Source organism: Ambystoma mexicanum, chromosome 12 (genome assembly GCF_040938575.1).
Source record: "Ambystoma mexicanum isolate Mex_15411 chromosome 12, UKY_AmexF1_1, whole genome shotgun sequence".
NCBI classification, from domain to species: domain Eukaryota; kingdom Metazoa; phylum Chordata; class Amphibia; order Caudata; family Ambystomatidae; genus Ambystoma; species Ambystoma mexicanum.
Window position 1 is genome coordinate 1,147,287,482 of NC_090936.1, and position 144,179 is coordinate 1,147,431,660.

Here is a 144,179-nt window from a genome sequence, read left to right on the forward strand (position 1 = left end):
TTTGGACTCCCTGCTTCTCACCTCGCCCCCACTCAAATCTATCTACCATTCTGCCGTCCGAACGCTCTGTTCCCTTGCCTCCATAGACTACATTTCTTCTTCACTTTCTTCCCTTGGCTGGCTTCCCTATCACTCCCAACTTAAATTTCATTTCCTCTGTCTAGTCTTTACATCTCTCCATGACCTTGCTCCCCCTTATCTCTCCTCTCTCCTTTCTTTCTACACCCCTTCCCGCTCCCTTCGTTCAGCTGACCACTTCCTTCTCACTGTCCCTCCTTCCCAGTGTGCCTCCTCCCGTTTCCGCTCCTTTCAGCTCCTAGCCCCCCTGCACTGGAACTCCCTACCTCTCTCAATCCACTCTATGCCTACCGTCTCCTCCTTCCGCACTTTCCTGAAATCTCTCCTTCTCCACTCCCCACCACGAAACCCTCCCCTCCTCTCGTTCCCTCTCCTTCCCTTGAATCTTCCCTATGATCCTCTACCTTCTCCTTCCCCTTACCCTCTTTCTCACCCTCATACCCCTTCTGTTTCCCTCCTCCTTCCCTTCCTCACCCTTCCCTCTTCCTCACAGTTTAATTGCTCTACTTATTGTTTTGTTGGTTTGTTTCAAGATTGTAAATTGCTTCTACTGTTATAATGTTATATGTATTCTGTTATTAAAATGTAAAGCGTTTTGGATTAAAGCGCTATATAAACACAATAAATACAAATATTTTGGACTTCAGCCAATACATTGCTGGCACTTTTCCCAACATAGGTCTAGCAGCCAACGGTGATATTGCACGTGCAAATGTCCTTCAGTATGCGCTCTTCTAGAGAGTGTCAAACATGAGTGACATTCCGGGGCCTGCGGGACAGTCTCGGTGATGTCGAAGATTAGATGTCTCCTCAATATAGAAAGTTATATCCAGCAAAAACTACTGCTTACTACCAGAGGTGTTCCTACGGGGTAGCTGGGGGGGCTATAGCCCCGGGTCTTTTGGCTGTAGCCCCGGATAGAAGCTCAGTGGCTACAACCAAAGGGCAAGCTAGCCCCGAGTCCTGACATTAGCGTAGCCCCAGATCTTTCCCAGACCTAGCAACACCCCTGCTTACTACTCATTTCTCCTGCCACCTCCCGCCCAATCCCCTTCAATATGATTATTAATAAAAATACGTTTTTATACAGCGAATGTTGACGGATTCATCCGCTGCTGTTTCTATCATTTAAATGTATTGATCCCAGATCAAACAGGGACCGAGTCAGCCGAGCCAGGATTGGAACCTGTGACTGGACAAAATATCGGCAACAAATGATTAACTCGCTAAGCTATCTTGCCAAGTTAAGATTGGCGCTCTGGACTATCCTCACTTGGCATCTGTCCAACGCTCGTCCCCACTTTGACTGTGCTTTAGTTTACTCTAGACACCCACCTGAACTTTACGGCTCCTATTGTCAGGATGCATACATTCTGCTTTTACCAAGTAGCCATAGAGCAGAGGAATTTAATCTTATATTTCTCTATGATTTCGATACCCTGGTCCAGGTTTTGGTGTTATCCGGTCTGCGTGACGCGAATGCGCTTCTCTCTCATCTTCATGTGCTCCCCACATCTCCTCTTTGCTCCATCCTTCCCGATTGACTACCAGCTCGTGGAGATTCAATAACATCGCTCCTTATCCCATTTCAGTTGCACTCGTTACCCACTGCACTTGGAATACATTTCAAGCGCTATGGAAGAGCCTTCAAGACGCTTATTTTGAGTCAACCAGCTTACCCAGCTGTTGAGTTGGTGGTCTCTGGTGGGTCCATTGTCACAAGGAGTACTGACATTTTGCACCTCAAAATGCTAAAATTTGAATGGTTAACTTTATCGAAATTAAGCTTTTTTGCTATTGTGGACGTAACCATCTTCTGTCAAGCCTTACAAACCTTATTTTGTGTGTCTTCCTTTGGCTGATGCCCGCATGTTGTTGGTTTTCCTCTTTTCTATTTTAATTTGATTGTACTTTTTATTCTGAAGTTTTTATTTTTAAGTCCTATTTCATATAATCGCTTCTTTTGTTTTTAATGCCTCTTTTGAGTTTGGAATGTAGCATATGAGATGTTAAACTAATGAATCTCTGTTTCACAAATCCTTCTCACTGCATGGATGTGATCGAAGATATGGTCCACTTTGTCCTGCTTTGCCCATACCATGGCGATTTGAGGAGTGGGTCCATAAAGCCTCTGCTTAACGCTCTCAGGGACAAAGCTACGCGCTGAGGCCTTGTCCTTATGCTTAGCAGCTAAAAGACAAAGCTGCAACCTTTGCAATGGGCTGGTACCTGCTGAAGGCCTGGAGAAGAAGATGGCATAAGAGGGCTATCAATGGCCCTTTGCTTGTGGATATGTCTATATGATATGATATGATCGGTTATTTATAGCGTGCTTAATACCCGGAGGTTTCTAAGCGTGAACCCAGGGATCAAACCTGTGTTGCTTCGTGTCGTCTTGCAAGCACGCTGCCGCTGAGCTATCCTCCCGAGACTATATGAGGTATGCCATTATGGTTTGATTTATCACTAGACCCTGCAAAGTAAAGAATAGTGACCGATAAACTCGGCTCCCACGGTTGAACCCTAACTTCTTTTTCTTGTTCTCCGAGGGACCATGTTTGGTGTCTCAACAATGAATTCATTTTTTGTAATTTTTGTACCTTGTAAGAATTGCTTGCAAATGGTAATGGGATGGATTTTTGTATTGACCTGACTTGGGTTTTAATATATCTTTTTGAAGGTTTTGTCTTGTTTTATGTTCTATTTGTATATTACTTGTGTCGACTTTTATGGCATTTTACCGAAAGAAAGCACAGACGAGCGAAATCCTTCTCACGAATCTGCAAAGGAGATTTTACAACATGTATAGGTTATTAAAATATACCGCACAGCTCCCCATTGACCCGATTCCTTTCTTAAAGAGCTATCTTCAGATGTATGCGCTTTGCTATTTTACCTTGCAACTGTTCTTTTTTTCACTGTATTGTATAACGACCTAATTGATCTGTGCAACTAAGCATGAACTGTAACCATGCTCTTAAGACAAGCGGCCAGATGCCTGAGGGTTAGGCGCGCGATACAGATGCAGTAAATACATATGCTTTAGGTTTCTGCTGCTTTTTTCAATATCTCAAAAGCGCATTTTATATTCAGGTATATGCCTATTTGTGATATTTTAACACGTGACAGGTTTCCATCTAACTATTGAAATTGTTATTGTCAGTGTTTGTTAAAGGTTATGGATCGATTCATTATTAAATACATTTGCTTTTAAAAATTACGAATGCCAACCAACACATAACACTTAGCAACACCTACACTGGATGACATGCTTAATGTGTTGAAGGTGGCAGCTCATTGGGGGGGAACGGGTTAGCCTTGACTAGAAATCATGCAATGGGCCAATCGTTGCTCCTGGCGTCCCCTAGTGCAAGCAGACGTCTGTGGGTGACTGGCAATATTGATAGCCTCCCTTTAAGCGTTACACGTGATCGATCGGCACAGGAGCGAGGCCCAGGCGCCTGTCACGTGATTGGCCGGCGGGATCACCGAGGGGTCATGGCAAAGCTGTCTGTCCTTATTGGCAAGGATGTTGACAGCCAGGGGAGGAGCCAGGGGAGAAGCTGCGTGTCCACAGCTGCACTGGGAGACATCCGGCGTCTGTAAACCTTTCTTTTCTTAGACAGGAATATCTCCATGGCAACTGTAATCTTCCAGAACATGAGACTGTTGCGCTCGCCATAGGCAGAGCAAGATTGCATTCCGTCTTGCATGTGTTTCAGTTCAGAAAGGCCATTTGCTCAAGTCGTCCCAATTAGGTAAACCCCCCGGATACGCCTGCTGAGAATTGCCTGTTCAGTGTCATTTTGCACTGCAGTGACGCAATGGCCACCTTCTGTTTACATGCACCAGGTACCAGCACGTACCAATTCCCTCTGACTCCCCTGCCTCCCCACTCCCCCCGCAAGTCACTACATACCCAACAGAAGTGATGGCGGAGGGGATGCCTGCCTATCCCCATCCCTCATCCACCCCTGCCTCCTCCACAGCCTACACAGACTGAATATACGCGCCAAAAGTGGAACGCGCTCTGCTGACCTGCCGTGCCTCTGCTCCCCTCGAGCAGCTACAAGCAAGTGGGAAGTGGCAGGCGAGGGGGGTCCCCTAGAAAAGGGGAAGTGATGGGAGAGGGAGGTCGCCCACCCCACCTCTTTCGAATCAATAATCAAAAGGGAGCTGGTGGGTTAAGGGCGGACTCCCACCCTGCCTCCGTGAAATCTACAAAAAATGGGAACGAGTGGCGTTGAGTGCATACATACATCATACATGCCAACATTTCAACCCACCTGTGCGGGAGATTACGTCCGAAAAATCGGGAAACTGAGATTTTCCCATAGGAATGTATTGGGCAAAGATTCATTTTAGGCGGGAGAACGTGAAAAATAGCAATATTTTTCACGCAAAAATCGGGAGTCTCCCGCCTAAATCGGGAGGGTTGGCATGTATGCATACATTTACAATGAATCAAAAGGCAGCAGGTTCAATGATACTCGGAGCCAGGAGTTATTGCTGGTGAACCTTTATTAATCAGGCACGAAGGAGGCTCCTCCCACTTGCACACATGGGTCGCAGCCCACACAGACAACGCAATGGAAAGGAGACACGGCTCCTCATAACAATAGAAAGGGGACGTTACATCTCCCCCTTCCTTAACATATAAACTGGGGTTGTAAGTTCATTTCCTCTATCCATCTTGATAGTTTACGTATTGTTCTCTTTGAGGGGCTGCGTGCAGGTGGAGACTCGCTTGTCATGCAGTCATGTCGCTGTCATCAGCATCTCTGTCTTCTCTGTATTCAGAGTCTAAGTCTGATGAAAGAATCGTGGTTGGCTCTAGGTGTGGAAACAACCTTTGCTGAGCTCTGTTGTTTTCCAAGCTTACTAATAGGGTTAAATTGTTGCAAGATCACAGGAACTGTAGGGGTTTATCCAGTACCCCAATTGTTTGAGTAGATAGAAAGAGTTTTTCCTGGTTATCTTGTTTAGGTAGTTCAAAGAATAGTTCTAACACAGTGGTAATTGCGATACAGTTTTCGCTTTTATTTGTACTGGTGCTCAGTTGTTTTATCATTCAGTTGGTTATGCATTTGATACATTTAGGGATAACTGTGTCCCTGGTTTGTCAGCTGACACGTGTTTCGACCTGTGGGTCTTTATCAAGGCTGAGGTGCATTCAAAAATCATGTGAAGTGCGTGGTTTGTGACAATTTAGTGACATATATAATTAATTTGGTGCACAGTGGGTGGTGTTTGTGAGAGGTGGAGTGTTAAGCAAGTAAAACAAGGTAATTTGGCACATATGTTTAAAGCAATGGCAATGCATTTTGCGCAGAGGGAGAGAGACGAAATACAGATGAAAAATTAGCAGGTAAGTGGTTAGAGGTAGTTTAGGTTGGGAAATTGGAGGAGGGATGCCTCTTACCTATTGTGTACAGTCTGTAGCCCCCTATGGGGTCCTGGTCCATGGTGATGGGTGGCTGTCCTGTTGAGACAGTGCCTCCTGTTGGGCCCTATAAAGCAAGTAGGCTGATGTTAGCTCAAGCGTGGTGTCTGTTGCCATGTACAAGGTTAATGGAGTCCCCATTTTGGGCACCCTTTGTGATCAGTTGCGGGATAACTGGTGCATGGGGGAGTGCACCCAGCTTGTTGGTGAAGCTCTGTGAGTGTCATGGGCAGTGGCATGACTGAATTTATGGGGTGAATGCTATGGGCTCGGGGCTCCGAGTTACAGTAGAGTTGGGCTAAATGAGAGGGATAGCTCTGTGCGAGCGGGTGCTGGGTTCTGCCCGGGATGGAGGGGTAGGCTCTGTATAGATATCAAAGAGGGGCTTTGTGAATACATCATACAGGGACACGCAAGAGCCTTGCGGGACTCCACAAGGTACTGGTGAGGGTTCAGCAGAGTCAGTGGGAGAGAAGACCCTCATGGTTCTATTAGCCAAGAAGGAACTGATCCAAGCCGTGGCTGCGTCTGAAAAGTGTGCTGCAGTTTTCAAGTGGTGATAGAGTGTTTGGTGGTTGACCAAGTCAAAAGCTGCTGACAGGTCAAGCAGTAAGAGGAGTGCAAGTTTGCCATTGTCTTTCAGGATTTGGATCTGGGTCGTGAGACATTGTTACGTTTCCCCATGTACACCTGGATTTGCCGCCACACGGCCACCCCCTACAATTCAAGGAACATCTGACACGCCCATCGCGCGCACCCCATCACGGTATTCCTTCCGGCCCCTCCCCTTGCCCACTGGCACCTCAGATTCCCCACAGGACATCCTCTCCTCGCATAAGCGACAGGAGTACCACACAACTATTGTTGACATACATAATAACAGTACACCAACTGTTATACCAACTCGCGTAACACAACCAACCCCCGCACACATGCGATAAGGAGAACCACGTCCCATCCATGACATGCGCATTAACTCGAGCGCAGACACTCCTCCCCTGCACATGCGCCGTGACCGCACAGGTGACTCGGCACACATGAGCAGGGATTTAAGGGAGGTTCACCTCCCAGGCATCTCACAGGAGCCGCCTCGCAACTGCACGCAGACCAGCTCAACAAGTAAGTCTTCCCCTGAGCAGACAGCACCCCGACCCATACTCGGGGGGCGCCCGGACTAGGTCCGCGTGTTCAACTAACACAGACGGGTCAGAGCGCTCCTCCTCGCCCACCGGCCCAGCACGGCTCATCATACGCTGCCTTGCCTGCAGCGCCACCTTCCTACTCATCCACACAACAGAGCCGGCGCATATCGGCCTGCTTGCACTGCATGGTCAGAGTACCCCCACGAGGGTACCAATACCCCTCATGGCGCTATACAGAGCCTACCCCTCCATCCCGGGCAGACCCCAGCGCACAGAGCTATCCCTCTCATTTAGCCCAACTCCACTGTAACTCGGAGCCCCGAGCCCATAGCATTCACCCCATAAGTTCAGACATGCCACTGCCCATGACACTCACAGAGCTTCACCAACCAGCTGGGTGCACTCCCCCATGCACCAGTTATCCCGCAACTGATCACAGAGGGTGCCCAAAATGGGGACTCCATTAACCTTGTACATGGCAACAGACAACACGCCTGAGCTAACATCAACCTACTTGCTTTATGGGGCCCAACAGGAGCCACTGTCTCAACAGGACAGCCACCCATCACCACGGACCAGGACCCCACAGGGGTCTACAGACTGTACACAATAGGTAAGAGGCATCCCTCCTCCAATTTCCCAACCTGAACTACCTCTAACCACTTACCTGCTAACTTTTCATCTGTATTTCTTCTCTCTCCCTCTGCGCAAAATGCATTGCCATTGCTTTAAACATATGTGCCAAATTACCTTGTTTTGCTTGCTTAACACTCCACCTCTCACAAACACCACCCACTGTGCACCAAATTAATAATATATGTCACTAAATTGTCACAAACCACGCACTTCACATGATTTTTGAATGCACCTCAGCCTTGATAAAGAGCCACAGGTCGAAAAACGTGTCGGCTGACAAACCAGGGACACAGTTATCCCTAAATGTATCAAATGCATAACCAACTGAATGATAAAACAACTGAGCACCAGTACAAATAAAAGCGAAAACTGTATCGCAATTACCACTGTGTTAGAACTATTTGTTTGAACTACCTAAGCAAGATAACCAGGAAAAACTATTTCTTTTTAAGTCTGATGAATCTTCTGCCCTCGTCAAGTCAGTGTTTGCTGGGCTTCCGTCGCCTTCGAAAGTCCAGAAGAAAGAGGAGTTCCGTGTGATAGTGCCCCGTGGGCTTGCAGCAGTTATCATTGAACCTCATATGTGAGTCACGGTCATGGGCTCTGGCTTGAATGCTGGGGTGTCTTTGGCATCTTGGTTTTGTCGTACCAGGACCTGGTCTCCTATTTGGATGGGACTTGGTTTTGCATGTCTCCATAGATCTGCGTATTCTTTCATTTTAGTTTTGCTCTCCTTTTCCTTCGCTCTTGCAGTGTCAACATAAGTGTTGGGAAGAGAGTCACTAGGATTGTGGGGTAGCGTGGTTCTTACTACTCGCCCAAACATCAGTGCGGACGGGCATTCCCCATCAAGCTGTGAGGGGTGTTTCTGTATTCTCGTAACAAGGTTCAGACTGCCTGCATGAATGATCCATTGGTAATGGAGCAGACTTGGAGGGTACGTTTTAGGTTGCTCATGAATTTCTCCACCATAAAATTTGCTTGTGGCCACAGTGGCGTGATCTTGCGATGTTGAAAACCAAGATGTTCCGCGAGCATGGCGAAGTCATGTCCGCTGAACGGTGGGCCATTGTCTGATTTTACTATGGATGGGATTGCATAGTCTGCAAAAGTTTTGTCTAGTGCTGGTATTACTGCTTGGGCGCTCGTGGAGTGGATGAGGTGCACTTCAGGGAATCGGGATATTTTGTCGACAAGCACTAGTGCGTATTTACCATTTGCCAGGGGGCGAACATGTCAATGGCCACCTCGTCCCACACCTGCAATGACGTTTTGAGTGGTTCTGGTAATGTGCGTGGGGCGACTGCCTGGAATGCGATGCACTTACCCAGTAGCTGTTCCACTTTTTCGTCCATCTGGGGGAACCACACTTTGGTTCTAAGTTGCCGTTTGGTGGATACTATTCCCCTGTGCCCTGAGTGTGCTAGTGCTAGCACCTGTTCTTGCAGACTTGCTGGGATGACGATTCTGTTTTCTTTCAGCACAAGACCTTCTGGCGACATCGATAGTATGTGTCTAATGAGTTTGAATGTGCGAAAGTGTCTCTCTTCAGTTGGAGATAGCGATTGTCTCTGGTTGAGTTTGCAGTGCCACTGATTAGACTTCAGGCATTCTTGTATTGTTCACAGTAGCTGGTCCTTGTTCAGGGCTTCTATTAATTGAGCCACTGTGATAGATTTGGGGAGTGCGTTGCTTATGAAGTAGTGTATGTATTGATTCGCTTTGTCAGACTGATGTTCGTCGTGAGCTGGAAGCGGGTATCTGGACAGGAAGTCCCCTAGGTTGTTGTCCTTGCCCGGGTGATGTACAATTTTGAAGGAGTACTCTTGCAGCCTTAGTCCCCACCTGGCGATGCGTGGCGGCATCTTGGCGGTTGCTTTGCCATAGATTGTGGTGAGGGCCTGGTGGTCAGTGATGATTGTGAATGGGCATCCATACAGGAACAGGTGGTAATGTTCACATGCCCATACGACTGCTAGGCTTTCATTTTCGGGTTGTGAATATGCGCATTCTGTTGTTGAAAGGGGTTACCAGACATTTGGTCAAATGCATTTGATCGAATTACAATATGGTCGAATGAATTTGGTCGAAAAAATGGTCGAATTTTTTTTTTTTTTTTTTTTGGGGGGGTCCCCCCCCAACCCCTGTTTTTGGTGTTAAAACACCTTTTTTTTACCTTTTTTTACCTATACTAGAGCCAAAAAAAAAATACTTTAAAAAAAAAATTCGACCTTTTTTTTTCGACCAAATTGATTCGACCAATTTGTCATTCGATCAAATATATTCGACCATTTGACTGGACAGCGTTGAAAGGCTGTGGCTTACGTAAATGACAATGCGTCTCAGGGAGTCTGGTGATGTTCCTGGCTTTGATTGCGCTAGTATCACTCTTAGCCCGACTGGGCTGGCATCCACTGTCAATTCTGTGTCGAGATCGGGATCATAGTATGCCATGCAGGATGCTGACGCGATGCGCTTCTTGATTTCCTGAAAGGCTTCCTCTCACTCTTATGACCAGTAGAATTCCTGATGTTTTCCTGTGAGTAGTCTGAGAGGTGTGCTTACTGACGCAAAGTCTTGAATATAGCGCGTGCAGTAACTCGCCATTCCCAGGAATGAACGTACTGCTGACACAGAGGTGGGCGTCGGGGCTTCTACCAGCTCTTCCACCATTTTCCGGGTCCGGTTGTAGGCCATTACTTGAAAATGTGTGCCCGAAAAATGTAAAAATCGATTTTCTGATTTCACACTTATCTGGATTGAGCGTGAGGTGAGCATTTTCGAGGGCCATGCACACTCTTCTTAATGTGTCATCATGTATTTCTTGGTGATGAAAGATTTATATGTGTCATCATTAATCACATTTACTGTGGCTCCTGTGTCAATTAGGAACTCATGACTCTGTCCATTTAGTTGTGGCAATAATGTCGAACTATATTCTGTATTAATGCTATTTCCAATGGCGTGAATGTATCCTCTCTTGCAGTCTCTGCTGGATGAGGATGAGTGTGAGTCTCGTCGCTGTCATGGAGATTCTTCCAGATATTTGATTTTCTGTCCCGATTTCCTTCGTTGGGAGTCGTGCCGGCTCCTGTAGTGACTAGAATGATCTCTCTACTCTTCACGCCAACTGTCATTGTGTGATGGCTCCCTTGATTTGCTGTGGGAGCCGCGCCTGCTGGCAGTAGGTGATTGTCACGCGTAGGGTCGTGGGCTTTCCCGCCTTGAGTGGCAGCCATCTTGTCTCCTGGAGTCTCTACCGGTTTCCGCTGGTTGGAAGAATTTAATGTTCCTATAGACAGACTGGAAATGGTTTTCGCTTCTGTATTTATCGCAATAATTACCTATAGCCGGGCATGGACCAACGTGTGGGAATTTGAATCCACTTATTCTGTTCTGCAGTGGTGCATGGAGTGCGAATGGGGCACACCGTTGCTGCTGAGGCAGACTGTGTTACTTTGATGTTGCAGAGTGACTCTGTTTGCAGGGATAAAGCAGAATCAGCTCTTGCTAGCTGTAAAATGTCTTCCAGCGTTCTGCTTTTCCGAAGTAGTTTCTTACGGAACTCAGGAGATTCGCAGCCAGCTATTGCTTGTGATTTGAGTGCTTCATCCGTCGGGTATCAATCAAAATCACAATATTGTGCCCGTTTTCTCAGTCTCATTACAAAATTGTCCATGTTTTCACCTTTTTCTTGGGTGGTGGTGTGGAAAATGTGTCTCTCGTAATCTAATTTCTCAATGGTGCAAAATAATTGTTCAGGGAATCAATTACACTTTGAAATGGGTCTGTGTTGTTTTCTGGCAGCTGAAATACAATGTTTCTTACCACCGGGCCAAGCGAGTGCATTAGTATACCCCTTAGACGGCGCTCTTCACGGACCCCTGATGCATCAATATATATTTGCAGTTCTTTGAGCCATCTAGCCCATCTGGGCACCAAACTACTGGTGTCGGAGATGTCAAACTGTGGCATGGCTTGCAGCTGTAATGACTCAGTGCCCTTCTCTTCTCTATGCTCAGAGTGGCGAGTTGTGGAGCTGGAGTGAGGACTCTGCAAATTGCTGTCTACTTCATTGCTGGACATGATGGCATGTGCAGGTTACACAGGTCCTCACCGTAATGTTGGCTCTAAGGTGTCCTCGGTGCTCACTTGTGCTGTAGGCAGATCAGCCTCTTGATCAGCTTAGAAGTATCCTCTCTGGACACATGAATTGCAGGGAAGGTTGCAATAAGTGAATAACAAGTGTTTGTGTAGCTTGTAATGTTCAGCCTTAGTGACCATGGTTGCATTTGAAAGAACACGTGGTTTTGTCTTGACAGTGTTTCCTCCGGCGATATAGTTGAAGTGTGGGAAGGTAGAGACCGCTTTGTAACAGGCAGCGTATTACGCAGTTCGCGTGTGGGTTTGCAGCGTGATACGTGATGAGCCTTGAAGCAAGTGGCACGTGCTGTCCATGTGTAATGCTACTTGTCGTTTGCGGTCTGGGTCATCTACTGCATCAGCGCAATGTAGCAGTCGAAATATGGCTTGCACACCCTCGGTGGCGTTGAGCGCTCGGCCACGTGTCATCCTGTGTCTTGGGTCGGTCCAGGTGCCAGTCACGTGTATGGGGTTTAGAGCCTCGGGTGACGGAGGGCAGGGTTCACAGCATTGGTATGATGTAGGAATAGCCTTGTTGCCATTGTTGAGTGCATACATACATTTACAATGAATCAAAAGGCAGCAGGTTCAATGATACTCAGAGCCAGGAGTTGTAGCTGGTGGTCCTTAATTAATCAGGCGCAAACTGCCTTTCTGGAAGGAGGCTCCGCCCACTTGCACACGTGGGTCGCAGCCCACACAGACAACGCAATGGAAAGGAGACACGGCTCCTCATAACAATAGAAAGGGGATGTTACATGTGTGAGAAGGAGAGTCTACCCACTTTGCCTCTGGTGTAAGAACAGTTAGTGAAGGAGAAACTTTGATTTAAAAAATCAAGTGCAAAGACTTATGCTTGAGCAGTGAACCTCTGGAGAGTCCAAGATGGGGTAGAGTGTTGGAGTCCATTACTAAAGAGAACCTCTAATTATCCGGAAGTGAGTTGAAGCAGTTTGGAGAGTCAAGGCAATGTTCGAAGGTGGCAGCCAGGGAGAGGAAGCAGAGAATGGTGGATGGAAGGGATTTAACTAAGACAGAAATGGAAGCTGTGCTTCCACTGGATAAATCCTAGAGGTAGGAGGGGGTCCTCTTTAAAAGAATAAAGGCAGATCAGAGTCTACCAAGATAGTGCCAAGTCTGCATCAGAGCTCTTGAGAAGCGATTTGAAGGCTTGCGTCTGCGTGGAATGCAAGACAAGAGGTAGAAGAAAGATGTGAGTGTGATATAGAAATACCCCAGTAATATAAATCCGGTTAAGGCGTGAGAAGATTCCAGCCGAACCGTGGTTTCATAGCAAGGGCTCTTGGTATGACTTATCAGGAGTAACAAGGCTGTACTCGGTAATAGAGAAGGGGTAGTATGCTGTTCAAAATCCATAACTGCATTCCAATTTAAGGGCAAGGACATGGGAGCAACACTAGTAAGACAGGAAACACAGCACTGGAGACAACATTGAGTCTCGAATAGTGGCGCCACAATGGAATTTGGCAGACTAAATGAGTTTGGGGGGGTTCTTGTGAGCCATCTGTAGCCATGTATCTTCCTTCATTCTGTGAAGCCAAAGAATCCTATCACCCCATGCGGTTTGATGCATTTTCTAAGCATAGGGCTGACCCGTCACCCAAGGAACATGCCTTGGGTTGAACCTATGGCCGTCTTGACATAGATCTGATTCACAGTTACTCTTTGGAGAAGGCTGATGACCCGATTGACATCTGTAGCTTATGATATCACATGATATGATAGGTTATTTATAATGTGCTTAATACCCAGAGGCTTCTAAGTGCGGACCCGGAGATCGAACCTGTGTTGCTCGTGTCATCTTGCTTCCAAGGCGAGCACATTGCCCCTGAGCTATCCTCCCGAGACAACATCTCATTAGTCCCAGCATCTACACCTGTGCCCAAAGGACACAACATGTGCATAGCCACCGCTTTGCTGATTCAACAAGAAATCCTTCCAGAATCACAGAAAAGGGCTATGCTTTTAATAACACTGCACATAAATGCTTGTGAATCTTAATGTCTCTTCTTTGAATGGGATGACTTCTGTTCTTCTTTACTTTCTTTTACCTCTAACCTTCTCCTCCTGGGTGATTTCAACATTCAACTGGACTCCCATGGCTCTGCATCCACTCTGTTCACTGACCTCTGCACCTAGCTTTCCCTCTCCATTCTCCCTTCTGGGCCAACCCACACAGCTGGACACACTCTAGATACCCTCATTCACTCTAACCTCTATCTCTCCCCCCACTAGTCACCCCTCTCTCCTGGTCTGACCACTCTCTCCTCCCATCTGGGTCCCATTGGCCCCCTGACTATCCCCCAAAAGTCGCACCAACCTCGTTCACTAATATCCACCCTATGAAACGAGTGACTGCGGCTGCCTTCGCCTCCACCTTCACCCCTCACCCACCACCTCTGACTCTACCTCTGACTCTGCCCTCAGCAACCTCCATCTTTCCATCACTAATACTCTTGACATTCTTGCCCCAGTCATGAGGATCTGTCTGAAACCTGCCTCGAAGTGTAACACTTGGTACAACACCGAACTTGCAGCCCTGAAATGAAAGTGCAGGGCAGCAGAACGGAAGTGGCAAACCTCAGACTCATCCTCTGACAAACTGGCCTGCCACCTGCTAAAAAGGCAAAGGAAAAAGCCCACATTCAGGCACGAGTCTCAGGAGCATCCAATAACACAGATGAACTTTTCAAAATCTGCAGGGAACTAGCCAAGCCATCTGCAGTCTCCTCCTCCCCTTCTCCTTCCCAGGCCCTCTGCAATGCACTGGCCTCACACTTTGCCACCACAACTCAGGACATTCTGAATACCCTTTCTACACTCCCTCACAACCCATCCCACCTGCCCTACCAAACTCCCCCTCCCTCCTCCTTCCTCCTTTTCCTCCTCCCCTGTCACACCTGAAGAAGTAACCAGAGTTGTCTGCTCCATGAAGGTCTCTTCTAATCAGGTCTCCCCTTGCTCATCCAGGACCATCAAGGATAACATTGTCTCTCTTGCCCCTGCTCTCGCTGATTTCTGCAATCACTCCTTTATCACTAGATCTTTACCCTCCCCCTCAAGCACTCCCTTGTGCGCCCACTCCTGAAAAAACCTTCCTCTGACCTTAACTGCCCTGCCAGCTATCGTCCTATCTCCATCACCCCCTTCATGGGGAAGCTACTTGAGAAGCTGGCCTTGCCCTAACTTAACTCTCACACTGAACTTATTGGTGGCCTCCACGACCATCAATCTGGATTCTGAGCAACCAGAGGCACGGAAACTGCTCTTCTGAACACCTGTGAAGAACAGCCTGCATCTCTGGACTCCCATCTCCCCAGCTGTCATTATCGTTCTGGACCTCTCTGCTGTATTTGACACTTTTAAACATTCCATCCTCATAAAAAGGCTCCACGATAGACTTGGTATCTCGGAATGGGCACTGGATTGGCTGTCCTCTTTCCTCACTAATTGCTCTTCCCAAGTCATCCTGGGCCCCTTCTCCTCTCCTACTTCCATCTCCACCTGTGGTGTCCCTCAGGGGTCTATACTCTCCACATGGCTCTTTAACATCTACCTTTCTCTCCCTCCACATTTTCCTCCAACTTCGAGTGTTATGCAGACAACATACAGCTCTTCTTCAGACTCCCTGTTGACCCTCTTGCACCTTCCATCATCCCTGACTGCCTTTCTGCCATCCAGTCCTGGTGCTCCTCCAATGATCTCTGCCTCAACGTCTGCAAAACTGAGATCCTTCCCATTGGGACCCCTGCTCCCTTCTTCTTCCCTTCACCCGGGCCTTCCCCCTTGGGCTCTCCCCTTGCGCCTTCAACTGAAGCCAGAAACCTTGGCGTCATCTTCGACTCCTCTCTTTCCTTCCTCCCTCACACTCAAAACATTGCCAAGAAGTCAAACTATCAGCTCTTCCTTCTCAAAGGAATTCTACCTTTTCTCTCTTTCCCGCAGAGGCTCAATGTGACTCAAGCCCTGGTTCTGTCTAGACTTAACTACTATAACAGCCCCCTACTGAATCTGCTTCTTCCACTCTGCGACCCCTTCAGCTTATCCAGAATAGGGCAGCAAGACTTATCCTTGGCCTTAAGCCCAGGGACCAGCTCTCCTGAACTTAAAAGTCTTCACTGGCTCCCGGTTGCTGCACAGATTAAATTCAAAGCCCTCTGCATCATCCACAAGGCTGTCTGGGCCAGGGGACCGCACTATCTTCAACTTTATCTCACTAAATACTCTCCCTCTAGACCACTTTGCTCTTCTGGCACCAACTCTTTGTGTGTAAAGCGTTCTGCTAAACAGAGGGCAGGGGTTTGCTCACTTTCCTCTGCGGGCTCCCTACTTTGGAATAGCCCCACCTCCCCCTGCGCCTTGAGCAGAATCTTCTCAAATTCTGGAAGCTCCTTAAGACTTTCCTCTTTTCCTCCTCCTTTCCTCCTTCTCTCTTCTGCTAATCTCACAGGTGCTGTATTGGTGTCCTTGACCCTTATACATCTTCGGGGCCATGACCTCATACACCAGTTCTTCCCAGCTCCTGTCTTTGTACAGCACTTTGCATCTGCACACCCTCCGCTCCAAAGATTCGCACTTAAACCTACCTTATATGGGCCAGGCCGTGTAGCACTCTATTTTCCTAGCACTTCATCCATGGCTCACCCACAGGCTTGGACTCCCCATCACTTACCCCTCTTTCCCTCTTCCTTTCTGCACTTGCACATTATACTCACAAGCCATAGTAGGTTCGTCCCCCTCTCACTTCCCTCTGCTCGTAAATATTGTGTTGTAATGTATTTCCCACTCCCCCACCTCCCTGCCATGTGGGGCGCTTTGAAACAGTAAAAGCGCCTAACAAGCAAACAAATAAAATCAGTAAATAAGTATAAGGAAAGTGAGAATACTAAAATCTACGTAAATGTAAGAAAGGTCTTTGGCCCTCATTACAACCCAGGCGTTAAGGGGTTAACGGCGCCGTAAAAGGTGGTGGTGCCGTTAAACCCTTAACGCCTGATTACGAGGTCCCTTTGCGGGTTGGAGACTTTAACGCCTGCTTTTTGCAGGCGTTAAAAACCAACCCGCAAAGGGACCTTGGTGCTAAGTACGGTGCCGCAATTTGCGGCACCGTACTTAGCACCTTCCCCATTCCCTTTGAGCCCTATGGGGCAAAAATGGGAATGGGGAAGGGCCATGGCGGCATTGAGGAATTACCACCCCGCCAATCTCGGAATGGGGCGGTAATTCCCCATTGCGCCATGGCGGAGTCGGTAAGTTACCGGCATGGACCATGGTGCTATTAGCACCATGGTCCAACGCCACGGTCGTAATGAGGGCCTTTGACTCTTTTGTCCAGACTCCATGGTAATTGGAGTAGAGCGACTCTGCATGGGACACGAATGTCTCTGAGATAAACAAATGGTGCTGATTTTAACAAAATGTCCCGCCATGCCGATATTTAAGAGGCTTGGAAGTGGTATTTAAGCAAAAATTACACTTTTGTTCGCACTTAGAAACCTCTGGGCATTAAGTGCGTTATAAATAACCAATTACAATTACTCAAGTGTAACTTAAAAGCATTTTCTGAGAGTAGTAAGTTATACCTGATTTTTTTTCTGTAGAGTACCGTTTCCAGGCGTAAATTACACACCGACGTAAGCGTAACCTACTCCTGGAATCGCTTACACCAAAACCGTGATTCTGTGTGTATCGGCCCATTGCTGTGTGTAGCTGTTCTGTGAAAACATATGCAGTACACTGCCGTTGCCAAAATTCTAGTAGTGCACCCTACACAACAAACACAGAAGTAAACCCTACAGGAATTCCCATGAATACTTCCCTCTTTGCTTCCTCTATATCAGGGCCCAGGCGAGCAGTATTTGCCAGAGCCAAAATAAGCATCACTAGTAGTTAATACCAAGAGCAATGCCGGATGAAAAGAGGAAGAATGCTGTTAGAGTGGAATAAACGCCATATTTAAATGAAGACCACCTTCAATGCCATGATTCTTTGTCAAAAAACAAAAACATTCTTTTACATTTCCCTTAGCATATTAAGCATTTCTGTGACAAAAGCAACTACATTACAGTGAAGGGGGCAGGGCCATTTAGCTATTTCACCACCAATGTTGATGCCGACACCGCCCACAAGTGCCAGCAAATAGCAGTGCTAAAGACACTCATACTATTTGCAGCTGCGCTTTATTTTATTTTGGAATAAAAGCTGCGCAGCGTGGGCCGAATTCCACTTTTGATGGAGTTCCAAAGCGACTCTTGCAAACATAGCAACAGGTGTATGGAGTCTTGACGAGTGGCATTATACATATATTTTTCGCACACATTATCATTTCGCATTGTGCCGTTTATTTGGGCGTGAATGTCGGCGCAACAGTATGGCACCCCAGCTGTTGTATTTACCTCAGGTATGCGGTTTTCTATAAGGACCGTTTGCGGTGGGGGATATAGAAATAAAACCCCGGCCGCACACACAATCCAGGTAGGCCCGAGTGCAGTGGGGGGCTTGGGAGGGATCGGGAACTTTACCGACCCTATCCATCACACGTAGCAGTGTTTATCGCTACAAGCACCCGGGGGCTTCCTCTGCGGTGCTGATAGTTTTTTTTAAGGGAAATTGTGGCGCAACTTTCAAGTGCTCTCAATATCCTTAAAAAACTACAAACCAAGATAGATGCAATAAACATAGTAAAGGGACTAAGTCCCTTTTCTATTTGCATGGCAGGCGCACTGGAGCAACAGGAGCAGGTAGGTGGGGTGGAGCAGGGATGCAGAATTCCATGTAGTCCTGGGGTGGAGGGGATGAGTGAATGTGTGTCCCGGGGTGCCAAGTTCGAAAAGAAAATGGTGGACACCCATGGGGCCATACAATTAGTGTTCTACCAAATGTCACATTTTCCCAATGTAGCGGGAGGCATTGATTGTACGCATATGGGGTCCCTCCCCTCCCCTCCTTCCCTCCTCCCCTTCCTCCCCTCCCTCCCTCCCTTCCTCCCTCCCTCCCTCCCTCCCTTCCTTCCTTCCTTCCTTCCTTCCTTCCTTCCTTCCTTCCTTCCTTCCTTCCTTCCTTCCTTCCTTCCTTCCTTCCTTCCTTCCTTCCTTCCTTCCTTCCTTCCTTCCTTCCTTCCTTCCTTCCTTCCTTCCTTCCTTCCTTCCTTCCTTCCTTCCTTCCTTCCTTCCTTCCTTCCTTCCTTCCTTCCTTCCTTCCTTCCTTCCTTCCTTCCTTCCTTCCTTCCTTCCTTCCTTCCTTCCTTCCTTCCTTCCTTCCTTCCTTCCTTCCTTCCTTCCTTCCTTCCTTCCTTCCTTCCTTCCTTCCTTCCTTCCTTCCTTCCTGCCATGGGGCACTAAAAATAGATCATGTCCCGATGAGGAGGGGTAAAATTGCTATTAGCACTCCCGGGAAAACTGATGATAAGGTCAAGATCAAAAGAGACAGTAAAGGACAGATAAAAAAAACATGACCACCAGGAAGATGGAGTGCAGGGCTCTGAGCAGAGACCCTCCTCCATTTCTACGGCATGGGAACAGTGGTGTCCACATGACGCGCCCTGGAGATAGAGCGCAGGATTCTAGCGGAGTCCCTCTTCCATTTGTATGGCCAGGGAACAGTGGTGCCCACATGACACCGGGCTACCCTGCAGGAGCAGCACAGGGCTCTGAGCAGAGCCCATTTCCATGTCTATGGTCAGGGAACAGTGGTGCTCGCGTGACGCAGGGAGATAGAGCGCAGGATTCTAGCGAAGTCCCTCTTCCATTTGTATGGCCAGGGAACAGTGGTGCCCACATGACACCGGGCTTCCCTGCAGGAGCAGCACAGGGCTCTGAGCAGAGCCCATTTCCATGTCTATGGTCAGGGAACAGTGGTGCTCGCCTGACGCAGGGAGATAGAGCGCAGGATTCTAGCGAAGTCCCTCTTCCATTTGTATGGCCAGGGAACAGTAGTGCCCACATGACACCGGACAACCCTGCAGGAGCAGCACAGGGCTCTGAGCAGAGCCCATTTCCATGTCTATGGTCAGGGAACAGTGGTGCTCGCCTGACGCATGAGACCATTTAGGAGCAGCACAGGGTTCTGAGTAGAGCCCATCTTCCATTTGTATGGCCGGGGAACAGTGGTGCTCACGTGACAGAGGAGACCTTTGAGATAGAGCACGGGGTTCTAGTGGAGCCCCTCTTCCATTTCTATGATCAGGGAACAGCGGTGAATGTGTGACACAAGGGACCCTGGAGATGGAGCACGGGGCTCTGAGCAGAGACCCTGTTCCATTTGTGTGGCCAGGGAACAGTGGTGCTCACATGATGCAGGAGGCCCCGCAGGAGCAGCACAGGGCTCTGAGCAGAGCCCATCTTCCATTTCTATGATCAGGGAACAGTGGTGCTTGTGTGACGCAAGGGGCAATGGAGATGGAGTCAAGGTTCTAAGCAGAGTCCCTCTTCCATTTCTATGATCAGGGAACAGTGGTGCATGTGTGACGCAAGGGGCCCTGGAGATGGAGCGCAAGGTTCTAAGCAGAGTCCCTCTTCCATTTCTATGATCAGGGAACAGTGGTGCATGTGTGACGCAAGGGGCCCTGGAGATGGAGCACAAGGACCTGAGCAGAGTCCCTCTTCTATTTATATGGTCAGGGAACAGTGGTGCATGTGTGACGCAAGGGGCCCTGGAGATGGAGCGCAAGGTTCTAAGCAGAGTCCCTCTTCCATTTCTATGATCAGGGAACAGTGGTGCATGTGTGACGCAAGGGGCCCTGGAGATGGAGCACGGGGCTCTGAGCAGAGACCCTGTTCCATTTGTGTGGCCAGGGAACAGTGGTGCTCACATGATGCAGGAGGCCCCGCAGGAGCAGCACAGGGCTCTGAGCAGAGCCCATCTTCCATTTCTATGATCAGGGAACAGTGGTGCTTGTGTGACGCAAGGGGCAATGGAGATGGAGTGCAAGGTTCTAAGCAGAGTCCCTCTTCCATTTCTATGATCAGGGAACAGTGGTGCATGTGTGACGCAAGGGGCCCTGGAGATGGAGCGCAAGGTTCTAAGCAGAGTCTCTCTTCCATTTCTATGATCAGGGAACAGTGGTGCATGTGTGACGCAAGGGGCCCTGGAGATGGAGCACAAGGACCTGAGCAGAGTCCCTCTTCTATTTATATGGTCAGGGAGCAAGGGTGCATATGTGGCGCAGTGGGCCCTGGAGATGGAGCGCGGGATTCTGAATGGAGCCCCTCTTCCCTTTGTATGGCCAGGGAACAGTGGTGCCCGCGTGAAGGATAAGGCAGGTACTGAGTAGGGGCCTGCTGAGCAACATAGGTGACTGCCTAAGGTAAGCTTCTGGAGGAAGAGGGAGTGGGAGGCAAGACGGAGAGGGCAGTGGCCACGGTGTCTGGGGCAAGCCCGATTCTGCCAAGCAGGGTGCGCAGCCAGCCGGTAGCTTGGAACATGGCCATGGCGTTCATCTGTACATAAAGCTCACTGCCCGCCAATCCCAGGTTGCTTATTTTGAAACAAGAGCCGGGTGGCATTGACTGTGCCCACAGAAAAGTTTTCATTGGTTAAGGACGCATTCTTTCCCAGTGGTCGTCACGATGCTATCAATTTCTTCCGTGTTTATCTAAATATTAGAAAATCCTTTGCCAAGAAAGTGCACGTTTCTGATATTCCTATGAAGTTCCAGTTACTTAAAAAAGGTTATTTCTTCTGACATAGGAGCTCGGCCCATTTTCAACCTGACCTTCAGACGCACAGCTAATGTGGGCGCCAGTTACAATGCACCCCAGGACCCCTGATGGAAGAAGTAGAATTAGGAGCGACACGGCCTGCTCCCCAACACTTGGCAGCGCAAAAGTGCGATCTGTGGACAAGAAAATGAGTAACTCCAGCGGCGTCAAATCCTAAGTGGCGTTCTGTGCATGCATCGCCTTGAACCCAACGACCTGTGAATAAGTCACCAGAGCCCCTAGGACATAAGCAGCAGTGCATATTCTACCAGATGTGGCCACGTCACACCCCAACTACATCGCTCTGCAGTGCTGAGCACATGGCCCCCATCCAACACTCCTCTTGTGCAAACTGGAAGGAAACCAGCTGATAAGAGGAGTTGGAATTGATTTAGGGAATGCTCTCAACCATTGCAGATGTTGAGCTCATGCAAAATGCATCCTATAGATCATTCTCCAAGGATCTCTGCATTGGGACCTGGGAATGCACCCATGTACCCTGAAACTAACCCCTCCTCGTCTAAAACTCAGCGAGGCCCCCAAGCCCTAAAGACAATCCTGATATAGAAGAGGGATCGTGATCTTCAGAATCAAGCACCAGGATGGGCCTCAGACTCTGCTGCCTTCTCAAGGCTGACCGAATAAGCATATACGGGTCATGGTTACAAACACTTTAATGCTGTAGTGAGTGCTGGTAAAGAGCGCCAATCAGAGTGCGCCTTATCTACTTGGTGATGCGCCTTCCTCCACATTGGCACTCAAGAGACCGCACTTGCCTGGATTTCTCTGAACCTTTCCGACTGATCCATCTCCTGGAATCCTCAGACCCCGATTCAGCTACAAGTGGGACAATCCCAAGCTTATGTCCATGGCTGAGGACTCTTTATCCGCTGAGCCTCCTCTTGTAAAAAATGCATCTCTTTGTTTCGGACCACCCACCGCTTTTTTGCTGATGATCCTAGCCCAACTTTTACTATGTCCCCTTTTCCTACTACCCCTCCCCTTGTATTGCAAATTGTCTTTTTGGGCCATCTGCCAATGGGTGGCGCTTGTTCCTCTTATGCTCAATTCCGCTAAGACCAAAAGCATCTACCGCACCTCACATCATGCTCCAACCCCCCTTCTTTCCCCTTTGGCTACTCACGTCACCTTCTCACACTATCCCCTTTCACTTGCAAACGTGGGTCCTCTTTGACAGGAATCTCATACCCAACCAATTTATGACCTCCGCAGCTTCAAGAAGCAACTTATTTAACATCAGGAGCACCCACCAGGTTCACTAAAACTCTCAGCTCCACCCTGTTGTACAGCAATTGAACATTCGGACAAGCCTACCAAAATGCCTTCTTTTGACAGCTATTTTTTCACAAATTGCTTGTTTTCCCAACTCTTCCTAAATACCCCCACATTCTCTCGCCCCTCCTAACGCCCTTGAAGTTTGACTCTTTTCCTTCTTGTGGATGGTGCTTCCTTTTTAGGTTTTGCTTGATTTTATTGACCTTTCCTTCACCCCTTTCTATGCCTATGTTCATCAAACAAGTTGTGAAACAAGGAGGCAGTCCTTGGATTGTTTTGTGGAGTCTAACCTAACATGTGACAGACTATGTAGTTACTGTACATTATAATTATTATTGGTTATTTATAACACACTTAATACCCAGAAGTCTCTCAGCGCAGACCCGGGGATCGAACCTGTGTTGCACTGCGTCGTCTTGCTTCCAAGGCGAGTGCATTGCCCATGAGCTATCCTCCCGAGACATAGATTCCATTGCCTGCCTGTGGCATCCCCAGGCCGTCTTCTCGCTTGCACCATCCCTCTTTCACACTGCTCAGTTGTCGCTTTAGGGGTAACTTATTTTAAAGCACTAATCGCATGCAGAAGCCCACCAACATTAGCACTTACTATGCATGCAAGTTCCCACTTTCACAAAACGGAGTGCGAAAGATAATAATCCAAGCGTAAACACCTATACTGATTCTTTCTATTCTCCACTTTGTCGAAAAAATGGCACCTGCAAATTACGCTTTACAGACTCATTTACAATGGATTCTGATGGAGCCCCCCTGATTTAACCCGGTGCTAAATGCAGGCAGATTCCATATGCGTCCATTTGTTTCTTCTCATGCAGGTACAAAACTAAGAGGTTTTACAGGTAGAGGGTGAACGAGGGCAAACCATATTTGCCCTCCAATCTCCCACTCGGACTACAAAACACCTTTGATATCCCCCAGAGCATAAAAGTGAGGTGTAAACCAATTACTCCTTCATATTACACCTTACTTTTACACGCCACAGGGATCTAAAAGGATCAGTCTTTGTCTTTTCTTAAAGTCCTGTGAGAAGAGACTCCGTTTACATCCTCGTGAACAGTTTTATGACCAATGCACCACTTTTATGGCTCAACATGTACAACTATCACTCTGTGTTATAGGTTGTCGAGCCGGCTCTTAACCCGGTTTACTGCCCCAGGTCCCATACCTCCGGCGTGACGTTTATTTGGGAGCCTTCTGAGTTCCGACCTCTGTCTGAGGATTTGCTGCCACCAGCGTAGACCACATCCATACATCCTCTCTTTACCGAACTCATGGTCACCAAGTGAACTCATTCAATTAAACGTGGCAGACACAACTGCCTGTAGGGACCACACGAGATTATGCAGTCGCGTAATCTCGCGGGATTTTGAGCACGAGCCACAGAGAGTCGCGAAAGGCGCGAACGCGGCATTCCAAAGGCGCCAGAGCTCCGGAGCAGGTCGTGCTCCCGGAGCTCCTCCTCATCAGAGGCACAAGACTGCACCTGTGCCTGTGGGCAGCCTGGAACCCTGTTCTCAGTTAATAGTAAGTTATAACCTTGACAAATAAAATTGTCAACCACAGCAAGCTGATTCCTCATTTATTAAACCACATATTTGTCGACAAGGTTCAAGACTAGAACCTGCACACCATCATGCAATAGGAAGTGCAGGGTACACAGCGGCAAGGCGCAGAGCTATGTTATTAAACGCACTGGGTGTGGAAGGTCAAAGAGTGTTTGCAAGCCTTACACCAAAGCAGGGAAGAGATGCAGCTGTTGTTAACCCTGTAATTAGCTGGTTCCTGCATATTCTAAAGTCCTTTCCTTCAGCATCGATTCCAATACCTTACAGGTGAGGACGACCTGCCTATAGTTACAAGCATCTGCCCTGCCCCATCTTTTGTGTGATGGACATGCATTAAATATTTATATCATGTGTATGATGGAATATTTTCTATCACTACCCTAGGGTGTAAAATGTAAGGTTGATGATACCTGTTTGGGTGGCAAAATGAAGGCATACATCTCAATGCCACCTACTTTCCCTGTTTCTTGACGGCGCGCGGAGGGCTCAAAAGAAGACGGGGTTGCAGGGCTGGAGCCCTCCCGGGTGTGTTTACATGCCCACTGCCTTCCCTGCCCCCAAAAATCCTTCCTTTGCAGTTTTCCCTCTGATCTTTAATAAGCATGTGGCTCCAACTGTCCCGTTTGGGGTGAGAGGGATCCATTTAATAGAATTAATGTAGTGTCCGTAAATGAACACGGATCAAGGGAACTCTCACTAAAGGAACTAAACTATACAAAGGCCTTATTGTGTAACCTTTTCAGATGAATGCATTTTACACTCCTTAGGTCTGTTGCGCCACTTGCGTGTTCTGTAGTCCTCCTTATCACACACTGCATACGTACTGCTTCCCTGGAGGAGATCAGGTTTGTTAACAGACACATTTAGTGAAATACATTATTCAGGAAGGATGATGCTTACACACGTGGGGGTGGGGGGTGTACCTTCTAGCCAGGAAAGGACGGAGAAACATAGGGCGGGGATCCTCTCTGCCTGTCAGAGAGGCGTCTCCAGGGCATTCCATAACGAGGACACCTCCTGTCATTGGTTGCACATGGTCCCTTGCCTGGGCACCACAGAAATGAACAGCTGTACCCTCTTTCTCCTCACTCCTGGAACACTCTCGTTATTATAGGCCAAACCTGGGCTGCCACGCCCAGCTTCATGAACTCTAAAGTCTTCACTGCTGCCCTCTTTCCCAAAGAGGCCACCACAGTCTCGAGGCTGTTACCAGGGAAATAACGTCATCATTCCTATTGAAGGCAAAAAGCACATGGTGATCAGATTGGTATGGGCCTGAAAACAGTTTGGACCCTCTTTTCTTCCGCAGAGCTGAGCGAGCCTGCCTAGAGCAGGTGCCGGCCACGACCTCCACTAGGTACCCATCCTGCCCTTAGAATCTTTTGTAAATAAAAAAAAGAGGCGCTCCTGGAGTGCCGACAGCACATACAGGAGCACATCAGCCTGTCTACCGATCCAGGCCGCATGCCTGCGGGTCCCTCCTCAGCCACTCATTGGATTGGCTGGGGCAAGACAGGAAGTCAGGCGCCCGGAACAGGAAGTCATACCAGGAGCGTGTCCTTTCTTTTTTTTCCCCACTCCGGCCACTCATTGATTGGCTGGGGCAGGATTGGAAAATTTCCTGCTGGTGCTATGAGGCAGTGGCAGCAGTGAATTCAAAAACGTAAGTGAGCCCCTTTGTTGCCCACTAGCTCCTTTTCTGCACCTCCCAGTACCCTTTATCCACTTTTCTTGCCCCAACCCCTTTAGCTGCCCCTAGACCCGTTTCTCCCCTTTTTTGACGCCAGCCCCATTTAGCCCCTTCACCCTTTTAGCTGCCCAGTCCAGTTTTGCCCATTTTGCCCCTTTCCTTGACTCCCCCGGTCCCATTTAGCCCCTTGTGTTGCCCCTTAAAACATTTAGCTGCTCCAGACCTATTTTGCCCCTTTCTATGACCCCCAGTCCCATTTAACCTCTTTAGCTGCCCCTGGACCTGGATGGCCCCTTCTCTTCGCCCCCAGTCCCCTTTAGCCCCTTGTGTTGCCCCTTAACCCCTTTAGCTGTCCCAGACCCATTTAGCCCCTTTCCTTGACCCCCAGTCCCATCTAGCCAGTTTAGCTGCCACCAGACCCTGTTAGCCCCTACTCTGGACTCCCAGTCCCATTTTACCTATTTTGTTGCGCCCCTTAACCCTTCTAGCTGCCCCAGTCCGGTTTGCCCCTTTTCTTGACCCCCCAGTCCCATTTAGCCCCTTCTGTTGTCATTTAACATTTTTAGCTGCCCCCAGACCTGTTGTTCCCCCTTTTCTTGACCTCCCCGTTCCCATGTAGCCCCTTGTGTTGCCCCTCAACCCCTTTAGGTGGCCCCAGGCCAGTTTTGCCCTTTTTCTTGAACCCCAGTCTGTTTAGCCCCTATTGTTGCCCCCAGTCCCTTTAACCCCTTTTGTTGATCCTCACTCCGTTAGCCCCTTTTGTTTCCCACAGTCCTGTTTAGCCCATTTTCTTGCCCCAGTCCCTTTTAGCCCATATTCTCTCCACAGCCCCTGGTCTAGCCCTCTTTAGCCCCTTTTCTTGCCCTAGTACATTTTAGCCCCTTCTGTTGCCCGTTAACACCTTTAGCTGCCCCAGACCCCGTTTTCCCCCTTTTATTGACATCCCCAGTCCCATGTAGCCCCCTTTGTGGCCCCTCAACCCCTTTAAGTGCCCCACGCCCGTTTTGCACCCTTTCTTGATCCCCAGTCTGTTTAGCCCCTTTTGTTGCCCCCAGTCCCTTTAGCCCCTTTTGTTGATCCTCACTCATTTAGCCCCCTTTGTTGCCCCAGTCCCATGTAGCCCCTTTTCTTGCCCCAGTCCCTTTTAGCCGCTTCTGTTGCCCTTTAACACCTTTAGCTACCCCAGACACTGTTTCCCCCCTTTTCTTGACCGCACCAGTCCCATGTAGACCCTTTTGTTGCCCCTTAACCCCTTTAAGTGTCCCCAGGCCCGTTTTACCCCTTTGTTGATCCCCAGTCTGTTTAGCCTCTTTTGTTGCCCCCAGTTCCTTTAGCCCCTTTTGTTGATCCTCACTCCTTTAGCCCCTTTTGGTGCCCCCAGTCCTGTTTACCCCCTTTTCTTGCCCCAGTCCCTTTTAGCTCATATTCTTTCCACAGCCCTTCTTAGCCTCTTTAGCCCTTTTCTTGACCCAGTCCATTTTAGCCCTTTTGTTGCCCCCCAACCGCTTTAACTCATTTTCTTTCCGCACCCCCTTTTCTTGCCCCCGAACCAGGCCTCTCCCCAGTTTCACGTGGCCATTTCCCAGGTTTGGCTCGTGCTTGGCCCTAAGAGCCATGCCAGGCCCACAGGCTTGGCCCTACCCAGCTCGTTTCTTCAGTCACACCCTGCAGCAGCGGAGAACACTTGGTAAAAATCTTACTTGGTGACCTCCAAAAGGGTGGTGGCATGATGTTCAAATAATTCCACATTTACACCGCTCTGCCAGGTGTTCCTATCCCATGCACGAGTAACAAAACCAGTCCTTATTTTACCTTTAGTTCCATCAGGGACTTAATTTAGAATTTCTCATGTTTAATTCAGTAATACAAGTCCTAGAATACAAAGAAACAACAGGACAGGATGATAAACTCACGCAGGGCATGGGGAAACATGAGAGTTATGTCTAAAGGGAGGCAGAGAGTACAATTAAATCGTATTAACCTGGATACTGGTTATTAAGAGAAAGGTGGAGTTGAGACACCTGTATAATAGTTACCCAGACTTACTGTTTCAACGTTCTGCCACCAATACTGAGAGAAGAATTTGACATAACTAGTAAGAACTTTAAGCCACTAGCTTCAACATTTAAGTATGTAGTTGCTATTTTGTGTTATAATTCAGAGTGTATTTGTTTTAGCAGAAAACGCCCTGGAGAGAATTTGGTTTCTGGAAACACCACTATATCCAAATGCTTCTATTGTGTGACCCCAACCCCTTCTCGATTTCCTTGTGAAATGGTCTTGTAGATGTGCATTTACTCAAGCACATTACAATCTAAATGTTCCATAGGGAGCACTCGAAATAAATCTGTACCCATGGCCAAAAAATCCTTACGATGACTCAGTGGACAAATAGAAGCTTTGTTGCAGTGCTGACAGCAGGAGATACAGGGGGAATTTCTTTCCTGTAACTCCATTTCTCCAGCGTTTGTATCTTTCATGGATTCACATGCTGTGAATATTCCCCGTCGTCAGGCTGGGAAGCCCTGGTATCTTAAATGTAGTAGTTTTCCTATGGGAAAACCTTGACACCTTGAGTGTCCTATCGACGTCGTTGGGGGTGCTTCTGGCAGCACCAATAGGACGTCGAGTGTATACAAAAACGTTTGAGATACTTTGTGAGCAGAACAGTGGATAGATAGCTTAGTGTGTTGCGCACCTAATTCATGTGAGGGGCTCAAAGGCCACTGCAAACCTCATGCCACCCTCCTACATTCAGCTGACGGGTAACCTCTAATGGCGCACATAGAGTGAAACTCTTCTTAAACCGGTCGCCGCTAGTGACGGACCAGCTAGTCCCGGAAGCCAAGGCCCTGCCCAAAACAAGGTAGACCAGAAATCCACTCTGACCTTTATTTTGCTTGGAATGATCCCGTTCGGGTCCACCATTCCTGTGATAAATCCCCCAATGAAGAGAGTGAACCACAACATATAGTCTTGGCTTTCATCTTGGTCCCAGAGGGAACACTGTGGCGGAACCAAAAAGGTCAAAACAACATGCATGCAATAGCTTCCAGCAAACAGTTATCCCTGTACTGTACAAGAGGTGTTATGGTACCTAGGAAGCAGCTAGGGTACTCCAGTAGAAGGGAGACCAGATGTGCAGGTACTCAGGACAATCTTACTATGCTAGTTTAAGTATTAAGTGGTGAAGTGGGTTCTCTGGATTCAGAGGCGTCGCTAGGGGTGGGTCTGGTGGGGGGGGTATAGCCCCAGGTCTTTAGCTAGCCGTGATTCCAGAGAGTCCCGACACTAGCAACACCCCTGCCTGGATCACAGAAGACGCTGGGCTAGAGGAGGGGGAGCCAGAGATTTCATGGGTAGGGCTGAGCCTGGAGGTTAGGCCTGACTCTAGGAGCCCACCACAGGACGGCCCCAGAAAATGGCTGCACTAGAGGCTTTCTCCAAAGCGCTGTACATACAGCATATTTGCATGTCAATAAATGTGTACCGAAGTTGGTACACATTTACCTACCTTGGAAGGATGAAAGGCTGAGTTAGTCTTGCTGGGATGAGAACCTGCATATCACACAAAGATCGCAGCAGGGGGTGCTCAACCCACTGAACTATCTTACCAGCTATGGTATAGAATTAGGACACTTCGTGTTATTCTTTAGTATGGCGTTCATAAATAAAATGATGGTGACATTAACCGTTACTAAATACGTGTGCAGGTCATGCATTTTGTGCCCTCCACTGCATTTTTATTTATTTATTTACAGATAGGCGACAAGGTGCTTTGGTAGACAGACCACTGGCCATCCACGCCCTAGCCAGGCCCAGATGTAACTCCCTCTGATGGGGACACTCCTTCAGATCATCCATAAGCTTCCTCTCTGACACACATAACATTCCTCTGTGGCCCAAGCTACTCTGACATCACCAACATGTCAGCCTCTAGACGATCACTAGAGCATATTCGCATTCAGAGACTTCAACATCTAAAATGATATCACATCCAGAGAGGCTCTGCTCGCTTCAGAAGCGACCAATGATATGTTGCTCTGCTTTAAAAAGGGGAGGGGCTCCCCTGGCATTCAGATCCCTCGCCAATGGATTTTAGTTTTAAAGGCTGTACTGCATTGTACAGGGTATGGTAGGAGTCTCCATACACAAGACTCATCTCTCTGGAAGACCTACACCCTCAAGCTCAAACGAAAAGCTTCCTAGGACCTACTAGTGGCTGAAACCCCTAATCTTTACCAATGCAATTCTCTACAACAAAAGATCCGACACCCGTACATATCTGGATCACACTAGTATACAACATAACACAAACCGGGTCACTGAAACGCAGCGCAAGTGATTTAAACATTCATGCAAATACACAATAATACCAATAGGGTTGTCTAGAGCAGTCACAGTATTCTTCAACTATTCTTCCCGGCACAAGAGGTTGTGCAGTCTCCTCCATCTCTCCCTTCATTGTATACACTGCTGTCATCCAGGGTCTGCAAGGCCTACCCTTCCCTATTATGACCCCACTCTGCTTCCTCACCTAGCCTGCTGCTCTATGTAGGAGTCACATGGCTGGCGGAGCAGCCAGACTCCAGAGGCAAGAGTGGTTGACAAGTCGGTCCACTCTGTCCTTCACTGCAAAATGCAACCCTTCCTACTATTTATGCTTCATGAAGGAGGCACAGCAGGACAAAGTGCTTGTGCTCACACCTTTCTGGCTCCTCCACCCTGGGCTCTCCACTGGACATACTGTACCCAGATCACCCTGTAAAAAGCCTGGTAGGTTAAGTAGCTAATCCTCTCTGTCCATCATCACTGCTATTCTCTTCATGACTCTCCTGACAGTATTCCCTGTTCACTAACAATCACCACAGTTGACATCACCCATCTGGACCCCCCAAACCCTGGTTATTGTAGTTGATGCACTTGTAACCTTGCTCATTGTAATTTTGGTTATCTGCAATCCTGCTAGTTGTACTTTTGGTTGCTTATATCCCTGTAAAGCAATACAGTTTGTTCAGCAGTTATGAATCAATCCCTCTTCCAGCTGCCACCATCACCATGCACATCTGCAATCTCAACCTGTTACACACTACCTTTTTGCAACCCTCGTCAGGTGGATTCCACTGCCCGGTACTCCTTTCTCCCTCCCATATTTCCCCCCAACTCATCCCAATTACTCACACATTTCACAAAAGGCACCCTTGTTGCTTTTCCTACTCCAACCTTATACGCCCCACTTGTGACACCCACAGCTGCTCCATCTCCCACTCCATTTATTTATTTGTAAAGCGCAAAAGATGAGTGCCCGTGGGCATGGTGTTGCTAAACAATACAAACATACATAAAACAGAAAAAAGAGACAAACAGAGGATACAACTGTTTGGTTACTAGATCAAGAAATTAGCAGAACAGTGCTGTCTGCAGGCCATCTCATCCATTGCTCCCTCCCTCTCCTAGTAGATCCAGAATGAGTGTGTAGAACACCCAATCTATGCAACAAGACTTCCTTTCTTAATGATCACTTTGATTTCTTGGCTGTCACTGAGATATGGATCACCCGTCAGCACATGGCCATCCTCGCTGCCACAAAATATCATTTACATTCTAATGCTTTTCTAAGTATTTGTGGTTTAACCTCAAGTTTCAATGGTGTTTACAACCTCAATTCTGTTTCGCTTGTGTCTCTGATGGATCCGAGTGTGGTTGCAAGTCACTAAACGTGGTGGGGGAATATGACCCCATTGCTGAGGACAACACATACAATGGAAAATAAATGGACACATTCTGGACAGCAACCCATATGGAAGTCATAGATCATGTGAGTTTGCAAAGGTAAAGATACAGTGGTAGACGTGATAGTGAGTATTGTTTAAGCCGGGGCAACAGTGCCCCTTCCTTCAAGTTAATGCGTTGCGCATTCGAGCTCCCAACCCTACATCATGGGGCCCACAGGTCCACAGTACCTCTGGTACTCTTTACAAATCATCACACAAGTGAGCTGCTCACTATCTGCAACCTCTGGGGGACCTGTCTCTCTTCTATGTTTTCCAGACATGGGATGCATATCTGGAATGCCCTCTCCCCCCTCCTCTTTGTTCTCTGAGAACCGCTGTTAGTCAGTCAAGTTTGTTAGTCTTAATGTCGGGTCAATACAGAGGACCGTGCACCACTCTGTACCCTCTTCATCTGTCCCATATATAATTACCACATCTTTTCTTGTGAGTGCTGCTTCTAAATGTACTGTGAGGGTTGTCCTTGGTGCTATTGCGTTGTGTTCTGTTGGTCTGACAGGAGTTCTGTGGCCAATCGGAATACCTTGTCTTTCATTCTGTGTACCCACCCTAACAATACTTGTGCCCCATAAAGGAATACCTCAGGGTGGCATGGGGACCCACGTAAAGTGCTGTGTGTGCAAAATGCTTGCATGATTGTTGCTCATAGAAGATGCCAGGTGTCAAGCATACTATGCCCTTCTCTGAAAATAAAATGGTCATATTTAATTTACTCATTATGTCTCTCCCTAATATGTTGATGGGCGTGTCTTTTGAGAACAACAGGGACACAACTATTTGTTGTGTGCCCATTCTGAGTGATTCATTTTCTGTGATGGGAACCATTACAAAAGCCCCAGAAAATCCCTGTGAGTCCAATACTTTAGGCCTCATCACGAGTTGGGCGGTATCCCTGGCTGTAATACCACCCACCGACTGTACTAGCCCTAGCACACACCGGTCTGGCGGTATTACCGCCAGATCACGAGTTGGGTGTTAACGGTAAATCCCCACCTCCCATGCAGTCCATTGGATCCAATAGGGCATTTTCGGTGGTAATACTGCGGGCTAATACAGCCAGCGGTAATATCGCCGGAAATAGGGCACTAAATGGGATTTTCATCTCTAGAAAAAAGCTGGAGGTAAAATATCCCATTTAGCACCCAACTCGTGATAGGGCCAGCCCTTAAAGGCAGCGGTAATACTGTTACCACCACATTTAAGGGCTACTGCCCAACTCGTAATGAGGCCCTTTAATGCAGGATTTGGTGGCTCCTGTGTCAAAAATGAAAAATATTTTTGTTCAATCTTCACTGCTACCTCAGGTTCCTCATAGGGGTCTTCAGTGCCTGAAAGAATTGGGCACACACGTGTCCTGTGTGGGATGGCCTATTTGACATTTGGCCCTTGTCCTGGAAATGGGAATGTGTTACCTCCAAGTACTGTCACTCGTGTGTAGTGTGGTACTGTGTTTTGTGATAAAGTACTGGTCACCCCTTCCACCTTCTTTAGGGATGTCTGCACATCTGAGGGGAGGCCTCAGACCAGTATGTGGTAAAATATTGTTATGTTCACATCCCATTATTGTCGTGTCTCTAATGTCTACATCTCGTGTACTTGTATGTATTCTGCAGGGTCCTCATCTGGTTTCATTTTGCATGCCAAAATGGCCGGCCCCCATGTCTGATGTGTCTAGGAACATAGTCCTAAAAGCTTTCCACAGATGTGCACAGCAGTTGTTAAAGGCCGCACCATTGTGGATGTTACTTCTCAATTTCACTCCATCATATCCTGCCTGTTCCCATATTTTGTCCCCTTGTTCGCCGAATATGGATGCGATTAAGCTCTTCATATTGCCAATCACCAGGGTAATCCCTGTTGTCTCTTTCTAGAGAGTATATATCCATTTGTTGGCCCCGCTGCGATGAATGGCAAGCTATACATCTGGCTGTTATTGAGTACAACAATAAATGGCACCATTATATTGACTTTGGAGATCTTTGAAGGACTTATGCTGTATACTCAAAGGGTTTAGTGCACGTCACCAGCACAATCATTCTGAATGTATACTTTTTAAGTAGCGGTTAAGGGGAATACCACAAAGTGCCGCCACTGCAGCTTACCACACACTATTTGTGGCACCAATCTACGGTTTTACCCCCTCACATGCTCTAATCTATACACATGCTCTGCCATGGTATACACTGCACCCTTCCCCTGACTTTCTGTAGCAGGACCAGCTGTGTTTGCGGCACAGTGGCAGCCCTGCCCTTTGCAGCGCTAGCTATCGCCAACTTTCTTGTCCTATTTCAGAGGGTCTGGGACCAGTTCCTACTGTTGCCCCACTCCATCTCTCTTTCTTTATCCATCTCTTTCTCATTCTCTCCTCTGCCTTCTCTTTTTCCCTCCTCTGCCTTCTCTTTTCCCCCTCTACTTTTCTCTCTCTTCGTCCAATTTCCCTTCATCCCACATTCTCCCTTTGTCAGGCATGCTCCTCAGTCCTCATCAGTGTCCTCTTCAGACCCCATAGAGCCCTCCTCCTCCTCCAGAGTCTTTTGGTCTAGTTTAAATATATTTTTTCCTGACGGCCAGCCACCTGGCCTTCTTGACGCCCCTTGCGCCTCCTCCTTTTTCCAGACCGTCTTCTCTATCTCGTCCTCTGCAGCTTTGAACACAGTTAATAACTGCTGGTGCACACTTTCTTCTATGTCAGCTAAGTACTTTTTATTACTTGCTGCTGTTCTCTCAGTAGTCGTGCCTCTAGGCTCTTGCTTTCACTTCCCTATTTCTGCTTTGTTCCTACTTGGGGAACCCGTCATGTGTTTGTATACCCCGCTGCGGGCTTAAGCGTACAGAGCAACCCATAGGGCAGGGGCAGTGTGTCAGGCGGCACTGCCGTTTCACTCCCTTTCCCCACTTCTTTGGTGGGTTCCTCTTTTTACTCTTCATAGAGCTTCCCAAGGCCCAAGATATTTTTCCTACTCTTTATATGTTGCCAGTAAATAGGAGAACATGTTCTCCGTTATGTCACTATCAAACGTTCCTTCTCCTGGCCATTCTCGAAAACACTGCCCCGCATTGTCCTGCACCCACTGGAAGTGGTATTTTAAAATGTTATCTCGATACTGTGACAATTTAGTACACAGGTGGTCTAAAGGTGTAGCCATAATCTCACGAAACCCCATTTACCTCCTGCTTGTTCACTCCAACTCACTTGCCACAGTCGAGAGTCCCTCCCTCTTGCCCTTTTACAATTTAGCTTCCCTCCCAATTTAAATATAAAAAAGCCAATCACTATTATTTAACTTGTACAAGGCTCCAAAAAATATTAAACATACCCCTTACACACCCCTCACTCAACACCCCACATCTCCCACACATACACTATTCATCTCACTTACCTAATAACTACTCCATCTCCCTTACATTCACACCTTCAATCCAACATCAAACATACCAAAACAAGACTCAATGGCGCTATCAATAGGCTCACACAATTATTCTTGTGAAATCTAATGTCCCTCTCCACAGGCAACACACAATTCTAGCTACCAATTCATTTTATTATACCACTACCTGACCTCTCCTCCTCGGGCCACCATGCTACTAAAACTCTAAGCCCTACTATTTACAGTATCACTCTTGTGCCAGCCTTTCCACATGGGCCAACACAATATACCACAATATTTCTACTCTACCGCGCACACTCCTCACTAATAACGAGCGCTTACCTCAATACTCTCGTCTCTCAATCCCCATAAAGAATGACGCAACTATACAGTCGCCTGTACTGTGCGCCACTCCATCTAATGGAAGCCTGCCGCGGTCTACATACTCCTCTGTTCTACTATGGATGTGCCCGCCACACAGCCTCCCCTTATCGGATGGGTGGAACCAATATCTATTACTAGTACGGCCAATTGTCCTCCCCCGTAGGATGCATCCTTGTTAGGAAGGATTTCCATTTATGGGTTATTTTCCCACCAGTTGTTTATCCCCCAACGTTTTGCTGTTGTCCGACCATCCTAGCCTGACATTTGCCTGTGGAGTCCAGCCTTCGGCTGTACTCGGCTGGGCTTTTGCTCATTTTGTTATAGGGAAACTGACATGCCCTAAACTGCCATGGGTTTTCCCCCCAGTGCCAAGGCCTTTTTTGGTGATTTTGGGATTCCACCATTCAAAGCCTTCTAACGTTTTCTCCTACATTAACCCTTTAAGTGCCAAGAACGAGCTATCTCGTCCTTGGCACTGGGGAGGTAATCCCAAGGACGAGCTATCTCCCCCTTGGCACTTAAAAGGTTAAGACAGTCAGTACTGGGAGACTTTGTTTTCCTTAGCCTTTCACTTTGTTGCTATTCTTTAGTAACATTTTATCAGTGCACAAAGTACTTTACAGTATGGTGTGCTGGGGTCCCTTTTTCGTTTTAGAGGCCTTAGACACCCTCAAAGGATTTTTGGGTGAATGTACAGGTGTGCCTTGGACAGAGCTGCTGGAAGCTGTTACTTTCTACGTGTTTTCAACTCTTTCAACGGACCAAACCACGCTTACCTCATTTGGCCTAGGACAGTGGCCAGTGCCTAAAATGGCCATGCCACAAGGTTCTTTGTTCTGTCCTTTGGCCATCTTGTCCCTTTGCCTTCCCCAGGTCGAGCAGACCCGGGAAATTCCTTATTTGGTCATGCAGACCCCCACGCAAACTGAAGCTTTAGCGGGCTTCTGCATTCCTTGTGTGTGTGCCTCCAGGATGTGGGCTGGAACCATCTAGTTCCAATACACATCCTGGGTGCCAGGATGTCTGGTCTGCTGGGATGACTGGGACCACATTGGTCCATGATTGGTCCACGTCTGGGATGGTTGTATGTGAGCAGATCTCCGATTGTTTTTTCTTTGTTTTGGCGCGACTGAGATTTTGGATAGGAGAAGGCATCTTACACCCATTCCAGGTCGATCTTCTAAGTTCACACGGAACTTAGTAAAGAAGCCAATTATCTTGAATCAATTAAGCAGATCCGTGGAACCGCTGGTGACCCGCTGGACGTTTTGGCACCCTGAGCCCGCTGTTGTCCCGTCGTGCTCCTTGTTTCTGATCGAACCTAGAAGTCCTGTGAGGGCAATTCAGCCCAATGGAATAGTGGGACCAACTATTCTCTGAACCTCCAACTTAACCTGTAAGTGAGCCTTTTTGGAAGTGTTCCTGGACCGCCCAGTGAACTGACCAGCTCGTACGGGACCTTTGCCATGGAACCGCTGCTGTCTCAAATTGACACTTGAGTCTTTGGGGACAGTAATCTCTGGGTAAAAGGCACTCCCCCGCCAAGTTTAGTACACCTAGCATTCCTAGGTCTGGAATTAGGAGAGGACGCCTGAACCTGAGCATATGCGGTCACCGTGTCGCCCAGCTGTGGTGACGGATTTCGTGGGTGTCTTGTTGCTGTGGCTCCCTGTGCCCTAAGACTCGCTGCAGCGGAACTGGCCTGATCCCTTCATCAGGAGCGGAGAAATCGCCAGTGTCCCACCACTGAATCATTCCTGGAACGCAGCCCCTGAAAGCCGCAGAGCCGCGTAACTGCAGGATTTGAACCTCTGACCGAAGTGGACTCGACTGCCGAAGTTTGGTCCGGACTGCGTCGAGGATCGGCGATTACTTGCAACCCTTACCGGTGGTCCCTGGCGCATCCATCCATTTTTACGCACGAGTGTCCCCCGAGGGCCACTCTTCTTTATTGAGGTAGCCTGTGCTACCAAGCTATTCCCACTTCTTGGATCCTGTTCTGCCCTCTTGGGGAGACCATCCTCGAATAGTGAGAACCTATTCTTCACTGCATCACCTACCTTCCTGAGTCACTCATTTAGTGCATTAATTATGTTTGCATCACTTGCCACATATGCTTCATTCACGGTCTTCTTCAAATACCTTCATACAATATTGCCGCTTTAAACTTGGGTTCCAGACAGAACGGGTTGGTATCAGTCTCCCCAACTCACTGGCTGTGCTGTCTTCACTGGCTTTTCTTTGTTGTGGGAGCCAAGGACAGTACCACGGCGGCAACCGCTTCTCCCCGCCTTGACCATCGATGCAGGAGAACCCCAGGTACCTCCGACACACAATACAGGAGTCTTCAGCTTTGATTCCAGGTCTTACGTTGTCTATACCCGAACGCTCATAAAAGTTACGGTCTTTCAGTGAAATGGTCAAGGGCCCTTCCTTTGTATTCCTTTGCGGTCTCGCCGTCTTTCACCTTGTATTAAACTGAATATTTTATAAACAATTTTCAACTTTTAAAAAGCAGACTATCTAAAAAGAGTGAAAACTGAATGGAAATGTTGCCTGAAAAGTAAGCCGTGAGGACCGCATTTACAATAGATTCATTTAGAATGCACCTGCTTCTAGCAGGTGCTTAATTGAGGCTGGACTCCATCGGAATCTATTTCAGGGTTCGAAGTTTAGCTCCTGCTTGTAGGACAAGGGGTCCTCACTTGTCCCTGCCAGCTTACAAGCTCATTCTACCAGAGATGTGGCTACTTTTTCGGCTTTGCAGAGGTGGATACCAGTGCAGGACATATGTAGTGCTGCAACTTGGTCTTCTCTTCATACCTTCATAAGGCATTATTGTCTGGATTCTGCATCGGGTCAGGAGGCGAAGTTTGGGAAAGCTGTTTTGCACAGCATTAATGAAAAGTGAATTCTCTGTTACCTCCGCCTGCAACATACGGCTATGGGAGTCTATCAAAGATGAGAAATATGTGCGAGGACACAATCCATCCAAAGAACAAAATACTGATCCCTGGTAATGTTTTTTTCGACTGGATGTCATCACCCTCCTAACCTGCCCCTCTACCTTCAGGTGAATTACCTTATTTTACACCTTCCTGGTCATCTTGAGGCCTTAGAGACGTCTGTGCATACAAGAGGGAAAAACTAAGAACTGTAGCAACGGGTGCAGTGCGTGCTATATATACCAACGTCAATGTCCTACTCGAGAGCAGCCAAGGGACATGAGATTGACGACGCACAGTGCCCTCTGCTGTGAAAATGTTTTCCGAAGCAGCTGACACTGTCTATTAAGAAGTAAGGGGAGTACCATCCCTGGTTCCTCTCTGCTACAGGCACTGGCTCTATAGCATCCTTCTCCAGCAGGATGCAAATCCCCTGCAAAAGGAGCGTATCAGTATCCTTGAAGGACTGACTCCCTGGTAGACAATCGGGAGGCGTACTCAAGAATAGGAGGCAATAACCTTGAGCTACAGTTTGCAGGGCCCAAGCATCTGAAGTAATGCCTCGCCATTCTTCCAGATGCCGAGACAGCCTGCCCACCACTACGGTCCTGTGGACCAAGGCCTCAGAGAGGTTTTGGTGCAGCAGTGGTGGCTGCTAATGGCAAGGAGGTTGCAGCTGCTTGGTTGGACTTACCACCTTGTCCACCGCGAGGAAATGTCCCCTGGCACCTTTGTGTGCTCTGACCCCTTATCCTTCCAACCGTTGACAAATAGCAAAAGGATCAAACCCTCCAACTTTGAGAAGCTGCGTGGGTCTGGTGCGGCTGTGGAATTGCTGCACCCAGCGATTTCACCTATGCTTTTGAGGACGGAAACGTTTCCAAGCTTTCATCAGCCTTGGAGCCAAACAAATGGGAGCCGTCGAAAAGCATGTTTAATAGCCTTGCTTAGACATCTGGTGCAAAGCCAGCCTTATGCAACCAGGCAAATCTATGTGAGACAGTACTGGCTGCCATCACTTGGCTGACACAGTCTGCTGAATCCAATCTGGATTGGAGCGACTGGAACCTTAACAATATTTGAAAATCCTTCCCTTTCTTCACCACCTGGGATGTGTGCAGTAGCAATAGCCACCACTTGCCACAACGTGAATGTGAATTTGGCCAATGCACACATGGCATTGATGGATTTTAATGCTCTAGTGCTGGCTGAGGAAATGCTCTTTGCTAGTGTATCAAACCTTTTATTGATCATATCGGGGGGAATTGTAGGCTGCTCGAAGTGACAGCCTGCACCACCACACTCTGCGGAGACGGATGTTTTGATAAGAACTCTGGATCTACACTGAAAGGCCTGTATTTCCTAGTAAAATCCTTATTAACTTTGTAGCAGGACTTTCCCAATTTGCCATGACTGCCCTTCAGAGCAGTATTGAAAGGGAGAACAGGGTATTTAGGAGGGCCCTTGTTGAGAATATCTTGGAGGTCAATCTGTTCGTAGACTACAGCTGGCCTTGCCCAGCCCAGATACTCAGTAACTTTGCTGATGACTGCCCTATAGGAAGCATCTGCATGGCAGGGGTGGACTGGGAACCAAAGGTGTCCCTGGAAAAAGTTCAAAGTGGTTCCATATTTCAAATTTCCAGCAAACCCAACCCTTTGCCTATGGGGAAACATTGGAAATGCCACACAAAAGAGGCCCAGGGTGCAGAGGCCTCCCGGCAGATCTCCAGAGTTCCCTATTGGACAGTCCACCCCTGGTTCCACCTCTAGGGAGGTATGTAGCCCACTAGCATCTCTTAATGAGTCCAGCCAATGCTGCATCCTGGACTCCTCAGAAACCAGGTCTCAGGAACATTGGGAGTTCCAAATCTCAGGATTAGGAAAGTTGTTTCCCAACACTCGATAGGAATGGATTCTTTTAAGGCAAGCCAGCGCTGAGAAGCTTTCTTCCTCCAGCTATACTTTACCTTTGTCAGAGGGCATTGGCTGAGAACATCGAACCCTCTGACTATCCTGTCTGAACCTGGAATGATCTGTCCTTCTTGCACTCACTGTCGCCCTATACTAGCAGCTGTGTCACTTCTTGCAAGAGCTTTGTTTCCATTAAAGTAGACATGCTCCAGAGTATTAGTGGGAACATGTGCCAGTACTCCAGACTTGGACGTTGTTACCGGCACCTTATTTCTGGACTGGCTAACTCCTAAGGAGCCTCATAGACTTGAGAAAGTCTATTCTAGGCATAGGTTTGAAAACATTCTACACCTCAGTCGAAGAAGTCAATGGCTTCAACTTCGATGGTTTCGACGCGAGTCCCATAGTAGGAGTGGAGGTGTAAGGCTTAACCTTTGACTTATCTCAAGACGTCGAGGTCTCTGAAGCTTTTCGAGGGAGCTTCGAAGGTTTCTTGCATGGGCTCGAGGGTCCAAGAGCAGTAAACTTTGTGGATTCCTTATCAGCTCTACGAGGCTCGATGGGGTCCAGAGACTTGTTTAACTTTTTGTTGATGGGGCAGGAGAAGCTGCCTTCTCAAAAACATTCATCATCTTGAGGTGAATGTCCTACCATTCAGCTTTGGTAGCCAACTAACCTGGGAAACGCATTTGTCTGTTGGCGGGCAAGAAGTCTGAAGATGAAGAGTGTGAACACTGTTGTCTCTTTTTTGTTTTGTTGCGGGAGGCCGAAGACAAAGAATGGTGGGAACTACTTCTGGATCGAAAATGCTTAGAGTTTTTCAAGCACTAATGAAGAGGAGAAATGCCCCTTGAGCTTCTCTCATCCGACGACGGCCTCTTGGAAGGAGTGGTCGAAGGAGATTTTGAAGGAGACCAACCCAGAGCGAGTTTCCCCTGCTTCTCCTTCAAAGCCATTCCTGTCATAGACTGACAGGAACCACAGTCATCAACCTTGTGACCTATTCCGAGGCACCAAATTCAGAGTGTGGGTTTGTGATAGACAACTTCGACTCACAATCTACACACCTTTTGAAGCTGGTCTTCGGAGTAGACATTTTCAAAGAAAACCACCACTATGCAGCAGAAATGAACTGTCCGAAGCATGCTGTGCATGAGGAGAAACTGAACAGAGGCAACGGACACAGTGTGTGCTATATATACCAACTTCAACGTCATACTCGAAAAGGACAGAGGCCACTGAGGGACACGAGATCGATGACGCACAGCACCCTCTGCTGTGAAACAAATCTCCAAAGCAGCTGATGCTGGATAGAAATATATCAAAGATGAGGAATATGTGGGAAGACACAATCCAGTAGGAGAGCCAGGTGAGCTTGACACCAACAACAACCAGAAGCTACTTTTGGCTCTCCAGGCCAAATGACGCCAAACAAACACAAGGCATAATATAAGCAGTGTTGCATAGCCATTTTCTGTGCAATTCTGTAGGTTTGCTAATTAAATTGGCACTTGTGTAGCAAAAATAGCTATTTAAGTTACCCTGCTCAATGCAAGTACAGCTCACCCTGCATTTCTTTCTTGCCCCCTGAGGCTCTCTCCTGACATCTTTTCTCGGTTCACTGCAAGTTCAAAGGGGCTAATGGAGAGCGAGTGCAGCCATAATCATCTCCCCCACTCTTAGAACACCAGAAGAAATGAGAATGATTTTTTTATCAAGCCATCTATCACAGCAAAATGCTTTTGATGGCAAACCTAGTTCTATGACCTGCTGGTTCATCCATCTGTGCAACTGGTGATGAACCCATGAGCTGATCCCATACTACTTGACATTCTATCTTATCACTCTGTTACGTTATACAAACTACGCTGAAAGCGAGATGGCTGCAAAGTACAATATTCCACCTAGTTTGCTCAGTTCTATGCCTGCTACACCATGCACTCTGCGTAGTCTCTCTTTCCCCTTACATAATGAATACTCAAAGCTAACTAGATGTTTATGCAAAGTTGTGATTAATAGTTCCATCCCGGCTGTACATCTACAAATCTACTGCAATACTATAAACACTGTAGTGAGCCTTTTAACTTATATATTTATTTGTGTCCATTCATGCAGCTATTTGTTTATATTTTACACTCTCATCCAGGACTTGCGATGTCTACTCTCCCACTCACACAGTCAAATAGATTTTATGATGGGTGAGTACCATTTGCAGGGGATGTTTGAAACATATTTAACATTCACTTTGCAGCACGTCATATATGTCACTGTGCAGGGCTGACATCTGGGTGGCAGCAGTGTGCAAAACAAGGTGGGTTTGTGGTGGCATGCATCATTTTACAGAAAGAGCATTTAAACGTTTTGTCATCCATTGCCCTGGGTTGAGTGCATCCCTCTTAGTTCAAGTATGTAAACTAAGTTACTCAACCTGCAGGTCTAGAGGAATGTTAAAGAATTTGCAAGTATTGTATTGTTTTTGCTTATTTATATAGCGCTCTTTCCCCACTTGTGTGGCCTCAATGTGCTTTTTCCTTGGTTGGAACGCCCTCAGTGACCGTGGTTGTGATGTGGTTGGAGGTACTAGGGGGATTAGGTTAGATGCGTGTGTGTATGTTGCCGTTACTTAGGCCGCTGGCAAGGCACAACTAGGCAGCCGAGTAGAGGTCAGACACGTGGGTGGGTGCCCTTGATTGTTAGAGAAAGATCGCTATTGTTGAGGAGAGTCTATGTGAAGCCAGCTTTACCCAATTCCTTTCGTGTGGTGGTCACTGTATGCTAGTTGCAGAGGTGTTGGGGTACGTTAGGTGTTTCAGTCTGGGCGGCTATGTGTGAAACTAGGCCGGATGTGCTTAGCCGCAGACGTGTTCTATCGTGCATGGATGTTTGGCCGTGCCTGCAGCCTGTGTCCACCCTAGTGGTGTGAGTTATACGTACCGTAGGATGCGAGATTGCTTATTTGTCCGGTCTGGAATTGAGAATCCTGTAGCAATGGGCCTAGGTTTCAAACCTTAGCCGGTATCAGCCTATAATAAACAGAGAAGTCCTGACTCATCGCACGAATGTGTTACCATCCACAGTACAATAAGATGCTGCGTGGATGCTCGTTTTATGTCTTGGGTAAGAATACCTTCTGGTGACATTAAAAATATTAGTACAACATTGCTAATCAAATGGGTGTGTTTGCTAATCAAGCACATTTTGATTAGCAAACTCTGCTAATCAATTTTTGGAAAATAATGTCTGCCTGCCACACCTATATGAATTTAACTCATCGGGACAAATCTATAGGCCAATTAAAGCATAAGGGGTCACAAATAATGTCCATAGTGATAGGTTTGCATCTTATGGGGAAGTTAGATTTGCAGAACACTATGTACTAGCTCCTCCTTCTCCAGTGGTAGTTCCTGGTCACTGGTAAATGCTGGATAGACAGGGGCTGCTTTCCAATTCTAATTTCAATCCCTGTATTTGTTTTTACATCTACATGAAGATCTCATGCAGACATAAAACCGGGTGGCCTTTAAAGGAGCGGGAATGCATGGCAGCATCGCTAAATCCATTCTGTGCCCTTACTCCTCCTCTAAATGCACTGAAAAGTAAGGCATGGACAGCTCATTCCTTCCTTTTACGCCTTTTACTGTTGCACTCCACCCCTTATTAAAGGACCCCCAATTGAAAACGTTGACCCATCCCAATAAAAAAGGAATAACCGGGGCTTTCATTTTCGAGATGTGTACAACAGAGAACGAAAGGAGAAAAGTAGGACATAGATTTTTATTCTGAAATTATCTCTGGCCACAACAATAATATTGAACAAATATTCACTTGATTTTGACTTCTGTCATCAGCTGTACAATACATACAGTATCATAAAACTGGCCATGAGGGATTGGAACCCACTGCAACTGTAATCAATGTTTAAGTGTCAACAGCAGCATGTCACAGAAAATGTACATGAATATTTATATATGTGTATATATATATATATATATTTAGAGAGCCCACATTCAATGCATGTTATTCACATATTCGTAGTACAGACAGTTGCAGTCACATGTACAAAGCTGATGCTTAATAAAACCCCAAACTGCTGCTTTGACAAAATGGCGGCAGTTCAAAAACAGAGCTAATCAGAATTACTTTCCATGACATGTTGTGTAGCGGAGATGCCTCCCACTAGAAACAGGAGTCCACAGAAGCAACCTGCATATGCTACCATGGCCTTGGATTGGGCGGCGTTCAAATCTGTAGAAACATTCCAACCAGTGTCAAAAATAAATAAAGGTTGTCCACGAAAGTCCTCAAGCGCGTTCCGGTATTTGGAACGTTCCTTCTCCTCTGGACATTAAACGCAGCCCAATCCAACGTGATTCTAAGGTGTTTCACGCAATCACGCCACCCTTCCAACTCACCATGTGCACTGAAAGTGGCTTCAGTGTCTTGTACTTAAAAATGTAAAAATTCCTGGTTGCCTAGAGTCGGGCCAGGCACATAAAAAAGGAATGCACTTTGGCTCATACCAAATGCCCTGGGATTTGTCACACTATAAAATGAAAAGTTTGAGGTAAACCTTACAAGAACAGTTGAATTCTCTCTAGTATTCAGTATAACAAAAAATATCTCTGTTATATAAATCAGTCAGATGTTAAGACACAAGTAAGTAGTAGAAAAGGCCAGGTTTAACCCTTTAAGTACGCGGACACTGGCAAAGCTTTTGAGGACACTTTGCAATCCACTGTCTGAAGCGGATGGTCCATGTGGATATTTTAAGACCGTTCTTAGGTTTGTACATTTAAAAAAAATTAAAAGCCCTGGCATTGAAAGGGTTAAAGTGGCCGACTGCATGCCCCTACAACATAGCATTCATAGCAAAAGGCACATTGTTAACACGAAGGGCACAAATGCAACCTACATTGTTAATCTGCACGTCTTGTGTCACTGGTTCGTGGCAGTACACGCAAGTGGTCGTAAACGCACAACCTGTGCAAGAGCCCCATATACATTGAAAAGGCAATCAGAGATCGAACTGCTGGGTTATCAATAAATATGTAGATAGCTTAGACATCGTTAGACAATGGTAGTCCGTGAAACGAAGCACGGTTCCCAAGCCCACTCCTTTAAGAGCTCTTAATTATCAACGCCCAAATCCGGATCGAGGCAGCCACACCTGGAATTTGTCCATTACAAATGAGCGATCAGCCCGCGTAACCATAGGATACCGGTTTCTGACTCTGGGGGGGTCTTCACTCTGGTCCCCCAGAGCAATAATAAAACCATTTTTGTGTCTGATCTGCCTTTATCTTATTTTCTCCTGTTCCTTCCAGAAACAGCACACTTAAGTGTGGCGATTAAAAGAAAAATGTGAGCAAAAAGTTGAAATTGAATGGTTGTTTTTGGGATATCGCTCACATTACACCATGTCGCAAGATCCCTCTCCTTCACAGAGATTCCCATGCATCATGAATTACTAAAGAAAATGTCACGATTGAGAATAGCAACTGAAATTCACTGGTGCCAAATGTGTGGAAAACACGGGGAGTGGATTTCGCTCTAGAGGACCAAATTTAGGGATTCACGAGTCAGGTATTTTTCCCACAGTTTTTTTAATGCCATACATCCCGTAATTCAGGCAGGTAACTTTCCAGTAACTACAATCTGTCACAGCTTGCAAAAAAGAAATTCAGTGAGTGTTGGTGTCCAAAGTGACCAGAGAAGACGTGAAAAATTGTAGGTTCTGTTTCAAACAGATCTCCCTTAATTGCTACCCGATGAATAATCCCCCCTCCCCCAAAAGTGTGCAAACAAATATTTTGGAAAGTTTTCAGCCACAAAATCGACCATAAACTTAGAGTGAGATTGTCTTCGGAGTCTGGTCACCTTCCAACAGGCTCAGTTTTCAAAACTGCAGATACCTCTGTGTGCTATAGTGAAAATATATTCTGGACAATGCGGTTCTCAACTTGCCCATTACCCTTGAAAGAAGAAAAAAGTCAAACACCACTATTAAGTTATGGGTACAGTTTGGCAAATATTCTGCAAGCTTGTATTTTTTCCTGAGGGTTTAAATAAACGGTTAGACATCATTCCTTCCTTCCTTTGCCACAGTCTGAAAGGTTTTGATCATACAACTGAACAAAAAGTAATCTTTACGGTGTAGTGAGAGATCTAGCAAACTCTTTAAGATATGTTTAACACACTGGCAAGTTCACTGACATCACATCAGATGGCTGTAAAACAGGTTTAGTGCACTTCTCTGCCACCTTCTTGAAATCTTTCCTTTCTTTAGCCTTCACAGAACATTTTCAAAATGGCTGCCCATTTCGTTGTAACATCCTGGTACATTTCCTCATTCACAATACTCAGTATTAAAACATATTGCCTTTTTAAATACCTCTGATGCAATATCACTTTTAACAACATTCACAATAGCACAATTAAGAATGTCTCAAAAAGGTTCACTGCGTGGGAACAATCTCTTTAATTTGAGTACCAGTTGCAAATAAAATTGTTTCCCCACTGGAGAAATAAGAGAACAGTGTATGTAAAAAAAAAAAAAATACATAGACCTCTGTATAAATATTCACTTTTCCTTCACAGTTCTTGCCAGAGCCGAAGTTGCACTGAAATTCCCCTACTGCGATTTGAAAAGGATGTGGCTTTGAAGACATGACATCCACCAAAAGCGAAGTGTATCTCGGCAGTTCTTATTTCTCGCTGTGTAGTGCAATCAAACGTGACTTTCTTCAGTGTGGCATACAGGACATTTGGATTCGAAAATGGCAAACCATTGAAACTACGGACTGGCTGAGCTTTTTAGTAGATTTGATTCGATCATTCCACATGACCGATTTTTCAGAAAAGGATGGACCGCACCAAAAATCTTGTTGTTTGAGCCAATGAAAAAAGTGTCCCAGTAAATTGGCGGTAAAGGCTTCAGTGACCACTGTTACGTAGCAGCTCCTTTGCTGTATTGGGAGATAATGTGTTTTCTTAGCATGTTTTCGCAACTTTTTGTTTGCTGTCTCTCCACATGATCCACCCATTCCCGTTACTTGTGTTGATCCAAGGGATGACAATTTGTTGAAAGATGATTCAGATTCTCATTATTAAGATACATAACTCTCACACTGTTTCCAAAACTACGAGGCAAGATGGCGCCCATGCCTGCTAATCTCCACCAGGCTGCTGGGAGACTACTGAGGCACTTCCTATTTGCTGACAGTAGCTAGTACCATTGGTCTGACTTCCTAAGGAAAGGGGTCGGTGTAAACTTTCCCAGGCTTGTGGCAGATCAGGATTTAAGATGGATGGGTCTGTGTTTTGCCACAGGAACTTCCCAGTGAGTGTGTTTAAGCACAATCTGGTGTTCCACAGGATCTCTAATTACTAGGTGTATGCTTTGAGTGTTGTGAAATTACAAGATTTGAAACTACACTAACACTCCTTACAGCCTAGGGAATCCACTATGCTCTTGGAAAAAATGATCCACTATTGGAATGTGGAATAGGAGGAAAGCAAACCCTTTGTGTACAGCAGTTCCTTACATTTCCCTTAAAACGAGGGCAACAAAAAAGTAATTATTCCTGTGTCTTAGAAAAAATGATCCACTATTGGAATGTGGAATAGGAGGAAAGCAAACCCTTTGTGTACAGCAGTTCCTTACATTTCCCTTAAAACGAGGGCAACAAAAAAGTAATTATTCCTGTGTCCCCCAACCTATCCTGGTACTTTGAAAGAGTGGTGTACTCCATCTGAGCAGAGGCAATGTGAGCACTAGGTGTGTGCAAAGATGTGGCTTTGGGGAAACACTACAGGCAAACTGTGATCTCTTCTAAGAGTCACAAAAGTATATGTATCAATGCGTAACTATCAGCTGGGCACAGATCAGAGCAAATAGGGACTTTAGCAGTTTTACAAGAGGTTGTGGCACAGCCTTCTTGGTCTTTCAGATAAAACATTTGGCAATTCCGTTCCAGTTGTCCAGACCTGCTGGACACAGAAGCTTTCTCCTGTTCTTCATTCGCACCTTGATGTAGGAAACCTTTGACTTGCGCCTTCAGCTCAGACTGATAGCAAGTTATGCTAGCTATAACCAATGCAAGTCGAGCTTCTAGGATCATTATTAATGCTAGGGACTTTTTTTTTTTCTATGTCTAATCTCTCCAATACATATCACAATTTTTGCTAAGATGTTTCCTCTGAAAAGGCAGTCTTTTCACTGCCTCCTGAAACTAACATATGCCCAATTTTGCAAAGCCTTTTTGTATGGACATATGGTCTCTCCACTGTTATCTGGGGGTGACATATGGCCACTTTTGTTAAACCCTTCTGTGTAGACATGTGGTCTCTTCACCGTCATCTGAGTGATATATATGCCTCTTTTGCTAAGCCTTTTACTCTGGACATGTGGTCTCTTCACGGTCATTTGAGGGGTAAATATGCCATTTTTCCAAAACCGTTTTGCTGGACATGTGGTCTGTTCTCATCTGAGGGATAGGTATGCCTCTTTTACTAAGCCTTTTTCTCTGGACATGTGGTCTCTTCATGGTTCTCTGAGGGGTAAATATGAAATTTATCTAAAACCTTTTCTCTGGACATGTGGTCTCGTTATAGTCATCTGAGGGATATAGATGCCTCTTTTGCCAAGCCTTTTCTCTGGACATGTGGTCTCTTCAGGGACATCGGAGGGATGTATATGCCTCTTTTGCTAAGCCTTTTTCTCTGGACATGTGGTCTCTTCGGGGACATCATAGGGATGTATATGCCTCTTTTGCTAAGCCCTTTTCTGTGGACATGTGGTCTCTTCGGGGACATCTGAGGGATGTATATGCCTCTTTTTCTAAGCCTTTTTCTCTGGACATGTGGTCTCTTCAGGGATATCTGAGGGATGTATATGCCTCTTTTGCAAAGCCTTTTTCTCTGGACATGTGGTCTCTTCAGGGTCATCTGAGGGATATATATGTGTCTTTTGCTAAGCCTTTTTCTCTGGACATGTGGTCTTGTCACGGTCATCTAAGGGATATATATGCCTCTTTTGCTAAGCCTTTTTCTCTGGACATGTGGTCTCTTCATGGTCATCTGAGGGGTAAATATGCTATTTTTCTAAAACCTTTTCGCTGGACATGTGGTCTGTTCTCATCTGAGGGATATATATGCCTCATTTGCCAAGCCTTTTCTATGGACATGTGGTCTATTCACAGTTAGCTGAGGGTTAAATATGTAATTTTTCTAAAAGAAATTTGCTGGACATGTGGTCTGTTCTCATCTGAGGGATATATATGCCTCTTTTGCCAAGCCTTTTTCCCTGGACATGTGGTCTTGTCACTGTCATCTGAGGGATATCTATGCCTCTTTCGCTAAGCCTTTTTCTCTGGACATGTGGTCTCTTCAGGGACATCTGAGGGATGTATATGCCTCTTTTTCTAAGCCTTTTCTCTGGACATGTAGTCTCGTTACAGTCATCGGAGGGATATCTATGCCTCTTTTGCTAAGCCTTTTTATCTGGACATGTGGTCTCTTCATGGTCATCTGAGGGGTAAATATGCAATTTTTTGAAAACCTTTTCGCTGGACATGTGGTCTGTTCTCATCTGAGGGATATATATGCATCTTTTGCTAAGCCTTTTTCCCTGGACATGTGGTCTCTTCAGGGTCATCTGAGGGATGTATATGCCTCTTTTGCTAAGCCTTTTTCTTCAGGGACATCTGAGGGATGTATATGCCTCTTTTGCTAAGCCTTTTTCTTTGGACATGTGGTCTCTTCAGGGACATCTGAGGGATGTATATGCCTCTTTTGCTAAGCCTTTTTTCTCTGGACGTGTGGTCTCTTCAGGGACATCTGAGGAATGTATATGCCTCTTTTGCTAAGCCTTTTTCTCTGGACGTGTGGTCTCTTGAGGGACATCTGAGGGATGTATATGCCTCTTTTGCTAAGCCTTTTTCTCTGGACATGTGGTCTCTTCAGGGACATCTGAGGGATGTATATGCCTCTTTTGCTAAGCCTTTTTTTCCTGGACATGTGGTCTCTTCAGGGACATCTGAGGGATGTATATGCCTCTTTTGCTAAGCCTTTTTCTCTGGACATGTGGTCTCTTCAGGGACATCTGAGGGATGTATTTGCCTCTTCTGCTAAGCCTTTTTCTCTGGACATGTGGTCTCTTCAGGGTCATCTGAGGGATATATATGTGTCTTTTGCTAAGCCTTTTTCTCTGGACATGTGGTCTTGTCACGGTCATCTAAGGGATATATATGCATCTTTAGCTAAGCCTTTTTCTCTGGACATGTGGTCTCTTCATGGTCATCTGAGGGGTAAATATGATATTTTTCTAAAACCTTTTCGCTGGACATGTGGTCTGTTCTCATCTGAGGGATATATATGCCTCTTTTGCCAAGCCTTTTCTCTGGACATGTGATCTCGTTACAGTCATCTCAGGGATATATATGCCTCATTTGCCAAGCCTTTTCTCTGGACATGTGGTCTATTCACAGTTAGCTGAGGGTTAAATATGCAATTTTTCTAAAAGAAATTTGCTTGACATGTGGTCTGTTCTCATCTGAGGGATATATATGCCTCTTTTGCCAAGCCTTTTCTCTGGACATGTGGTCTCGTTACAGTAATCTGAGGAGTATATATGCCTCTTTTGCCAAGCCTTTTTCCCTGGACATGTGGTCTTGTCACTGTCATCTGAGGGATATCTATGCCTCTTTCGCTAAGCCTTTTTCTCTGGACATGTGGTCTCTTCAGGAACATCGGAGGGATGTATATGCCTCTTTTTCTAGGCCTTTTTCTCTGGACATGTGGTCTCTTCAGGGACATCTGAGTGATGTATATGTCTCTTTTGCTAAGCCTTTTTCTCTGGAAATGTGGTCTTTTCAGGGACATCTGAGGAATGTATATGCCTCTTTTGCTAAGCCTTTTTCTCTGGACATGTGGTCTCTTCAGGGACATCTGAGGGATGTTTATGCCTCTTTTGCTAAGCCTTTTTCTCTGGACATGTGGTCTCTTCAGGGACATCTGAGGGATGTATATGCCTCTTTTGCTAAGCCTTTTTCTCTGGACATGTGGTCTCTTCAGGGTCATCTGAGGGATATACATATGTGTCTTTTGCTAAGCCTTTTTCTCTGGACATGTGGTCTTGTCACGGTCATCTAAAGGATATATATGCATCTTTTGCTAAGCCTTTTTCTCTGGACATGTGTTCTCTTCATGGTCATCTGAGGGGTGAATATGCTATTTTTCTAAAACCTTTTCGCTGGACATGTGGTCTGTTCTCATCTGAGGGATATATATGCCTCTTTTGCCAAGCCTTTTCTCTGGACATGTGATCTCGTTACAGTCATCTGAGGGATATATACGCCTCATTTGCCAAGCCTTTTCTCTGGACATGTGGTCTATTCACAGTTAGCTGAGGGTTAAATATGCTATTTTTCTAAAACCTTTTCGCTGGACATGTGGTCTGTTCTCATCTGAGGGATATATATATGCCTCTTTTGCCAAGCCTTTTCTCTGGACATGTGGTCTCGTTACAGTAATCTGAGGAGTATATATGCCTCTTTTGCCAAGCCTTTTTCCCTGGACATGTGGTCTTGTCACTGTCATCTGAGGGATATCTATGCCTCTTTCGCTAAGCCTTTTTCTCTGGACATGTGGTCTCTTCAGGAACATCGGAGGGATGTATATGCCTCTTTTTCTAAGCCTTTTTCTCTGGACATGTGGTCTCTTCAGGGACATCTGAGTGATGTATATGTCTCTTTTGCTAAGCCTTTTTCTCTGGAAATGTGGTCTTTTCAGGGACATCTGAGGAATGTATATGCCTCTTTTGCTAAGCCTTTTTCTCTGGACATGTGGTCTCTTCAGGGACATCTGAGGGATGTTTATGCCTCTTTTGCTAAGCCTTTTTCTCTGGACATGTGGTCTCTTCAGGGACATCTGAGGGATGTATATGCCTCTTTTGCTAAGCCTTTTTCTCTGGACATGTGGTCTCTTCAGGGTCATCTGAGGGAAATACATATGTGTCTTTTGCTAAGCCTTTTTCTCTGGACATGTGGTCTTGTCACGGTCATCTAAAGGATATATATGCATCTTTTGCTAAGCCTTTTTCTCTGGACATGTGTTCTCTTCATGGTCATCTGAGGGGTGAATATGCTATTTTTCTAAAACCTTTTCGCTGGACATGTGGACTGTTCTCATCTGAGTGATATATATTCCTCTTTTGCCAAGCCTTTTCTCTGGACATGTGATCTCGTTACAGTCATCTGAGGGATATATATGCCTCATTTGCCAAGCCTTTTCTCTGGACATGTGGTCTATTCACAGTTAGCTGAGGGTTAAATATGCAATTTTTCTAAAAGAAATTTGCTGGACATGTGGTCTGTTCTCATCTGAGGGATATATATGCCTCTTTTGCCAAGCCTTTTCTCTGGACATGTGGTCTCGTTACAGTAATCTGAGGAGTATATATGCCTCTTTTGCCAAGCCTTTTTCCCTGGACATGTGGTCTTGTCACTGTCATCTGAGGGATATCTATGCCTCTTTCGCTAAGCCTTTTTCTCTGGACATGTGGTCTCTTCAGGGACATCCTAGAGATGTACATGCCTCTTTTTCTAAGCCTTTTTCTCTGGACATGTGGTCTCTTCAGGGACATCTGAGGGATGTATATGTCTCTTTTGCTAAGCCTTTTTCTCCAGACATGTGGTCTCTTCAGGGACATCTGAGGGATATATATTCCTCTTTTGCTAAGCCTTTTTCTCCGGACATGTGGTCTCTTCAGGGACATCTGAGGGATATATATGCCTCTTTTGCTAAGCCTTTTTCTCTGGACATGTGGTCTCTTCAGGGACATCTGAGGGATGTATATGCCTCTTTTGCTAAGCCTTTTTCTCTGGACATGTGGTCTCTTCAGGGTCATCTGAGGGATATATATGTGTCTTTTGCTAAGCCTTTTTCTCTGGACATGTGGTCTTGTCACGGTCATCTAAGGGAAATATATGCATCTTTTGCTAAACCTTTTTCTCTGGACATGTGGTCTCTTCATGGTCATCTGAAGGGTAAATATGCTATTTTTCTAAAACCTTTTCGCTGGACATGTGGTCTGTTCTCATCTGAGGGATATATATGCCTCTTTTGCCAAGCCTTTTCTCTGGACATGTGATCTCGTTACAGTCATCTGAGGGATATATACGCCTCATTTGCCAAGCCTTTTCTCTGGACATGTGGTCTATTCACAGTTAGCTGAGGGTTAAATATGCTATTTTTCTAAAACCTTTTCCCTGGACATGTGGTCTGTTCTCATCTGAGGGATATATATGCCTCTTTTGCCAAGCCTTTTCTCTGGACATGTGGTCTCGTTACAGTAATCTGAGGAGTATATATGCCTCTTTTGCCAAGCCTTTTTCCCTGGACATGTGGTCTTGTCACTGTCATCTGAGGGATATCTATGCCTCTTTCGCTAAGCCTTTTTCTCTGGACATGTGGTCTCTTCAGGAACATCGGAGGGATGTATATGCCTCTTTTTCTAAGCCTTTTTCTCTGGACATGTGGTCTCTTCAGGGACATCTGAGTGATGTATATGTCTCTTTTGCTAAGCCTTTTTCTCTGGAAATGTGGTCTTTTCAGGGACATCTGAGGAATGTATATGCCTCTTTTGCTAAGCCTTTTTCTCTGGACATGTGGTCTCTTCAGGGACATCTGAGGGATGTTTATGCCTCTTTTGCTAAGCCTTTTTCTCTGGACATGTGGTCTCTTCAGGGACATCTGAGGGATGTATATGCCTCTTTTGCTAAGCCTTTTTCTCTGGACATGTGGTCTCTTCAGGGTCATCTGAGGGAAATACATATGTGTCTTTTGCTAAGCCTTTTTCTCTGGACATGTGGTCTTGTCACGGTCATCTAAAGGATATATATGCATCTTTTGCTAAGCCTTTTTCTCTGGACATGTGTTCTCTTCATGGTCATCTGAGGGGTGAATATGCTATTTTTCTAAAACCTTTTCGCTGGACATGTGGACTGTTCTCATCTGAGTGATATATATTCCTCTTTTGCCAAGCCTTTTCTCTGGACATGTGATCTCGTTACAGTCATCTGAGGGATATATATGCCTCATTTGCCAAGCCTTTTCTCTGGACATGTGGTCTATTCACAGTTAGCTGAGGGTTAAATATGCAATTTTTCTAAAAGAAATTTGCTGGACATGTGGTCTGTTCTCATCTGAGGGATATATATGCCTCTTTTGCCAAGCCTTTTCTCTGGACATGTGGTCTCGTTACAGTAATCTGAGGAGTATATATGCCTCTTTTGCCAAGCCTTTTTCCCTGGACATGTGGTCTTGTCACTGTCATCTGAGGGATATCTATGCCTCTTTTGCTAAGCCTTTTTCTCTGGACATGTGGTCTCTTCAGGGACATCTGAGGGATGTATATGCCTCTTTTTCTAAGCCTTTTTATCTGGACATGTGGTCTCTTCAGGGACATCTGAGGGATGTATATGTCTCTTTTGCTAAGCCTTTTTCTCCAGACATGTGGTCTCTTCAGGGACATCTGAGGGATATATATTCCTCTTTTGCTAAGCCTTTTTCTCTGGACATGTGGTCTCTTCAGGGACATCTGAGGGATATGTATGCCTCTTTTGCTAAGCCTTTTTCTCTGGACATGTGGTCTCTTCAGGGACATCTGAGGGATGTATATGCCTCTTTTGCTAAGCCTTTTTCTCTGGACATGTGGTCTCTTCAGGGTCATCTGAGGGATATATATGTGTCTTTTGCTAAGCCTTTTTCTCTGGACATGTGGTCTTGTCACGGTCATCTAAGGGAAATATATGCATCTTTTGCTAAGCCTTTTTCTCTGGACATGTGGTCTCTTCATGGTCATCTGAAGGGTAAATATGCTATTTTTCTAAAACCTTTTCGCTGGACATGTGGTCTGTTCTCATCTGAGGGATATATATGCCTCTTTTGCCAAGCCTTTTCTCTGGACATGTGATCTCGTTACAGTCATCTGAGGGATATATACGCCTCATTTGCCAAGCCTTTTCTCTGGACATGTGGTCTATTCACAGTTAGCTGAGGGTTAAATATGCTATTTTTCTAAAACCTTTTCGCTGGACATGTGGTCTGTTCTCATCTGAGGGATATATATGCCTCTTTTGCCAAGCCTTTTCTCTGGACATGTGGTCTCGTTACAGTAATCTGAGGAGTATATATGCCTCTTTTGCCAAGCCTTTTTCCCTGGACATGTGGTCTTGTCACTGTCATCTTAGGGATATCTATGCCTCTTTTGCTAAGCCTTTTTCTCTGGACATGTGGTCTCTTCACGGTTCTGAGGGGTAAATATGCCATTTTTCTAAAACCTTTTCACTGGACATGTTGTCTGTTCTCAATTATCTGAGGGATACATATGCCTCTTTTGCCAAGCCTTTTTCCCTGGACATATGGTCTTGTCACGGTCATCTGAGGAATATATATGCCTCTTTTGCTAAGCCTTTTTCTCTGGACATGTGATCTGTTCACGGTTATCTGAGGGGTAAATATGCAATTTCTCCAAAACCTTTTCACTGGACATGTGGTCTGTTCTCAATTATCTGTGGGATATATATGCCTCTTTTGCCAAGCCTTTTTCTCCGGACATGTGGTCTCTTCACGGTTCTGAGGGGTAAATATGCCATTTTCTAAAACCTTTTTACTGGACATGTGGTCTGTTCTCAATTATCTGAGGGATATATATGCCTCTTTTGCCAAGCCTTTTTCTCTGGACATGAGTTCCCTTGAGGGTCATCTAAGCGATATATATGCCTCTTTTGCTAAGCCTTTTTCTCTGGAAATGTGGTCTCATCACGGTCATCTGAGGGATACATATGCTACTTTTGCTAAGCCTTTTTCTCTGGACATGTGGTCTCTTTATGGTCATCTGAGGGGTATAAATGCCATTTTTCTAAAACCTTTTCTCTGGATATGGGGCCTTGAATCGATCGTCTGAGGGATATATATGACTCTTTTGATATGCCTTTTCCTGTGGACATGTGGTCTCTTCAGGGTCACCTAAGGGATACATATGCCATAAAACCTTTTCTCTGGACATATGGTCTTTGCTCGATCAACTGAGGGATATATATGCCTATTTTGCTAAGCCTTTTTCTCTGGACATGTGGTCTCTTCACGGTCATCTGAGGGGTATAAATGCCATTTTTCTAAAAACCTTTTCTCTGGACATGTGGTCTGTTCTCTATCATCTGAGGGATATATATATGCCTCTTTTGATAAGCCTTTTTCTCTGGGTATGTGGTGTCGTCACGGTCATCTGAGGGATATATGCCTCTTTTGCTAAGCATTTTTCTCTGGGCATGTGGTCTCTTCATGGGCATCTGAGGGGTAAATATACCCTATTTCTAAAACCTTTTCTCTGGACATGTGGTCTATTCTCATCTGAGGGATATATATGCCTCTTTTGCCAAGCCTTTTTCTCTGGACATGTGGTCTTGTATGGTCATCTGAGGGATATATATGCCTCTTTTACCAAGCCTTTTTCTCTGGACATGAGGTCACTTGAGGGTCATCTAAGGGATATATATGCCTCTTTTGCTAAGCCTTTTTCTCTGGAAATGTGGCCTCGTCACAGTCATCTGAGGGAAACATATGCTACTTTTGCTAAGACTTTTTCTCTGGGCATGTGGTCTCTTTATGGCCATCTGAGGGGTATAAATGCCATTTTTCTAAAACCTTTTCTCTGGATATGGGGCCTTGAATCGACCGTCTGAGGGATATATATGCCTCTTTTGCTAAGCCTTTTCCTGTGGACATGTGGTCTCTTCAGGGTCATCTAAGGGATATATATGCCATAAAACCTTCTCTCTGGACATATGGTCTTTTCTCGATCAACTGAGGGATATATATATGCCTATTTTGCTAAGCCTTTTTCTGTGGACATGTGGTCTCTTCACGGTCATCTGAGGGGTATAAATGCCATTTTTCTAAAAACCTTTTCTCTGGACATGTGGTCTGTTCTCTATCATCTGAGGGATATATGTATATATATGCCTCTTTTGCTAAGCCTTTTTCTCTGGGTATGTGGTCTCGTCACGTTCATCTGAGGGATATATGCCTCTTTTGCTAAGCATTTTTCTCTGGCGATGTGGTCTCTTCACGGTTATCTGAAGGGTAAATATGCAATTTTTCTAAAACCTTTTCTCTGGACATGTGGTCTCGTTACAGTCATCTGAGGAGTATATATGCTTCTTTTGCCAAGCCTTTTTCTCTGGACATGTGGTCTTGTCACGGTCATCTGAGGGATATCGATGCCTCTCGCTGGGCCTTTTTCTCTTCATGGTAATCTGAGGGGTAAGTATGCCATTTTTCTAAAACCTTTTCTCTGGATATGGGGCCTTGTCTCGATCATCTGAGGGATATATATGCCTATTTTGCCAAGCCTTTTTCCCTGGACATGTGGTCTTGTCACGGTCATCTGAGGGGTAAATATGCAATTTTTCTACAACCTTTTCGCTGGACATGTGGTCTGTTCCTATCTGAGGGATGTATATGCTATTTTTGCCAAGCCTTTTTCTCTGGACATGTGGTCTCTTCACGGTCATCTGAGGGGTAGATATGCAATTTTTTTTTAAAACCTTTTCTCTGGGGGGTGTATTCCTGTGACTTTTGCTAAGACTTTTTCTCTGGTTATGTGGTAATTTCACAGCCATCTCCAAGGTATATATGCCTCTTTTTCTAAGCCTTTTTCTCTGGGGTCTTTCAGGGTCATCTGAGAGTTATATATGCCATTTTGCAAAATCCTTTTCGCTGGACATGCAGTCTCTTCACCGTCATCTGAGGGATATATATGCCTCTTTTCCTTAGCCTTTTTCTCTAGATGTGTGGTCTCTTCACAGTCTTCTGAGAGATATATATGCCTGTTTTCCTAAGCCTTTTCTCTGGATGTGTGGTCTCTTCGGGGTCATCTGAGGGATATATACCTTTTTTCCTATGACCTATTCTCTGGATGTGTGGTCTCTTCAGGGTCATCCGAGGGGTTTATATGCCACTTTTACTAGGCCTTTTTCTATGGCCATGCAGTCTCTCCACTGTTACCTGGGCTGACAAATGGTACCTCTAGGTATGCCCTTTTCTCTAGAGTATGGTCTCTCCACTGTTGTCTGAGGCATGCACAAAGGGCCACTTTGGTAAAACATTTTTTCTGGACATGTGGCCTCTCACTGGTTATCTGGGGAATACACATGACCACTTTTGCCAAGTCATTTTCTCTGGGCATGTAGTCTCTCCATGGTCAACTGAAGGCTACATAGGGTACATATGCATTTTGCAAAGTCTTTTTCTCTGGACAAGTGCTCCCTCCACTGTTACTTGTGGAATGCAAATGGCTATTTTTGCCAAGTCGTTTTCTGTGGACATGCAGTCTCATCACGGCCATCTGAGGGACACAAAATGCCACTGTTGCTAAACCCTTTTCTGTAGACATATGGTCTCTTCACGGTCATCTGAGGGATAAATATGCCACTGTTGCTATGCATTTATCTATGGACATGAGGTCTCTCCACTGTTACCAGAGGGTGACATAATGCAACGTTTGCTATACCATTATCTGGGCATGTGTAGTCTTCCTGGACACCTAAGGAATACATATGCTATTTTTGCAAAAACATTATCTGGATAGGTGGTGTCTTCACTGTCCCTCCCCCAAGGGTAACCTATGGAAACATTTTCCTCTGGACATGTGGTCTCTTTAGCTACAGCATTTTCCTGTAACTATGGACTCTACACTGTCTCCCAAGGGATACAGCCACTTATGCAAAGCCTTTTTCTCTGGATATGTGGTCTCTCTACTGCGGCCTGAATACACATGGCTATTCTGCTAAGCATCGTTGTCTGGTTATGTGGTCTATCCAGTCATCTGAGAGATGTAAATGGCCACTTTTGCTAAGCCTTTTTCTCTGGACATGATATCTTTCCAATGTTGCCTCTGGGAAATATATGGACACTTTTGAGGTATCCTACTCAGTGGAAACATTGTAGCTCCAAAGTCACTTGCTGGATACATAGGGTAACTTTTGAGAAGCCTATTTCTCTTGACAAGCGGTCTCTCTGCAGTTCACTGTGGGATGTACATAGTCACTTTTACTAAACCTTTTTTTCTGGACATGTCGCTCTACAGTCACATCATATATACGCCCACATTTCCTTAGTCTTTTCCTCTGGACATGCAGTCTCTCCCCTGTTGACCGAGGGATGCATATGGCCAGTTTTACTAAACCTTTTTCTCTGGACATGTGGTCTCTCCACAATCACCTAAGGGATATATATGCCTCTTTTTCTAAGCCTTTTCCTCTGGACATGTGGTTTTTCAAGGTCATCTGATGGGTATATATGCCATTTTGCTAAATCCTTTTCTCTGGACATGAAGTCTCTTCACAGTCATCTAAAGGATCTATATGCCTCTTGTGTGAAGCCCTTTTCTATGGACATGTGGTCTCTCAAATGATATCTGGAGGTGACATATGATCACCTTTGCTAAACCCTTTTCCGTGGACATGTGGTTGTTTCATAGTCATCTGAGAAGTATATGTGGCTTTTTTTACTAAGCCTTTTTCTTTGGACATGCAGTCTTTCAAGGTCATCTGAAGGGTATATATTCAATTTAGCTAAATCCTTTTCGCAGGCTATGTGGCGTCCTCTCGATTATCTAAGGCAAGTATATGCCTCTTTTCCTAAGCCCTTTTCTCAGACCATTTAGTCTCTTCACGGTCATCTGGGGGTTATACATGTCACTGTTGCTAAAACATTCTCTGAACATGTAGTCTCTTCAAGCCTTTTTCCCTGGACATGTGGTCTTGTCACGGTCATCTGAGGGGTATATATGCCTCTTTTCCTAAGTCTTTTTCTCTGGACATGTGGTCTCTTCAGGGTCATCTGAGGGATGTATGCCTCTTTTCCTAAGCCTTTTTCTCTGGACATGTGGTCTTGTTAGGTCATCTGAGGGGTATATATGCCTCTTTTCCTAAGTCTTTTTCTCTGGACATGTGGTCTCCTCACGGTCATCTGAGGAATATATATGCCTCTTTTCCTAAGCCTTTTTCTCTGGACGTGTGGTCTCTTCAGGGTCATCTGAGGGATGTATGCCTCTTTTCCTAAGCCTTTTTCCCTGGACATGTGGTCTTGTCACGGTCATCTGAGGGGTATATATGCCTCTTTTCCTAAGTCTTTTTCTCTGGACATGTGGTCTCTTCACGGTCATCTGAGGGATATATATGCCTCTTTTCCTAAGCCTTGATCTCCGGACATGTGGTCTCCTCACGGTCATCTGAGGAATATATATGCCTCTTTTCCTAAGCCTTTTTCTCTGGACGTGTGGTCTCTTCAGGGTCATCTGAGGGATGTATGCCTCTTTTCCTAGGCCTTTTTCTCTGGACGTGTGATCTTGTCAGTGTCATCTGAGGGGTTTATATACTAAGCCTTTTTCTATGGCCATGCACTCTCCCCACTTTAGCAAAGTCTTTTTCTCTGGACAAGAGCTCCCTCCACTGTTACTTGAGGAACGCAAATGGCAATTTTTGCCAATTCGTTTTCTGTGGACATGCAGTCTTATCACGGCCATCTGGGGGTTATACATGCCACTTTTCCTAAGCCTTTTTTTCTGGACATGTGGTCCCTTCAAGGTCATCTGGGGGTTATACATGCCACATTTGCTAAGCCTTTCTATATGGCCACGCAGTCTGTCCACTGTTAGCTGGGGGTGACTTTTGGCCACTTTTGATAAATCCTTTTCTGTGGAAGTATGATCTCCCCACAGACATCTGAAGTAAACGGAGCCTTCCTGGTCAGCTAAAGAATACATATGCTATTATTTCAAACACTTTCTCTGGATACGTGGTCTCTTCACTGTCCCACTCCCCCTCTGAGGGGAACATATGGAACCTTTTGATGAACATTTTTCTCTGGACATGTGATCTTTTCTGCTACAGCATTTTCCTGGTCACCTGAGGGATATATATGCCTCTTTTGCTAAGCCTTTTTCTCTGGACATGGCATCTCTTCCTGGTCACCTGAGGGATATATATGCCTCTTTTGCTAAGCCTTTTTCTCTGGTCATGGCATCTCTTCCTGGTCACCTTAGGGATATATATGCCTCTTTTGCTAAGCCTTTTTCTCTGGACATGGGGTCTTTTCATGGTCATCTGAGGGATATATATGCCTCTTTTGCTAAGCCTTTTTCTCTGGATATGGCATCTCTTCCTGGTCATCTGAGGGATATATATGCCTCTTTTGCTAAGCCTTTTTCTATAGACATGTTGCCTCTTCACTGTTACCTAGGAGGGACATATGGTCACTTTTGCTAAAGCCTTTGCTGTGGACATGAGGTTTATTCATGGTCATCTGAGGGGTGTACATGCCAATTTCGAAACCGTTTTCTCTGGACATGGCATCTCTTCCTGGTCACCTGAGGGATATATATGCCTCTGTTGCTAAGCCTTTTTCTCTGGACATGGGGTCTCTTCATGGTCATCTGAGGCATATGCCTCTTTTGCCAAGCCTTTGTCTCTGGACATGGGGTCTCTTCAGGGTCATCTGAGGGATATATGCCTCTTTTGCCAAGCCTTTGTCTCTGGACATGGGGTCTCTTCATTGTCATCTGAGGGGTTTATATGCCACTTTTTCTAGGTCTTTTTCTATGGCCAGGAAGTCTCTCCACTGTTACCTGGGGTGACACATGGTACCTCTAGCCATGCCCTTTTCTCCAGAGTGTGGTCTCTCCACTGTTGTCTGAGGCATGCACAAAAGGCCACTTTGATAAAAAAAAAGAATTCTGGACATGTGGTCTCTCACTGGTTATCTGGGGAATACAAATGACCACTATTGCTAAGCCGTTTTCTCTGGACATGTAGTCTCTCCATGGTCAACTGAAGGCTACATATGCATTTTGCAAAGTATTTTTCTCTATGCAAGTGCTCCCTCCACTGTTACTTGTGGAATGCAAATGGCTATTTTTGCCAAGTCGTTTTCTGTGGACATGCAGTCTCATCACGGCCATCTGAGGGACATATATGCCACTGTTGCTAAGCATTTATCTATGAACATGAGGTCTCTCCACTGTTACCAGAGGATGACATACTGCAACATTTGCTATACCATTATCTGGGCTTGTGTAATCTTCCTGGACACCTAAGGAATACCTATGCTATTTTTGCAAAAACATTCTCTGGATAGGTGGTCTCTTCACTGTCCCACTCCCCCTCTAAGGGGAACATAGGGAAACTTTTGATGAACATTTTTCTCTGGACATGTGATCTCTTCTGCTACAGCATTTTCCTGTAACTATGGACTCTACACTGTCTCCTAGGGGATACATATGCCACTTATGCAAAGCCTTTTCTCTGGAAATGTGTTCTCTCTACCGCTGCCTGAAAACACATGGCCATTTTGCTAAGCATTTTTGTCTGGTTATGTGGTCTACCCAGTCATCTAGGGGATGTAAATGGCCACTTTTGCTAAGCCTTTTTCGCTGGACATGATGTCTTTCCAATGTTGCCTCGGGAAAACATGGCCACTTTTGAGGTATTTCACTCACTGGAAACATTGTATCTGCAAAGTCACTTGCAGGATACATAGGGTATCTTTTGAGAAGCCTATTTGTCTTGACAATCGGTCTCTCCGCAGCTGACACTGGGATGCACATGGTCACTTTTACTAAACCTTTTTTTCTGGACATTTCGTCTCTCTACAGTCACATCATATATATACGCCCACTTTTCCTAAGCCTTTTCCTCTGGACATGCAGACTCGCCCCTGTTGACCGAGGGATGCACATGGCCAGTTTTACTAAAACTTTTCTCTGGACGTGTGGTCTCTTCATGGCCATCTGAGGGGTGTACATGCCATTTTCTAAACCCTTTTCTCTGGACATGTGTTCTGTTCTCAATCCCCTATATATGCCTCTTTTTGTAAGCCTTTTCTTTCTCTGGACATGTGGTCTTGTCACGGTCATCTGAGGGATATATAGGTCTCTTTTGCTAAGCCTTTTTCTCTGGACATGGGGTCTCTTCATGTTCATCTGAGGGGTAAATATGCCTCTTTTGCTAAGCCTTTTTCTCTGGACATGGGGTCTCTTCATGGTCATCTGAGGGGTATATATGCCTCTTTTGCTAAGCCTTTTTCTCTGGACATGGGGTCTCTTCATGGTCATCTGAGGGGTATATATGCCTCTTTTGCTAAGCCTTTTTCTCTGGACATGGGGTCTCTTCATGGTCATCTGAGGGGTATATATGTCTCTTTTGCTAAGCCTTTTTCTCTGGACATGGGGTCTCTTCATGGTCATCTGAGGGGTATATATGCCTCTTTTCCTAAGCCTTTTTCTCTGGACATGGGGTCTCTTCATGGTCATCTGAGGGGTATATATGCCTCTTTTGCTAAGCCTTTTTCTCTGGACATGGGGTCTCTTCATGGTCATCTGAGGGGTATATATGCCTCTTTGGCTAAGCCTTTTTCTCTGGACATGGGGTCTCTTCATGGTCATCTGAGGGGTATATATGCCTCTTTTGCTAAGCCTTTTTCTCTGGACATGGGGTCTCTTCATGGTCACCTGAGGGGTATATATGCCTCTTTTGCTATGCCTTTTTCTCTGGACATGGGGTCTCTCCATGGTCATCTGAGGGGTATATATGCCTCTTTTGCTATGCCTTTTTCTCTGGACATGGGGGTCTCTTCATGGTCATCTGAGGGGTATATATGCCTCTTTTGCTAAGCCTTTTTCTCTGGACATGGGGTCTCTTCATGGTCATCCGAGGGGTATATATGCCTCTTTTGCTAAGCCTTTTTCTCTGGACATGGGGTCTTTTCATGGTCATCCGAGGGGTATATATGCCTCTTTTGCTAGGCCTTTTTCTCTGGACATGGGGTCTCTTCATGGTCATCCGAGGGGTATATATGCCTCTTTTGCTAAGCCTTTTTCTCTGGACATGGGGTCTCTTCATGGTCATCCGAGGGGTATATATGCCTCTTTTGCTAAGCCTTTTTCTCTGGACATGGGGTCTCTTCATGGTCATCCGAGGGATATATATGCCTCTTTTGCTAAGCCTTTTTCTCTGGACATGGGGTCTCTTCATGGTCATCTGAGGGATATATATGCCTCTTTTGCTAAGCCTTTTTCTCTGGACATGGGGTCTCTTCATGGTCATCCGAGGGGTATATATGCCTCTTTTGCTAAGCCTTTTTCTCTGGACATGGGGTCTCTTCATGGTCATCCGAGGGGTATATATGCCTCTTTTGCTAAGCCTTTTTCTCTGGACATGGGGTCTCTTCATGGTCATCTGAGGGGTATATATGTCTCTTTTGCTAAGCCTTTTTCTATGGACATGGGGTCTCTTCATGGTCATCTGAGGGGTATATATGCCTCTTTTCCTAAGCCTTTTTCTCTGGACATGGGGTCTCTTCATGGTCATCTGAGGGGTATATATGCCTCTTTGGCTAAGCCTTTTTCTCTGGACATGGGGTCTCTTCATGGTCATCTGAGGGGTATATATGCCTCTTTGGCTAAGCCTTTTTTTCTGGACATGGGGTCTCTTCATGGTCATCTGAGGGGTATATATGCCTCTTTTCCTAAGCCTTTTTCTCTGGACATGGGGTCTCTTCAAGGTCATCTGAGGGGTATATATGCCTCTTTTGCTAAGCCTTTTTCTCTGGACATGGGGTCTCTTCAAGGTCATCTGAGGGGTATATATGCCTCTTTTGCTAAGCCTTTTTCTCTGGACATGGGGTCTTTTCATGGTCATCTGAGGGGTATATATGCCTCTTTTGCTAAGCCTTTTTCTCTGGACATGGGGTCTCTTCATGGTCATGTGAGCGATATATATGCCTCTTTTCCTCAGCCTTTTTTTCTGGACATGGGGTCTTTTCATGGTCATCTGAGGGGTATATATGCCTCTTTTGCTAAGCCTTTTTCTCTGGACATGGGGTCTTTTCATGGTCATCTGAGGGGTATATATGCCTCTTTTGCTAAGCCTTTTTCTCTGGACATGCAGTCTCTTCACAATCATCTTGGGGTTATACATGCCACTTTTCATAAGCCTTTTTCTCTTGACGTGTGGTCTTGTCAGGGTCATCTGAGGGGTTTATATACTAGGTCTTTTTTCTATGGCCATGCACTCTCCACTTTTGCAAAGTCTTTTTCTATGGACAAGAGCTCCCTCCACTGTTACTTGAGGAACGCTAACTGCTGTTTTTGCCAAGTCATTTTCTGTGGACAAGCAGTCTCTTCACAGTCATCTGGGGGTTATACATGCCACTTTTCCTAAGCCCTTTTTTCTGGACATGTGGTCCCTTCAAGGTCATCTGGGGGTTATACATGCCACATTTGCTAAGCCTTTTTATAGGGACACGTGGTCTGTCCACTGTTAGCTGTTGGTGACTTTTGGCCACTTTTGATAAATCCTTTTCCGTGGAAGTCTGATCTCCCCACAGACATCTGAAGTATATGGAGCCTTCCTGGTCAGCTAAAGAATACATATGCTATTATTTCAAACACTTTCTCTGGATAGGTGGTCTCTTCACTGTCCCACTCCCCCTCTGAGGGGAACATATGGAAACTTTTGATGAACATTTTTCTCTGGACATGTGATCTCTTCTGCTACAGCATTTTCCTGTAACTATGGACTCTACACTGTCTCCTAGGGGATACATATGCCACTTATGCAAAGCCTTTTCTCTGGAAATGTGGTCTCTCTAACGCTGCCTGAATACACATGGCCATTTTGCTTAGCATTGTTGTCTGGTTGTGTGGTCTATCCAGTCATCTGAGAGATGTAAATGGCCACTTTTGATAAGCCTTTTTCTCTGGACATGCGGTCTTCCCAATGTTGCCTCAGGGGAAACATATGGACACTTTCGAGGTATCTTACTCACTGGAAACATTGTAGCTGCAAAGCTACTTGCTGGATACATAGGGTCACTTTTGAGAAGCCTATTTCTCTTGACAATTAGTCTCTCTGCATTTGATTGTGGAATGCACATGGTCACTTTTAGTAAACCTTTTTCTTTGGGTGATGGACTCTCCACGGTCACATAAGAGATACATGTGTCACTTTTGCAGAACTATTTTCTCTGGCCATGTGATGTCACTGCCATCGTGACGGGGGGATACATTTTAACCGTCGCTACACCTTTCCTGTGGACAGGCGCCTTCTCTCTGATCAACTAAGGACTGCATGTGACACTTTAGCCAAGGCATTTTCTCTGAGTATGTGGTCACCCGAGGGTGACCTACATCCATCTTTGCCAAATCTCTGGACAAGCAGTCTTTCCAAAGTTGCCCGAGGGATGCACATGGCCTATTTGATGCACCTTACTCGCAGGGCATTAGCTCTCTCCACGGGCACCTGTCGGGTACATATGGGCCCTTTTGCTAGGCATTTCTTTGCCTGGATATGAGGTTTGATCACTTTCGACTGTGGGATTCACATGCCACTTGCGCGAAACCTTCATTTCTGGACATGTCTCTTCACAGTCACCGGATAGATATGACTGCTCTTGCTAAGCCTTTTTCTCTGGACGTGTGGTCTCTACATGGTAACCTAAGGAATATACATGAAACTTGTGTAAAGCCCCTTTCTCTGGACATGTGGACTCTTCACCCATCTGAAATATACAAATGGACACTTTTGCTAAGCCCTTTTCTCTGAACAGGTCATCTCTCCATGGCTACGGGATAAATATGCATTTTTTGCAAGCGTCTTTTTCTATGGACATGCGTTCTTTCCACCCATCGGAATTATTTATAAATGGCCACTTTGTCTGGGCACGTGGATTCTCCAATGTTACCCGACCGATGCATATGGTTACTTTTGCAAAGCCTTTCACTTTAGACATGTGGTCGCTCTATAAATCATCTTTCAATACAAACGCCCCTTCTGGCCAAGCATTTTTCTCTAGGTATGGGGTCTTTCCACGGGCATATGAGGTTGCTAGTGGTTAGGTTAGAGTACAGATCATTTTTCTAAGACCTGTTCTCTGGACCTTCAAGTCCCTCCGCCATTGCCTGGGGGATACAAATGGCCACTTTCACTAATCATTTCTGCCTGGATAGGTGGTTGATTGGTAGTCATTTGAGGGATACAAATGGGCACTTTCACTAATTATTTCTGCCTGGATAGGTGGTTGATTGGTAGTCATTTGAGGGATACAAATGGGCACTTTCACTAATCATTTCTGCCTGGGTAGGTGGTTGATTGGTAGTCATTTGAGGGATACAAATGGGCACTTTCACTAATCATTTCTGCCTGGGTAGGTGGTTGATTGGTAGTCATTTGAGGGATACAAATGGGCACTTTCACTTTCTGCCTGGGTAGGTGGTTGATTGGTAGTCATTTGAGGGATACAAATGGACACTTTTACTAATCATTTCTGCCTGGATAGGTGGTTGATTGGTAGTCATTTGAGGGATACAAATGGGCACTTTTACTAATCATTTCTGCCTGGATAGGTGGTTGATTGGTAGTCATTTGAGGGATACAAATGGGCACTTTTACTAATCATTTCTGCCTGGATAGGTGGTTGATTGGTAGTCATTTGAGGGATACAAATGGGCACTTTTACTAATCATTTCTGCCTGGATAGGTGGTTGATTGGTAGTCATCTGAGGGATACAAATGGCCACTTTCACTAATCATTTCTGCCTGGGAAGGTGGTTGATTGGTAGTCATCTGAGGGATACAAATGGGCACTTTTACTAATCATTTCTGCCTGGATAGGTGGTTGATTGGTAGTCATTTGAGGGATACAAATGGGCACTTTTACTAATCATTTCTGCCTGGATAGGTGGTTGATTGGTAGTCATTTGAGGGATACAAATGGGCACTTTCACTAATCATTTCTGCCTGGGTAGGTGGTTGATTGGTAGTCATTTGAGGGATACAAATGGGCACTTTTGCTGAGCCTTTTTCGTTGAACATGTGGTCTCCTCATGGTCACCTAAGGGATATAGAAACATTTTTGCAAAGCCATTTTCGCTGGACATGTCGTCTCACCAGCCATTTTAAAGATAAAAAGGCCTAATTTGCTAAACCATTTTTTATGGGCTAGTGGTTTCTCCAATTTTGCCCAAGGGAGGCATAAGGCTACTTTTGCAAAGCCTTTTTCGCTGGACATATGGGTCACTCTATACTCATCTGTGGAATACAAACTACCATTTTTGCCATTCCTTTTCTCTGTTTAGGCGGTCTCTCTCCACAGTCAGTTGAGGATGTCATATTGCCATTCCTACACAGCCAGCTTCTCCGGCATGTGGTCTCTCCAACCATCTCAAAGATACAAATGGCCACTTCCGTCAACTCCTTTTCTCTGGACACTTGGTTTTCTCTCCAATGTTGTCTGAGGGATTCACATGGCTAATTTTGCAAAGACTTTCTCTGGGCAGTTGGTCTCTCCACTATCATCGGAGGTTGACATATGGCCATTTTTACTAAGCCCTTTTCTCTGGTGCGTCGTCTCGCCAGAGTCACTTGATTAATGCCATTTGGACATTTTTGCTGAGTCTTTTTCTCTGGTGCGTCGTCTCGCCAGAGTCACTTGATTAATACCATTTGGACATTTTTGCTGAGTCTTTTTCTTTGGGCATGTGCTCAGCGGTCATCGCACGGACACGAAAAGCCACTTTTGCCAAGCCTTTTTCTCTGGACATTTGGTCCCCCAAATGATGCCAGAAGGAGGCTAAGGCTACTTTTGCAAATCATTTTTGTATAAAAATGTGGTCTCTCCACAGTCATCTGTGGGATACAAAAAGCCATTCTTGCCAAGCCTTTTTTCAGGTCTGGCTATGTAGTCTCTCCAAAGTCCTCTAAGGGATACAAATTGTATTTATTGCTAAGCCTTTTTCGCTGGATATGTGGTCTCTCCACTGTTTCCTATGTGGTCACTTTTCCTAAGTCTTTTTCTCTGGACATGTGTGGTCTCTCCACTAGCTCCGGAGTGTGACATATGGTGGCAAATTCTGCTATGCCCTTTTCTTTAGAAATGCGGTCTCCCCACTTTTGCGTGCGGTATCAAAGTCTTTTTCTCTGGGCTTGCAGTCTCCCCACTGTCGCCAGAGGGTTGCATGTGGCCACTCATAATGTACTATATACTCTGGACATATCACCTCAACAGCCACCTGCCGCTTACATATGACCATTTTAGCCAACTCTTTTTCTCTGGACATAGGATTACTTCACTGCTAGCCCGGGAGATGGATGTTGCCTTTTTTCTAAGCCTTTTTTCTCCGACATGTGGGCTCGAGGGATGCAAATGGCCACTTTTGCTAAACATTCTTCCTCTCCTGTCCCCTGAGGATATCTATGGCCACTCCTGCTAAGCTTCTTTCTCACCTGAGGGCTTTACATGGCTAGTTTTGCTGAGCCTTTCTCCCTAAATAAGGGGTCTCTCCACTGTTGCTGAAAGAAGCAAATGGCAACTTTTGCTAAGCCTTTTTCTCTGAACTGGTCATATCTCCATGGTCACCTAAGGATTATTGATGCATTTTTGCAAAGCCATTTTCTCTGGTCATGTTGTTTCTCCAGCCATTTGAAAAGGTACAAATTACCTCAATCCATCTGAAAGATACACATGTCCTCATTGGCTATGCCATTTTTCCTGGGTGAGCGGTTTCTCCAATATTGCCTGAAGAATGCACATAGCTATTTTTCTAAAGCCTTTTTCTGTGGGCATGTGTGTCCTCACTGTCATGAGGATGGTATCCAGTAAAAATATTGCCAACTATAACGTAGTCAGTAAAAAGCTTGAGGCTGGCGAAGGCTGGTGATGCTGAGGTAGGATAAGAGTTAGGTTAGAGTAAGGGTTAAGGTACGCGTTGGGTGTAAGGAGGGTGTGGAGGGCTTGTGATTGCATTGTTTAGAGTTGGGATAGGGTTAGGGCTGGAGCAAGGGTCAGGTTAAGTGATATGGTAGGTGATACAGTGAGGTTAGGTTTAAGAGAAAGGATATGGGATAGAGTTAAAGAAAGGGAGTGGAAGGATGGGGAATGCTGGTGATGTTGAGGTAGGATGGGGTTAGGTCATTTAGGGTTGGGGATGGTGTGGAGGACTTGTGATTGTGTCTGGTTTAGGGTTGGGATAAGGGTTATACTAGAATAATGGTCAGGGTAAGTGGTACAGTTGGGGATATGGTAGGTATAGGGTTAAAAGAGTAAGGATTTGGAATACATTAAAGAAAGGGAAATGGGGGTTGGTGAGGTAAGAGAGGGGAGAGGATTTGGGAGGGCCTGGAGGGCTTATGATTGCCTTGTTTAGGGTTAGGATACCGTTGAATAAAGGGAGTGGAAGGTTGGGGCAGACTGGTGATGTTGAGGTAGTATAGGGGTTAGGTTAGAGTAAGGTAGAATAAGGGTCAGGATAAGTGATAGGTTAGGGGATATGGTAAGGGTACGGTTAACAGGGTACGGATTTGGGATACAGTTAACGAAAAGGAGAGGGAGGTTGGTGATGATGAGGTTAAGTTAGGTTACAGTAAGTCATTATAGCAAGAGATGGGGTAAGGGAAGGGCTGTGGAATTTGAGGAAGGCTTGTGATGGAGTTGCAGTTAGGGTCACTGGGCATTTTCCTTTTATTTGGTGTTGTGTATGGCATCACATGCACATACGATGCTTTGGAGCACTGGTGTTCGGATTAGGAAGAAAAAGGCTTGCGGTTTTTGCTTGATTAAGAGTTAGGGATAGGGTGATTGTGAATGGCTGGTGGTTGCCTGGCTCTATAGGCATTTGGGTCATTGTTAGGGTGACATCTTTGTACTTTTGAGAGTTTAAAAATAATTTTGGGCAGCCTTATCACTAGCAATATTTTAAATTGCTTGTGTAAAATGACCACATTTTGAAAACTATATTTTTGCCAGCTACATTTTTACATAGAACCATGATAACTACATGTGCCCATTTAGGCAAAGTCTTTTCCTTTAGACATGTGGTCCCTCCACATTCATCGGATGGATATAAAAACACATTTGCCAAGACTTTTTCTCTGGACATGTGGTCTTGTCAGTGTTGCCAGAATAATTCTATGGCTACTTTTGCAAGGCATTTTGTCAATGGAAATGTGGTCTCTCCACACTCATCTGAGGGATACGAATGGCCACTTTGGCTAAGCCTTTTTCTTGCCGTGACCCTCCTAAACCTTTTCCTCTGGACATGTTTTCTCCCCACTATCACCGGAGGGTGATATATGATAACTTCTCCTATGCCCCTTTCTCTGGAAATGTCATAGTGTCCACTGTTTCTTGGGGGATGCATACGACTACTTTTGATAAGCCTCATCCTTTAGACATGTGGTCTCTCTACAGTCACCCGAGGGATAGATATGTCATGTTTGGAAAGACAGTTTCTCTGGACATCTGGTCCCTTCAATCATATGAAAGATGGAAATGGCCATGAAGATGGCCGCTTTTGCGAAACCTTATGCAATCTCTCCACAGTAATTTGATGGATATAATGGTCCCTTTTTTTCTTATGCCCTTTTCTCTTGGCAGTTTGGTCTCTCCGCTGTCACTCCAGGGTCACATATGGCCAGTTCTGAAATACCTTTGTCTCTGGACTGGTGTTTCTCCTCAGTCGCGCGATAGATTAACATGGATCTTTTTTGCAAAGCCTTTTTCCCTGTTCATGTGAGCTTTCCACTGTAGATTGAGGGATACATTTGGGAAAGATTGCTAAATCACCTGGACATTGTCTCTCCACAGTCCTCTGAGGGATTCATATGGACACTTTTACTCAGCCTTTTTCTCCTGTCTTGTCCTCATCTGCTGAAGGTGAGATATGGTCATTTGGTCATTTTTTCAGCTACTGAGAGATACATATGCCAATTTTTGGCAAGCCTTCTTTACTAGACATGTGGTTTCTCCACTGTGGCCTGAGGGATACATATGACCACATTTTAAATGTTTCCCCTCTGGGTATTGTGACTCCACAGTCACAGGAGCATAACAAAAGTCCAATTCTGCCAACCCTTTTTTGTAAGGACAGGTTTGTCTCTCCTTGGTCACCGAAGGTATGCATATGGAAATGTGGTCTATCAACAGTTATCTGATGATACACATGAGCAATTTCGACCATGGCTTTTTCTATGGACAAGTAGTCTCTCCACTGTCACCTGAGAATACGTACGTCAAATGTTGGCACGCCTTTTTCCATGGACACGTGGTCTTGGCTTTTTCTATAGACACATGGTCTCTCCACGGTCACCTGATAATACATGCAGTTATTTATGACTAAGGCTTCTTCAATGGACACGTGGTCTCGCCACGGTCACTCGAAGATACGCATGGACAATTCAGAAAAGCCTTTTTTGTATGGACACATGGTCTCTCCACGGTCACCTGATAATACATGTAGTTATTTATGACTAAGGCTTCTTCAATGGACACGTGGTCTCGCCACGGTCACTCGAAGATACGTATGGCCAATGTATGAAAGGCTTTTCCTATGGACATGTGGTCTCGCTACAGTAACCTGATAATACATATGGCCTATTTTGACACACTTTTTAGTTCAAGGTCACATGGTCTCTCAACAGTTACAGGAGGATACATATGACCAATTTTGACAAGGCTTTTTCTGTGGACATGTGGTCTCTCCACAGTCACCCAAGAATACACAAAGTCCATTTTGACATGGCTTTTTCTAGGGCCATGTGATGGCTTCTCCACTGTCACCCGATGATATATATGGCACATTTTGGAAAGGGTTTTACTCTTGCCAGGAGGTCCCTCCTCAGTCACCTGATGGACACATATGGCCTTTTCTGCTAATATTTTCTTCTGGACATGGGCTAGATTCGCTGTTGCCTGAGAGGTGCATATGACGTCTTTTAGATCTCTCAATGGTTGTAGATAGGAGGTAGTGAACTAGAGGTAGCGGTAGAGAGTAAACATGATCTGCAGAATTATTTGCTGTGGGGACCTGATATGTGCGTGCAAATGGACTACTTGTAAATCGCTAACACAATGTCGACATACACTTTGAAATGAGAACGTTGAGGACAGTGTAACTTTCTTTAAACCTGTCCTATTTTTAGTGGGCTCTTGGGTAAATGGGCATTCGACTCTCTTGCTCAGAATTCAGTACGGATTTCGGGGGAACTCTTCCTTCCATCAGTAGGCCACGGTTGATACGGGATAGTGGAGGAACAGAGGAATATGAAGAGGGTCCTGAGGGGTTGAAAGAAGGACGCAGAAAGAAAAAAAGGCTTAGAGCTTTGATGTTACCTCAATGAACCATGGGTCCGGGGTGATTGCTGATGTTTTTACAATGTAAGTGGAATGAGGGTTTGGTGAACTTTGTGATGCCTCAGTATTCCTTTGCATTAAAGGTTCCAGAGACAAACTGTCTTTTGGAGTCCTGGATTCATTTGAAAAGGGCTTTGAGCAAAATATGGAGGCTTGAGCCATTGAAGGAGGTGCTTGAAGAGGATTGTACGCCTCCCTGCAGGTAAATGTTTCAGCCTGTCCATAGAGCGACTCAGTACAGTGAACATGTCCAAATGATATTCTTGGTCAAGGCATATGTCACCCTCAGATGATACGCAGTGGGCAGTGAACTAACAAATTACAGGTGATAACCTATGTGAAGACACCGAGAAGAATCGTTTGACCGTTCTTCCATCTAAAAAGGCAAAGAGGCATTTGATGGTATTTAATTCCCTAGGAAGGGAATACATTAAAGGGGCAATCCTATAGCAACGTGTTGCTCTTACGGGTATGAGACCATATTAATAACCACCTAACAAAAAATATCACACTCGATCCCCTGCAGAGAAAGGTCCTATAAAAGAGTAGCATATCCAACCAATGAGACCCACATCGTTAACAGATGCAGAAACGATGGGGCAAAAGGCCACAATTGGTCATTTAGAGGCCCTACCTTGAATTGATCTATTGGAAAAGGCCATTGTGCCAAGTATGGCCACCTGAGCCAACAGAAAGCTTGGGCAGGGTAGCATGGCATCCTAGAGAGTGAGGTTCCATGCTGTCCACGGAGGGTCTAATACAACAAACATGTCCATATCATATTCTTGGCATATCCGCAAGGCATATGTCACCCTCAGATGACACCCAGTGGGCAGGTGGCTAACAAATTACTTAGGGATGATAACCTATGTGAAGACACCAAGAAGAAGAACAATGGCTTGACTGTTCTTCCAGGTAAAAAGGCATAGAGGCATTTGATGGTATTTGATGGTCAATTCCCTAGGAAGGGTAGGCATTAAAGGGGCAATCCTATAGCAACTGTGGTTGTTGCTCGAGACCACATTAATGACCACCTACCAAAAAAGTCCACTGGGGCCCCTGCAGACCAAGGCATCAAATGAAAGGCCCTATAAAAGAGTAGCATAGGCAGCCAACTAGACTCACTTCCTTAACAGAAGCAGAAAGGCTGGGGCAAAAGGCCACAATTGGTCCTTTAGAGGGTCTATCTTGAAGAGGTCCATTGGAAAAAGCCATTGTGCCAAATATGGCATCTGAGCCAACAGAAAGAGCTTGTGCAGGGTAGCATGGCATCCTAGAGAATGAGGTTCCATGCTATCCATGGAGGGTCTAATACAACAAACATGTCCATATCATATTCTTGGCATATCTGCAAGGCATATGTCACCATCAGATGACACCCAGTGGGCAGTTGGCTAACAAATTACTTAGGGATGATAACCTATGTGAAGACACCAAGAAGAAGAAGAATGGCTTGACCGTTCTTCCAGGTAAAAAGGCAAAGAGGCATTTGATGGTATTCAATTCCCTAGGAAGGGTAGGCATTAAAGGGGCAATCCTATAGCAACTGTTGTTGTTCCTCTTGAGACCACATTAATAACCACCTACCAAAAAGGTCCACTGGGGCCCCTGCAGACCAAGGCATCAAATGAAAGGCCCTATAAAAGAGTAGCATAGGCAGCCAACTAGACTCACTTCCTTAACAGAAGCAGAAAGGCTGGGGCAAAAGGCCACAATTGGTCCTTTAGAGGGTCTATCTTGAAGAGGTCCATTGGAAAAAGCCATTGTGCCAAATATGGCATCTGAGCCAACAGAAAAAGCTTGGGCAGGGTAGCATGGCCTCGTACAGAATAATGTTCCATGCTGTCCATGAGGGGTCTAATACAATTAACATGTCATAATTATGTTCTTGGCATATCCGCACGGCAAGACATATGTCACCCTCAGATGACCCGGTGGTCAGTTGGCTAACAAATTACTTCGGGATGATAACCTATGCGTAGACACCAAGAAAAAGAATGGCTTGACCGTTCTTCCAGGTAAAAAGGCAAAGAGGCATTTGATTGTATTTAATTCCCTAGGAAGGGTAGGCATTAAAGGGGCAATGCTATAGCAACTGTTGTTGTTGCTCTTACCGTTATGAGACCACATTGATAACCACCTACCAAAAAAATCCACTGGGTCCCCTGCAGACCAAGGCATCAAATGAAAGGCCCTATAAAAGAATAGCGTATCCACCCAATTAAACCCACTCCCTGAACAAAAGCACAAAGGCTGGGACAAAAGCCCACAATCGGTCCTTTAGAGGCGCTATCTTCAAGAGGTCCATTGGAAAAAGCCATTGTGCCAAATATGGCCACCAGAGCCAACAAAAAAAGCTTGGGCAGGGTAGTCAGGCATCCTACAGAATAAGGTTCCATGCTGTCCATGGGGGGTCTAATACAACGCACATGTCCAAATTATGTTCTTGGCATATCCATCCGCAAGGCAAGGCAAGGCAAGGCGTCACCCTCAGATGACACCCGGTGGGCAGTTGGCTAACAAATAACTTACCAATGATGACCTATGTGTAGACACCAAGAAAAAGAATGGCTTGACCCTTCTTCCAGGTAAAAAGGCAAGGAGGCATTTGATGGTATTTAATTCCCTAGGAAGAGAATACATTAAAGGGGCAATCCTATAGCAACGTGTTGCTCTTACGGGTATGAGACCACATTAATAACCACCTACCAAAAAATATCACACTCGATCCCCTGCAGAGAAAGGTCCTATAAAAGAGTAGCATATCCAACCAATGAGACCCACATCGTTAACAGAGGCAGAAACGATGGGGCAAAAGGCCACAATTGGTCCTTTAGAGGCCCTACCTTGAATTGATCTACTGGAAAAGGCCATTGTGCCAAGTATGGCCACCTGAGCCAACAGAAAGAGCTTGTGCAGGGTAGCATGGCATCCTAGAGAATGAGGTTCCATGCTATCCATGGAGGGTCTAATACAACAAACATGTCCATATCATATTCTTGGCATATCTGCAAGGCATATGTCACCATCAGATGACACCCAGTGGGCAGTTGGCTAACAAATTACTTAGGGATGATAACCTATGTGAAGACACCAAGAAGAAGAAGAATGGCTTGACCGTTCTTCCAGGTAAAAAGGCAAAGAGGCATTTGATGGTATTCAATTCCCTAGGAAGGGTAGGCATTAAAGGGGCAATCCTATAGCAACTGTTGTTGTTCCTCTTGAGACCACATTAATAACCACCTACCAAAAAGGTCCACTGGGGCCCCTGCAGACCAAGGCATCAAATGAAAGGCCCTATAAAAGAGTAGCATAGGCAGCCAACTAGACTCACTTCCTTAACAGAAGCAGAAAGGCTGGGGCAAAAGGCCACAATTGGTCCTTTAGAGGGTCTATCTTGAAGAGGTCCATTGGAAAAAGCCATTGTGCCAAATATGGCATCTGAGCCAACAGAAAAAGCTTGGGCAGGGTAGCATGGCCTCGTACAGAATAATGTTCCATGCTGTCCATGAGGGGTCTAATACAATTAACATGTCCAAATTATGTTCTTGGCATATCCGCAAGGCAAGACATATGTCAACCTCAGATGACACCCGGTGGTCAGTTGGCTAACAAATTACTTCGGGATGATAACCTATGCGTAGACACCAAGAAAAAGAATGGCTTGACCGTTCTTCCAGGTAAAAAGGCAAAGAGGCATTTGATTGTATTTAATTCCCTAGGAAGGGTAGGCATTAAAGGGGCAATGCTATAGCAACTGTTGTTGTTGCTTTTACCGTTATGAGACCACATTGATAACCACCTACCAAAAAAATCCACTGGTTCCCCTGCAGACCAAGGCATCAAATGAAAGGCCCTATAAAAGAATAGCGTATCCACCCAATTAAACCCACTCCCTGAACAAAAGCACAAAGGCTGGGACAAAAGGCCACAATCGGTCCTTTAGAGGCGCTATCTTCAAGAGGTCCATTGGAAAAAGCCATTGTGCCAAATATGGCCACCAGAGTCAACAAAAAAAGCTTGGGCAGGGTAGTCAGGCATCCTACAGAATAAGGTTCCATGCTGTCCATGGGGGGTCTAATACAACGCACATGTCCAAATTATGTTCTTGGCATATCCGCAAGGCAAGGGTCACCCTTAGATGACACCCGGTGGGCAGTTGGCTAACGAATAACTTACCAATGATGACCTATGTGTAGACACCAAGAAAAAGAATGGCTTGACCGTTCCTCCAGGTAAAAAGGAAAAGAGGCATTTCATGGTATTTAATTCCCTAGGAAGGGAATACATTAAAGGGGCAATCCTATAGCAACGTGTTGCTCTTACGGGTATGAGACCACTTTAATAACCACCTACCAAAAAATATCACACTGGATCCCCTAAACACCATGGCACCAAAAGAAAGGCCCTATAAAAAGAGTAGCATAGCCAGCCGACTAGACTCACTTCCTTAACAGAAGCACAAAGGCTGAGGCAAAAGGCCACAATTGGTCTTTTAGAGGCCCTACCTTGTATTGATCAATTGGGAAAGGCCTCTTTGCCAAGTATGGCCATCTGAGCCAACAGAAAAAGCTTGGGGAGGGTAGCATAGCCTCCTACAGAATAAGGTTCCATGCTGTCCATGGGGGGTTTAATACAATTAACATGTCCAAATTATGTTCTTGGCATATCCGCACGGCAAGGCATATGTCACCCTCAGATGACCCCCGGTGGGCAGTTGGCTAACAAATAATTTACTGATAATAACCTATGTGTAGACACCAAGAAGATGAATCGCTTGACCGTTCTTCCAGGTAAAAAGGCAAAGAGCCGTTTGATGATATATAATTCCATAGGAAGGGTAAGCATTAAAGGGGCAACCCTATAGCAACTGTTGTTGTTGCTCTTACCGTTATGAGACCACATTGATAACCACCTACCAAAAAGATCCACTGGGTCCACTGCAGACCAAGGCGCCAAAAGAAAGGCCCTATAAAAAGAGTAGCATAGCCAGCCAACTAGACTCACATCCTTAACATAAGCAGGAAGGCTGGGGAAAAAGGCCACAATTGGTCCTTTAGAGGCCCAACCTTGTATTGATCCATTGGAAAAGACCATTGTGCCAAGTATGGCCATCTGAGCCAACAGAAAAAAGGATTGGGCAGGGTTGTCTGGCATCCTACAGAATAATGTTCCATGTTGTCCATGAAAGGTCTAATACAACGAACATGTCCAAATTATGTTCTTGGCATATCTGCAAGGCATATGTCACCCTCAGATGATACTGAGTGGGCAGTTGCCTAACAAATTACTTAGGTTACACACCAAGAAGAAGAATGGCTTGGCCGTTCTTCCAGGTAAAAAGGCAAAGAGGCATTTGATGGTATTTAATTCCCTAGGAAGGGAATGCATTAAAGGGGCAATCCTTTAGCAAGCTGTTGCTCTTACGGGTATGAGACCACATTAATAACCACATACCAAAAAATATTACACTGGATCCCCTACAGACCAAGGCACCAAAAGGAAGGCCCTATAAAAAGAGTAGCACGGCCAGCCAACTAGACAAACTTCCTTAACAGAAGCACAAAGGCTGGGGAAAAAGGCCACAATTGGTCCTTTGTAGGCCCTACCTTGTATTTATCTATTGGAAAAGGCCATTGTGCCAAGTATGGCCATCTGAGCCAAAAAGAAAAGCTTGGGGTGGGTAGCATGGCCTCCTACAGAATAAGGTTCCATGCTGTCCATGGGGGGGTCTAATACAATTAACATGTCATATTTATGTTCTTGGCATATCCGCAAGGCAAGGCAAGGCATATCTCACCCTCAGATGACACCCGGTGGCCAGTTGGCTAACAAATAACTTACCGATGATAACCTATGCGTAGACACCAAGAAGAAAAATCAATTGACCATTCTTCCAACTAAAAAGGCTAAGAGGCATTTGATGGTATTTAATTCCCTAGGAAGGGAATACATTAAAGAGGCAATCATTTAGCAAGATGTTGCTCTTACGGGTATGAGACCACATTAATAACCACATACCAAAAAATATCACACTGCATCCCCTACAGACCAAGGCACCAAAAGAAAGGCTCTATAAAAAGAGTAGCACAGCCAGCCAACTAGACTCACTTCCTTAACAGAAGCACAAAGGCTGGGGCAAAAGGCCACAATTGGTCCTTTACAGGCCTTACCTTGTATTGATCTATTGGAAAAGACCATTGTGGCAAGTATGGCCATCTGAGCCAACGAAAAAAAAGGATTGGGCAGGGTAGTCTGGCATCCTACAGAATAATGTTCCATGCTATCCATGGAGGGTCTAATACAATGAACATGTCCAAATTATGTTCTTGGCATATCCGCAAGGCAAGGCAAGGCAAAGCATATGTCACCCTCAGATGACACCCAGTGGGCAGTTGGTTAACAAATTACTTATGTGAAGACACCAAGAAGAAGAAGAATGGCTGGACCGTTCTTCCAGGTAAAAAGGCAAAGAGGCATTTGATGGTATTTAATTCCCTAGGAAGGGAATACATTAAAGGGGCAATCCTATAGCAATGTGTTGCTCTTATGGGTACGAGACCACATTAATAACCACCTACCAAAAAAGATCACACTGGATCCCCTACAGACCAAGGCACCAAAAGAAAGGCCCTATAAAAAGAGTAGCACGGCCAACAGAAGCACAAAGGCTGGGGCAAAAGGCCACAATTGGTCCTTTAGAGGACCTATCTTGTATTGATCCATTGGAAAAGGCCATCGGGACAAGTATGGCCATCTGAGCCACCAAATAAAGTTTGGTTGGGTAGTATGGTCTCCCTCAGAATAATGTCCTATGCTGTGCAAAGACCGACTCATACAGAGAACATGTCCATATCATATTCTTGCCAAATCCAGAAGGCATATGTCACCCTCCAATGACACCCGGTGGGCGATTGTCTAACAAATTATTTAGGGATGATAACCTATGTGAAGACACAAAGAAGAAGAAGAATGGCTTGACCGTTCTTACAGGTAAAAAGGCAAGGAGGCATTTGATGGTATTTAATTCCCTAGGAAGGGAATACATTAAAGGGGCAATCCTATAGCAACGTGTTGCTCTTATGGGTACGAGACCACATTAATAACCACCTACCAAAAAATATCCCACTGGATCCCCTGCAGACCAAGGCACCAAAAGAAAGGCCCTATAAAAGGGTAGCATGGCCAGCCAACTAGACTCACTTCCTTAACAGAAGCAGAAAGGCTGGGGCAAAAGGCCACAATCGGTCCTTGAGAGGCCCTACCTTGTATTGATCCATTGGAAAAGGCCATTGTGCCAAGTATGGCCATCTGAGACACCAGAAGAACATAAAAGGTGGCACAGCTGAGAATACTGGAATGAAATTGCCAAATTAATATCATTGATAGCTGTAACAGCAAGACCATTACACACCCCTTGCTTATGAAGGGGAGTCCATTTAAAAATTGTTAAAGTACAGCACATTGAATTGTTTGACTTGCAGAAGAAAAATAGGGCAAACTACTACAGTGAGGTTACTGGCTAAAAAAAACAGCATTTGCCAGTGCAAGCATAGGCCGCACAGCAAGTGCCGAAGGACTTTCGCCCAGGATATAGAAAATTAGTCGAGAGCCTTTTGCGATCATGTTACCACTAGAAATTCACCTGGAGTCCTTGCCAAAGTCTTGCCACAGACCTGCCTAGCTAACAGATGTGCAATGCTCATAAGTGGTTCCAAAGAGCAAGGGGATGTCGGTAGGAAAGGAGCTCATGTCCTAGGATTCCCAATACTCCTTCCAGTCTTGAACTAAGGGGGCAGCCCCAAAAGGACTTGCCAGTAATAGTCCGGCATTACACACATACAATTGTCACATCTTCTCATCTCTGGGAAAGTGCCTCGTGGGCAGGGGAGTGCATGAAGACGAAACACTATTCTTTAGGTTTGCCAGGCAGTTCTAATAAAGCAGATATTCTTTAATGCCTCTACCAAATAAAGTGTTTCAGCTCTAGCACAAAAGACACACATTTGGTGGGGAAACCTCTGAAGAGGCTTTTGCAAATGACCCAAAGGGCAGTAGACTGAACAAAAACGGACATGGTTGAAAGGGCAAAAGAAAAATGTTGTTAAAAATCTCCAAAGTGGCAATCTATAGAAGAAACGGCCAGGAAGTGAGTTAGGAATCTTCGCCGTTTTGCCTGTCGACGCCATTAGTGTCGTCTACTATTCACATGTACTCCACCAAGGAAGCTCGTCTCTAGACTTTGTTCTCAGCAACATTGCTTCAGTCTAGATGTATCTCAATCCCAAATCGGACTATCCCAAAAATGGACTACTCTTCCATTAAAAATGTATGGAAAACCTTAATAACATTTGCCTCCAATTAACAAAATCCTAGAGTTCCTTAACTCCACATGCTGGAGTTTACAAAGAGGGGGAGACGGGGCGCCAAGAAAGCAGGGCCATGTTCTTAATACCCTACTTGTTTTGGAAACAGTGCGAGAGCTCTCTCTTCTGGTTAACTCATGTTTCGCATTATTTTTAAAGGTTGCAGGGTGTGGCTCAAATCTTCCATCCATTCCCAAATCACAAAGTCTTAAAAAGCAACCGTACTGAAAAGTTTGCAACTGTCTAAAATACATCTCTGATAAAATGCTTGACAAGGAAACATTGGTATTGAATCCGTAAAAGTACCACGCATTAAAAAGTGTGTAAAAATGAAAACAAAATGGTGTGAACTACACAAAAGGGTAGTGTACACATTTGACACCTTTGTCTGTAGTCCTTAACAGACGTGCAGCAAATCTCAGTGGCCAGCCAACTGAAATATTTCTTCTACTACACATAATATAGTAAGGCTCCTTTGTACGCACCAAAGTATAAAAACTTAAAGCATTGTCCCCGTCTGTTATAAAACAAAATCCACTTTTTTTTTGCGATTTAAAATGAACGAGAGATAAAAAGTAAAGAAAATGAGAAAATAAAAAATATAAGTCTGAGCTTGGTGTTTTTCTGAAAGGAAGGCTCAGCGGGTAGTACCATGGGCACTACCAAAATTGGTGTTTACAATCAACTTACTAGTTTTGGCAACACAGTCCTTGGTTGGATGTTGCCATTAGAGTCCGTCATCTGTGCCAAGTTAGTTCGGAGCTTCCCAGCCGTGCCGGATGAAGGAGGTAACTTGGAAATTGACGTTATAGCACCAGTGCTTTCAGTGATTCGCTTGGTCACTGTCTTCTCCACGATCGGAGGCTTCGGCAGGCGTCTCCGGAGCCAGGGGTGCCTCAGTGCCTGGCTTGGGGTCATCCTCAGTGCGGGGTCGAACTCCAAGCACTGCTTCAAGAAGTCAATGAAAAGCGGGTCATCGCAACCCTTTAGTGCAGTTGTCCAGTCTCTGGATCCAGGTGGACCACGCAGTTTCCCCCGTCGGGAACGGCCCCCGTTCAGGACAACGGAGCCATCGGGTAGTGTTGTAACAGTGCAGTATCGAGGATAACCCTTGGAGCTCACAAAATTTTTGGCTCGCTTTGAAGAATCTAACATTTTTTGGGAGGGCATACCTAAGAGTTCAATCATACAAGCCAATTGATCTGCTTCATCTTCCCCGGGTAAAAGTGGGTACCCTGTTAAAAGTTCCGCTAGAATACAGCCCAAGCTCCACATATCTATGGGCATCCCGTAGCGGGAGCCAAGGATGACTTCTGGGGCTCTATAGAATCGCGACTGAATATATGTGTAGACACGCTGGTGTTCATAGCAACTAGAACCAAAGTCAATCACTTTGATCCCGCTTCTACCCTGTTGCTTTAACAAAATGTTTTCCGGTTTAAGGTCACAGTGAATTATTCGATTTTTGTGCAAAGAATCCAAGCACTGTAAAATCGAATGGGCAAATTTCCGGACTAGTGGCAGGCTGAAACCCTGAAACTTGTTTTTCTTGATCAGCTCATAAAGGTTCATGCTCAGTAGCTCAAAGGTCATGCAGATGTGGTTGCGGAATGTGAAGTTCTCCAGCATGTGGATGACATTCATGCTGTTGTCCTTGTCTTGCTTTTTCAGGTGCTCCAGAATTCTGATCTCCTCGGCCGCTTGCCGGTGAAAGCGCTTCTCATTCCGCACCATTTTCAGTGCCACGTGCTGATGCATTTTGTGGTCGTAAGCCTTCACAACCTGTCCAAAGCTTCCTTTGCCAATCACTTTCAGAACTTCAAACCTGTACCCAATGTGGTCGTGTGGTACTTGTATGTAGGAGCCCTGGTCATCATCATACCCGCAATTGTTTGGCGCGCCAATTGAGCCTTGCCGCTTCTTCGCGTTTGGACCCACAAAGTAAACTTCAGAGTAGCTGAAGATCTCATGATGCTCATAGGTGGTAAGTTTTGGCATGTATTGCTTCATGGCTTGCTCTGGCGACATGCAAGTAGACTTCACTTTCCCAGTTGCATCCGTAGATTTCAATGAGCTTGAACTCCCCTGTCGCCTATGCGAACTGTCCAGTTGCCGATCCGGGGCCAGAGGCAATGCATTTTTGCACGCTGTGTTCAGCCCATTGGGTTGAGTTGTTAAGACAGTCCTCTTGTTGCTGTTATCTTCATACAGCTGTTGCACCTGGATCTGTCCATGGCTAGCAACGTGCAGATGCTCGTTCATGGTGCGCCTACTGCCGCCAGTCTGGAATGAAAATGATAAAAGATTTAGTCAGTCTAGAATAGCAATAGAAAACCATCCAATCAAATAGAAGTGCTGTTAAGAGGCGCTTTATAAAACCCTCAAACTCTGTAGGGCAATGGGCAAGTAATGTGAGCTCTCGCGGTTAACCCGCAGCGAGCTTGAACTGTGGCCATGCAGGATTTATTGTGCAACATACGAATCCTTATCCCATTGAGCACTTAACGCACACAACATGTCTGTTAAGAAGGCGTCACTGTCAAGTAAACCTCACAGAAGTCATTAAAACCTTAAGTGCCAAGGGTGAAGTATCTCGTCCATGGGATTACCTCCCTGTTGCCAAGAATGAAACAGAAAATGTTAGAAGGCATTGAATGGCAAAATACCAAAATCACCAAAAAAGGCCTTGGCAGTGGGGGGGAAACCCCATGGCAGTTAAAAGTTAAAGGGAAACAATTGAAAAATAGACAATCTCCGCGATTATGTCATGTACCCTATTGCAGAGAGACTGTGCTGTACGAGATTGGGGTGCACGTTGAGTTCATTTTTTTATCAGTCGCCTAATACAGATGACTCTTTCCTGTTTTCAAGCACTCTCAAAGTTGACTATACATAAATATCCATTCAATTCTGCTATGGACTAGCATGAAATAATGGACAATATGAAATGACAATCTTAAGTCTTCCTTTTTTAGTTGATGTACACAGTGTAATGTACCACGGTTTATGGTCTGCATAATAATGGGAGCAGTGTTCTTATGCTTTTGGCCAGTTACCAACATCTCTACGGCGAGAGGGCCATGTGAAGCTCAGAGGATGAATATGGTCTGGTACCAACATCTACCAGTTATTTGTGGATCAGGGGGTGTTTCTTGAGGCATACATACATGGACTGTTCCAGACATATCTTATCGTAAAAGGAGAAGGCGAGATATGTTATGTGATTTCCTGCCAACATATATTTGAATTGGAGGGTGCATATAGCAGGGTTCGAAATTGAGGAGAGCGGGGAGCTTTTTAGCTCCTGATTGTAGACTACTAGAGCCTGGTTAGCTTTGCACCAAGAGCTACCACCAGGAGCTACTTTTAGCTCCCCAGGCCAACTTCTCCCAACCAAACATGCCTATGTGAATTTGACGATGTGCAGTTGGTATAAAGTTATTGGACACCTCTATATGACATTTAAAGCATAAGGGGTCAGAACAAATAAGCAAAATGTTATGTTTGATTCTTATGTTGAAGTTAGATTTGGGAAATGCGATATACTAGCTCCTAGTTCCCCCGTGGTAGATCCTCACTGCTTAATGCCGGATACCCAGGAGCTGCATTTAGCTCCTCCTTATCAAATCTTAATTTCTATCCCAGTTATAGTTATTTACCAGCAACACTCTTAAAAGGCAGGGTGCTTTCATGAAAAACATTTCTCGTTGTAAACTCTGGGGCCTTATACGTTTGTTTGGTGCCATCTTCTTCAATGAAATATAAGATACTTGAAGATACACAGCTTTTGCGGACATCTCGCTCCTGTAAACGCGAGGGGTTTTATGGTCTGCTAAGTGGGCTCTTGTTTTACGTGGGGCATTCCTTATGAATTAAAGAGGAGCACAGTTTAGTTTAGCCTTTCTGTATGTTACAAGTGTATGCCACAATTAGATAACCCACTAGTAACCAGCCTTCCAGTGACCATCCTGGCACCCCTGAAATGTGTCCTACATGCAGTAGCATGACTCAAAGGGCTCTGCAAATTCAACCACATCACCGTAACCCGCATCAAACTATACTGGCTCCTGCAGCAGACACGTTGCACCTTCAAATCCTGCTGCATCCTCCATAAGGCCTTTGCCCTCAAACCCTCAAGCTACTTCGCTGAGAAGCTCAGCATCTCCGGTGGCCTACGATCCACCGGAAAGCAGGACACGTGCGGACTTGAATTCCGTTGTTGCAGATAGTAAAGAACCGGGCCTTCCCTCTCTATGCCCCCAGACCCTGGAACCTCCTTCCCCACCAACACCAGAATTGTCCCCTTGCTTCTACATTTCAGGAAGGAACTCAAAAGGACTGGCTCCTCCTAAAAACCTAGCTACAGGCACCCTCCTCTCCCCACCTACTCTGAGAGTGGGGGGGGGGGGATCTGCTCCCCTGTAGATCCCTTGGTGCATTATTGGCCGCCCCCCACCCCCTGCTGTTATCTCCATGCTTCCTTCCATTGATCCCTTGCTATCCGCTTCCCTGCCCGTGTACTTTCCCCTGTGACCTGTAAAGCGTTCTGTTGCTGCCAGAGGCTCGGTCGGCGCTAAATTAACACCCCAATAATATTAATAATAAAATATACATCGTTACAAGAAGAGACTTCTCAGGTAATCACCCAACAGAACTTCCTGGCACTTAAAAAATAGAATATTGGGTGACATTTCTTTTAGCAAATGTTGCATTTCCATTCACCTTACAGGGCATGTATTATGGTGCTAAAAAGAGCGCAGCACTCGTCCCTCCTTGATAAAGGCTGTGAGAAAGGTACCACCAGCCCTACTGGCTGGCGACAACGGCATAAATCTCAACTAAGTGAGAAACCTCTATTTAGGCTGACCAGATGTCTCGGTTTTGCCGGTACTGGGACCTCTGTCCCTCTGTCGTGAGAGTTTTTATATTTTAAAAACCCTGTCCCGGTTTGGGCAAGGGGAGAGTGACAGTCCCGTTTTTTTTTTCATTCCTAACAATTATCAACTATAGAAACAGTATAAGATGTTAACAATGCTGTCATTCTTAGGATGGGTTCGAACCCCCAACACTCCAGGTACAAGCCTTATGCATTAACTGCTTGTGCCACAGAGACATGCTGAGAGAAAAGAACATAGCAAGATATGTAATGTCAAACACAGCAAAAGCACCTCTTATTAATATTTACATTTTTTTGTGTTATAGGTGAGATGCTCAACATTTTGACACTAATACCAATAACAGTCAAGTTCATTGTACAAATAGAACATTAAAATACATAATTCATTCAGTATCATGCTTGGTATTTACGTCCTTTCATCCACACTCAAAGCCGCACAATTTGAACGCATATACTGTGGGAATGGGGGGGGGTCATGTTGGGGGTGGGTAGAGTCCTTCTTTTATGTTGTTGGTTGTCCCAGTTTTTGTCTGGAAAATCTGGTCACCCTACCGCTATTGGGAATTGAATATGCTGACAGTGCCTGGCTGGTTTGGCGTTTTAAACTACAGGGGCTTGCTCGGATTTTATACTTTTTTTTTCTTCGTCTCTCTGCAAGCGGTGATGGGCGTTTTCCCTGTAGATAAAGAAGTCGGATGTCAGAGGTTCTGACTAATTAAGAGTGTCGGATTACCGCGACATTGTCCTGGGGCACCCTGGCGTGCCATGTGCGTGTTCACACCATGTGTTACTTGAGCTGGCTAGACCTGTGGGATTAGTGTCTCTGCAATTGTCAGACTTCACAAACAGAAGTTGCTAAGCATTCATATGTCCTGGACTCGCCGGATCTACAACGCTGATCTCAAAGCACTACAACGCAGATCTATCAACAGCTTCCGGGGCATTCGGTTCTATGCGCCACTCTGTGGCCCTTCAAAGGGGTGGGCATGCAGTGGTCATGGCATGCCTGCTGTGTATGGTTCATAACCTGGGAGCTCTTCACCAGTGCTGCCTGGCTTACCAAATGCCACCATCCGGAAGGCCTGCCGCCATACTATCCATTCAGGCAAGGTATTAAAAAGGGATTTCAATGTGCATTGCCCGCCTTGTGCAGCAGGTCCAACCTTCACACCGCAAACAGGGTTTTAAATGATATACTGTGACATATATATATATATATATATACATATTCAGAATGACCCGGACCTTGAACCTTTTGAGACTTATGTTACAGTTTGTTCTCTAGGTTTTCATCTAAAAGGGACATCGAAGACTTCAGAAAGTTACTTTTATAGTACATTTTAGAAACCAAATATATAAACAGGTGCTTTGTTTTGATTGAAAACATCGTACAGGTTGGGTTCAAAACGCTTCTGTGGATTTTTCTTTTCTTTCTCAAGAACGAACTTTCTAATTGAGTTTTTTCAGAACTTTTGTATATAAATTTCCCTTTTGTTTATTTTTTTAAAGGTTTGTAACAAACCAATAAAAATAAATAAATAAACGCTTTTGGTTGATAAATTGCGCTCTCTCATAAAGTGACCATTAGAGAGAGAGAGAGAGAGAGAGGGAGAGGGAGAGAGAGAGGAGGCTTGCACAAAAGAGCCCCAATCTGCCATAACCTCCTAGCCAAAGTGACGGCCAATAGGAACACAACCAGCATCCTGGAGGCGTTCCAATGATGCCTCGTGCAGAGCCCTAAAGGCAAGTCCCATTTTGGAAGTCCTGACATTTGACTTGCTCTGGAATTAGCGAACCCCTTCATTAATCTATTGAAAAGATGTTCATTCTAGGCTTCCGCTCCCAAGGGTCTCCCACTGCCCGGATGGCCTCCCATTGTGCTGTAAAGGTTCACATGGCCAAGCCATATCACAACCCTCACTCAAAAAACGCATTACAGCCGGGGTAAGGCGCTGCAGGGCTAGCAACCCCATCTTTGTGCACCCTCTCGAGAAATTCCTGCACTGCCGGTCATATACATTTAAGGTCGCTGGTCTTCTTACACCGATGGTATTCAAACTTTTGTACGCTGACCCCGCCCCCTGATTATTGTTGCCACCCCACCACAAGCTATAATTGCTTGTATTTTCTATTAAAAGCAGTCACTGTAATCTCTTTTTTTTGTCAAAATCATTTTATTGATACATCAGTGCACATTGAGATCTTAACAATATAAACAGTGGCAACGTTGTTTGATTGCAGATCAACAGTTTCATCGACATTCGTCAGCTTAACAAACCTCAGCAATTGTCGCTGTGACCACTTGATTTAACATTAGATTGACATTTCATTTTAACAACTATAGATCCATTAGTGATATCGCAATTACTCTTGGGGATGTATTATTGCAGTTGTATGCTTACGAAAGAAAAGGAGAAAAGGGGAAGAAAAAAAAAAAAAAGTAAAGGAAAGGAAACTTTCACCAGCACTCTCTATGGTCCGGGCATTGCCCTTGGTGCCCAGTATCCATCCTCTTCCCGTTCTGGTTGCAGTTCGATAGGGTCCTTTCTTCACTCCAAACTCTTCAGGGCTGAAGGAGACATTTGATCAGTCTTGGTTGGAAGAACATGTGTTCCTTTCGTTCAACGTAGTCTAAAAATGGGCCCCAAATGTAATCTCTTTTTAACCAGCCTGAAGCACCCCTGGCATTGCTCAGGCCCTCGTTAGGGTGGCAGCCCTCTCCAGTTTGAAGACCCTGCCAGCCCCATTATCAAAGAGAACCAAGATCTCCTCAGCCAAAAGGGCAAGAGGAGAAGAACCTCCACGGCTGAATCTCTGATCTTCACCACAGCCTTGGGAAATAATGCCACATCCCCTGAAATGGGAACCTATTCATCTTCTTATTGAGCGGAGTTGCAAATAAGTCACCAACCGGAGCCCCAATCTGAAAGCAGAATTTACTGAAGCATCTCCTGTTGCCGTTCCCATATTGCCGACGGGAAAACCCTGGTCACTCGGTCCGCTACTGAGTTCTACTGCCCTTTGCTATGGACCATCTTTATTGACAACAATTGCAACTCTGCCCATTTCCCCGGGGAAATTGCAAACCTTTTGACCTGGTCCCCTTTTGTCTGTTTATATAGGCCACGGCCAATATATTGTCGTTCCTAAGTACTAGAGCCATCCCCCTGGAGAACTGATCCAAAGGCATGCAGGACCCTGCCTGCCACTGCCCATTCCCTCAAATGTGAGAAGTAGGCCGCCTCCTGATCACCACACTTCTCCTGATACGCGAGGTCGCCCACCGTAGGCTCTCCCCCCCAGCTAGCGGGCATCATGGTAGCTATGGTCAGACAAGGCTGACTTAGAGGAGAGCCCTTTGGGAGATTTCTGAGTTGTCACCATCATAGGAGTGAACTCTTCAGTTCCTCCGGGACCTGGATCAATTTCTCCAAGTGCTGTGACTCCACAACCCAGTGCCTGTGCAAATGGGAAAGCAAGGATCTCGTGTGCAACCTGACACAAAGAAGCAGGAAAACAAAGAAGGCCATACAACCCTGGATCTGTGGAAAAAAGCTTGCCACAGCTCGTGCCCTCTGCAGTCTGACAGCTCTCTCTTCTGGCAACATAACCATGCCATGGGCCGTCCATAACCTGGCACCTATGCCGTTTAAGTCCTGAGAAGGATGCAGGTGGGAATGAACCCCACACTCCACAGTGTCATGCAAGCAATATTCACATGCAGCAGTAGACCTACCCCCCTCTCCCAAGAGGAAGCCCTGATGAGCCGGTTGTCCAGATAGCGGAAAGTCTGAATCCCTTCTAAATGAAGCGGTGCCTCCATTGGGCACAGGCCCTTTGTAAATACCCGGGGCGTCTTGAGTCCAAAATGGTGAGCCTGGATTTGATGGAGACGGCTGCCCACCGCAAACCTCAAAAAACTTTGATGAGCCTTCCAAATCGGCACATAATAGTAGGCATCCTGCAAAGGCAGGCACACTAAGAAATCCCTTTTCTGGAATGACCCTTTGCAGACCATGAACATCTGATTGGACACCTGCAGATCAAATCTTTTTAGGTTCGATATGACAAAGGTTTTGGAGTAAAACCCTGTGCCTTCCAGCCACTTTGGAACACCCCTGATCATTGTTTAGTTCAGCAGTTTCTGGCTGTTGTCCAGCATTGACCCCTTGGCACCAGGGTGAAGATTGTTCCACAGCTGGTAGGAGGGGGCGTACTCTATTTTGTATCCCTTCGTCACTGCCCAGTTCACTCAGGCATCTGAAGAAAAGGGCTACCAGGCTTCCGAGAAGAATTTGAGTCTTGCCCCGACCAGCTTGACATCAGGACTTCTGTGTGCGTTCGGGAGACTGAGCTTTCCCAATCTTCTTCAGAGTCGGTTCTTTTCCGGAATCTCTTATTGGGTCTTGCCATACCTTCTTTGTACCTTGCACCAGAGGCCTCGATTTAGGCTCCAAACTTCTGCGCCGTTTGCAGGTTTATCGACCCTAAAGACTTTATGGACCTTGTCCTCCAAATACTCACCAAACAACTTTTTTCCCCTCGCATGGCATCTTCATTGTGGTGGCCTTTTGATGGAAGTCCGTGGGCCAGTTTCTGATGTGAACATGGCTCCGGCCAGCAATTGCTGCCCACAAAGATATCGCTTCTGCCTTCAACTCAATGTAGGAACAATCTTTAAGTTGTTCAATCCGTACTTTCAAATCATGCAACACCGGTGTACAACCTGCACCCTCCCCTCCAATGTGGGGTGCCAGTATCTGTTCTGACCACCAAAGCCATCTCAGCCACATATAAAGCATAAGTCACCACACGAAATGCCAGACAGGAGCCCAAATACCGTTTTTTAAGACTGGCGTCTACTTTCTTGTCTACACCATCTCACATTGCCTCCTCTGGGGCTGTAGATGAGCTTCCGACAAGGATTACCAAGATGGTATCAACACTCACAGCTTGGGGAAGAATCGTTTCCTCTCCCCTTGGAGGGTAAAGATTTGCCATAAATCTAGGGAGACAGGCCCTCTCTGGGTCTTTCCCTCAAAACTCTCTCCTTTACTCCTTGTAAAAGTAGAAAGCCAGTCTTTAAAATGGGTATGAATTGGAGAAGCAGGGTGTACTCTGCTGTTGTCCCCCCCGCTACTGGCTCCTGATCCTGGAATCCCATGTACTCTGCCACCTACAAAAGAACCTCTGCCATAGATTCTTTATCCAGATATGTGCCTTTAGGATTTTCCTCTTCAGGATCCATGGCCTCTAAGAAAGTTGAGGAAGAAAGTTGATGAGGAAGAATAATAATCTTTTCTAGACTTCTCCTTTTACCTTATTCATACACAGGGTTTCTGAAAATCTGTGCCACTCTTTTTTCAAAATATCTTTTGGAATTATTTTTATGTTGCCTTCTTCTATCAGAGGAGGTTGAACCTGGAAGAGTAAGAACCAACCTCCACATGCTTATGCTTTTCTTTCCACTTTGCACGCATCCTGACCCAAAAATGCCTCACGGCACGGAAAGCCAGATTTCAGCCGGCCCTACTAAAACAATGAAGTCTGCCTGATTGACGCGCCAAGTCTGCAACAATGTGTCTACACTCCAGGAGTGTATATCTTAGCAACCAGTGTTTCCTCGTCATCGCATTGGATAGAGCCTTACTCAAGATAGCTGCCATGCTCACTTCAACGGAATCTGCACACGCCCGCGTCACAGTAGCTTATTGCCCAGACAGGGCAATTCTGCACCCTGGGCCAGAAGAAGTTGTAGCCTGTGCAGAGCAGCGAACTGCGCCCCTTGGAGGGGCTCCTTCGTGCATGGCGTTCCCTGCCCTGCAGGAGTCTCTTGGAGCATTTCCCTCGCTGTCTGGAATCCTGCCCAGCGGGATTCCCAGGGAGCCGATCAACCCCACTTCCGGCAGCCAGCCTAGCTGCGGGCCCTCCTTGGGAGAGCTTGGAATGATACCCAGCAGAGAGAGGATCGAATGGTAAGCAGCTGAGCCACTCACCAGAGTCCCTGCCTTTAGGCATTGGAGATAGAAGAGTTCCTGTCGGGGAGGAGGGTGTTACTCTCTTAAGTACTGCACAAGATAGAGGGACGTGGAGGTAATGGATGGTACCTTCTAAGCTCCTCAAAAGATGCCAAGTTTTACAAATCCGGATATATATATCATTTTTGTAATCAACACTTTGCCTGCTGGAACCTATAGGCCCATACTTGTGGTAGCAAAAATGGAACTACTTGTCTCAGAACACAAAGTGCTGCTGGCTAAAAAGCCAGAAGTGGCTGACGGTGAGCCACATAACAGACATGCTCTGTGGCCTCACACATCCTTGGTTGGCTTAAGTAGGCAGTGTTGTGATGCGCACAATAGGGCAGCTAAAGTGCGAGGTGCAAAGGTCTGTATGGTAGGGCACCAACAGTCAAATATTTGAAAAAGTCCCTTCCTTTAAAAATGAAAAGCTTCTAGTTGTTCGGGCTACACAACGTAGGCAGCACAACAGGGCCGCACGACTTCAAGCACTGACCAGCTGGTTGTTTTAATTGCTGCAGGTGTCCAAAGTGACTTTAAAATGCATAATTTATCACAAACAAAAGCCAAAATGCAGGAGTCAAACAAGGTTTATGGTGAAAAGTGACGAACTGCATTCGCAATTGTGGGCCCGTTTTTGTATTGATCCCCTGGCTTAGTTTATGTGCCAGTCCACCGCTGGGTTTCTTATATAAAGGACTGCATGCGGCGCATGGCTTTGCTGAGGAGGTACTCAACTCTCCGACAGGATGGTGTGATATTTTCTCATATGCCCCCGGGACCCCTGTTATCAGGCCTTGCCCTCCTGTACCTTAAGGAATACGAAGGACACAGGTGTTGCTGGTTCAGGTTCCCGGCACGCTCTCACGAGCTCGGGGTACGCCCACTTTATTTTGTGCACATGCGTGATGGCAGACATCGCCGTCCCGCTCACGTGACTCCGTCACATTCCTCCTTTTTCATAACAAAACACAAACCAAACACTTTGCATAACTTACTGTCAACGTGACAAACAGACATGTGGAGGTATTTAAAACAGTGTAGGGGCCCAACGTGTGCAACTGCAGATTAGTTCCAGCTCGGGTCCATGATGTAGACCTTGAACATCGCCGGACACCTCCGGCCTTCCCACCGTCGATATCTCTCTCCTGTCGTCTCATTGCTCTGCTCTCTTTCCAGATTATGTCCTCCCCCTTCGGGATCCCCAGTGTCTTCCTCGAGGACTTGCTCTCTGTTCATCACTCGGGCCGGGGACGTTTCGATTATATGCTCATGCTGTTGTTCTTTTCTGGCAAATTTGTCTAAAGAAACATGAGTTCCTTGTTACCGAACGTTGCTGGTTGGCAGCAGTCACCATGGATGCTTTTATGTTGGTCACTCCCATTGGAGTAGGTTCATAGTTGAGGGAGAGCTTCCCTTCCGGATGTCGGTTTCTCACCAGGACTGTGTTGCCCACTTCAATGTTGGGAGGCTTCAGCCTGTGTCTGGCGTTTTCCTTTTCATTGTGCGTCTGCCTATCCTCGGATGTCTTTAGGTCATCGATGACAACCGGTGGCCGGCCATCCGTCTCGGGAATGAGCCCTCTCAGGCACCTGTTGAACAAAGCTTCACCAGGAGGCACGCCTGTGGATTGGTGGGGGGGTGGGGTCGACCGATACCCTCGGAGGAACTGGTATACATTTCTTTTCAATGCACCTCCTTGTCCCTTGTGAGATGCAAAATCTTTAATTGAGCGTACGCATGAAGCGCTCAGCCTCTCCGTTTGCTCTCGGCCTTGCAGGTGTCAATTTTCTATGCGTGATGCCGCAGTCACTCATGAATTAAACGGCGGCCCATTTTTTTAACGTATGACTCGGGGGAATCCATGGGTCGCAAATACTTTGTCCATTGCTTGGATGGTTTGTTCACATGACGTGGACTCGACCTCTGGGTATCTCGACCATTGGTCCATCAGCACCAGAAAGTACATCCCTCTCTCGGTCGACCCAAAGTCTACATGTACTGTGTCCCATGGGCTGTTACTTCGCTCCATGGACTCAATGCAGGGTTTCTTATTAACGGGGGCGGCTGCCTGTCACCAGATGCACTTGCTCACATATTCATCGACCTTTTCCTCCTGTCCTGGGAACACACCTTGGAGCGCAGCCTTGCTTTGGTCTTTGCCGTGTCGTGGTGGCCGCAGTGGACAAATTATTTAACCCACGCGACCAGCATTCTCTGTATCACAATCTGTCGACCTAGTAGTATCAGTCTTTCTGCCGACCTCGAGAGTTTGTGTCGGACTCGCCACATTTGCTGAAATTTGCGTTGAGTATCTTTGTCTTTGCGAGTCATGCCAGCTAGAGTTCACCTCCAATCACCACTAACAACAGCATTCTGAATGAGTCGGAAGCATTTGTCCTCGCTTGAGGCCTCTGCCACTTCCTCCAGTGTCAGGGCTACTGGTATGGCTGTGTCCACTACTAGGCGAACATGGTCCTCAAAGTCAAAGATAGACTTCATCCCTTGATTAGTGCCACTCCTGGGATGACGCGACAGGTAGTCCACCGGGTTGTGGGTTCCCAGTCGGTATTGTAGCTTCACGCCATACTCCATGGGAGCTAGCATCAATCTCTCTATCCTCGGTGGTGGTTTGGAGGAAGAGCCTGCCAGTATTAAGATCAGTGGCTTGTGGTCAGTGATTACGGACACAGGTTTTCCCAGGACAAAGATGCGAAAGTGTCGACAGCCCCACAATACAGTTAGCGCCTCTCTCTCTATTTGGGAGTACCTTTGTTCGGTAGCAGTCAGTGACTTGCTGGCATAGGCAATGGGTCTCATTTGTCCGTGGATGTCTGGCTGAAGGAGTACAGCTCCTAACCCCACAGGGCTGGCATCCACAATTAGTTTGGATTCCTTCCCTGGGTCAAAGAATGCCATGGTTTCTCCCCACGTGCTGCTTTTAATGTCAAAAACCTTATGTTCCGCGTCTGACCAAGCCCATGCAGTGTCTTTCTTAGTCAGGGTCCGGACAGGTTCCCAGACAGTTGCCAAGTTCGGAATATATCTCCCGCAGTATGTTGCAATGCTGAGGAAGCTTCTAATCTCTGAGGCTTTCTCTGGGGGTTTTGCTTCTTGAATGTTCCTTCTGCGGGTCTGGAGAGATTCCTTTTGAGTGGAAGATGAAACCAAAACATTGTATGCTATCTTTGAGAAATTTACATTTCTCATGGTGTAATGTTAGGCCCAGGTCTCTGATCCTTTCAAGTGTCTTTTCCAGCCAGGCTGTGTGCTCAGTCTCCGATGCAGCATATACCAATATATCATCACTCAAGTTTATTGCGCCTTCTAAGCCGGCAAGGTCCCCTCGGATGACATTTTGGAAGACTTCTGCTACTGAGGAGACCCCGAAGCTCAGGCGCTTGTATTAGTAGTCCTTTGTGAGTTGTGAATGTCGTTATATAACGTGAGTCCTGGTGCAATTCTAGCTGGTGATAATCGGATCGCAGATTCAGTTTGGAAAACACCTTGGCTCCCTGTAGCTCCCCCACCATGTCGTCTAGGGTTGGCATGAGTTGCCTTTCACTTTTTATGGCGAGGTTGGGTAAACTAATGTCCACGCAGATTCAGACCGATCCTGGCTGTTTGGGTTTCGCTGCGACTACAATGGGGACACCCACTGGGTTGGGCCATCTATCTTCTCAATTATGTCTGCGTCCACTAGGTTTTGCAGCTCTTTTTCCACTTGCACTCTCAGGTTGAAAGGTATGCGCCGATGCTTTAGGCCTTTGGGCACACTGTTTCGTCAATATGCAATTTGATGGGCTCCCCCTTAAGCTTCCCAATGCCTTTGAAAATGTCAGCAAACCTTTCAACTATGACTCTGACGTCTGTCTCATATACCGAGAGTGTAAAGTGTACAATATCTAGCGCCTCGGATGCGGCACAGCTTTAGAGTGAGTGGGTGCTGATGTCCGTTATGAAGAATCTTGCTCTGATGGTATTATTAGCGTGAGTAACTTGGAGCTACAAATACTCCTCGGAGGGGAAGTAGTCGGGCCCCCCCAAATTAATATGTCTTGGCACGTGTTTCTCCTAATGCTGGTGGTCCTGGGAGTGCCTCGTAATGGCATGTCGCAAGTACGCAGATGTGCCTGTGTCTATTAGCACTGGAGTCAATGTCACTGTGCACGTGGATTGCCTCCTTTTCTTTTTCACTGAGTCAATGTTTGATATGAAGAAGACATCCTCATCCTCCTTTCTTCCTCCGCAATTTCCAGGTCTTGGAGCTCTTGTTCCACCATGGCTACATTCCTTTGTCTGCGTGGTGCTGCATTGGTCGCTCTGCTTGGTCCCCTGGGAATGGTGGTCGGAGCAGCGGCCCAGCACATTCTCGCAAAGTGTCCTGCTGTTCCACAGCGCCCACACACTCTCCCTTTTGCTGGACAGTCACTTGTGTCTATCTTCTTCTGGGGCCAACGGGTTGTGACCGGCCAGTGTTCAAGGTCCACCTAATTGCGCACACCTCTTCACCTTTCGCTGACTTGACTGTGGTGTCCATCTTAGTGGCGCGGCTGTCAGCAAGCTTGTAGAACCTCCCCATATCTAGGATGTGTGATAGTGTGAGCCCCGGTTCACGGAGTACCTGTCGACGTAGTTTACCTGAACTACAGCCTAGTAGTAGCTGGTTGCGGACTATGCCTGCCTCTTTTTCCCAGTGGCACGTGCTCGCTAGTTGATGTAGCCGCCCGCAAAATTGGTCTAGTGACTCTTCTTCACGTTGCTTTTTGCTACACATCACCAAGCGTTCAAAGTCTTGGTTCGCTAGTGGTATGAAGAGCTTGTTGAGTGAGTCCTTCACAGCTTGATATGATCCGTCAGTGGGAGGGAGAGTCTTGAACACGCGATATACCTCAGATCCTGCAGCATAGAGGAGTCTTGCCACCTTTGCTTCGTCATCCGTCCCTCCCGTGGCCTTAAAGTACATCTTGAGTTCGACCCACAGCAGCCATTTCGAACCAAATGTCGATGGAGTGCCCGATGCGTTGAACTCTGGCATGGGGACCAGTGTGCCTTGTTGTCTGGGCACCCTTTTGACCTGCGGGGGTGCACTTGCACCTTGAGCGCCATCACCAGGGTCGTTCATGTCCACGGACTACACAGGCACCTATCACTTGCATGAAGGCCGCAAGTCAGTGGATTTGATGGATCACTGAGGTGCGTAATACGCACAAGCACCATCACCTGGGCTGCAGTGTGTACTTTAGTGGTGTCAGGTGGTGCTGATTTAGGTCGACACGGAATGTCCCAGGAAAGGCCCTTCTCTTCCTTGACACCAGCGAGAAGGAGAAAAATACCTCTGTACCAGAGGGTCCAAGTAAAATGTTCCTCTTAACATTTACTGTCAGTCTGTGACTAAAGAAAAATCTCGTTTTTTTAAAAAAAAGTATGGGGCCCCACAGACCCCTCCTGGTGGCCTTTGTTGCAAGATTTAGCATAGATAGACTCCAAAAATTGAATATATGGCGCACAAGCTCCCCACGTGTCGGGCCGCGACCATAAACAGCACAAAATGGCAGTTAGAACGTTCCTGTGCGGAGCAATGATGCAGGTGCTGAATCAGGCGTCGGATCATGGACCCCCCTACCCAGTAGCAGCCTCGTCGCCAGTGTGATGTTTTCTAATATGTCCCCTTGTCCCCCGTAGCCAAGCCTTGCCCTCCTGTACCTTAAGGAATACGCAGGACACAGGTCTTGCTGGTTCGGGTTCCCGGCACGCTCTCACGAGCTCGGGGTAGGCCCACTTTATTTTGTGCGCATGTGTAACGGTGAACATCGCCGTCCCGCTCCGTGACTCTGTCACAGATGGGGCGGGGCTGTGTGTGGGCCTTCGGAGTCGCAATGTGTACAGCTGCCCCTTCTGCGCATGAAGCTGTGTGTAACATGGCAGCTCCAACTGAAACATATCTGTCCTTTAAGCAACCACGTCACGTGTCCTTAATAATGAGCACTGAATTCCACCACAGCGAGTGTGGTTAAATGGCACGCTTCTCAGCTGCCGTGATTGTCAGCCATATAAATAGAGAAGAAACACGGACCTCTGTCAGCACATTTTTTGAGTTGAAGCTGTTCCTGTTTTCGGGTTGGCGTTTACAGACAGAAAAACAGTTCCGGCTTTTGGTTACGTTTCCAATGTTGGGTGAACACAACAAAACACAGGGCAGAGCTGGAATGCCCTTAGCGCTTTGAAAGCGTGTTCTTGTGCTTTTAAAGAGAGAACAGCAAACATTGCAAACGTTTGCCAAGTAACTCACAGAGGGAGAAGAGACATAGAAGATAAACATTGATGTAAGCATAGACCTTCAACAAAGGTAAAGGACTGGGCCGCTGGAACACAGAGTGGGAGGGGAGAGAGAGAGTGCTGCGACAGCTTTTGAGGTAAGCATATAAATCGTCGATCAAATGTGACTTGTGGAGCAGAGTGTGGGGGAGCCCCGCCAGAAATGCTTAAAAGTTAACCTAAGCCCTTGATGATTTGCACAAATGAGATACATCTGGGGGTGCACTGACATGGCTAATGCTAGAGTTAGATTAAAGGGGCTTGCGCACTTCAGGGAAATGGTTTCTGGATGTGGTGTTGGGATGGATAGTGTTAGGGACATTCTCTATGGGAGTCCAAATTACTGAGAATGTTGTTAATGCATTGGTACCTTCACAGATTTTTTGTAAACTATGTGTCAAGCATATAGAGTTCCACCATGTTCGGGGAGGTGGATCTGAGTTCTTCCAATTGGATGTAATGCATTGATGTGTCAAGCATATAGAGTTCCACCATGTTCGGGGAGGTGGATCTGGGTTCTTCCAATCCGATGTAATGCATTGAGGTGTCAAGCATATAGAGTTCCACCATGTTCGGGGAGGTGGATCTGGGTTCTTCCAATCGGATGTAATGCATTGATGTGTCAAGCATGTTCGGGGAGGTGGATCTGGGTTCTTCCAATCAGATGTAATGCATTGATGTGTCAAGCATATAGAGTTCCACCATGTTCGGGGAGGTGGGTCTGAGTTCTTCCAATTGGATGTAATGCATTGATGTGTCAAGCATGTTCGGGGAGGTGGATCTGGGTTCTTCCAATCAGATGTAATGCATTGATGTGTCAAGCATATAGAGTTCCACCATGTTCGGGGAGGTGGATCTGGGTGCTTCCAATCGTATATAATGCATTGATGTGTCAAGCATTTAGTGTTCCACCATGCTCTGGGGAGGTGGATCTTGGTTCTTCTCTGGGGAGGTGGATCTGGGTTCTTGCAATTGGATGTAATGCATTGATGTGTCAAGCATATAGAGTTCCACCATGCTCTGGGGAGGTGGATCTTGCTCTGGGGAGGTGGATCTGGGTTCTTCCAATTGGATGTAATGCATTGATGTGTCAAGCATATAGAGTTCCACCATGCTCTGGGGAGGTGGATCTTGCTCTGGGCAGGTGGATCTGGGTTCTTCCAATTGGATGTAATGCATTGATGTGTCAAGCATATAGAGTTCCACCATGCTCTGGGAGGTTGATCTGGGTTCTTCCAATTGGATGTAATGCATTGATGTGTCAAGCATATAGAGTTCCACCATGCTCTGGGGAGGTGGATCTTGATTCTTCTCTGGGGAGGTGGATCTTGGTTCTTCCAATTGGATGTACTGCATTGAAAGGCTGCAGCTACTACACAATAACTCCATGCCCCCGGGGCAGCTCTCAAAGCCATCAGAGTGGACTGGGGTGAACTAGGGAGGGCTTCAAGCTCGACGGAAGGTGCCTTTCTGCTTATAAACAGCTAATAATGGGGGTTGGCTGTCAAATCTGCACTTGGATGCAAACAGCCCATGGGCTCTTAACGCATCTTTCACTGCTAGATCGTTCCGTTGACTCGTGTCAGATTGTCCATTTGCTATCAAGCAGAGGGGGAGGGGAAAGATTACAAGTTTTTGGAAATCACACTAGCTTGCATAGCAAGGCGTTTTAGGTAACAAGCTGTTAGTGATACATAGTAACAGTGGTCAGACCTGACGAAGTATGCAAATTGTGCTGCGACTACCTTACCCTATTAGGAACCGTGCTGGGTAATGGAAGATTCTAAACAAAAAACTGGCTTGTGTTGGCATGCAGAGGCGACACATGGCCTACTACTTTGGCCTTGACTGCTCAAATTAGGAGCAGCCGTACGCCCTTTGCATATGGTCCCCTTTTCAAACAGCTGACACCCTTAAAAAAGTGAAATAAAGGTAATGTGAAGGCTATTGAAAAGTATTTCAATTGGTTAAAAAGTTCTCCCAAAAAGAATTCCTATCATTACAGTTTAGTTTGGTCAATAAGTCTTTCTAAGGGGTGTGATCACTGTGGGCTCTGAGTGTGTAGTGCCTAAAGACTACAGGTGTGCCTCTAGGTCTAGGTTTACATAGGTTCTCTTGCGAATGGGATGCGGCCTATTTCCATCTTACGGCTGGTCCAAGACTAGTCTGCATATGGTGAACTACCTTCTGTACTGGCAGGAGGAACTAAAAAGGGTGTAATGAAATGTCATCAAGAGCAATTTTCAGTGCAGGAATCTGCAACCTTTGGCACTTCCGATATTTTGGACTACAGCTCCCTTCAACCACACCCAGCGAAGCCCGTGAGAGATCAAGATAGTTGTAGTGAAAAACATCAGCTGGGACACCGGTTTCCGACCCTTGTTCTAGTTATTCATTTGTCTTAGCTCACACATTAGCACATTGGTCGTGTCCTCCCTAAGTCTTCCGTCCCTTGTCTTGTGGCACCTAGTGTACAGCCGTGTTATAAATGCTGTATCATATCATCCCATCTTTGGAGAATGGCACTGCTGTGGTTCCAAGAACTTGGTGACAAAATTACGTCTAATGATTGCCAAATCAAGGATATCACAATAACAGCATATTGGGTGGATAAATGGGAAACAAAGAAACTGCTGTATTGTGGAAATAAAGGCCCATCCACTCAATTGTTTTTTACTGCATCATACAACAGCATCGACCATCATAGAGTGGAGAACCATTTGCATGTTCTGCATTTACCCTTTTCCCACTATTTGTTCGAGCACAAAGTTGCTGGACAGGCCACTCTCTGTGAACAACGCGATTTCAATTTCCTTGTATACATACAATGACATAGTGCATGCTGTCCGGTATTACTAGACCCATTTGAATTTAAGAACTACGGTCTTCATTCTACAAAGCAATGCATACATGTAAGAAACGCAAACTTAGAAAATGCCTGGGAGGCCCAATCCAGTCGGTCAATCACAGCACATGGAGAGCAAGCACTGCCTCCACCTTTACCCCAACACTGTCTGCCAACTACCATGGAGATCAAGCACTCTCCCCCACTTTACCCCAAAACGATCTGGCAACTACGCCACCAATCACAGCACATGGAGACCAAGCACTCTCTCCGACTAGACCCCAACACTATCTTCCAACTTCCCCAACAATCACGGCCCGCAGAGAGCAAGCACTGCCTCCCACTTTACCCCAACACTGTCTACCAACTACCATGTAGATCAAGCACTGCCTCCCACTTTACCCCAACACCGTCTGCCAACTACCAAGGAGATCAAGCACTGCCTCCCACTTTACCCCAACACCGTCTGCCAACTACCAAGGAGATCAAGCACTGCCTCCCACTTTACCCCAACACTGTCTGCCAACTACCGTGGAGATCAAGGACTGCCTCCACCTTTACCCCAACACTGTCTGCCAACTACCATGGAGATCAAGCACTCTCCCCCACTTTACCCAAAACGATCTGGCAACTACCCCACCAATCACAGCACATGGAGACCAAGAACTCTCTCTGACTAGACCGCAACACTATCTTCCAACTTCCCTAACAATCACAGCCCGCAGAGACCAAGCACTGCCTCCCACTTTACCCCAACACCGTCTGCCAACTACCAAGGAGATCAAGCACTGCCTCCCACTTTACCCAGGCACTGTCTGCCAACTACCAAGGAGCTCAAGCACTGCCTCCCACTTTACCCCAACACTGTCTGCCAAATACCATGGAGATCAAGCACTGCCTCCCACTTTACCCCAAAACGATATGGCAATTACCTCACCAATCACAGCACATGGAGATCAAGCACTGCCTCCCACTTTACCCCAATGCTGTCTGTCAACTACCATGGAGATCAAGCACTGCCTCCCACTTTACCCCAACACTGTCTGCCTACTACCATGGAGACCAAGCACTCTCTCCCACTTTACCCCAAAATGATCTGGCATCTACCCCATCAATGACAGCACGTGGAGACCAAGCACTGCATCCCACTTTACCCCAACGCTGTCTGCCAACTACCATGGAGAGTAAGGACTCTCTCCTACTTTACCCCAAAACAATCTGGCAACTACCCCACTAATCACAGCACATGGAGACCAAGCACTCTCTCGACTAGACCCCAACACCATCTTCCAACTTGCCCAACAGTCACAGCCCGCAGAGACCAAGCACTGCCTCCCACTTTACCCCAACACTGTCTGCCAACTACCGTTGAGATCAAGCACTGCCTCCCACTTTACCCCTACACTGTCTGCCAACTACCATGGAGATCAAGCACTGCCTCCCACTTGACCCCAATATTTTCTGCAGCTCATAGTTGTCACGGTTTGTGAAATATCATATTTCTTGCACCCCAGTACTTTCCTAGAATATCAGGCTTAGCATCTAAGCTTAATCGCCTCCCGCTTGCCAGGGCCTTTAAAGGCCAGTTCCTCCTTTAAAAGAGGCAATTATACCTTTCAGGTTGGATTGCAATTGCGCCCCCAAGTGGACAGAAAGGTTCCCAAGCTGTGCACATTGAGGTTTGTGATATATGTATGCAAGTCTATCAATCAATATTTTTATCTCACCAATTTGTATTTGGTCCCATTGCTGCACGAACTTAAAAGCAATCTGTCTGTTGACCTAATTTTGTCACAACAGTCTACAATGGCCCCCAAAACTATAAAGCAGATCATGCAAAGGAAGGCAGCTTCAGTGAACACTTATCAAATTCCACATTCCATCAGAAGGAGAATCTTTAAAGGAGCAGTTGCTGAAAACAAAATGCTCAGGTATTTGTCAGTGATATGTACCGTGCTGACATATGGAGCTGTCTATCCCATCGCTCTTGTGAGGGAGGAAGGGGGCAAAGGGCTCGCTCTCTCGGTTCCATAAATAGTTGCAACACTTGTGAACCGACATGGAAAACCGAGCCCCTGCCTGTGGCGTGGCCCCCTGGATCTGAGCCCTGCAAGATAAGGCCCCCTGTTCGTGCCTGTACTGACACACCGTTTAAGGTGTGACATGTACAGTAGCAGGCATGCCACTCTGAAATCACCCACCACTCCCCCACAGATAGTAATGTGCAGGGGAGAAAGGCCATTGGCAACACGGCCACTTCAATCTCTCGTGCGGGAAAGGCCCCCCATTAAAGGGAAGCCTACACAAACCCATGCCGCAGGGAAAATAACAGAATAGCAAATTAAGGCCAAAATCCATGAGGACAGCCAACTCGCCCAAGATAATTGGGTGGAAAAACAGCCCCTATTTTAAGGATGGATAACTAAATCCATTAGCATGGGACACTGAAAGGGTCAAGGACATTTGCTGCAAGGGGTGCATTGCATAGCTAATGCGAACAATGGAAAATGAAAGTAGCATTCTGGCAGCTCGGGGGAGCGTGAAGCATGCGTGGTTAGGGGAGGCAGTCCAGGCCAGGACGCTCCCGGAAAAGCGTGCAATATTGCAGGGGGTTCGGTACCGATCAGCCGGCCTGTGTCGTCCACGGATCCTCAGTCAAACAGATGGAACCGAGACTAGCTGGCAGCTTCACTGTACCTTTCCCATGCATTTCTATTAATACCGAGGGGCAGGCGGCTGGGAGAAGGGGACGGGGGGAGGGGAAATTCTAAGAAGAAACGTTCTTGGTGCGTATTGGGGATATATCTGGCAACATTTAAGCGAAATGTCTAGGTGTACGGGACAGATTTTGATATATGTTAGATGTATTCCTAACATTCAGGAACCAAGTAAATACATCGCACAACTGATAAGACTGCAGGTGTACCTTAAACTGGATACATTAGCTTGCCCCCTCGCCAAGGGTCGGATAGCTAGGTTACTGGGTGAGCTGTGCCCAGTGACATTGTTTGTTTTGACCGCACCATTCACACCCCCTCAAGAGAGAAGAGCAAAGGACCCAGGTAATCCTGCAAGTGCAGCTCTTTGTTCTTTGGACATCCAATCATCATCAGCGGCCCAAATAATTGTTCTGCCCCCTTTCTGATCACTGAAGGATCCTGGGACTTTCACGGTCCTTTAGTCAACCCATGCACAGAGAATGACAGTGTGCCCAGATGCAAACCTTACAGCATTACATAATCTCCTGGTGCCTCCCCCTCCCCACCAAATCAATGACTATATTTGCACAAATGTTGTGTTCATTTCTTATGTGCCATAAAGTCAGTACACATGGGTCTCAAGCAGTGTACCTCATCTGCCCAGAGACAAGACAGATTGGGGTATCTATGATCAATAACCATGCGTGTCTTGGGCCCCTAATGTGTGCCCACATTTTCACCCCAGGATATCTGTGGCTCGTTTCTTTTGTGATGCTTTTTGGACGAATAGGACACTTGTCAACCGCTTCAGGGATCCCATTTTTGCGCCTCTCAATAATTCATGAATTAATCTTTCATTACACGCTTAACATTGGAGAGCAGTCTCTAATCGCTGGACTGGGATTCTAATCCTGTGTTGCTTTGCGCTGTCTTACTTCCAAGATCAACGTGTTGCCCCTGAGCTATCCCGCCAACCATATTGTACATGACACATGACCACAGAGCATTGCACATCTGGGTCTCCCAACTTTTGCACCCAAGAGGTGTATCTGGGCCACTTACGATAAGACTCCTCTTTGACATACCCTAAACTTGTCCCCAGATCAGCTGACATAGGAGAGTCCCACGTTGCTGGTCTTTTAACTGCAACATGTTTATAGTGTACCTAGCATCATGGTCTCCTGATTGGTAGGACCCGTTCATGCCTTTACCCAAAGAATAATGCACACCATGCTCTGCCCTGAGGAAAGCCATGGTACATCTATAGAAATCAAAGTCCTGCAAGGCCAACCCTGAATGAACCTTGGATATCTGTGAGTTGGTAACTATCACTGATTTGGTAATGATCATAAAAACAGGATGGTGTGCCACTTATTTTCCATCGCGGCTTCTCCTTCCTCCAACAGACAAGTCTGCACACCACTGGCACAGTACGCCACTCCGCGGACAGGCCTAAGCTCTCTGAAGCTACTATGGTGGTGGCTGGGCACAGCATAAAAACCTATTAACATAACATGTGCCATGACTACAGGCATCAGTGTGTTCAAAACTAGCCCCCCTTTTCGTGATGGTCCGCTCAGAACACTATACAAGATATACTGAGCCCTTATGTGCCCCAAAGGCGTCAACACCCATACCCCTCTCCCCAATGTCTGGCCCAATTCTCGACAGCAATGAGCAACACTTACCCACTGGATTCGATTGTCCGAGCGTTCACTAAGCCCCCACAGACACATATGCCCAATTAATCTCTTGCCATCAGGCCTTACCTTGCGGGAGGCAGCAGTGGTGGGGGTCGAGGTGGCGGTATTGAGTGGAGGCAGGGTGATGGGTGATGGTTGGCGCCCTTGGCCTGCTCTCGCAGACCTGGGCACCACTGCAATGATGTCTGGAAAAAACTCCCGCTGCTCGGCAGTGCCTTCACCTGCCCTTCCTGATGTCAAGGGGAAAGAAGAGACACATTAGTCAGGGGACAAAAGAGAATAGGAACGAGGTACATTATTGCCTAATAATGAGCACATGCATCAATGGAACCCCCACTTGGAGACACTAAGGAAAATGATTCAAGTCGCCATCGCCTGGGCAACCCATACTGCACAAGAAGCAAACACGCATGGCACCAGCAGTTTAAATGACAGGTTGCACAGACGGCTAAATTTGATAATGATACCAAGTGTCTACTGGCATTTGCAGCTAAACCCATGATCCAGGATTATCTAACCTTCTAGATGCAACAAGAAAATGGCAGTCTTCCATCGATCCGATGAACACTACTGCCAACGCATCGCCCACTTGAAAACACACTGATATGGCCAACTTCTAGTAGACAGGTCACTGCTTTCTTGAAGGCACACCAAAGTCTGGAACAATACTAACCATTTATTAAAATGCCCATTTAAATTGACCCGTGCTGTAAGGCTTAACCAATAGGTTGGTGCAATATACCTAACTCAATGATACTTGGTTAATCGACCCAGGAAGGGTGAAAGGCTGAGTTACAAATTCCTGGGTTCAAACCTGTGCTATGTGTGTTGCACACACATCAGTAGACAGAGCACAAAAATGACTGTGCTCACTTGCCAGAAAGGGCATTGCGAGCATTGTTAAGCCACCTACATCGATGTTTCACAAATAAAGAGTAATTGGTATCTACATATTTGCTAGTCCAGAGGTCTGTGAGCTCGTGTTATCATTTCCCAACTTAATGGTACCCCATTTATCTACCGAGAATGGATGAAATGCTAAAGAATCGAACCTGCAAGCTGAACAGAAAACTCCCCAGCGAAGACTTGCCTCACACTGTGCTCAAGCCTTTAACCTGCAGACTGCAACACACAGATTTCTGCAAAGGGGGCTGAGAGCACCGAGCTATCCTACCCTGGTCACTTTCTGGAGGTGGGCAACGCATGTGTCGAAAATCCCCTTCTGAAATGTATTGCAATATGTATATTGCTGTATCGCACAAGTTGCACATGACCGCTCCAGATAAGTCAGCCTGGTGCTCATTCTCTGGGAAATAAACTCACCTTCCACCTAGCAACCAGCATGCCATGTGCAGATATACCGAAGAATACAGGGAAATAAGGGCAGCGACTCCTTAAAGGCTCTCAGATCCCAGTGGCATGTCCAGTGTGAGCGGCGGTGGGTAAAATGAAGGCGATTTCCTACTGCCTGCTGCACAGGGTCTCCCCTCAGACACAGCCGGTGCCGGCTCTGCTGTGCTTGTGCAGGGAAGGGGACCCGGCGTGCAGGCTCTTGGCGCGGGTGGGAGAGCAGGGGTGCAGGTCGGGCATGGTTGCTGCTGTGCAGGGGATCCTTCCTCCCCCCTGCCCACCTTCTCCAGCTGGCTTAGACAGCAGCCGCCCGTGGTTTCCTGGTGAACATGGCTGCTGCTAGGGAGGGGGAGGGAGGTAGGGAGTGACCGCACTTTGGGAAGCGGCTGCTGCTGCTCCCCGGCTCCGCCCGCGTTCTCCTCCCCTGCTCCTATCAGAGGCTACTGGCAGTGCCCGCGGCCCCCACCACCCCCGGCTAGCCGCCGCCCTTCGGGGCTTTCCCTGGGGGTCAGTGGCAGATCATCAGAGGGGGGCATGGCGAGGTGACTGTCAAAAAAGAGGGTCGAGGGGAGGGGGTCTGGAGGGGCAGCGGCGGGTAATTGCCGTGGGCATGCCCGGCTGAACAGGAGATAGGCGCTCGCCCCCCACCTCTGCTGAGAAACCACACCCAGGTACGGGGAGCTCAGAGCCGGGGCCCCGCCTCCACCCGCCTGTGCTCCCCTAGGGCCCGAGTGTAGGCCCGCCTCCCTGTCAGGGCATGGGTCTGCCCCCACGGTGGGGGCTAGGCCCGCCTCCCTGTGCTCGGGGCTGTGCTTCCAGAGGGTCCGCCCTCCAGCTGCGGTCTAGGCCGGCCTCTGTGTCAGGACATGGGCCTGCCTCCCGGGCCTGGGCCTGCCTCCCTGTCAGAGCCTGGCCTGCCTATAGATGCAAGGGCCTGTGCCCGCCTCCCTGTCTGGATAAGGGCCTGCCTGCAGTGAGGGCCTGGGCCCGCCTCCCTGTCAGAGCCCAGACTGCCTACAGTTGTTAGGGCCTAGGCTCGCCTCCGTGTCAGAGCCAGGGACTCCCTACAGTTGTTAGAGCCTAGGCCCGCCTCCCTGGCAGAGCCCGGGACTCCCTACAGTTGTTAGGGCCAAGGCCCGCCTCAGTGTCTGGCTATAGGCCTGCCTCCAGTCAGGGCCTAGGCCCGCCTCTATATCTGGATATGGGCCTGCCTCCAGTTAGGGCCTAGGCTGGCCTCCCTGTCAGAGCCCAGGCCTCCCCACAGTTCTTAGGGCCTAGGCCCGCCTCCCTGGCAGAGCCCGAGACTCCCTACAGTTGTTAGGGCCTAGGCACGCCTCAGTGTCTGGCTATAGGCCTGCCTCCAGTCAGGGCCTAGGCCCGCCTCTATATCTGGATATGGGCCTGCCTCCAGTTAGGGCCTAGGCTGGCCTCCCTGGCAGAGCCCGGGACTCCCTACAGTTGTTAGGGCCTAGGCCCGCCTCAGTGTCTGGCTATAGGCCTGCCTCCAGTCAGGGCCTAGGCCCGCCTCTATATCTGGATATGGGCCTGCCTCCAGTTAGGGCCTAGGCTGGCCTCCCTGTCAGAGCCGGGCCTCCCCACAGTTCTTAGGGCCTAGGCCCGCCTCCCTGGCAGAGCCCGGGACTCCCTACAGTTGTTAGGGCCTAGGCACGCCTCAGTGTCTGGCTATAGGCCTGCCTCCAGTCAGGGCCTAGGCCCGCCTCTATATCTGGATATGGGCCTGCCTCCAGTTAGGGCCTAGGCTGGCCTCCCTGTCAGAGCCCGGGCCTCCCCACAGTTCTTAGGGCCTAGGCCCGCCTCCCTCTGCGTCTGAGGTAGGTGTGGCCCGCCCTCTCTGGGGGAAGTTCCATGAGAACACGCATCAGAACAGCATTTCGGCCCTCTACACAGGTTGGCTAGGCCGCCTTTTTGTTGCAGCGGTTCACACTCATGGGCAACGAGCCCCACGAGTCAGCCCCTTGAGTTCTACATACTAGGGCTGGGCCACACTTCAAAGCCACCTCCCCTTGCCCTGGCCTGCTCGCAGGAGGCGGCCCTTTCCCATGACAGCCGCATACACACACAGGCGAATGAAGAAAAAATCACTCCCACCCCTGTTCCGGACCCTCAGAGGCTCACGCCCCTTTCCCCCTTCTGCGGGAAGCGTGCGACTGCCTGGGGGTGACAGGAAGGGAGGAGTGACTCTTCTTTCATTATCACAGTTGGGGTTAGAGAGTGTGGGACTGGAGACAACGCCCCCAGCCACATCCCGGCACCTGAGAACCCAAGGATGGTCCGTGCACTAGCCTGAGGGGGCGGTACGAGGAGGTACTTGCATTATAATGTGTGACCAAATGGAGACTGGGTTGGTAAGTGTGAGGGAAATCGCCCCGCCCACTATCACAGAAACAAGGGACCATGCTTCTGCCACCACACCACAGTGGAGCAAAAGCTAACACCTGCCTGGAGGCTATCATCCCGTGCGGAGGGGGTACTCCACAATCATGACCTGTAACTAGAGCGAGCTGGGGGAAGGTGTAACAGCTAACGACTCCAAGCAGAAATACAAAATATCATGCTCTCCTGCAAAGAACGCACCACAGCACTCCTGGGTCTCTGGACCATTATACAGACAAAGGCGAAGAAGCTGTGCATGGGTGTGACACGAGGGCGCCTCCTCATTAATTATCTGTGGCTGGAGGGAGTGTAAGAGACACACAAAGCAACCCCAGGGCTTTCAGATCCCCTCAACGGGGAGGTGAAAAGATGCCCCCTGCCTGGGTGTGACGTTAGGCGACTCCCCTCTTAAGGGGCTACAAGGAGAGTGGATTTAAGGTGAGAGCGCCGACCTCACTACACGGGAATACTCAGCAAATTCACCACACATCCGTGCATAAACATGTCCGGATACAAAGACGTGTGAAATAACAGCATCCTTTCCAGGACCTGGACAGACGAGGGCCACCCCCTACCAGTGAATGCACACGCGCGTCGAGTCATGGGAAACATAGAACATGGGAATTCCCTGCCTGTCAAGACAAACACGAAAAATAACGCACTGCCCACAACTACATAAGAAACGTTCAGTGAGTCATACACTACATAAGAAACGTTCTCTACTTAAGACACGCAGTGAGTCATGCACTACAACACAGAAGATGCGTGTCATGCACAACAAGTTAGCACGTTCTTCCGCTTCTGAACATGCACCTTTCAACACACCCTCCATTTATGAATGTCAGCCACCTTAACTCATTTCACTCTCCCAAAATTCCTGCAAATATACATTTTGCCCGAACCACAAACACATCCATTATCCACATTGGGAATAGACAAATAAGCCCCCTGCCACGGAATGCAGTGCCAGCCCATGCATACATACAAAACGCAGAGAAGGTGGGAGGGTTTTTGGGGGTAACCAGAAAATATCACACCTATAGTTATACACGCTAGACTGATGTCTGAATACCCAACCTAGAACCCCACCCACCACCCACAATTCTCAACACTCCACCTTTGAATACACGATATATACTAGTAGATACTACCTCCTTTACACACACACACACACACGCACACGCACACGCACACGCACACACGCGCACAAAGGCCAGTGACTCTATCCGTGAATGCACAATGCAACCCCTCCCTATAATTGCAGACACGTGCACTAGCAATAGTGAAAAAGAACCACACTGGCTGTGAAGGCTCGCCACCATGTCTAGGATTTCAGAAAGGGGGGTTGTTTGTATGCACATTATACCCAGGTAGGAAGGTCTTCGCCTCCACAACGCCACAGGCACCTCCGTAAGTTGTTTGCTAGGGTCCAATAATCACCTGGGCAGCAGTTCAGAGCTGTATTCCCAGAATAGATCCCACATAGTGAAGACCACCCTCACAGGAGGGTGGCTTCAGGATCAGCTAGTTAACCCTCCTAAATAGCTGTCTTTTCACGACTCTGGAGCCTCCGGTGCAGATCCGAGGTGTGGGACCCTAGTGCTCACTTTGGTGTGCTGTATCCTTACCTACTCCCCCTACGTTCCGCACCCTCAGTGCTCAGAGGCAGTCTTACTGTGGTATAATTGCCTATACAAGTAAATAGCATAATAATATGATGTGACACTCGGTTATGACACACGCCAAATACAGGAATTGTGTAGAACTCTTGTCATCTAGGCACTGGGTCAGTGGTTCTGTTTTCTTAGATTTTCTAATCTTTCACAAAAACGAGATTTAGTCAGAATGTCTTAGGTCAGAGGATGGATTTAATGGTAAGAATTTAGCCAACACGTGTTACGAACCTCCTGGATCTTTTTCAAGGCGTGTGGTGAAATAGTAGAACCTTGGTGTGGGCGAGGTTGCTAGATGTTGCAGTGTCACGGTGGGTGGCACCCTGGTGTACCTCAATAGGTGTTAAGTTTCACTCAATGCGGCAGTGGAAAGCTGCCCCTGCCTGGGAGTGATGATAGGTTACTCTCCCATTAATCCCCCAGGTCTACAAGGAAAATGGATTTAAGGAGAGACTTTAGTTTAGTTTAGTTTATTATTTGTATAGCGCCGCCTGGCCCTGGGGCATCCAGGCGCTTGCGAAGAATACAACAAGATTAATACAACAGTACAATATGATACAATATGGTTTTAGGGGACCAGTAACAGAGATTGAGGGAGTTGTCAATCAGTTTCAATTACAGATAGTTACATATATGGTATAGCATGGTCAAGGTGGATGAGAGCAATACATTTGGGACATTATCACGCAGTTAGAGGTAATGTACAGACCGATTTACATATTTACAAATTTACAGTCTTGGTGCATGCTAGTAAGGTAGGGCTAGGCAGTTTACGTTTCTTTGGATAGAAGCCATGTTTTGGTGTTGTGTCTAAATCTGTGAAAGGACGGTTCTGATCTCAGCACGAGTGGAAGTGAATTCCAGAGTTTGGAGGCAAGCACGGGGAAGCTAGAGCCACCTGCTTTTTGGAGCTTAAATCTTGGGATATTTAAGCAGTGTGTTTGAGCTGATCTGGTAGGGCGCGCTGGGGTGTGGTGAGTGAGGTTGTCGGATAGGTAACTGGGTGCTTGGTTAGCTAGGCATTTGTGTGTGTGTGAGATGGTTTTATATTCAATTCTTTGTGGTATGGATAGCCAATGGCAGGAGCGTCTGGCGTCTGAAATGTGTTCATGTTTAGGTATGTTCAGGGCTGCTCGCAAGGCGTTGTTTTGTATGACTTGTAGTTTGTTAATGTTTTTCTGACTGGTGCCCAAGTATAGAGCATTGCAGTAGTCGACTTTGGAGAGGACTAGCGCTCTGGCTAAGGTGGTGCAGTTGGATGGTGAGAGGTAAGGTAAGTAAGGTAAGTAAGTGTGAGGAAAAGCACCCACCCACTATCAAAGAAATAAGGGACCATCACTCTGCCACCACACCACAGTGGAGCAGAAACTAACACCTCCCTAGGGGTAGCACCCCGTGGGTGAAGAGGTACTCAACAATCATGACCTGTGGTTAGAGGAAGCTGGGGAAGGTGTGACAGCTAACGACTCTACAGGAATACACAATAGCATGCTCTCCTGCAAAGAACGCACCACAGCACTCCTGGGTCTCTGAACCATTATACAGACAAAGGTGATGAAGATGTGCATGGGTGTGACACGAGGGCACCTCCTCATTAATTATCTGTGGCTGGAGGGGAGTGTAAGAGACACACAAAGCAACCCCAGGGCTTTCAGATTCCCTCAATGGGCAGGTGAAAAGACGCCCCCTGCCCACTTAATCCCCCAGGGCTACAAGGAGAGTGGATTTAAGGTGAGAGCTCAAGAGTGGACCTCACTACACAGGAATACACGAATACTCAGCAAATTCACCACACATCCATGCAAAAACATGCCTGGATACAAAGGAGTGTGAAATGCCAGCATCCTTTCTAGGACCTGGACAGATGAGGGCGACCCTTTACCAGTGAATGCGCACGCGCATCGAGTCATGGGAAACATGGAACATGGGAATTCCCTGCATGTCAATACAAACATGAAAAATAACGCACTGCCCACAAATATATAAGAAAAGTTCTCTACCGAAGAAGACACACACTGAGTCATACACTGCAACACAGAAGATGCTTGTCATGCAAAACAAGTTAGCACGTTCTTCCGCTTCTGAACATGCACCTTTCAACACACCCTCCATTGTAAAATGTCTGCCACCGTAAGACCATTTCACTCTCACAAGTTGACAGGCATCTAGCACCTGATGAACTTCGCGGAAAGGCCCGGAGCTGGGGTGTTACTGTTTCTACGGTCCCCAACATTTTCATATAGAAAGGAAGTAAAGAAATGGGGCGATAATTGGATAACTTTAGCATCCAAGAATGGTTTATTTATAAGCGGAATAACCGGGAACGATAATTGGATAACTTTAGCATCCAAGGAGGGTTTCTTCATAAGAGGAATAACCTAGAACGATAATTGGATAACTTTAGCATCCAAGGAGGGTTTCTTTGGTAGCCAAATAACCAGGCTGTGTTTCAGAGCTGACGGAATGTAGCTGTGCAAAAGAGAAGAATTTAATGCTTCTACAGTATTTTCACAGAGGTCCTCCGCTATTACTTTAAAGAGAGAGGGATCTCCTCCAAGGGGGAAGCTGATTTTAAAGGTTTAACGGCCATGGCAGCATCAGCAAAAGATGTTGATGAGATCCCGTTTTAAACTTTTGATTACACGTGAAATAATGTGCCTCCATTCCAAATGTGAGATGAGGAATGCGTTATGCAGGTTTTGTGGTTGGGATATTGAAAATATTAAACATTTGGTTAGGATGCTCTGTTTTAATGAATTTGCAAATTCTATGTTTTGACTTTATCCATGACCAATCTTTCATTTTAAAGAAGTGTATCTGGTCAAGGATCATCCAGGGGAACTCGTTGGGTTTAATGTATGCTCTTCTGCGATTCGTATAGCTAATTTAGTATCTAAAGTGGCTTAGTCATGAATTTAATTATATTGATGAATGTTTTAGTTGAGGACCAACATTGAAGATGAATATGCTCTTTTCAGTACTATAGACCTGTACAGATCCAGTGTTTTTGTTTTAGTTATAACTAGGGGTACCACCTGGCATTGTACGGATCTGTAGCTGACATGCACGAGGGGGGTCTGCTATAGCGTTGTGTATGTTTTATTGTGTCATAAATCTCTATTTATGAATAATTGCAAAATCGTCAAAAATCCGAAATCACCTATACTGATAGCACAGGGCCGGACCCCACTCCACCCCTGTGCAGGGCGAATGGGTGGGGTTGATCAAATTTCACTATCGCCAGTACAACCCAGATTGGTATGCCCGATCTTGTGTCCTAAATTCCTATTATTGGAAAAGTCGCAAAATCGTTAATCTCCCGAAATCACCTATACTGAAAGCACAGGGTCCGGGCCCGTCCCTGTGCTGGGCGAATGGGTGGGGTTGGTCAGATTTCAATATCGCCAGTACACACCAGACTGGTATGCCAACCTCGGACCAAAATCTCAGCCCACCAACTGTTGTGGGAGTGAGCTAACAATTGCAAAATTGGCAATCTCCCAAAATCGCCTATACTGATAAGCACAGGGCCAAACCCCCACCCTGTGCAAGGCGAATGGGCAGGGTTGATCATTTTCACTATCGCCAGTACAACGCAGACTGGTATGCTGACCTTTGGCCAAAATTTCAGCCCACCGACTGTTATGGGGCTGGAAACAAACCCTGAACATACAAACATACTTTTTCAAATATGTATATATAGATCAGTGGGATTTTATTAAATGTATATGCATTGATGTTTAACGATTTAATAGTGTGTGCAACAGTATGTCTACTGATGAAATGATATTTGAGTGTAAGGTTTGATTTAAAGCATGTGCACTAATAAAGAAAAAAGAACTCTGCTACCCTATTTCCCAGTTACCAATCAAGATGGACAAGGGGCATCAGCCAGAAGTTAGTCAAATGTGAAGTCACTGTTCAACTTACATTGAAATGGGGACTTCTTGTCACCTGAAAACACTGTTTTTTTCAGTCCCAGGATTTCATGTAACAAACAAATGTGTTCTTGGAGTAGTACCGCCTTCAATTGAACAAACTTAACTTAAAGCGCTTGATACTAAAGATTAGCAAAAGTAAAATCCAGGGCTGAGACACTGATATCCCATTGAGGTGGCACCATTGTCCAGTCAATTTTCTGTGGGATTTCATATTTTCCTTTTCAGTTGTTGGACATCTTGTGAGTTCTGAGTTAGGTTTTAACTCAAAAAAGAGGATTCATAAATCCTTCAAGAGCACAGTTGTTAGAGAATTACTTAAAGATTTAAGTGTGTCATGCACTGGTGTCCTGGTGATGCTCAAATCCATTCATAAGGTCCCCTTCTTTTAGTAGGGTAACCAAGCGATCCTACTTGCATATCCCATCTTGTCGTTGGGCAATATGGATTCATACGTTTAGCAGTTAACTGTGACCAAAACCTTTCCTGGATTACTAGAGGGGAAGTTCCATATAAATCTTCGCTGGATTTTGAACGAGGTGCTTGTAAGGGCATTTCTTTTTTTAGGTTTATACATGGTCCACATTGCTGTAACCAATGTCTCTTACCTAAATTTGCCCCTACTTGCCAATTCTTCCGACGCTAAAGCCCATTATTATGTTAAAATAGAAAAGAGCATCATGAGACGATGGCATAATTCGGAGAGCCCTTTTGAAAATGTGCTTGGCCGATCTTAAAATGGCCATGATCTGAAGATGGAAATAAGCAAAATTGTCTTTTTTCTTTTAATTGCCTAAGATTTGTGTCTCTCTTCCACGCTTCATGCATCGGTCTCCGTTTTGTATGTGTTGCTCTTCTCCCACCTCCATTGGTATTCATGGAAGGGAATCTGGAAGCAGCTCTCTTCCTGCATTCTTAAGGTACCTGCCTTTTGCCATTGTACTGGGGCATTGAACATGGAAATGAAAAGTTCAATAACTGCGCCCCCTTTGCCTTGTACGTAAATACTATTGACGCCTCCTTAGGCACAAAGTGCTAATCTGATATCGCCAAAGAATACAAATCTGAGACACCACTCGAGTAATGCAGTCTGCAACCTGCGTCTCTCCAGATGTTTTGGACTACTACTCCCTTGATCCTTCAATATTGGCCCCACTTGCTACGGCAGATGAGATTTGTAGTCCCAAATATCTGTGCAGCGAAAGGTCGCAGATCCCTGGAGTAGAATAAAATACACCCCCCCCTGCCTTGCGTAGGAACACATTAAAATGGGGGGGTCACGCAAACAAATATTATGATGACTCTGTGAAAATGGGAGCAATGAATAGTTTTTGCCTTATTCTTTAACAAAGTGCTCATGTTTTAAAAGCAAAACCTCTTTATATTCAGCACTAGATTAGATTGAGATCTCTTGATTGAAGTGAGATGAGGATGTCAAGAGCGGAATGCTGCTCTACTCCCTTGCTCCCCCCTTGTGCACTCCCCAGCTTTCTGCTGGCGCCCTACTAGCCGCCCCCACACCAAAAGCTGCCTCCACTATTCCTTTGCCTTCATCCTATAAGGCGAAGTATGAAGGGCTGCATCAGGACAAACCAGATTTGGAGAACTGCCTGAACCACAGTGACGAGTTTCAAAAAATTCAATGATCTCGGAGATATTTTCTCAATAACTTAAAAACCAACCCCAGACAAAATGAGGATCAAAAACAGATCACATGCGATTAATGGTAACAAGAAAAGTAATCATACAATAAGCATTCTTTATTTTCTCCAGAACACATATTTCGTTTTTAAAATGTGCTTCCTTTTACAGGGGCGTCAGTGATTTAAGGAAAGTTGAACACATTTTTTATTGGTTTATAGACATTTTTAATGCAATAATGAGGCAGGTTATTTAGTGGAAAAGGCATGGAGACTCCCGGAGATGCAGGGAGAATAGATAGGTCTCTTTTTCATGAAAACATGATTCCCTCCCTACTGGTCGCGGCACTGCAAACTGCCTCACACTCTGCTTTTATAAGAATGCTTGGACTGCATAAAACAAATATTACTTTCGGGGGGCGGAGGTTTGGCGAAATAATCAGCAGGAGATTCCGGCCAATTTCAGAAAATCTCTACGTAGGTGCAGCAAGTTGTTCTGTGGCAATCTGTCCTCTATACACGACAAATGGCTGGGAACGGCCCATCCAGCTCCATGTGTTAAGCGTCCAAGTAGAGGGCCTGGGGCTTTTAAAGGGTGGGGTCACATTAAAATGTATTTATTTTTACATTTTTAGAGCGCCCACAAACCCTTAGGAATCAGGGCGCTGAACAGGGGTGGACTGGTCTATCGGGAACTCTGGACATTTCCCGGGGGGCCTCTGCACCCTGGGCCTCTTTTGTGTGGTAGTTCCATATTTTCTCATAGGAAAAGCATTGGGCTTGCTGAAAATGTGTCATATGGGCCACTTTGAAAATTATTTCCAGGGCCTCTTTTGGTCCCCAGTAATTATTTCCAGGGCCTCTTTTAGGTCCCAGTCCACCCCTGGCGCTGAACCAGTTACATGGTGCCCAGGGTAGGACGAAATCATAAATACATAGGTATGGATACAGTCATGAGTACATAGATAAGGTTATAGGAAACATAGGTGCATAGGTTGCAGTACTAAGCTTAGAATCTTGAGCACACAGGTGAGGTGATGAAAGGAGGTCAAGAAGGTTGAGTGAACAGCCATGTTTTGAGGGCTTTGCGGAAGTCCCAGTAGGATTCTTCTGCTCTTACGGCGGGTGGGGGGGTGGGAGGGGGAGTACCACTACTTGGCAGAGGTGACAGTGAAGCTAGTCCCCCTGCTTTGGTCTGTTTGAACTTGGGTTGGTCCAGCCTATGGGTGTAAGGGGCTCTGGTAGGCCTGCATGATTGAGCTTTGGAGATTTTCTGAACCAGATAAAGTTCGGCTGGGTTGGAGATACACTTGTGCGTGATCGAGAGGGCCTTGAATAAGATTTTTTTGATTATGGGTAGCCAATGAGCTGCTGTGCGGGCATTAGAGACATGTTCTGAACGAGCGATATTAAGGGCGGTGCGCATGGCGTTGTTTTTGACAGTTTGGAGGTTTTTTATGTTGCGAGTCGACGTTCTAGCGAATAAGACATTGCAGTAATCAAGCCTGGGCGATTGGGAAACCATAGGACTTCCCCAGCACTTGTTCTGCACTTATCTTGCACTTGCCATCAGCTGGCCCTATTTATTTATTACTTTTCGCCACTTACCTTGTACTGCACTTCCCCCCCTCCCCTTCCCCTTGCACTTTTCCCCCTCCCCCACCCCTGCACTTGCGCGATCTGAATGACACCTGGCCTAGTAGGATCGTTGTCTGTCTCCCCTTGTTCCTCCCCTCCCTGCCTCGTCGCGCCTTGAAACACCTGTGTATAGGCGCGTTATAAATACCATATCATATATCATATCATATCATAGGAGACTAGTCACATAGGTTCTTACAAAAGCGAAGAAGGTTTGCAGAGATACCTCCGATTTAATTCGAAGGAGGGTGATGTCAGATTTAAAAGTGTGATATAATAATAGGACTGAGCCATGCTTTCCTGGGAGGGTGAACCCTACTGAAGTCTGCTATGCTCTGAAGCATTTGGTTGTCTGAGAAGTTGAAGTAGGTTGAAGTTAGCTGTTATTGGTGGGTGGCCCTGTTGAGGACAAGGCTGGGACAGTACATTGAGCAATAAGAGACTGGGGGCGCAGGGTGATACCACTGAAGTCTACAGGGTATTTTGGCCTGCTGTTGGAAGGCTGGCATATTCTAGGATGGGTGACACCTAGGAGTTTTTGGGGAAGACATATGGTGAGAAGGAAACACGTTCCTTCTGCTACCTTCCCTGCTTAAGGGCGGATGGAGTCACTAGTACATCACTAGTAATTGCAGTGTGTATCACTGAAGGCCCTGCTCGGGGGTGCTCGGGCGGGTCACCGTGTCAGTCACCCACCCACCCACACGCAGGGTCACCAGCCGGTGAATGAGTGACTCACTGTCACTTGCCAGCTCAGCCCCATAGGCCCGCCCTGTCTCTAAGCGACGGCTGCGACGTGACTTCCACGTGTCACCTCCGACTTACAAGCGCAGAAAGTGACGCGGGCGGGCGCATCGGGCCCCCCACACTAGTTCACCCTGAGAGAACGGTGCTCGCGGAGCTCCCCGACTCATCCACATGCGCGGAGCGCGAGCTTTCCCCCGATATTTGGAGCCTCGACGCTCTAAACGTCGCATGTAGCTGAAGTAAACATTTCGGACTGAGAAAACGAGTCGGCAGCGCATGACAACCATAAAATATACAAAACAAACGGGGCCCGAAGAGTCAAGCGAAACCAGACGGCACGTCAGGGGGCGGTGCCTAGAGTCTTGGCCCCGCCCCTTCCTTCACCAGCCCAGGCATGCCTGGCACCCTGCTAAGAGGGCCGCGTACGCGCATGCCCTATGGAGCTGCTGCCCTTCTGACGTGTGGCGGGAAAGAATCATTTTCTTTTTGCCAACCAGCGCCGAGCTATGGGATTGGGGGGAGGAGGGGTGCAACAAGAGGGCAGAGTGTTTTAAGTAATCGTTAACGGGCAGCTGCAACGAAAGTACAGTGTCAGAGGAGAGGAGACAGCCCGGCCCATATCCATATACCCCAGTCCAGGGACTGTGGAATTGAGCCGGAACATGGCGGAGCGCAAGAATTGCCTTGCCAGGGCTCCGTTCCATGGAGACACGTGGCCCAAACCCCACCAAGTCGACTAGTCGAGGAAGCCCTCTAAACCTTATATCCCAAGTGTCCGGAACAACAACGATATACTTTTGAACTCTCGAGGCGTGTAGAACTATGCAAGCTGTGCTCTGTGTGTCCTTCTGTTATGGTGAGTTTTCGGATTAAATGACACGAGCGCAACATCCAGTTTGAATAGCATGCGCAGAAGCAATGCATGCTTGAGTTGCTATTGATACAGTGTCTGTCATTCTTCTGATCCCCAAATGCACTTTGCAGGGGCGTTGCTGTGGAGGGGGGGGGGGGCTGATAGCCCCTGATCTTTTGGTTGTAGACCCGGATAGAATCTCAGGAGCTACAGCCAAAAGGCTAGCTAGCCCCCAGTCTCAACAGTTCCGACATCAGCGTAGCCCCGGGTCTTTTCCAGACCTAGCAATTCCCCTGGCAATTTGTATGCAAAGGAGCCAGCATCTGCCATTTAGGGCACCTGCATTATTCGCCACCTACTTCTGCCCCTCAGTCCCACCCACACCACTTTTGACAATCCATGCCCCTGTCTCTCTAACCTACTCCTCCATTTCCCCAAAGGGAAGGGTTGGGTGTTCGCCTAATATATTTTGTCAATTTCCAGCACTGTACCCCAAAACACAAAGACAGCTTTTAGATGGCTCTTACCCAAATGGGCTTAAGGAAGTCAATAATTCCGACCTCCTGGTCCCAGAGGAAAGTGACGGTAAAATTCACCTACTGCAGCTATCTGTGTAACCTGCAGCCAACACATTCAGCCCCTGGTGAGATCATGATACACGTCTGCGCAGTGGCGCAACCAATATTTGGGGCCCCCCTGCAAGCCATGCTGAGGGCCCCCCCAGTTCGGAAACAGATCACGGGCCGTACCACACTCTGGGCCAGCCTAGATTACCACGCTTGCGCAATATGCACAAACGTACTGCTGCAGGGGTATGCCACACACTGCACCAGGAGAAAGTAATAAATATGTGTTTTAATGCATTATGCAGCACACTTTCTTAGAAAAAATGGCTAAAAGGCCAGAGCGTTTGCAATTGTTTTGTAGGGTAACGCCAATCCAAAAATCCAATACCTGCAAGTCACCCAACGGTGCACAGGAATATCTATTTAAAATGCCATGCCCCAATGAAAACATGTCCAACTGGCTGCACAATGTAGACCTGTCTAGTCACGTAAAAACATATTACAGTAAAGCATGCCAGGCCACATTTAGACATATGATATGGTATGTTATTTATAACAGGCTTAATACCCAGAGGTTTCTAAGCGCGGACCTGGGGATCGAACCTGTGTTGCTCCGTGTCGTCTTGCTTCCAAGGTGAGCACGTTGCCCGTGAGCTATCCTCCTGAGACACACCTAGAGTGGTTGCCCCAAAATGCCAGTCGAAGCAATTACACTTATCATGGTTATTTTATCACAGATACCCAGAAAAATATACAATGCTGCAGTAAGAAATGGCTAGACTGACAGCACCCAAATGCCAGTCGAGCCAGGTAATTACACTTAGCAGGACTGCTTTATCAGAGATGCCCAGTTAAAAAAAAAACATCAAGCCAAACTAAGAAATGATTAGACTGGCTGCACCAAAATGCCTTTCTAGCCAATAATACCATATATCATGCCTGCTTAGCCTGGGCATGGATGACCATTACGATTTATCACACACTCCCTGTCCCACCCCATCCCCAACACATCCATCCACCAACCACCAAAATCAGCTCCTTGGCCCAGAATTACTTTCACGTCCCTCTTCCTCGTCCCAGTGCTTACCTATGAGGCACATTGCCTCATAGGTAAGTACTGGGCCGAGGAAAAGTGTGACTATGAGTAGTGAAGATTACAGTCTAAGCCAGGCATTACCTCCATTCCCCTCTACCTCATCTCAGTACTTGTGTATGAGGCAAAGTGCCTTATACACAAGTACTGGATGCGGAACAATAGGGCTGGGAGTAATGAATATTACCAGTAAGTAATCAAGGCATTAAACACAAACAGTGGCACAACACCATTGAGCTGACTGGGCTTCAGCCCCTGGCGCTCCCCCACCCCTTGGAAATGTTGGGCTATGTTGACTCGGCCTGGCTGATCTACAGAGCCGTTGCCGGACAGAACAGGAGACAGATGTTAAACAGTGCCTGGATTTCTCTGTTAACAAAAGCCCGGCAATTAATAACGTAAACCATTTCACTATTAGTACCTGCACTGAAATGCTTCATTTTTTAGGCAATTGAAATCGTGATGTGGGTGTTTAGTGTTTGGGTTCTTCCGAATAACTAACCTCATGTGATTAAGACAAGTAAAATAAAAAATGCCCTACTCTGCTTCCCCTGCAGAGAAGTCACTCTGGATTTTCGATCTTCCTTTACAGAAGCCGTTGTGCCATCCCTGATGGGTAAACCGATTGATTTTCTCTGATGGAAGAAATCGGTCCTGAAGAAGATGACGAACGAAGATAGATGTCATTGAAACCGGTCGACCACAAGTTTGGAGGTCTTCTAACTAAGGGAGACCCATAGGCAATTCATTATAAAAGTTGAATACTCTAGACCATTAAGGATCTCTTAGAGCTTAGTCTATTTTTTTACCCTTTGTATCTCTCCACATAAAACCAATGGGGGAGTTAAAATATGCGAGGAAGAATATTCCATCGTAAAAGATGTTAAACAAAACATCTAAATAGAGAGACTTATCATATCTCTTCTATTTGTCGATTAATACACAGATTGTTTCATGGAAACAACTTTTATTGAACAATTGTTTTACTACAAACACTCTCGAGCGGATCAGGCATACTTCATGGAGGGCAAATAAATAGTCTTCTTGACACACAGTCCCGCGTGAACTGCTTGACCGACCAAGATAGGCAGTATGGTGACAAGTACTGCTTCTTAATTTTTTGCTTCCCAGTTAAATATAATAACTAATCTTTTCTCTTAAGTGATACAATCATTGTAGAGTTAGGGCAAGTTTTCCCTCTTACCTATCTCTGTTAGATAGGCGATGCCACAGCGCTACCTAGGGTTTATTCCACACCACCCAGGTAGAGGGTGTTCTTCTTATTAGGGCCAGTGTTAGGGTACACATTTATAGTATGAAAAAATAATTGGCTGAAAATTAGCCTTCTATGTCCATTGTTTTGTGTGATACCTTTAGCACTTGAATGCCAGGGGAGTGATTTGAAGGGTAGAAAGGGGACAGGAGACCGCTCATTCTCACAGAAGCCCATAAGTGGGTGCTTTCAGACTTAAAGGAGAGAGTTAACTGTTTGTAATATTGAAGCTGTACTAGAATAGTGTAATTGGAATGCATAAAGAAATTAGATGCCCCCCACAAAAATAAGTTTGCCTCTCTCCATCCCCCGTGAAGTTAGCACCTGTCATGACTTTTGAAGGGTTAGCACGCCCTACATTTAGGTTTTGTTGCCCCTGAAAACAAGCACACACACCACTCATCACAAACACGCACGCACAGCAGCCACCAATACATTTAAGTGTGTACGCTTTCACCATACAGGTACACCAAGGCAGCCACCCATACATTTAAGTGTGCACCCTTTCACCATACATGCACACCCAACCAGCCATCCATACATTTAAGTGTGCACCCTTTCACCATACAGGCACACTCAGGCAGCCACTCATACATTTCAGTGTGTACCCTTTCACCATATAGGCAGACCCAGGCAGCCACCCATACATTTAAGCGTGCACTCTTTCAACATACAGGCACACACACCCAGGCTGCCACCCATACATCATGCATTCACTCATTTATGCACATTACATTACCTACTTATATAAACACATATTTATTGTACTCAGATCATCAATACCCAAAATGCTGGCTAAACACAGCTATAAATATTCTTTCAGATGCGGACATTTCCGTAGATATTCTAATTCATAATCCAACGCAGGCTAAAACTAAATTATATCGGCAAGACTGGATATATACCTTGGAAAAATGTTCCCATTCTAAAGATTGGAACACTGCCCAGTTTGGCCATAAAAAATTTAGAGTTGCGGAACCATACATTTTAAAATACCCATCTCCAAAATTCAGAGATGACTATATTCGTTTTCGTCTAAATTTGTGGCACACAAGGGATATTTTATTTAGGCGAAAACTAATTGACGCCAGCGAGAACATCTGCCGTTTTTGTATGGATCCTGCAAACGTAGAAACGCTGAAACATGTTATTGTCTACTGTCCTGCATTATATGTCATACGTTGTAAATACTATTTTAATTGCTTTGCAACGCAAGCTGTAACTAATATGGAAGAATTATGGCTATTGATTTTTGGTACAAAGAGAATGTCAATTAGATTAGCAACAACGGCCTTTTTAAATGAAGTATATCCAAGGTGATTGTGAATGCTGTCATGAGATAACGGTGATAGAAGGGAAAGAAAGAAAGAAAGGGGAAAAAAAAAAAAAAAAACAAATGCTGCTACAAAAATGTTTTATATATTGGGTGTCAGGTGCAAAATTTAAAAATGTGTTATATATTGATTAATTGAATTGTAATATGTTTTTGATATGGTTTTATCCATTTTTTGTAATTGTTGAAAGGTTGTTTTATACAGCCAAACAATAAAAAAAAAAAATAAACACACTTACATACACGCACACACATTTAAAGAAAATTCATTTTCATACCTTTAATCCGTTGGTGCAGGGAATAAAGCCTTTGGTTCCCTGCAGCAGCCAGGAATGCTTGTTCCCGTCATCTACAGAGGGTATGGAGGCTTCCATGTTATGGGGTAGAGGGGAGCCGTATTCCTGCTACTCTACAGCTCACATGACCCCTCCTAAAATAAGCCTGGCTGCTCAGCAACTCTACTGACTTTTGTACTACAGGTCTATATTAAGAGTAGGGTCTGCCTAATACCAAGATATAAGTTTTGTGAACTCCCACACCAGTTGGACTTTACAAAATCTTACCTAAGAAATGTGGTATGAAAGAACGCACTTATAATAAACTGCGAGTGTAGCACTTTAAAAGGGGAGGAGGGCTCATTCTGATGCTTCTGTAATAAAACCCATCTATAAATACAGGGGTACAGGTAAGTATAATCAAACTTAGTGTTAGGATGAAATGCAGTAAACAGGCCATAAAAGCTTGCTTTTGCAGACAATGCGCGTTGGCCTTTTGTGTGTGAAAAAAGCAGCTGTGGCTGGTGATTTAGTGCAGAGTCTGCAATGCCAGGCCAGTGCTGAAGTAAGTATACAATGGTTGTTATTTTTTGAGGTCATAGATTAGAGCTCACAGGTCCCACCAATGAATAGTGAATGCATGACCATTTTATAATCCAAAATCACTTGCAATTTACAATTTTCTAATGGAGCCAAAAAGAACCACAAATTGCCCCATATTACAGTTTCTCCGGGGAAAGGGTTAGAGTGTGCCCGGTATGCAACATTGTGTAACAGTGCGTCTGTGGTTCAAGGCACTGACGGTGACATGATGGGTAGCTCTTCCTATGTGAACCAGGATGAGACGACCAGGGCAGTTGATTAAAGTTCCACTGGTCATCTCAAATGTTTCAATGAATTAGATTTGTGTTGTGGGAATTGGGGGTGTATTGTGACATCACATGTTGCAATTGATGATGGTGTATGAAGGTTTGTGTACCCAATTATTTAATGTAATGTATGCTTTTCTACAAGGGTTCAAAGTGCGAACGCCAATCAGCTTTGTGTGGGGATATTTTTTCATGTAGCATGACCATAAATACTAATTACTTTGCAGTGTATAAAAGTTCTAACTTTAGCTGCGTTTCTTTGACATTTTCACGCAGTTCTGTTCCATGATCGGTTTGAATTTGCTGTCCCAGTGGTGTCTGGGCCCTGAATAAAACTGCTATGTTTTGCACGGGCGTACACTACTTTTTGACTACTTTTAGTAATTGTTATTATGCGACCACTGACTTATTTTTGGAGACCCCATCGCGATATCTCAGCCTATCGACCAAGGCGTGGAATTCCAGCCGTGCTCCCGGAGCAGTGCAGGACAGCGTCCAACGGCCAGTATTTGTATTTGTATTTATTGTGTTTTATATAGCGCCTTTGTCCAAAGCGCTTTACATAGGACAGTCAACAATATAATGAATCTGAATGCAAATCAGCGTTCATAAACAGTAACATTCAAACTGTGTAAATAAAAAGTAACACTCAATTATCATTCCTGGGAGTAATCAGTCAATCGGTGTTCATAAACAGTAGCAATCAATTAGCGTGCATAAGAGTAAATGAATCAGTGTTCAAAGCAGATTAAATCAATTAGAGGACTCTATCAGGTGGGTTTTTAGAGAGGAACGGAACAGAGGATAGGAAGTAATGGAGCGAAGAGACGGGAAGCATGTTCCAGTGAAGAGGCGCTAGGAGCTGGAACGAGAGAAAAACGGGATTGGTAAGATGAAAACCATGATAGAACAGATCCGCGCAGACCAAGGGAGGAGAGAGAGAGTCTAGGAGCAAAGAATGATCTACAGTGTCAAAGGCAGCGGACAGACCAAGTAAAATAAGAATAGATGAGTGTTTGGAGTAGCGAGCAGTGAGAAGCGAATTAATTATGTAGGTAAGGGCTGTTTCAGTTGAATAGTGGGGGCGGAAACCAGACTGAGCCGGAGGAAGGAGAGATAGGCTAGACACAAATGATGAGATTCGTGAATGAACAAGGCGCTCAAGGAGTTTGGATAGAAAAGGTAAGAGGGATATAGGACGGAAATTTGAAGCAAGAAGGGGTTTAGCTGTAGATTTCTTTAGGATAGGTATGATAATTGCATGTTTAAAGGCAGAAGGAAAGGTAGAGGTGGTGAGACAAATGTTAAAGAAGGAGATGGGACAGGTTACTAGAGGTGGGAAGACTTTGGGTATACGTTAAGAGCAGGTGGGGGCTGCTATAGGGTGAGCTTTGGCCAGGAGGAGGACCATCTCAGAGTCCATTACGGGAGGAAAGGTAGAGACAGTGCTGGAGGGGGTAGGGAAGGATAAGTGGGGGAGCTATAGGAAGGGGAAGATAGTATGTCCTGGCGTGTACTTTGAAGAGAAGAAATTGGCAAGGTCAGATGCTGATAGGGATGAGTTGATGGACGTGTCAGGTGTAGGAGGAGAGAGAAGTCGGGTTAGGGTTTGGAAGAGACGTCGAGGATGAGTGGATTGACTGTGATGAAGGTCAGAGAAGTAGGTACGTTTGGCAGCCTTAATACAGTTGTCGTATAGGACGTGATAAGAGAAATAGGTTGCGTGGTTAGTAGGCAAGCAGTGTTTGTGCCTGCGCCTTTCAAGGTGGCGAAGGAGGTGGCGCATAGAAGAGAGATGAGGAGAGAGCCAGGGTTGGGCAGATTTGCGAGTAGGCCGAAGGGAAGAAAGAGGGTAAAGTCGATCAAGGCCAGATGTGAGACATGAAGAGAGAGTGGACACAGCTTCATCTGCAGAGAGGGAGGAGAAGTATGTGAGAGATGATAGAGAGTGTATGCAGGTATCATGGAAGCGCGAGGAGTTAAAATTGCGTAGATCATTCTTGTAGAAAGTGTTAGTGGAGGAGAGGGGGGAGGTGCTAGGGGGAGTAGGTGCGAGCAAGGAAGCTAAAATTAGGGTGTGATCTGAAAGGTAGACAGGGAGAGTAGATATGGAGGAGACAGTAAACTACGAGGTGAAGATCAAGTCAAGGGTAGAACCAGAGTGAGTAGGAGGAGTGGGAAGTGGGGAAAGTAGGCGAGAGTCGAGTATTGATAGGAAGGGGGATGATAGATGGGTAGAGGAAAGATGAAGATTAAAGTCTCTGAGCAATACAAAGGGTGTAGGACTAGGTATGATGTGACCAAGAAGGTGGTCAATGTCTTCGCAGAATGAGCCAAGTGGTCCACGTGGGCGGTACACAATGAGAAGAGAAATGGCATGAGGAGCAGTGAAGATTTTATATATAAATTCAAATGAGGAATATTCTGGTAAGGGCACAGGTGATGGAATAGATGAGCATTTAGGACTGTAGAGTAAGCCAGCGCCACCGCTGCGTCCATTGGCACGAGGGACATGTGCAAAAGAGGATAGAGAAGTAGCAAGATAGGCAGCAATAGTTGTGTTATGTGGGAGAATCCAAGTCTCAGTTATGCAGAGAAAATGAAGATGTAGGCGTAGAGAAAGGTCCAGAACTGCCATGGTCTTATTGCAGAGGGATCTTGCATTCCATAGTCCGAGGTCAATGGTGTGGAAGTGTCAGTAAGTCGTGGGTAGATGAAATTTGGATTTCTGGGTGTAGCAGTGGAGCGGTAGTCGGTATGAGGGATGGTGGGAGGGGACCGGGTAGGTATGGAGATAGTCATAAGGTCCGTGGACACCGAGTTCCTGAAGGTCCACCTGGACCGGCGCTGCTTTCACTCCAACTGAATTAAAAAGGGAGACTCTGAGGTCGAGAGAAGTGAATAATCTCTTAAAAGGAGACATGAGTGTACCCATGCATGAAAGCACTAAAGGTGGGAGGGAGTTTTTTAATGGTGTATAGCGACGCACCCTCATAGTGGTGGAGTGTGATTGACCATAGTAGTCATAGATGTTAGGTCTGCCATTCCGATAAGTAGCAGGTTGACGGTGGCACATCTGAGTTAGAGCAGATGGGTGTGTATTAAGTTGTGGATCTTGTTATACAAGAGTTGCGCCTAGTGCAGGCAATTTGTACAGTTGCTGCGTTGTTTTCTTTTCTTTGGGGAAGAATTCTTTTGAGGCACATGCGTGCACGTTTTCTGTAAGTAGCAACAGTCTGTTTTTGTGTTGTGAAAAGTTATCGTGTTATTTGTTTTATGTGGCTGTGAAAAAAAGGAAGAGCCAGAGCGGTAAATAACTTGTAAATAGTTGCAGAGCCACGCAGTATGAGTAATTGATGCAGTCGATTGAGGAGAGGAGTCATCGCTTTTTCTAATGTTCCAACATAGGGCATTGTTGTTAAGATGGTGGGCCTGGGGAGAAGGCCACTTCTGTACTAATAAACTATAACAAGGCGGGCTGTTGAGAAGGCCAGTGTGTGCAAGAATTGAGTGTGAGGTGTGAAATGGCGGGGACAGTGAAGAAGGCCATAGCGAATGAAAATAGGGCGATCAAGTTTAGTGTTAAGTATCCAAATTAACGCGTGAGACTGTTTGAAGAAAGAGTGAGTGTTTAAAGATTTAAAATAATAAGGGGAAGAGGAAAAAAGGGAGAGAAGAATATTTCAATAAAAAGAATTAAGGCAGGGACAATGACGTCCTACTGGATGGATGCCCCATTTAATCACATGTGCAGAAAATTGCCCCAATGTCATGATAAAATATCAAAGCACCATTTTGAATGGGTACATGACACAGTGGAAAAGTATTATAAAGAATGGCTCGGGCAGGGAACGTTCGATAAAGATATTATAGAAAGTGAAAGCTACATTCAAGACAGCAAAGCTTAAAAAGAGACAGGATATTCTAGGGCTTTGTAAATTGTATTAAGAAAAGGAAAAGGAGACAGAGAAAGGGAAAGAGAAGGAGGAGCAGGGAAATGCACTGCCCCCTCCCTATATGATATATCCCTTATTAAAACCAGCTGCAGGTTATACAAATCCAAAACGATGGCCTCACGATAAGGAAGGAACACATAAAAAGAAAGAGGTGGGGGACACCAGCACTACAAGCAAGGACAAGAAAGGGAGGAGCAAATATTTAAATGATATAAAAAAGAGCACGCAGCAGCAACCTAACAGTATGTTCAAGGAAGCAGAAAAAGCAAAGAGGAAAAAGAAAAGGAGCACGAGAAGGGAACCAGTGAACAGGGGTGGACAGCAGGACGCATAAAGTTTAAAACAGGCAGTTGGGGACAGGACTCGTACCATAGTGAAACTGATATGGCGGAAGAAGGGCACACCATATCAGACTTGGAAGACAGTGGTGACAGTGATCCTGGGGATGACGAAATAGATGCTCGCAATCTGACAGACAGGAGAAGGGAAAGGAGAAGACATGAGAGACAAGAGGAGGAAAGAGAAGAGTCACTGGGGGACTGGGTAAATTGGCTTTGGAGTAGGAAAATGAGGTTAGCGGTAGCCAAGAGACCACAATTTAACAATAAATGCAGAGTTCTCACACAGAGGCCCCTTTTACAGAAAGCGAGGGGTGAGGTTGACTACATACCATGGCAGACAATGGACAGGGACAATTATAATTACAGTCAACCTTCATTGATGGCAGGGGCGAGCAAGTCGATGTATGTTTTTGAAAAAGAGACAGTGGGAATCACATCTGCCATAGGAGATATAAAAAGTTTATTGGCAGTGTTGGTTGGGAAGAGAAGTGTCAAAATATGGCAGCAGGCAGGATACGCTGGGGTAAAAATTAAGCTGTAACATACATGATGGAGCACCCTTTTAACAACTATCGAGCACAGCTATGGAAGGATTTGAGAGAACTGTATCCAGACACGTTAGACATGGGTTCTATATTGTCTCGTAAAATGAAGCCTGATGAAGACCCAGCGGAATACATACGATATATACAAGAAATGTGGACAGAGGAAAATTAACAGCCAAGGGATGAATAAATACCATTGTTTTACCACATCTTAGTGAGGGGGCTCCCCGCAGATGTGCAGACTTCTTTAGAAAAAATAGTAGGAATAGAGACAATGGCGACGCCTGAGATACATGCAACAATTGTACACTATTGCAAAAGGAAGCAGGAGAAGGATAAGGAGACAGTTGATAATGCAATACAAGCAGAAAATAAATTAATTCCGAAAAAAATGGGCAACATGCATATTGAAGGAAAAGTACTCATGGGCCAGTTGTCGTTCCACAAGCTCAGCAAGGTGGGCTTCCAGTGGCCGCAGTAATGCAGCTAGGAGGTTGCACTCAGGTGCCACCCAACCAGCAATGGAGAATGTTACAGATGCAGCAACAACCTACATTCATAAACGTGCAGCAGTCGGGTCATGTAGGCAGGCGCATGAAATGGGTACATGGGACAGTGCCGGACTGGAAGAGGATACTATGCACGTGGAAGGGGAATGGGATACAAGGGAATGACAACACATTTCGGAGTACAGTGCTTCACATGTGGGAATTTTGGACATTTTGCATGAACATGCCCACTTATTGCACAGGGAGGGCAGCAACAGCAGACATACATGCAGCAGACCCCTCAGCAGGTGCAGGTACTGACACAGCAACTACAGATACAGCCCACACAAACACAAGGTATTTCTACCCTAGGACAAGTGCAGGTAGGTACAAGGTGGGAAATGGCAGGAACTCAAGGTACAGTGGGCCTACTCCAGGCACCAGTACAGACTGTGAGAAACCTGAGGGTCGTTCACTTATGGACCCTAGGGATTCTTTGTTTAGGATGCCAGGGCATGGCCATCGCCTTTGGAACCAGACCCTGGGGGTGGACCAGTGCGGGAGGATCACCTGAGCAGGGGATCCTTGAGGACACTTTTCCCATCTTCGTAGGTTGTAAGTCCTGTCTTGTGGTCCCTCACAAATTCCAACAGGTACCCACTTCAAAGGGATGCGAAAGAGAACAAACACAATACCTTATATTTCACAACAACATTGTCCCCCTTCCTCTGACAAAAATCTGCATCTTTATCTTTTTTTTGTAAAACACTACAACTCCCTCAATTCCTCCCTAGTGTATTTTCCAAAAGCTACTGGGACGAGGAAGAAGAAAACACAAGCTAGAAAGATTACCCATAGGAATCAATGCATTAATGATTCCTATGGGCGGTCGCCATTTTTCCCATTAACAAGGTCAGGCAGGGTAAGGCAGTGCTGGACAACTGCTCCCACCTGACTCCAATTAACACTCCCTGTCAGTATAAAAGGTGGAGCACTGGGACACACTTTGAGTGAGCTGGGATGCAGTGTGGAACAGAGGAGCTGAAGAGCAGAGAAGCATGCTTATAGAACACTCGAGAGCCTGGGAGGGAGCTGAGTGCCAAGACGCTGATCACATGTTGTTGAAGGGCTGCCGCAGGGCTGTGGAGCTGTGCTTTCCAAGAGCCAAAGAGGGAAGATCATATCCTGCTGCCTCTATACACAGGAGCACTCATTTCCCCTGGGCGTATGAAGGGAAGCCCAGGTACCTGAGGGGCAGGTGGGAAGACCCTGACCTTGACCCAGAGAGCTACAGAGAAGTTGCTCGGCAGAGCCGCGCTTACCGGGTGATTCTCATGGCAAGAGAGAGGAAATCGCGGTGAGCGTGTGTGTGGCTGGAGCGGGAATGTGAGCATTGAAATGCAGAAAGAAAGCAGGAAATAGAAAGGCCCATGAAAAGCATTATGGGACTTGAAGTTCTTTAAATGAAGTGAAATTGTAATCAGCTCCAATCCGAATTAGGAAAGCCTGACTGGGGGACTCACACCTGAATTATGTAAGCCGAAAGTAAACAGGGTGCAAGTGGCACAAGAACAACAAAGAGAATGACAGCTGCCAAGGGGAGCCTGCCAAGTGAAGCAACTGTAAAATAAAGTAACAGGGTGGTCCGGCAGAAAACGAAAGTACGCCCATTTGAAAGACTCTGTGCATTGTGTTTAGGCTCAAGCCTGAATGAGGGAACCCTAAAGGAATTGAGCTGTGATAACCTTTTGGGAACCAAACGGGTCCGAGCCCGAACGAGGGAGACCTAGAAATTGTGTTTGAAAGGGGTCCGAGTCCAACTGAAGGGAACCAAGGAACGAAACATTTGGTGAATCTTTTGAAGGAGGTTTGAGCCTGACAGAGGGCAACCTAAGTGGAACAGTAAATTGAAAGGAATATTTGTTTAACTGTAAAAGGGCTCAAGAGAACTTGGATGAGAGAAAGCTGATCAGTGAACATTGCTTTACAATTTGTTGAACTATGTAAAGGCCCAAGAGTGAACTGCAGAATTGTGTTCGTACATTACCCTTGTTTCACATTACTTGTAATAGAGTGAGGGTAGGAAATAGGTTTATCAGTGTAATTCTTATTCTTTTAGACTAACGACAGACTAGGACTGTTTTCTTTTTATTTAGATGGTAGAGTGTGCTCCCATCTTTAGTGTTAGGGCAAGACAGGAATTCTTCCAACCCCCCTTTGGAGTAAATAAAACTGGTGATTTATATCTTTTGTGTCCTCGTCCTCCTTATGATACCATGCCTGCCTCACAACACACAAATATCAGAAGGGGTAACAATACTGGGGCAGAATACTGTGCCCCAATACACAGGATTGACAGTGTTGGGCAGGAACCCATTTGCGTCATCCACGAACACATTCTCCCAATAGGGGTGCCCACGGGGAGTGCAAGTGTCTCCTGTTCTAGCAGTAACTGAAGACCCAGAGGAGGAACCGCAGGTAGCAGTTCAGACAGGAACCAGGGGATTTTCTTTCTTATAAATACTTGAGCAACTAGATCATGGATCAAGGAAGAAGGTTTTCCATTATCTAATAAAAGGTTGGACACACAAGGCTTTTCAGGTACAATTTTGAAAGTTCCTCCGACAAAAGATGTACCCCTGACAATAAGGAGACAGCATATTGTAGCACCTTTGCCGTATTCAAAAGACACTCCCATCAATATTCTGGGGAGGGACCTACTCAGCAAAATTGAATGCGACAATTTCATTTTCAGAGAAAGGGATGGTGTGCACCACACCCGAAATGTATCCAGCTCGTGTGGCAGTACCGATTCATGCATACTATGCACATAGCACAATGAGAGGGATACGCACACACATGGAGATGTTTCTGTACGGTGTAAACGTGTTATTGGGATGGTTGCCAGGTATTGAGGGGAAGGTGTTTTGGCTATCTAACACATTCTTGTTCAGGCCCCAGTGCCCCTCCTCTTTTAGTTCAGGCATACCCACTCTACTATACCTGGAGGAAGTGGTGGTATGGAAAGACATGGTTATATTGGTTGCTACTGACGAGAACAACATGGAATTATGTTCAATTGTATGTATTGATCCCACAATGACAGGGAGCAGTACATAGTTGTTTGCGACAAAAGACAATGAAGAAGGAGAGTTATTGTTCGAGCTGAGCATACCTCGTCCAGTACACATAAAGAAAGGGCAGTGCCCCAGATGATTCAGATAACAAAATGGAAAGCTCAATATTTGGAGAAATATTTGGAAAAGGTGCCCAAAAGCCTGTGGACAACAGCACCCCATGATGTAGGAATACTTAACAGGCTGGGGCAGTATGCATCAAATTAAAAGAAGGAGCACTATTGGCACGAGTAAAGCAGTACCCACTTTCTCGAGAGGCAGATGAGGGCATATACAAGACACTGCATGCCCTATGGCAGCAAGGCATAATACAGGTGAGTTTATCACCTTGCAACAAAGCTATCTATCCATTTTATACAGCACTTACACCCTCTGAATCATGTTATCGAGGCAGAGTATCCATTGGTCCCTAATTCCTGCAATCTTTTGCAGCATTCCCGCGGAGGCACACTATTTCACAGTAGTTGACCTAAAAAATGCCCTTTTCTCCATTGCACTACATCCAGACTCCAGGTATCTCACCGCTTTTTACGTATTGTGTGACCCAATTTGAACACACTAGAATGCCTCGGGGGTACTGCGAAGGGCCTAGCATCTTCAACAGAGTAATACAAATGGACTTAAGCTATTTGCAGGTTGCAAGCACAGTAATATAGTACGTTGATGACTTATTGGTGTGCAGCACAACAGAAGAGGAGTGTAGAAGGGACTCAATGACACTACTGACTTTGCTGGCAGACAAAGGATACAAAGTGGACATAGAGAAATTACAATACTGTCAAAAAGAGGTGCTTGGGTCAGATTGTGTCAGCAGACGGGAGAAGAATAACACCAGAAAGAGGAGTGGCCATACACAAAACTCCACAACCAAAAACAGTGAAAGAGATGCAGCAGTTCTTGGGCTTGTGTAACTATTGCAGAGCATGGGGTTCTGATTACACCATGTACACCAGGTCATTGTTGCAAGCACTAAAAGAAGCACAGAAAAACAAAACACACATAAAATGAACAGCTGAAATGGGCGAAAGCTTTGATGAGCTGTCACACACACCTAAAATTGTTTCTGCTAGCCCGTCTCGCATCTAGATAGTGCACCCAAGCGATTACTGTGTTGTTTTCTGTCTATCATACACACTTAAAAATTGTTCCTGTTAGCCTGTTTTCACATCTAAATAGTGCAGTACCCACTCACAGACGAGGTTTCTAGACAACTTCGATTAAGTTCACAAGGCCTACTGGGTCCTAGGGCCGCATTACCTTCAACTCTCTCTTCTCAAATATCTGCCTTCTTGAGCTCTTCGCTCATCCGCCTCCAACTCCCTCAGGGTCAGTCGCTTCCCCAAGCAACGAGTTGGTGGTAGATCACTCTCTTCAGCAGGGGCCTCCCTCTGGAACAGCCTTCCTGCCTCCCTGAAACTCGAGGAGAACCATCTCCGGTTCCGGAAGCACCTCAAAACCTTCCTCTTTGCTTCTGCATTCTCTCCCCCTCTCCCCTGCTGAATTCCTGCCTGAAACTGCACTGGTTACCTGGCCACCCATTCTGATCTCGGGCCCAGGCCCACCCGCACTGCCTCCCTGGCAACCCCTGCACCTGGGGACTGTTACTCTGTATCCCTACAGTCCCCCACCAGCACTTATGTCTGCTCTTACCTTGCACTTGCCACCATCTGGCCTTTTTATTTATCTTATTTATTCTACTATCCCTGTACTATATGTTCCCCTCTTCCTTCCCCCACGCACTTTTCCCTTTCCCCCTTCCCATGCACTTGCACGATCTGAATGGCACCTGGCCTAGTAGGATCGTTGTCCGTCTTCCCTCTGTTCCCCCTCCCTTGCCTCGTTGCACCTCAAAACACATGTGTATAGGCGCATTATAAATGCCATATCATATCATATCATATATGAGAGTCTCGTCGAAACAGGTTCACCCCTGTTCCTCCAAAACTATCAAGGACCACATCGACTCCCTGGCTCCTGCCCTGGCGGATTTCTACAATCACTCCTTCGCCACTGGAGTCTTCCCATCCCATCCCCCTGAAGCACTCCCTTGTGCACCTGTCAGGATTTCTAACGGCTAGGTCTATCTCCCAAGACCCCTCCTCACCTGAAGATCCTGAGGACGTGCTCAAAGTTCGTGAGGCCCCTCTACCTCCTCTAATAGTGGCAGCCGGGATCTTCTTCTTTCTTCGGCCCTTTACCTTCTTATCGTGGAGGTAGGGACGAGCTCCACTAGAGGCCACCTTGGCAAACTGAGGAACTCCCCGCCAAGTGGGACCCCCAGTAAGCCCGTCCGAGAATTCAGGGAAAAAGCTTCTGCGGCACCAAAAAACCCTGAAGCACTCAAGCACTCGGGCTGAACGTGGAGCTCGATTAGGCCAGCGGTAGATATACTGCAGTCCGTAGCTAATATTCAGTAACAGAGGTAAGTATACGTAGATAGAAAAAGGCGGTAGGGAAAGAAAGACAGAACGAAGGGAGGTATAAGGTTGAACGTCCAGAGAGACTTCAGAGCGTGCAGGGGCACAGGTAAGGAAAGGAATCCTGCGGCCCGAACCAAGATGCCACTGGGAGCCGGAGGCTAGCAGAAGGAGAGCACTCAACCGCCACCGGAAGAGAGAGAGAGAGAGAGGGAGCGAGGAAAGAAGGCAAGGAATAAAGCTGAGCGAAGAGGAACAGAGCGAGGAAGGGCCGAAGCCGGAGAAAACTCCCGCAAGCAGACCAGGAACGAGAGCGAACGGAAGGCAACTCGAACACAAGAGTTCCAAGTCAAAACAGGAAGTAAGAGCGATACAACGCACTGAACGTAGGTTTCAGTGCATTGTTATAGCAACGCTGACTGGCGGCGGCCATCTTGGAGGAAGACTAGACCATGCGAAACGGTTCTAGTCATAGAACAATCATCGGAGTCGGGAAAGGGACCATCTTTGCCAAACCTTCCATGGCCGAAACATAACAGCACCCTCTTCTCAAGAAACCCTCTGCCGACCCCACCTTCTCGGCTAACTATCACCCAATCTCCATCACCCCCTTCCTGGGCAAGCTCCTGGAGAAACTGGCAAACTCCCAGCTTAATCTCCACACTGAATCTGTTGGTTATCTTCATGACCATCAGTCTGGCTTCGGAGCTGCCAGAAGCACGGAAACTGTTCTACTGAACATCTGTGAAGACCTGCTCTCCAAGCCTGACTCTAACACCACCTGCGTCCCCATCCTGCTCGATCTCTCTTCTGCCTTTGACACTGTCAAACATGCCATACTCAACCGTCTCCATGATAACCTGGGTATCAATGGTCAGGCTCTGGTGTGGCTGACTTCTTTCCTCTCCGACCGACCCTCCCAGGTCCAACTTGGGTCCTTCCTCTCCGATATCTTTTTCTCTACCTGTGGTGTCCCCCAGGTATCTAAACTCTCTCCCCCCTGGCTGTTCAACCAATACCTGGCACTCCTTGCCCACCGCATCGCTGCTCTCTGCCCCAATTTTCAGTGTTATGCGGATTATACTGTTAGGAAAGATTTCATAGTTGTATGTAATTTTACCTCCAGGTGTCAATCCCAAACACTTTGCTGCTGTTTAGACACCATTGACTGCCTTTGCCAGAGAAACACAGCCTTCAGCTGCACTCCTCTGGGCTTTCGCTCATCTTTTATGGGGAAACGGACATGCCCTTAAGACAGTCAGTACTGGGAGACTTTGTTTCCCTTAGTCCGTTCCTCATGTTGCAGCTTTTGTGCAACATGTAACAAGTGTGCAATGTATCTTACCATACAGCACACTGGGGTCTATAGTAATTTCCAAAGGCCCTAGATACTCTCGCTGGATTTTTTATGATCTGTGCAGATGTGTCATGGACAAGACTGGTGGCAGCTATCTTTTCGCATTCTTTTTAACCCTTTCCTGCCATGTAAACTATGTTAACTGCGTTTGGCACGAATAGGTGGCCTGGCTCCAAAAAGGCCATGTCACAAGGTTCTTTGTCCTGTCCTTTGACCACCTGAGTCCACCTGGGACAGTCCTTATTTGGTCATGCACTTTCCCACGAATCGCAATGTTTTTGCAGGCTTCTGCATGCCTTGTGTGTGTGCCTCCAGGATGTTGGCTGGAATGTCTGATCTCAATACACATCCTGGGTGCCAGAGAGTCTGGAGTGCCATGAATGCCTGGGACCACCGTGGTCCGTGATTGGTCCACGTATGGAGTGTGTGTTTGTGAGCAGATCTCCCATTGGGTCCTCTCCGTTTTTGCACAAAGGGAACTTTGGATAAGAGGAGGCTGAAAACCCCACTACCATGTCAATCTCCTCAGTTCTCACTGAACAAAGGATAGGATCCAAGTATCCTGCAACTACGAAGCTGAGTCGAGGAACCGCTGGTGACCCACTGTAAGGTTTGGCACCCTGAGCCCTCTGTCGTCCTGTGGGACCCCTCTGCATCTGGTCATCCTATAAAGTCTGCGAAGACGCTTCGACCCATTGGAATAGTGGGACCAACTATTCTCGGCACCTTCATCAAACCCTGCAAGTAAGCTTTCTCGAAAGTGTTCCTGGGCCAACCAGTCGACGACCAGCTTACCCAGTTGCTTTGCTCTGTCACCGCTGCTGTTTCGAGGAGGCCCTCGAAACTTGGTATACTGCTAGCTCTGTGTCCCCGGCACCCTCACACCGAATTTCATACACTTGGCATTCCCAGGTCTGAAGTGAGATGAGTGCGCCAGGACCTGAGTAAACGCGGTTACTTTGTTGCCCTGCCGCGGCAACGACCTGTGCAAGTTCGCTGTATTTGTGACCCTCTTGCACCTGAAGCCTGCTGCAGTGAAACTGGGTCAATTCATCCACCCGGAGCGGAGAAATCGCCACTGTCCCGTTTAGGAATCATCGCTGTATTTCAGGAACTGAAAGGTGACGAGACGCCTTCTTTGCCGCATTCGAACCTGCCAGCAAAGTGGACTGAACTGGCGAAGTTTGGGTCTGCTTGCGTCAGGGACTGGTGAGTACTCCTTACCCCAACCGGTGGCCCCTAGCGCAAGAGCCCATTTTTACGCATGTGTGGCCCCTGGGAGCCCCTCTCCTTTTCACAGCTATTGCAAAATAGCGACTCCATCCCGCACTCTCGAACTACCTCTGCCTTCAAGCGGAGGTCCTTCTTGAATAGTGGGAACCTGTTCTGCCTCACCCCATCCACCTTCCTGAGCTGCCAGAGACCCTTGAAGAGACCCTATTCCGCCCATTGGCACAAGCGTGTGCATGTACTATTGAGCATAAGGCTCCTCACTTCGTAGGACTTGGACTGCCTCTTAGCTAGGTGTATTATTGAGGTTGGGCTGGGTGTAAAGATTACCTTCACTGCCTGTTTCCTTCCCCTCTAGGTTGTCGACATATTTCGTGCAGTCACCCCTTTAGACTTCCATGGTCTTGTACATATATTGTATTGACTGTGAGGCCTTGCAATAAATGTGTCTATATTTTGTATATAACACCTGTCTGGAGTAATTTGTAAGTGTCCTTGCTCTATGTGCTCATTGAGGTCGTTCAGTCACCCTCACCACTCCTGAGACTTAGTCTTGACCACCTACCATAGCTGCCCTGATATGTCTGGCTTGTCCAGAGGTTACCCTGTTCCAAGAAACTAGGTTGGGCTTCTGAACCTCTGCCCCTCCAGGTCACATTTCAGAAATCCTTCTTAACGGATACCCAGCTCATTTTCAGGCTACCCTCGGCCTCCTGCTCTCCTTCCCTCATCTCTGACTGTCTGTCTGCGATCCAGGAGTGGTGTGCTGCCAATGACCTCTGCCTTAATGCCAGTAAGACTGAGATTCTACTCATCGGCACACCCACTCCCTCCTTCCCTGCAGCCCTCTGGCCGGCCTCTCTTGGCCCTCTTCCTGCTCCCACCTGCAAGGCTAAAAACCTTGGTGTCATCTTCGACTCCACACTCTCCTTCTCTCCTCACATCTCTGACGTCTCTAAGAAGTCACACTACCAGCTGCACCTCCTCAGAGGTATTCTTCCTTTCCTCTCCTTCCCCCAGAAGCTCACTGTCTCCAGAACCCGGGTTCTTGCTAGGCTGGACTATTGTAACAGCCTCTATCTAAATCTGCCTGCCTCTACTCTCCGCCCTCTGCAACTTATCCAGAACAGGACTGCAAGACATGTCGTTGGCCTCAAGCCCAGGGATCGTATCTCTCCAGGACTGAAATCTCTGCACTGGCTCTCAGTGGCAGCGATGATTAAGTTCAATACCCTCTGCATTGTCTACAAGGCCTTCTGGGGCCTGGGGCTGCAATACCTTCAACTCTTCCTAAATATCTTCCTCCTCAAGCTCTTGATTCATCCGCCTCCAACTCCCTCAGGGTCAGTCGCTTCTCCAAGCAACGAGTTGGTGGTAGATCTCTCTCTTCGTCAAGGGCCTCCCTCTGGAACAGCCTTCCCGCCTCCCTGAAACTTGAGGAGAACCATCTCTGGTTCCGGAAGCACCTCAAAACCTTCCTCTTTGCTTCTACTTTCTCTCCCTATCTCCCCTGCTGAATTTCTGGCTGAAACTGCACTGGTTACCTGGCCACTCGTTCTGATCTCATGCCCAGGCCCGCCAGCTGCACACCTGTACTGACTCCCTGGCAACCCCGGCACATGGGGACTGTTTTCTGGATCCCTACCGTCCCCCTACCAGCACTTATGTTTGCACTTACCTTGCACTTGCCTCCAGTTGGCCGTTTTTATTTATCTTATTTATTGTACTATCCCATGTACTGCACTTTCCCCTCTCCCTTCCCCCACACATGTTTTCCTTTCCCCTGTTCCCATACACTTGCGCGATCTGAATGACTCCTGGCCTAGTAGGATCGCTGTCTGTCTTCCCTTTGTTCCCCCTCACTTGCCTCGTCGCACCTTCAAACACTTGTGTGTAGGCGTGTTATAAATGCCATATCATATCATATCACCAAGATTCTGCTATGTTATATACTGCCGGTCTCAATCACTGAGAAAGCATGCTGCTAGCCTGTTTCACATCTAGATAGTGGACCTTAGATATTACTGTGTTGTACTCTCCCAGTCCCAAACACAGAGAATTATTCGGATTTAGCCTGCCTCATTTACTCTGTTTCTAATCCTGAAAACACCCCCTAAGGTGGCACTGTGATTTACTTATCTACGCTACAGAATTAAATTGCTTTCACTCATCCCCCCTACAACTACAAGTGCCGCTTGAGATAGTATTGGAATTTACTTGCTTAAGTTCTAGGCGGCACTTCTTCAACTAGCCCTCCAACCTTCCCCAAACTCTTTAGCCCTCTCCCACTACCATAGTGCCCAGATCCTAGTCACAGGTTGTGCATCCAGGCCCCTCATCTACCACTACTAGTTCTTCAATCCCTAGCTACCCAACACCGATGGAGACCCCCCTCATCGCTCACCCCTCATGGCACAAGGCCCGAGCTCTAGCACCCACCTTCATGACCCCCCCTGAGCACAGCCCTAGACACCTCCCCTCGCACTTCATTACTCCCTGATGACGCTCTCCCACTCTCCTACCACCACCCTGCATCCAACTCTAAAATCAAAGTTGCACTCTGGTGCGCCAATCACCTCCCTTCTCAGAAGCCTATTCCCCACCCCCTCCCACCCTAACTTATCGTCTTCCACCCTCCCTCTGACACCATATGACTCCCTGATACCCCACGCCAAGACACAACACCCCCTATCGAACTCCCAAGCCAGGGGAGCCCCTCTGGTGATCCAAACAGCCCAAATCCACCTCTTCCTACACTCCCTCCTTGCAACTTCCAAGGAACTTCCCGCCCTCCCTTTCGCTCCCGCTTGCCCCCCAGTCTCTTCCCCCTTAACCCATCGGACAACTCACTCTTAGCTCAATGACTCACTAACTCCTCTCACTGCCTTGCACCCTGCTTCCTCATACAATGGACCATTCCCCAAATGGTTCACGTCCCACCTGAGGAACGCCAAAAAACAAAATAACTCTGGAACGCAAATGACGAGCATCTAAAACCGATCTCAAAAGATCGTTGTTCGCCTTGTACCATCGTAACTACAATGCTGAAATCCTAAAGGCCAAAAAAGTCTAATACAACAAATGGTTTCTCAACTGCAGCAACCGCAGAAAAGAACTCCAAAAGAATCATATCAGAATTCATCAAACCCATTTGCACCTCTACCCAATCCACCCCATCTCAATCACTCTGCGCCTCCCTCTCCCTACACTTTTACACCACTGCTCTTGACAGGACGACCTCCCTTAACAACAAACTGTCCCTCCTCTCCCCCCTCCCACAACCAACCACCCAACAACCCTGCTTCACCCCATCGGCCAACCCCCAATTCCCCCACCTTAGACTCCTTCAAGCCTATCTACAGAGACGAGTTTCTTGACCTACTATCTGCCCACAAACTGTCTGGGTCCCCTCTCGACCCCTGCCCCGCTTCTGTCCTGAAAGAAATATTCTTGTCTACCTGCGCAAGAGCCATACTAAATGACTCCCTCACCTCTGACATTTCCCTGATGCCTTCAAAATTGCTCATGTCAAGCCTCTTCTTAAAAAGCCATCCCTCGACACCCTTGACCCTAAAAACTACAGACCCATCTCAAACACCAGATACCTTGCAAAACTCATCGACCGAACAGCATACTCCCTGCTCAATGCCTTTGTAGAATCCAACAACCTGAGCGATCCTGCACAATCAGGCTGTAGACCACGACATGGAACTGACACCACCCTGACCTAGATCTGGGATGATCTTAAGGTCACTGCAGAATCTGAAGGATGCACTACACTAATTCTTCTCGATCTCTCTGCAGCCTTTGACACAGTTAACCACTCAATCCTCCTTGACCGCCTCCACTCCCTTGGAATCCATGGCACTGCTCTCAAGTGGATCGTCTCCTTCCTCAGCAACAGGAAACAAATAACCCTCCCCTCCCCATTTGTCTCTGCTGCTCACTCGGTTAACAATGGAGTACCGCAAGGCGCATGCCTATCTGCTCTCCTGTTCAACCTCTAAATGACCACCCTTCCTGGAATCATCCGCATGCACAACATCTCGTGCTACAACTATGCTGATGATACCCAATAATCCTAAGAATCCACAATTCGGGCACCAACCCCCAGCCGGACCTTGAAGCCTGTCTTCGAGATATTGACCGAAGAATGACAATAAACCACCTCCTCTTAAACGCCACTAAAACCAAAATCATGGTGTGCGGCAACACTGCCCTTCTTCCTCATCCACTCCCATGACCCCCTTCCATGGGCCCACCCCCGCCGCCCTCTGACACAGTAAAAAACCATGGCTGCAGTATGGACTCTGGCTTAACTCACTCCTGTCAGATCAACAATGTGTCAAAATGTTGTCACTACCATCTCAAACTTCTCAGACGCATCTTTCCCTACCTCTCCTTCCCGAGCAGACTTGCTGCAGTTATGACTATTGTAATGTCGAGATGCCAACTCCCTATACCTAGAAGCCCCAGCATACCATCTGAACAAACTCCAAAGAGCGCAAAGCGCTGCTGCTAAACTGCCCCTTGCCCTGGGTCCGAGAGACCACATCTCTCCAGCTCTCCAAATCCTCCACTGGCCCCCAGTTGAATGAAGTGCCACTTTCAAGACCCTGTGCATCACTCAACGTGCAGTGCACAAGACCGGCCCATTATACCTGAAAGAAAAGATAAAACCATACCTCCCATCCCGCACCCTATGCCCTCCTTTTAGTGATTCCATCCTCTAACTATGTCAGGATCGATCTGCCTTCTCAACCTTGGCCCTGACTCTGTGGAACTTGCTTCCCCCACATATTCGACACACCCAAGACCATATGACATTCTGCAAAGC

The 144,179-nt window shown here is 46.5% G+C and overlaps 1 protein-coding gene and 1 long non-coding RNA gene across 2 annotated transcripts; one reads left to right on the forward strand and one right to left on the reverse strand.

Annotated features, from left to right (window-relative positions):
- Positions 1 to 43,887: 43,887 nt before the first annotated feature.
- On the reverse strand, positions 43,888 to 108,315 carry DYRK2 (dual specificity tyrosine phosphorylation regulated kinase 2). The gene is made up of 3 exons (XM_069629729.1): positions 107,553 to 108,315; positions 106,296 to 106,459; positions 43,888 to 84,030 (listed from the first exon to the last, which is right to left on the reverse strand). The coding sequence occupies exon 3, from the start codon at positions 84,007 to 84,009 to the stop codon at positions 82,429 to 82,431; it is 1,581 nt and encodes a 526-aa protein (XP_069485830.1). The 5' UTR covers positions 84,010 to 84,030; positions 106,296 to 106,459; positions 107,553 to 108,315; the 3' UTR covers positions 43,888 to 82,428.
- Positions 108,316 to 119,948: 11,633 nt separating this feature from the next.
- LOC138514313 (uncharacterized) lies at positions 119,949 to 124,975 on the forward strand. Its single transcript, XR_011281909.1, has 2 exons — positions 119,949 to 120,465; positions 122,714 to 124,975. It is a non-coding gene; the product is annotated as an uncharacterized lncRNA (long non-coding RNA).
- The last annotated feature ends 19,204 nt before the right edge of the window (positions 124,976 to 144,179 follow it).

What these genes read in the sequence shown, in the direction of transcription:
- DYRK2 (XM_069629729.1), bottom strand. Translation starts at nt 84,009, where the DNA reads ATGAACGAGCATCTGCACGTTGCTAGCCATGGACAGATCCAGGTGCAA.